This window comes from Cardiocondyla obscurior, linkage group LG08 (genome assembly GCF_019399895.1).
Source record: "Cardiocondyla obscurior isolate alpha-2009 linkage group LG08, Cobs3.1, whole genome shotgun sequence".
Taxonomy (NCBI): Eukaryota; Metazoa; Arthropoda; class Insecta; order Hymenoptera; family Formicidae; genus Cardiocondyla; species Cardiocondyla obscurior.
Window position 1 is genome coordinate 1,590,772 of NC_091871.1, and position 141,853 is coordinate 1,732,624.

The window sequence follows — 141,853 nt, forward strand, 5'->3', positions numbered from 1 at the left end:
TGATGAAGTATCACGCGGGTGCCCGAGGTGATTTATGATGTTACACACGCTGTGATTTTATCGGAATGACTCTACGGTCCAAAAAAATTATCTCTGAAGAAACTAGATGTGATTCTATCTTACATCTCTCACAAAGAGGTCGATACTTTCAAAATTTAATTTTCTTTATTACGTGAATTCTATTTTCTAACATAAAAAGAAAGATAAAAAAAAAAAAAACTAAATTTACTTAATCATCGAATGTCTCCATAAATAAATGCATTTTCGACATATACATAATATATCACAAAAATTTAGAGCACTTTTTATCAAAATAATCTACACGATTATTACGGAATCGCATAATCTTCGAAATCACCCTTATTACATGCGTTGCAAAAATTGCTTCTAAATTCCGTCGCGGTTGTTTCTTAATTATGTCCCCTTTATTATTTACGAGACTCGTAAATTTCACGCTAATCTATCTAATCGGTCGTAAACTTCCGGTGGGGGGGGAGGGATATAATAAGCGGCGCGTAAAACTCGAGACGGCCGACTGTACCGTAATCATAATTGTTACCCTAATTATACATGCGGTCCGTATGCGTACGTGCTCCTCTTTTAATCAGATCGTTTGAAGGCTGAATCGCATCGCGTTACGGAGCGCGACCGGGCGCTATACTTCGATCCTCTCGCTGCACGCGCAACGGCTAAACGTTTTATATCATATGCATTAATTAATCGTTTATGCTGGATCGCGACGCCGGTGGCGAGAATTTTCGAAAACTCCCGCGCGCTATTGTCGAATAAAAAGATACTTTCACGTGATAGCAAGATAGCGAGGAGCCTCAGCGAGCCAGTCGCGGGCAATCGCATCGGTTTCCTGGCATTTGCGCGAGGAGAGCGCAAGTTATCTGAATATTTTCTACGACAGAAAAGAGAGCGCTTTCTCGTCGCTTCCGAGATCTCTTAATTTCCCTGCGGAATATTATATTTAACGGTTTGCAAGTGCGAGACGTTTTATTTTTGACGTATCTGGAACGACCGGTGTACTTATCTGTCCCGCGTGACTTTTAAAAACTGCCTCGCCTCGTAAAACTCATTCACCTTAACGTACCGTCGTAAATTGAGCGTAATGGTTTACATTTAAACGTATAAATCCGCGCCAATAAGACGCGCATCGTCTTAAGGCGCGCGTAACGTGACGTTCATATTCGCGAGGAATTAAAAAGAAAATAAAAAAATAAAAATTACATCCGACAATTGGCCTACATGAATCTTTCGTGTGACAATGTAGGGTAGTTAGGTGGTTAGATGGTTGTGAGTGGTGAATTAAACGGTAAGTTTGTTGAAAAGCGCGGTCACTTGAACTTGGATTTAGGTTTTCAATCACTTTTCAATCCCGCTGATAACTCTAGTATTTATAGAAGAGCAATTAATCAAATTGATAACTAAAATCGAAATGGAGAACTAGCTTTCACAGCGATGCAGAATATCATTACGCTTGATAAGCGGCATCTAAGAAACGCGGATATGCAATTAAAACCGTAATTTACACAGATGAAGGGGAAAAATGGAACAATTAAAATAATATTCAAGTCCGGAAGTGTGTTCGAAGAATGCTCCAGATAATCCTTTGCTTCTTTTGCACGTGTATTCTTGTCAGTATTTAAATTAATAGGTACGTTTTTCACGCGCTTTCGAGCAAGATGCATTTACAATTAGAAATAAATTTCATCTGTTCTGGTAATCGAATATTGTTATAAAAAAAATTACTTTATTACTTTATTCGTGATAATAAAAAAAAAGCTTATTAATAAATGAATTAAACCGTTTAAAGCAACTGATTTTATTTATTTATTTATTTTTTTTACGACGATTTGTTACCAAATTGAATAATTATACGAATTAAAAAAAAAAAAAAATTATAGCAAAAAAAAAAGAAGCAAAGTCATAAGTTTCTTAAACATTCTGCAATCACATCGATGCAGGTGATCGAGTCGTCCGTCTTTTTTTCTTACTCGGCGAGGACTAAGTTTAAGGGAATCCCGTACTAAGACGCCTCATAAATCACCAAAATTACACCGCTGTAATCCGTTAGATCTTTAACGCTGATAAACTACTGTTATTTGGATCCGTTTTTAAATACGCAGTGAGTCTGCCTCTTCTACTTTCGGTGACCATCGCGCGTGCAACGATATTAAAATAATTCCTTGTCTACCTGCAGCGAAATTACGGCGGTGAGCGATAAACGATGTTAAGCAGCGCGGTGCGTTACGAAAGAAAACGGGAACCCACTTAGCAAACACTGTTGAGCATTAATTGCTTGCTTCCTCGTTAATTATTATGCAGGATTACCATATCACACCGACCGTTTAGCGGTGTACGACCCCCTTTTTTTTTTTTTTCGTCTCGCCCGAAACCGAAATCGCAACAATGGAAAAGGTGGAGGCGGGGACGAGCGCTCCCGGTATTGTAGATCATGATCTCGTCGGGGTAAGGACACGAGGAAGGCGAGCAGAGTCCAGCCGGCGCGAAAGAAGGGATCCGGATCCCCACTATTAAATGGCTCGAGCTGTGCGGCGAACGCGCCGTGGAGATACATCGGGGGCGGCTCGACGGCGTCCAGCCTCAGTACAACTCCACCATCCGCGAAGTTTGGTCTAAAACCGGGAAAGTGCACCGGGCGAAGTATTGAAGACCACCGTTCGCGGATGGCGAGGCGAATTAAACTGGAACCCCGCGACCGCCAGCCTACCTGGGTCCAGTTCGGAATAAGAGACGAAATTCCGTCCGCCGAGGTACAAGCGACGCTGAGAACGAAGCGGGAAAGCTCGCGCTCCAATTTGTCTAAAAGCCGCTTTTCACGGCTACGCCGGTAATATTAGTTCTCGCGAGCTCGAGCGCAAAAGAAAAAGTCAATTCGCTTCCGCGCCCCCGCAATTAGGCGGCCCGTAGGAATGCGTGGATCGCGTTTTCGAGACCGCCGCGGGAAAGAGTAACAATTAAGTCACATCGTCTGTCCGGGAGAAACGCGGGCTGCTCCGTGATTGTTTCGCCGGCCCGGGGGACAATGCGAGACCCTTGTTTCTTGAATGAAGCGTGCGGAAAGTGTCCGCATCCTAGACGTAATAAACGGGAGCACTAAACGAACGGGGCCGTGAATGGATGTGGGCAAAAGGGAGCCGCGTTCCCACAATTAAGCCTGTCTACGCCACAAAAGAGGAGCTATCCCGGGCTCGCCTAGCCAGTGTTACACCGTTCGTCGAGCAGACGCTACGAGGACGAGGGAAACTGAATCTAGACTATTGATCCCTAGACTATCGTAGACCAAATTGTGACCGTAAAAATGTCGAAGACTTGTACGGACAAGTGAGGGGTGATTTTAATTCGTCGCATTCTCGTTACTCGGTATCGCTCATCATGAGGACTACAATATCTCGAACGATAATTCCTTCTTTCTCCTCGACGGTAATGGAGACTCAAGGGTCAAACGCGTTATACGGGTTCTCGAGAAGTACAAAAATCTTAAATTGAACCTACTTGGAAAGCCGCGGGAGGGAATTCTGCAGAACGTGATAACGTGTTGAGCGAGGTTCGAACGGGCGCAGGAAGGCGGAAGAGTAACTCGGTTGATGGGTACAAGCCCCGTCACGTCGACGCTGGCAGCACAATGCGAGGAGAAGACGTTTGTTTGCCGAGGGGAACGTAGCGACCGATTGGCACGACGAGGCGAAACAGGACTCGCGACTGGAGGTCGGAGGTCAAAACGTGCGCGGGCGGCGCGCCGGCTTTTAATAAGAGGACGAATGATATACGACGTCGAGGCGGTGCTGGATAACCCAGTGAGAGTTCTCGAGGAGAAAGGGCGACGTAAATTGTACCGCGGCGAACGGGCACGGGTATCGGGTATCGATTGGTATGAGGCTCGTCGAACTGTCGAGCGCCGATGCCGGGAACCGAGATCGCGAGCCGCAATAAACGTCCACTAGATTCATCTCAGGAGGGAAAAAGAACCCGAGGGAAAGAGAGAGGCGGTCAGAACGAGCCAGAGAAATTGTCTCGGGCGGACCTGTGAAGTGCACGGAGGATGTTAGCGGTGGATTTAACGGCGAGAGGGTATAATGCAAGGCGATCACCGCGATATCGAAGACGGTTCTGCTTGAGGTGCCAATAGGAGCTCTCGCAGATTCGCGTTTTACGACGAGTCGTGAAACGTCGCCGTGAAGTGAATCCGCGCCGCCAAACAACAAAGCCGAGACCGATCCCTAAGAGGAAATCTCTTCTTCTTCTAGTTTTTTTTTTTGTTTCCCCCCCCCCCTTCCCTACGACGAAGGCCGGGACGCGGGCCGGAGGAAAAATTACGGAGGAGGTCCAGGAAATATCACATTGTTTTTATCGCGCGCAGATATAATGAGGATCGAAGTGGAGAGAAAGGATAGAAAATGAGGATGGCGAGGTGAACGGGAGGAAGGCGGGAACGAGCTTGCTCGTCTTTGTCGAGTCGCGAGAGACTTATCTCAGATTCGCGGGGGGATCGGGATAAAAACAAGTGTCCGGTAACGTCGTAAAGTCGCCCGATCGGCGGCGGAACGGCGCGTGCTGTGCCAGCCGAGGGAAAGAGAGAGAGAGAGCGTAATAGGAGGTAAATTGCGTTGGTGGTATCTCCGTTATCTAGACAAAGAGCACCTGGCCGTTCGCAATGCGCGTCGGACGCGGGAATAATATGTTATATATCGCCACGGCGAGCCGCGATGTAAATTAAGAGGATACCCGGGGATACTTGCGGAGAAAGCCGCGCGCCGGCTATCGAGGATAATCGTGTATCGGGGATACCGATAAGCCAGCAAAGTCGCCCGGCGGGCGCGGAAAAGGGAGAGAGGCGGCAGTTTCTCGCGGAAATCCATTTTACGGCGATCCGGCCGGCGCGCGCGGATATCGTTCTGCGAAAAATCGTCCGCGCCATTGGCCCGATTTACGGGATCCCGATTTGCATAACGAGCGCCCGCCGTTCGTGTTTAAGCGCGGAAAATTGGAGCGATGAGCGCGGATTCCCGCGGCCGGAAGTGCCCGTCGTAAACACGACGTACTGAAGCGTGGCGACGGCAAGAAACTCGCCGCGGCGGGCGAGCCGGACGAAAAAGAACCGCGGATCGCGATGAAGAGCGCGGCTAATGAGCGCCGATGAAAGGCCAGGGCGCACCGAGTATATTAGCGCAGGTGGATATCCGTTCCCTGAAGAAGAATGGGAATATACTTACGGAACGAATGACCCTCTCACGGAGCCGGTGTTACGCGATGCCAGTCGTGTGAAACGACAAAGGCGCAACAACAGTTACAATAATTGCCGCAACCGTTGATATTGTACGTAACGCCGAGGGAATTTCATCGCTGTGTTCTCTTATCGCGCGCCTTGATCGCCTGCATTTCAATCGTGACGGGCCGGGTCGGCGTGGCGGTCTAAAACCGCCGGTACGTCGCAATCCGCGCGCTTGACTACGATCGCACGAGGAGATTTTTGAGAATTTCTCGACCGGGCGGAGTGCAAGTGCGAAATAAAACCGGCGTAGCGCCGTAGAACCAAAAGCCCGGCGACCTACGTTGAACAACCGTATCTCTCTGAATTGCGTGTGACTCGGTGAAACTGAAATCGAGATCGGCCGCGTTCGCTACGTCGCTCAATAGAGCGCTTACTCAGTAAAACGGTAGCTGATGTATTAAGACTTCAGTTGTCGCAATTTACCCGAGGTGCTCGACGTTAAACGGGGTTGGAGAAAATCGCACGAGTCGACGTGGAAGAAAGACGAGCACGATCGCCGGAGGATCCCGATTTTTCCAAGACGGGCGCATCGCAGTGAAATCTATCGGGACAGCTGGCCGGGCAGGTGTAAAGAAGCGGTTCGTCGCGGGTATTAAGTCTTCGCGCGTCCTCGAGAGGTACTATAAGGCTAGGTGCTGATGGACGTAGCACGGTTTCGCGCTGTGTCGGTGATAAATCAACCCGACGTTAATCGCGATGCGCCACTCCGCGGATCTGAATAGCGCTTAAGCAGGCAAAAGAGATCGGATCTCACACCGGCGGGAGGAACGGGATTTCGCTTGGAGCTGAACACTCGTCCCGGATCGAGGCGAGAAACAAGGTGAAAAAATCGAAGGCTTAAAGGTATCTTGTGCTCGCGAAATGTTACGAAATAATTGTAAATAATTAAGAATTATATAAATTAAAGAAAAAAAAAAATTAATAAATAAAGATATAATAAGAAATTCACAGAGCGTGAACTTACAGTACGAGAATTGTAAAAATATATTAAAGCGTCTTAAATTGCATTTCTCTATACAGTTTAAAAATTAATTTTTTTATACAAAATTTATGTTTAAAAATTACTGAAAACATTACGGTCGATTTTAATCTGTCTTTCTAGATTTATGAATATCTCTCTTGCGAAACGATTATAACAATTCCCAACGTCTTTCGGTTGTTTACATTCGCGTTTGTAATCATCAATCTTGAGATTTCATGCCAGGCTTGTCTTTCAGATCGGACGTTTCGCCTCACAAAATCGCTGGCCATATAAGCACCGAGATTACATGGAAATACGAGAAATAACCAGCGGCGGTATCATTGTACGTCTCGGGCCGCCAGCTAGATGAGGCTAATTCATTTCGAACTACCAAAGGAACTGGGATATAAAGTTACAGAACTCTTCCGCATTCCCCGGAATAGTTAATCAGCGAAAAATTGCTGACAGCTGGTCGCGCGAAATTAATGAGTTATCTCGCAGCACACAAAAAAGGTGAGTTAATTACAATTAACGTAGGAATTCAAAATGTAACAAATTTTAATCGCGTGCACGCGATTTAAATGTACTTTCAAGCGATTTACAGATTATTTTGCTCATCGGTGCAAAATCTCCCAAATACGATGATTCAGAGCGATTATTGAGATTGATTTTATGTTTTTATCAAATTTCACGGATTTTTGAAACCCATTCTCGCTGCCTCTCACGTTTTACTGTTTCATTTCTACGACTTTTTGCACCCTCGCCGCGGTTTTTACCCTTTTTAGGATATCTGCGGTTTCACGGTTTCGATAGTTTACGACGCTGTGGTCGATTCGTGTTTACAGCTTCAGCATCGTTGACAATCTTTACGAGGTTCCGAATGGGGAAAAAAAGTTTCTCATCGTTACAAGAAATGAAGACTTTGTTGTCACAAGACATTTTAATTCTCTTCAACGTTGTCATTATCGAAAATCAGGTCAGACTATGGTCTCGAGCGTATCGTTCACGTTCTCATATATTATCCCCCTTGTTGATATATGTAAAATGCCGCCAAATGACGAGCTACGCTACATTTTACATGCGGCTTATATCTCACGTGAGAAATGAGACGTCGATGACGGAGCGTAAATTTTCTGTGGCGAGAGAACCGAGTGTACTCGAAGGCGCGAGGATTAAGGATACGGCGGTCCGTTAGAGGGAACGAAGTGGATCGGCCGATTAGAATTTCATGAAGGAAGTCACTGTTAGATGACTCCGCGCTGACTGTTTACAAACAAGCCACTTAAATCGTAGTTAAGCACAGCGATAATTAACGACCACTTTCACGACTCACTGTGCGCGGCGGGATTAATGGCCGGCGATAAATTCGATCCTTTGTCTCAACGGGTCGCAAATATATATAAATACTTTTTAATAGATCATCAGCACGTCGGAGTATTTTCAGGTCGTTAACTAGCAATTTTTTGATAAATCGAAACGCGATGAACGTCAAAGTCACGTTAACGAGCCGTTTAGAATAGAAAATCGCGAAAGCTCTCCCATTTCTTCAATCCTTATGTTAAAAGTCTAACTAATCGCGACGTGTATAAATATCAATATAATAAATCGACGCTGTTATCTTATCTCGCGGCGCATCTACGATTTGTATCTGCGATCTTTGCAGCGTCTTCCCGCACGGAATCGGCGCTTATCGTAATCGGAAATTCCGACGGCGCGCTCTTGCGGAATGAACGACGGTACGCCACGTCCTTTTTCTCGCTCGCAGGGACGCACGGCCCCTTATTAGTTCGGCATGACATCAACGGGATGATAATGTGACTCGCGATAGTTCTAAGTGTCTGCACGTCGCAGCGTCGTCAGATTAGTTGCGCGACAATTACGCCGAGTAACTCATGCATTTTGCAATTAACGCCGAAAGTAATTAAAATTGCCAAGTGTAATGCACGAATAATCATTAACCGAATCAACAGCATGTCGATAATAAAAAAATATAAAAAAATCTATATTTTACGGGCTTCGCGCACACGCGCATTCCTTTATGTTAAATAAATTAACGAAAATTTATGTATAATTCATGACTGAATAGTAATCGTGTAGACATTATCATGTATATTTTAAAACTAATTAAGCGAAATAATATACAGATATATATCTGTCTAAAATATTTGCAAATTAATTAATTTTAATTAATAAAAAATAATCCAGTGCCAACCAGCGATAATGGGCATTACATTAATTTGTAGAAAGAAATGTAAAATTTGAAACGGCGATAAAAAGAATTAATATTTAAAAAGAAAAATTGATTGCACACCGAAATCTTTTATTCATCTTCTAGACAGATTTCTAAAAAAAAATATTTAACGAGAAGAAAATAATTGTCTAGTTTATAAATCAAAGTCTGACAACGGTTAAATCAGAGCATCTTCTAATCTTGCCACCTGCGGCTCGCAATCAATGGTAAATTCAACTTTCAGATTGACTATTGATAATCCACGGACAGCGATTTATCGTGGGAAAGAAATAAACAAAAAAATTCAAGTGAAGATTCGGTTAATGATCATATTTTGCAGTGCAATTGAAGCAGAAACGACAGTCGGCGCTCGAGCGACAAAGAGAAATGAAATTGCGTGCCGGGAAATGGAAGAGCGAAACATTAAAGCCGTGGTAAAAAAACATCGAGAAGCAATATAATTTATAAGGTAGTCATTACTATTCAGAGACAATGACGCGTCCAAAGGACAGTTATTATTTTAAATAACGATAATAACGTGCCCCGTCCGGAACTGTCGAATGGTTATTAAAGCGTTACGGACGATTTTCCACGGGAAATACAAAACAAATCGCGAGATCGTACCGTAATTTATCGTTATTCCTAGTTTTTTTTTTTTTTTTTGCGCCAGTTAATCGGACATCTTAATTAAGAACGTGGTCATATGACGAATGCGCTTGGACGAGAAATCATCTAAAAGCGCAAAGGCGATTCATCCTCGGCCCTCCGCGTCGACAAGAAAAACGTAATCGAATGATGATTTCGATTCAATATAATCGCTAGATGCCTCCGCGGCATTTTGCGGGAAAGGAAAGCGAAAGGAATAATCAATTCCCATTTGTTTTTCTACGCACTAGGAAGTTAATTTATAAGAAATTGGCAATATATAATACTCGGACGTGATCTCGAAGTCACCTTTCAATTGTAATTAATTGCTCATTACGCAATCGTCCAAAAAAAAAAGGGAGAATTTCCGAAAGAAATTCGAGACGTTATCGTTTTATTATAAATTTTAATTACCGCGTGATTATCTCGCTACTTCTCAACGCCTCGCCGCTCGTTCGGTAATTCATCGCGTAAGAAGAGCTGCAGGATTCATTTATCAAACGTCCGAGAAGGCGGTGAATCAAATCGTTCACTATTTATAATTCGTATTAACGTGCGTGATTCGCCATTGACCGGCGGCACGGTCCGCATTTTCCGTTTCGGGAGGGAACGAACTCGGCGCGCTGAGGTACGCAATCACGTGGAAATTAATTCAGAAATCGTTTCCCGGCGATGACGTCGACGCGACTGCACTTGCCGTCGGTCGGCGAAGATATCTAAGCCCGCAAGAAGTGCCGCTATGTCCCACATAAGATCCGAGGCGGCGGAGGATGATTCTGGGACAGCCGACCCGACGCGTTCGGTTATCGCGCACCTTCCTCGTTCGGTTCGCGATCGGTTTCTTTCTCTGGGCTTATCGAGGCCCTTTGTCTTTGGGGCGTTCCGGAAATTTAATTCGTTCATTTAGAAGGAAACGAAATTAGCGAATTGTTAAAATAGCTTAGACGTGAAGAAATTTTCAATTTTTTTTGTTTTTTATTCAATAAGTCGGTTCTAAAATTAATTTTCCTTTCTTGGTGCGGATTAATTTAGCCGAGAATTTATCTTAATCCCTTTCTTCGCGTGGGACAAATCGTTCGCGATGACGAGCACAGTTCCGAACCGTCAATGGGCATTTTTCTGATCGAAATTACTTTCGGAATCATTACAATCGTGGAGTTGGCGTTAAAAGTAAATGAAAAAAATGAGATTTACGAGCAGCTCTTTTGCCACTAAATACCATGACTTGTCCTTTCTCCGTTTATTATTCCACTTCGAAAGCGCATATGGCGGTTGAACCACTTAAGCTCGTAATTTAGCGTATCCTCGTTCACCGAGATAACGCGTTCTCGCAATTTTTTTCCTTATTTTTTTGTCGTTATTACGAAGAAGCATCCCGCTCGTGTAATCACGAGCGCCGCGTGTTACGTAATTTTTTTCCGAAGCCGCTACGACGGAAGCGATTGCTTTTTCCGCGAACGTCGGGAATCGTCCGCGATATGACGCGACAAGTGGATCACTGGCACATACTAGCGAATCACCGGTGTAATTAGAACAAACCCACGGCGCCTCGGTTAATCGAGAAGCCATCCGCGGTGTCGCTTTTTTTTTTTTCCTTCCCCCGCGCGTCGACGAATTCCTGAATCTCATTTCTCGGGTCGCGCTTCGTTCCTCGCTAGGAATAAGTGAGACCGCGGGTCTCGCTTATCCGTCATTTGGAATGCGGCCCTCTTCGTGGCCGGTACCCGCTCGCATTCCGGCGCATTTCGGAAAAACCGTCGGCTTCCTGAATTAACCGTAGGCTAGTATCGCGTATCGCCTCATCATCAGCGGCGCGAACCCTTCATCATGCTGTCAGAACTCAGAACGCGTGCAGGAAGCACGTGACGGATTCGACCAAAGGCTACAACGTTGCTGGCTAACAGTAATTTTACATTTTCCTCGATTTTTAACAGCGCGGTTTAATTCAAGTCCCGTGCAGTTCTTTCTTCAACTTGCACACCGAGAGTATTCAATTTGATCTAGATCTTTTTTTTTTATTTATATAATTAGAATCGTTATTGAGATCGCGTAGAATTGACGTCAATCGACACCGTCGCGCAGTTTAGGGCTTGTTTCGTTTCGGCTTGCGACAAAAGTTTTCTTCAAATTTCGGCTGAACGTTAAATTATGAATGAACATCTTCGAGCCGACGCGTATGCGCTTTACTGTTACATTCTGCGTATTCTATTTGGAGCGCTGCGATATTTATTGCACCGTAACAACGAAATGAATATTATAACTTTCACGGGCGCGCACAGATGCTGATATCGACGATATCAGCATCCACACTCGTGAAAGTTCGGCTATTCACTTTTCTTCCTGATATAATATTATACAAATGTCGACTTCCTGATCTACTTCGATATTGCCGTCTCACCGCTAACTAATATGTTACGCCCGATTTATTTAAATTATCTCGTCATTTACTAGTTTTCACGATTACCCTATTTTTTTTTCAAAATAATGAGCCTAGAAACGGTAACGTCCTCACATGTGACTCTCATTCTATACTTATGACATTGATCTATTTCTCAATTTACTATTATTATTACTATTATTACACAATTATTATTCACAGATATACTTTCTATTACTTTACACCGTTAGGATCGATTAAGCCTAATTAAAATTACAAGAAAATGATCATCGAATCCTTTTTTATACGTTCGACTTTACGTGCAACGCGGCTGGATGCATGCTCAAGCGTTCTTTCTTCGAGCATCCGTCCCGGGATGCATTCCGATTCGATCTATCTCGCAGAAAACTAATTGAATCCCGAGCCCTCCCCGTCCCCCTCCCGGATGCGGGGTACCGCTTTCAAGAGATACCGTATCATCGCCGTGCACCGTACGTCAAGTTCACCCACTTCGGGCATCGATCGCCGATGCGGCGGCGGAAGGAGCCTCTCTCGCTTAGCATACGCGCTCATATCTGCCGACGGCGGGCGACGAGTGAAGGTTGTTCAACCCGGGCGGATCTCGCAACACCGTCAGGTATAACGGGTCCTAAGGCCCGCGCGCGCCGGCCAGGTGCGCTCCACCTTCGTTCGGCTCGCCTCCTCACGTTACCCTCTTCCGCGGCCCCCCAAGAACTTTCCGCGGCCGTCGCCAACCTGGGCAGGCCAGCGCGACTTGCCGGACAGCCAGTCAGCCGTGCACCATTGTCGAAAGATCGTCCGGGTAGTCGACACACGTTTCCCGATACTCTTCTTCGTTTCAGCCTACTTCGTTCGCGCGACGTCGGTTCGCTTTTTATCACTTTACACGAGTTTCGCGGCGCCCAGTTTAATAAACGGAGTCTATTCTAAGTATCCGAGTTCGTAATTTTCTGGTAGTATTTTTTTTTTTAATTTTTTTTGGTCCTGTTTTGTGACCGTCGAAGGATCGGAAAAATTCGCGCGGGTTCAGTGGTGCGTGGTTAAAGTCGCGACCCTCGGGTGTGTGCGGCGATTAATTTTGAAGTGACTCGATGCTTCATCAAGTTCATTGAGATTTTAGGTAAGACCTTTGATTTGATTTTATTCGATATTTGGGTTTTATACTTGATTTATTGATTAACATTTTATTTTCGCAAGTATATAATTATTTTAAACGCCGTTGTACGTAGAACAAAAAATTAATTATTCTTTCTCTTTTAGAAAAAAAACGTAAATAAGAATGTGATGCAGAAATGTGCAGAAAATATAAATAAAAATGTAGTTTGATATTTGCAATATCTTTAATAGAAGTTTCAATCAAATTGATCAGAGTTTCATCTTTGAATAACGTTTTTTTTTTTTCTTTCTTTTGGGAAAGCATTAATTACATTTTGTTGCAGTTATTTGAATAAATATCTACGTCTAGCCAAAGCGACATTATTTAAATTGGATGTAAAAGTGACATGACAAAACTAACGGGACTCTTTCGACTTTGTAATCAATTATGGATTCCGCATTTATAATATATTACATAACGGTTGTAAATCTTAATAAATGTGCGAGAACATCGTCTTATTGAGAAATGCAAATGGGATAATGTAACTAACGCAAAAATCAGCACCGCGTGCGTCTTCGGACTGCGATAGTGCTGATAAATTACACCTGTATCTATTTCATAGCACCGCAACTCACGGCTACTTCCTCGTAAAGAGTCCGCCGATCTTTTTTCTGGTTTCTATCGTTTTTCTTTTTTTTTCTTTGCATCATTACGTTACGTTACACTTGTTGAATCGTGTTATACGGACGTCTTACTACATTGTTTCATTAAACGATTAAAGATAATGGGAGCACTTATGGAATTTATACGCCACGCTCCAAAAGAGATTCGAAAATGGACACCTGAATTAGGATGACGACCCATTTTTACCAAATCAAACGTTAATCATCGAAAACAACATCTTTAATAATAATAACAAAAATTTTAAAGCTCGTTAATTTTATTTAATTAAAAAAAAAAAAAAACGTAACGTTTTAGTTTTTTTCGTCTCTCTTACTCTGTTTTATTTAATTATTAAATCTTTCACGCTTCAATAAAGCTGTTTCTCATTAAGAAATTAGCCGCCGCGTTCACCGTGATAACGAAGTAGCGATCGGTATTGTTATTAATGTGGGTTAAGTCAGATCCGTTGAATCGGCGACCACCGAGAAGCGCTTTTGCGCGAAAAACGACTGCATCGCGTCCGGAATTGATGCGATGATCTAAATCTAAACGATTGAGTACCAGGCATTTTTCATGCCTCATCTCGTTTCTTATCCGCCGCGATCTAATTCTGGCGACGACAGACGCTCGCCGGAGCACAAATCTGTTTGTTAAATAGCGTGTCTTTATTGCCGCGCGATCTTTTCCGCTGACGTTCAGCGTTCCGGAAACGGGGATCTTGTTCTTGCAACGATCGCGGGAATGTCACGAATAATCTTCGATAATTCCTTTTATTGGCCGCCAAAATCGGCTTAGAGATTGATACTATTCGAACCGTAATCTTTTTTTTTTTATTTGTCCGTATATGTTTAATTTGTTTTTAGTTAATAAAATTAGTTATCAAATGAGTTGAATCTGATTGGGAAGAATAGTTAGATTTTTCTGGAAGTGCATTTAGGTATGTCTTTACTAGAACGTTACGGAAAATCGCTACCGTGCTCGCCACTAGAAATAGTCAGTGCGTAAATAAAAAAAAAAAGAAGAAAAAAAAAAAGAAAAAGAACATAAATAATAATTATTATTATCATTGCGCACAACGGTTCTTTTCATTAAAAAGATAAACTCTATCGATTTTACCGAAACAAATTGCACCCGATTACAATTAAAATAATTTATTTTCGAAGAGTCTAATAGATATCTTACGCGACGTTTGTTCGTAATAGAACAATTAATAACTGTAATAACTTTAATTTCATGCTCGATAAACATGTCACTCAACTCATTCGAAGTTACGAGCGCCTCTGTAAAATTGTTTAAAACAGACTCTCGCCCGCGAGCGGTTTTTCTGGTTCGTGAAGAAACATTCAAATGGTTAACGGTACGCGGTCGGCTTGTAGAATTCACGCGTCGGTTTCTACGGCTATTCTACCGATGGAATAATGTCTTGCCGGGCTCCTCGGCGAGATGCATGACGCGCGGCGGCGTCACATACGGACGCCTGAAGAAGATCGACGCCCGCTTTAGTACCGTTAGCGGACACGAATATGAAAATGAAAAAATACAACGGTAAAAGTAAACCTCCGCGTGACAATCCGGCAAGTTTGTTCAGGAATTCCATCTGCGGTAGACGTTAATGTTGAAATTATGGCGCTTTTTCGAGCCGAGGTTGAAGTTAATGCAACGAAGCCTAGCCGCACACGAAAGCAACGTGAACTGTTTAATAATTTTCTGACATTCGACGGGTATTTGTTAGCTTCTTATATGTGGTACGGCGCTATTATTTAACGAGCTTGGAATAACCGCAACTTATAAAGTAAAACACTGCGCTATAGCTTTGTAAATCATATTGTTTTATGTTATTATGTATTACAGTATTTTATTATTTTTATTATATTTTTTGTCTTCATCTTAAGAGTTTAATCAAATAATTCCCACCCAAAGAAATAAAATATCGGAGTTTAAAAAGAGGAAGGTATTTGTCGTAGAAAAAAAAAAAAAAAAAGGAAAAGATATTTATATATCATGGTTTAAAGTTTACTATCTCTATCGGTTTTTATTTGTTAAATCCCTAGAATAATTAAACTATTTTCTGTCGAACAAAACCTATTGAAGATCTTTCGTTGTAATCGTGTTTCGATGTGGAATTTCAGACAAGTCTATCGTATATGCGACTCGCATTATAAAAAAAATCATGCGACTCACCGGTCGATGCGCAGCAGCGGAGTTATAGCTCGGATAATCCTGTAACAAACAAAAATAAAAATTAAATGTAGAGGCATTTAAATAATGTCCAAAGTAGAAAAAAATTAACGCGTCTCTAATAAATTTTTCAAGTAAAATCAAAATTTTATTGCTTCAACAAAATTTCAAACAGATTACATTTTTTTTAGAACTTTAAATTTCTTTTCTTTAATAATTAGTAAACTTTATTATTTTGATATTAAAGTGATCTTGCAAATCTGTTAAGTTTTTGCAAATAAAGAATGATTCTTACCTTAAAGTTGCTCCGCTGAAGCTTGATATCCATCCAGGACCTGCTCCTCCTCTCAGAACTCAGATCTCATGCATGGGTCACTCGCGAAATTCGCGGATGCGCGCCCGTTCGTTTTGTGCACTGAATTTATTCGCGCGACCCTGGCACGAAACTCTCGGTTTAAAAATGTATAAAAAGTCTCGATCGCCCGTATACTTGTTCGATATTCGCGAAACGACGAACCCCGACCGTGGTTCGTTTAAACGATTAATCAACGACGACGATAGCTGAACATCTCCCTTGGATTTTTCTTGAAACAAAACAAAACTTTTAAAAACGTAATGTGTCAAAGTAAAATATAATGTATTAAGGACATGAAAAATTAAATATAGTTAGTCAAAACCAAAATAATGCCCTGACAAATGCCTGCAAAATACCTGAAACTTATCATGAGTAACGCAAATTTTTTTATTAGCATTATTTTATATTTTAATTTTATTTACGCAATGTGGGACAGGATTATTTTATTTTATACAGCGGTATTTATATTATTTTTTATCAATAGAATAGATTCCCTATGATGGGTTAGTAAAAGAAAGTCATGCAACTAACTGTTGATCGATGCGCAGCAGCAGAGTTACAGCAATCCTGAAACACACAAATAAAAAAAAAATTAAATTGTAGAAGTATTGCAGAAATTATTGTCAAAAATTATTTAATAAAGTATACGTGCTTCTTAGTTTTTCAGTTCAACAATTAGAAACAAAATTATTTATTGTTCGAACAAGTTTTGAAGCGATTAAGTCTTTCTAAAATTTAAAACGTATTCTACTAATACTTATTAGACTTTATTATTTTTAATTTATATCAGACTGACAAAATTATCACGCTAAATAAATAAGAAATGTTAATTTTATACAAATAAAAATAATTCTCACCCCAGGGATGCTCTGCTGAAGCAGGATGCCTTCCTAAGGCCTCCTCCTCCTCTCAGAGTATCAAGCCAGGCCGTCCTTCTTAAATATTGGCAGCAATGATACATTGACTTTCCTTTCGAGTTTTATCTGGAACATAAAAAAACAATTTTAGTTAGTCGCGTCAGATAACAACTAGCTATCAGTAAATGTAAGCTATATTACGACGCGTTCTGACCTACGCTATGTTGAAGAGCGTTCGACCGGCCAGCAACGTAAGCAGCGCGCGAGAAACGCTCTATGTCGTACGAGAACACATACACCGCTCAAGGATACGTACGCAGCGCGAGAGACGCTCGACGTCGTACGAGAACACATACACCGCTCAAGGACACGTACGCAGCGCGAGAGACGCTCGACGTCGTACGAGAACACATACACCGCTCAAGGATACGTACGCAGCGCGAGAGACGCTCGACGTCGTACGAGAACACATACACGACTCAAGGACACGTACGCAGCGCGAGAGACGCTCGACGTCGTACGAGACACATACACGACTCAAGGACACGTACGCAGCGCGAGAGACGTTCGACGTCGTACGAGAACACATACACGATTCAAGGACACGTACGCAGCGCGAGAGACGCTCGACGTCGTACGAGAACACATACACCGCTCGAGGACACGTACGCAGCGCGAGGAATGTACGCAGCGCGAGCACGTGCGCCGTCCTTACCACCGACCTCTCCGTCGCTCGATTACTACGCACCGGTTAATCTCACGATTAATAGCACACAATTTTATGCAAGAGTAAAGATTAATCCTTACCTCAGGAATGCTCCGACGAAGACGATGCACTTTCTGGGTCTTCTCCTTCACCTCCTCCTTCTCCTTCTCCTCCTCTTCGTCCTCCTCTTCTCACAATGACCGGAATATCGGGCTGGATTTTTCCTCCGTACCAAAGTCATTCACGAATATTGTTCACAAATATTATCTAACATTTCTTGCCCGTTACTGTAACGTCACTTCCGAGGCAGCCCAACGAGACAATATCGACGACAAAGATATGCTGGCTGCTCCGGATTTTCATCTAGACAGACATAGAATAAAATTTGGTTAAATAGATATTTCTACAAGACAGTACAGTGAAAGAAATACTTTGTAATATGAACTAAATATATTACCAAACTAAAGAAATGTATAGGTCGAATATATAACGATTTAAAACTGCACGTGGTAGGTTATTATACTTATTCTCGCTTCACAAATGATCTACCGTAATAATCAGTAATTGGAAAAGCGAATTTGCGAGCACTGATAGTTCTAATATGAATTAGTGGCGCCGTTCATCGTGCGCAGAGCGAAATAATCCGAACACCGCGCGAACGCGTATACAGCTGGCGCCACCGAACAGAATGTAGTCGCGTATAAATGAGAATTTAACTTACTTTAAAGAAAGGTAATGTGATGATAGATACTCTCCGCATGCAGATCTTGGATGGGAAAAGGTGGTTTGCGTCTAAGGCTGCACTTGCGTTTATTAAATACGTATAATTTCCGACACGTCTTTCATACGTCCTACTAGGTTGAAGGCTGGTTGGGGACTGAGGGGAACATGATCGCTGCTCAGTGCAGCGCAGCGGCGCAATGGCTCGCACATGCGCCGTTCACACCAAGTACGCGAACGCTTCAACAACTTTGTACGTCTCAATTGCTATGCAATTTAACGCGTTATAAAACGTTATGTAAAATATTATCCAAATGTTAAAATCAATGTATCGTGAATCTGTAATGGATAGATGTCGCGGAACAGAGCAGTCACTAGTTGCTTCGAATCCGATGCTTTGATTGGTGCGCTGGTTGCGTACACGGATTCGTATATAAGGAACTGCATTTTTCGCCACTCTTCTTAGTTAAAAATTAGTGCGATCAGTGTCAACATGTCTCATCATTAGACTAACGTTTTTGAGGTTAGTTGCTCACAATATAAAAATGTACTACAGATATTGAATCAATTACATCATATTATATCCAATATTAATCAGACAGTAATCTAATGTATCGCGAGTCTGAAAGTATAATAGATTCGTCGCGATATTCGATAGATTAAATCAATTATTCATAGTTAACTTAATTAATCAAAAAATTAGTTAGAATATATATATAATATATATAATTACATTTAAAGGAACGGGATGCGAGTTAAATACGTTAAATATGAGTTTTGAGAAGGTTCTCATCTGCATTGTGAATGTAACGAGGAAAATTCTATAAATTTCATTGCGCAGATGAACGCTTAACTTACGTCAATGGCAAGGTAATGGTACTGTTCGCATTCTGCACGCATGGGCGATTGGAACAATCGGAAATGAGCATCGAATACGAATATGCTTTCGATCGAGACCTTAGTTGAGCAATCGGCCGATCAGAAATTCATGCCGCGCGTTTTGCGAAGAATTTCGGAGTCAACTGTCTCGGCAGTTGCGTCACCGCGCCGACCATAAGCGATGCATTTTAAGTCTTTAGACTGTTTTGACTGCCAAATTTAGTTATACGAAACAATATTTGAAGGAGGAAGTTACTTTCTTTTTGTTCTTTCTTACGTCTCTTATATTATTACGCAATCTAATGTTACTAATATTAATGAAAGCATTATCGTTATTACATTATTGCGCGTCGCCGAATTAACGTAAGAACAGCTGTCGAAACCTAAGTGCACGGTGCAGATACAAATTTTTGCAATGCAGTTGATGCGTGTCTGTCCTCATAAATATTAACGCAAGCGCGTCGCAGTTTTGCCGGTCGTAAAATTAAAACCTACGACTTCCGCGCGTTTGATCCACCTGCTTCCGACTGCTTTTTTCTTTTTCCTCGCGCAATCGCGTCTCTCGCGGTCGCGCAAGATCGTTTTTTCTTTAATTTATTTAAGGAAGCTCTCTTTTCCGTCAACTGGCTCTCTTCGGCGAGACGATACGAGATCTAGATTGCTGTTCGAGATCAGGTTCGGCGTTTGAGTGTAGGTCATCGTGTCGAGGACGGCCTCTATCTCCGCAAATCTCGTCTCGTCTCCTACCTCATTTTTATTAATTCCTCGTGCATCTTTAACAACGCAGTCACGGCGCTTGCAAATAAATTTAACGAAGTTTCTTCTCGACTTAAAAAATAAAATAAAATAAGAATAAAAATAAATAAATAAATGTTTTTTTTTTTTTCTGAAATTATTCTTGTGACTTTCTGTTCCAGTGCGAAAATGCGGATGCAGCTGCTGAAGATCGTGGTGGTCCTGCTGGTGGCTGGATCGGGGGACTCTAGGCCTCAGAATGGTGGGTATCCCGCGGGAGAATCCTAACACCGGCGATATTCGTTTCAAGTTGCGGCACGTTCGGAAGTGATTGGTGCAACGGAATGATTATTTAGCAATGAAACCGTGCGATGTGACAAGCTGGCGGCAGGAAGCGATTTTCTCAATGCGAAATTAATGCTCCCCTCGCGATGCAATTGCAGCCGGCGAACTGTGCTTATTCAATTGCAGATCTGTTATCATTTCGTATATCTTAATTACGTCGGCCGGGGCACGATCGAATAATGATTGGCGATTAGTAGATACGATCCACCGGCTTTGCGTTTGCAACAATGACGCTCAATTGCATTTCTCTCGTTCTGCGTGGTAACGAGTCGTTCGTTTCTTCATTCTTCAAAAGGATTGAATTCACGTTCAATGTTCCAATTACGGAGAAAACGCATACGGGGCATCAATCGCGTAATTGCTCAATAGCATCAATTGTTGTAGCGTGTCGGATAACAACTTGCCTTCTTTGTAAGGCCGCAATTACGCCGCTGTTTCTCGTGCGCCGAAGTTACCACCCTTATATTATCTTTCCTCGCAATACCGAATTTCTTAAGACGGAAGTGTTTAACTTGAGCCGATCGAATTTAAGGCATTGAGAAACTTTCGCGTGTTGCGGCAAAATAACAATTTAACGTTATATTTAATAAATTATTTTAATAAGACCTTGTTCGTTTTGATCGAAACAGAAAAAAAAACTCTTGCGGTCAAACGTCGTTTAAAACTTCTTCGCAATGTAAGACCTTTTTTTTTTTATTCTTTCAGGTGTGGACCACACGAAAACGATAGAGAACGACGCGGGATGGACAGGCATCCAAGTTTCGAGCAAGTCGCACGACATTGCTCGAGACGATAGCAGGTATACGGGGGCTTCCGGAAATAATAGAAAGTTGTATGTTACACGTTTCCGCGATAACAGCGACTCATCGAGCGACCGTAACACGGTCAATTTTGCTTTGAATCCTTCGGCGCGCACGTTCAGCGGTCGTCGCTCTAAAAGCGACGCCTGGACGGCGCCCGAACTTAGAATGATAAATGCACCTTCATATTTCTCAAGTACAGATATATTAGGTAGGTCTGAATTAGTTCAGAACGATAGGATGAGCCGGACAAGATCCAGGCCCAGTTTAAAATCCGTTCGCGCGAATTACTCCGCAAAAATTAGTCCCGGGAGTTTAGAGAGACCGAAGCCCGGAGCGATTTTTAATGACAATTCCGAATCGGTGGTCGTGAATCAAAGGAGATATTCGTACTCGACGGGAAATGATTATTTGGCAACTCGCGTGTTTGGTCTGGAGAGAACGAACGACGACATTTCCGTCGCGGTAGAAAATCGTCGAAGGCCGGGCACGAGTAGATTTGATTCAGTCGCGAATAATGGTATTCGTGGTGAGACGTCACGTTGGAAATTAGAACGAGGCGCTGATAAATCTTTTCCACCAACGGCAAAGGCGAATGCTCGGGATAATCCTCAAGCAGACGCTGCTGCTCGTTCTATTCACTTAAATTCTAATCATAATTTAATTTTAAATCGTAATTTAATTCGCAAAAATAAAGACTCGGCTTTGATTTCGCACGGGAGTTTGAAGTCGAGCGTCACCGCTGATTCTTCTCGCCACGTTGACGGCGACTCGCGCGGCGGTTTGAATAATTCAGAAAAATCGGCACACGGTACGAAGACGGTCTTGATTCCGAAATCCGAGGATGTTAATCGCCATCGACCATCTGCGTTCCCTAAGAACGCAGTCACGTCCCATAGAAACTTTGTCAAACTCCGCCATCAGTTCGTGCCTTCGAGTCGACAGAACACGAGCAACGCCGCGTTAAATATAAAATTGAAGAACAGCAACGATACCGGTTCGATCGGCGTTGAACTAAAACAGCCGGGAAAAAATCATTTCGCGCGAACACCTGCGAAGAAGCCTGTCGGTTCAAACAATCGCGCGACGTCTAGACCGACGAAGAATGGTCATTCTTCGTCCGCCCAGAAGTCGCCGAGTCAGGCAGCCAGCGGCGGGAATAAAATAGAAGAGTATAACGATACGACCGTGCCGTCTCAAGCGTACTTGAAAAACTGGCCTAACGAAGCGCTGCAGAACATCGAAGATTTATATAATTATAATAAATACACTTCGTCGCTGGAGGATTCAAGTCACGAGTCCGGTCTTTCGGATGCCGATGGAACGCCGATCCTGTCGGCGAACAATTATTTCGATCACGCGGATCCGATTCTCGACTCCAGCGTGAAGAAGATCATCCATTGGCTGAAGGTACCGACGATTATTCAAAACAGCACGCAGTTCATCGATCACAACGATAAGCCTGCTAAGCCAGTCCTCGAGTTGGTTTACGAGAATTTAGAACCAAATCGCCCGTTAAGCGTTCACGATAATTACGAGGCCGTCGTTCTTCAGGATACTCCGCAAGATGTCGAGAAAATAGGCCTTTACGAAAACTCTCCCATTAAGTGGCCGAACTCAGGTTTGGTCCCCGAATACGTGCCAGGGTCTTCAAGTTCCTCCGCTGCTTATTCCCCTTCGTGGTCCGACGTGGCGTCGTTGCGCAATAAGACGGTTTATAATCCCCTGACGCATGTGACTCAGAATACAGTCGTACATATCTTGAACAATGGCTCGAAAAAGCCGAATGTTACCGTGACAGAATTGAAGACGCCAGAAATAGACGCGCCAGTCGCTAATCAAGCAGCTTCTTCAAGTTTTTCAGATTCTTTGGCACAGCGACCCAACGTTCATTTAACGTTTACTTCTCCGAAGGATGAAGTTAAAGCGCCCTCGAAAGAGGAGACTAATTCCTCTTCGACTCACACGAATACGAACTGCCCGACGATCTTGATAAACACTTATACACGCGTGAACAATACGATTCAAAGCAAGGAAGGGTGCACCGATTTAAACATAATTGTCAATTCTCACGTTTCGAATACGAACGTATACACGCCGAGTGGCGTGTCGACGGAAGATCAGCAAGTTTCACTAGCGACGCAGACCTACGGGAGCGCAAGCGAAAGCGAAAAATACGCTGAAACGTTTACCGATCTGTCTCACGAAGATTCATTTAACAGTTACGTAACCGTATCGACTGGATTGTACGATTCCATCCCGCTCGAATCGCCGCGGCCGGATCAACAAAATTATTACGATACCCAGAAGAATCCTGACGAAATTTTAGATGCTGCACAATCCTCGGGACAGTCGACCTTAGAAGTATTTCAGGGCACTCAGATTAGCGTGTCTGGCCCGGACGTTCCGTTACCGGAAACGGAGGTGACGGCGATCCCCGCCGGACAGGCGGTCGACGGTTCCGCTGTCGATCCACCAGCTGCCGGTGGTCTCGGCTCCGTAGATCCTCCGGAATTGCCCGCGTACTTAGTTCAACCCGGCCCGATAAAGGGTCAGGCTAACAACGGTTTGGTGCCTGGTTCCTTGCAGCTGCCGAGTCTCTCTAGCCTACCCAGTATCGCCGTTAACCCCGGCAGTTTGTCGAGCGTTGCTAGTCCGTCTTCAGCCTCTTCGGGCTCGTCAGGTTCTTCGGGTTCCTCGGGATCGTTGTCCAACGACGACGACGACGACGACGACGACGATTTCTCGCCCGGCGGCGTGCTAAAATCTATAGCTTCGGTTTTCACGTACTTCTCTTTTATGAATCCATTAAGTTATGGCTTCTTCAGCCTCGCCGCGGCACCGTTCGCCGCGATGGCAGCCGGCATGCTCGGCGTGGCCGCAATCGTCTTCCCTTGGGCGATACCGAGCGTACTCGAGTTCGGCCGTTCCGACGAAAAGGCGAGTCTCGCGCCGAATTTCGGAGAGTTCGTAAGGCAAGCCGTATACAAGTACGATCGTCTGAATGAATGGAAGAGCAAACGTAGGAAGCGCAGAAGATGAATCGCGTTTTCAATCGATCCTATGACGCTTAATGTTCTTCGGATAAGTGAGAAAAGCCATGAAGCTTGCATGAAGCAAGTGCGCTCCTTCCTTTAAAGTTACTTTAATAGGGTAGAACTTGTAAGGTCGTTACAATGATTATTCGTACTGGATTGAAAATGATGCGTGGTTAGCAGAAAAGTATAGAGAGATAAGTAGCTAGACGATTAGGTTTGCTTTAAAACGTTACGTGGACACGCTGATGTGGCGCATATAATGATAATGCGGGATAATGCTACGGCATTTTTCATTCATTGACGATAAAGTTCGCTGTCTAGGTGGATGAAACAATTTTATATAACTATTCATAAATAAATATAACAATTAATAGCTTTTCACATCCGTCCTTTATCAATATAATTTGTGTTAAGCAATTAAAGTGCTTATATCGCAATATATTTTTGTATAACGTTTTAATAGCTTTACTTTTATGCCAAAAATAGCATCGTAGGAAAGTATTAATTATTTTTATATTTACACGAATAGGCCGATAGTGAAACTGTATTAATTTAATATTTTATTACGTAACTATATTAATAGTAATTAATAGCTAAAGTAATAATAGCAGTAGCTAATGCACGTTATGTTAATATTTATTCTTATTATTTATTATTATCACGTTAATGTGTAGCTTAAAGATAACTTTGCGCTTTTTTTTTATGGTATTGCATAACTATAAATTTTTTATATAGTATTAAAAAAAAAATGCTTCTGATCATAACGTCTTAACATTTTACCTTTCGAAGAATTATTCTGTTTACAATTTTATTTAACTAGAAAATTTGATATAAATTACAGGATTTTTATTGTGCAGTAAAACTGATGAGGGAAGGAATAATTTGTTAATTAGAATTATACTTATTCAAATGCTTGAAGAATTACGCGGTACAATATTACAATGTTTGGTCTGTTTAGAGATTATTTTCTTTCTTCTGTACTAGACTGCAGAATCTCCGGAATAAGCGTTTCTCGCTGTACTGGTGTTTTAACGTAATTAAATTTAACTTTGCAGCATTTCAGGGCATTAACAGTATTTGTGCCAACAAATGTAATGTTAATAAAACATTCAAAACAGAAGGTTAATATTTCATTACACGGTCATATAATTTTTTTTTTAAATATTTTTGTGTATTATTAAAAAAATATGTGTACTTACCTCTGCACCTTTATTCCTTCATGTCCTATTTCGTTATCGCCATAAAAAAAATATAAAGTTCCTTATAAAAAAAATTATTATTCAAAAAATATTAATTAGTAATTTTTGTTACATTATATGGTTTTGTTTGAACTTTATTACTTTCTTATTTTCTATTTAATTTGGTGCTTGATAGTGGTACCAAACTTTTATTACGAAAATCACGCCTTAATTATTGTACAAAAAAGGTAAGAATAATGTTCAGTAACATATAATCGTTAGGTATTTTTATTCCTATTATTTATTCAGCCATCTGCATATTTTTTAACAACCATTCGTACGTAAGGTTTCTATAAACATTATTCACAAAAAGATATTGATAAAATCTATTTGCGAGAAATAACAAAGAAAATCATGAGGAAAAGAAAATGAAAAAATATGCGTGTGACTTATTTTTTAAATATATAATTAAATAGAAATTATGATTTATATTATATCACAGTATGATATAATAATAAATTTAAATTTATTATTTTATTACTCCTCAGTAGAGAGGGTTATGACTGTTAACAATGTGAAACGGACACCACCAACCAGATTATGTAAATTTATTCTAATTAAGTTTTTAAACAAGCGAATTGGTGTCTGTTTTACGCAATTCCACAAAAAAATCTAATGATAAAATTTTATTTCAGCAAACAAGTAAACAACACCCACCGTGATTTGAAGGATCTGCAGTACATGGATCAATCTCTGAGAACCGTCGCTACTCAACTGCTCAACGTTACAAATCCGGATGGTGTCATCAAGGTGAATAGCAACGAGCTCATCAAGGCCGAGCACGGCGCGTCGACCACACCGAAATCGCTTGACAAGAACACGCCTCCATTGATAAGAGATGTTAGCTCGGAGATCAATTTGGAGCCCGTAGGCGTGAGTTACGGCCGACCGATCAATTCTAAATTCAGCTACTTCGAGGCAAGTCACCCGGGTCAAGCGATGGCGATGACGGAGGAAGAGCTCGAGCGGGAGATGAGTACGACGAGATTAATTACCGCTTACAAAAATCCGACGACCACAGGTGGTATCTCGACTTGGATTTTGCTAAATCCGCCGACCACGACCGCGAAGAGCGCCGAGGTCGAGAAGATGAAGACGCAGCAGCCGTTCCAGACGGAGGTACGGCTGACAGTGAGACCGAGCTCGACAGCCGAAAAAATGGAGACTCTACCGCAGCCTGAAAAAATCACGGAGAAGAGCACGTCGCAGTTGACTCCCGTAATAACCACCGAAAAAGTGACCGTGATCACGAAAAAACCGACTTCCACGACAGTCAAGAAGACCACGACGACCACTTCGAAACCGGAAAAAATTACTTCAGATTTGGGAAAAACAGAGTCGTCGAGCACGACGTTGAAAGTGATTCGCACGACGACAACCAGCACCACGACGACGAGCGATGGAACAGCGACGTTGACGACCGTTCTCACCACGAAGAAGTCTCAACCACCGCGAACTTCTTCTAAACCGAAAGTCACCACGCCGAGAACGACTTCGCAGTCTAAACCGTCGACGACGAAGACGACGACGGCGAAGCCGAACCAGTCGCAGCAGACGTCGAAGCCGACTAGACCGAAGCCGATGAGGAAAACCACGGTCAAATCTGAGACAGCGAAGAAGAACGAGACTACCGCGTCAACGGGAAAGATCGAAAAAGTGACTTTCAAACCAGTTCCGATAATTACGACTCCGCAGAACAAGCAGGAGAACACCGAGCGGCCAATGTTCGTTACGAAAATAAAAGCATCGGTGCTTATGGATACTCAGAAGACCACTGCACTTCCAACTACCATCACGACCACCTTAAGCGACAGTACCACGTTCAGCTCGAATTTATTTAACGCAGATCTTGTGGAGATACCGGTGAAATCGAAGCCAAACGACACGAAACCGAACAACATTTTAAAAGTCCAGCTGAAGAAGCCCGTGGACGAGACCACGCATATCGAGATAGAGCCGATCAAAGTAAACGCGCCGATCTTGAAGATTGAAAAGGTCGACAAGAATAAAATGGACGAGATCGTGATGAAAGACACGGACGATCTAAACAATTCTAAAATAGATCTGAAATTCGATTTTAATCCGGAACTGACCAGAATTAACGTTGAAACGCAAACGGAAGCGGCGACGTCAACAACCGACACGCCAGCGACAACCACGAAACGTCCGAGGCACAACTCGAAGAGGAAGAAAAATAAAACTCGCAGGCGCAAGCCTAGGCCGACCTCGCGGCCAAGTACGACGGTCGCAATGGTTCCTGTAGAAACGAGCGAAAGTGTTAATGATTCTTACGTGGATAACGAGATTCAAGAATCGAAGATCGAACCCGAGACGAAGATCGCGACGAATTCAACGAAAACCAAGAAGAAGCAGCCGCAGAAAGGGATCAGCACTCAGATTTACAACTTTCTGAGTCGCGAAGTGATGCCAAGCTTCGGCGTTATGTCTTTAGTAGGTTTGGGCCTCGGTCTCGCGTCGTACTTCTTGTATCCCTTCGGCGGTACGATCTCCCGCAGAAACTACGACGTAGAGCCGAATTATAAATACAATGTGGACGAATACGGCGGTAATTACGGACAGAGCGAGGAGGAAATGCTGTCCAAGGTATTTCAGGGTATGACGAATAACTACGAGAATAAATATCCGGCAGAGAAAGACAGCTACAACAACAACTACTATCATTATCAGAATTACGACGGCCCGTACAACGCACAAACGACGAAAAAAGCAGATTCGAGATATCCTTCGGTGTCGACGTCTCCCATTTATAAAACAGCGGAGAACACTCAGTCCGCGGTAAAGTATCGAAATACAGACTTTCGATACCCTGAAGCGCAGACCACTCCGGTTTATTACGACCGCAAGCGTCCGGATCAGCCGGCGGAAGTCGGAACGAGTTCGGCGGCGAATCGACAATTCGTCGTTGGCAACGTGCCCAAGGAGTATCCGTTCGATGTTAAAGTGTCAAATTTGCCGGTAGAAAACATTAAAGGAGTTAGCCACATGTCCACGGAGGTTGGACAGACTCAATTCGAAAGAGACGTTGCGCAGGGTAACTTTGATTTCCCGAACGCAGCCGCTTTGCACAGTTACGGCCATCTGGCAGCGTCAACTGCCCGACCGGACGATGGATACGAGGAGATAGAGATAACGCCGACCGCAGTTGCCGTTGAGCACGGACCGCGATCCTTGAGAATCAAGCGCGACGTTAATGAGCCCGAGGGTCGAAGATCGAGATCAAAACGGGAATCAGTAATACAGATAATACCATCAAAGCGCGAGCTGGAAGAAGAGCGCGAGGAAATAGAGAAGGAAGAAGATTTGAGCAATGAAATTTTGGACATTATCGATTCGGCTCTGCCGGGTGGCGGTAAGCCGCACAAACGAGGCAGCATTGACAACAACGAAGTGGATGATCTCGAAGGGCATAAGAGAAAAGAAGAAGCTCATACAAAAATAGTCACCTCAAAACCTTTTGTGGAACATATGGAAGACACGACGCAGATCCCAGTAATTTCCACGATCGTTGAAAAAGCGAACGACGGCGGTGCCAGTGACCCTTCGGAAAATTCTGATAAGAATATCACGCATCCCGCGGACTCAAAAACGCCCGAAGTGACGACCGTCGAGTGGTTCGACAGTTCGACGACGAAGCCCGCGGAGGGCTTCAGCCTCTTGAATTTTGTAAAGAAAGTTGCCGAGATCAAGTTTAGATTAGGTCTGACGATTTTGAAACACGCCAGCGAGGGCTTCGCGCGGTATCTTGGGCACGTGCAAAAAAGAATCAACGGCGAGGAATGATCGGGTGGAAGAAGAAAATATCTGGGAGAGGCAATGACGGAAGTTCTTGCGTCGCGTGACGATTTTCAATTTCATGGCGTAATATGGCAGACACGCGGTAGATAACGGCAACGAGCCACGTAACCGGCGACCGTAGTCCCGGGTAACGGTAGTCGGCGAATGCGAAAATAAAAAAAAAATAAAAAAACCGACTCCCCCGCGGTCAATTTGTAACGCGACATAATGCGCGATCGTCCTTTCACCTAGAAAGCCAAAACGATGATGGGGAGCGTGGACTACTGTTACGATCACGGCGTCGTCTTTACGGAATCGCGAATAAGAAACGTGTATTTCTTTACAAGATTATTCTCGATACTTGTGCGAGGGGATGAATAATCGACGACGGTTTCAATCAACATGATTTCAACACATTGTTCAAAAGCAACCTCACTCAAATAATACAAGTGTCTTAATCTTTAGTCTTCGGGTTCTGATAAACGTGCGCGGAATGCATCTCGACACGCGATGTATGTAACGTGATAAGATGCATTCCAGGGATACTTTACCGAAATCAGGACGATCGAAATAACCGCGGGATTGGTGAGGGGTTTCAAGAGATTTTTCACTCTTTCTCTCTCTTTTTTCCTTTCTCTCTATCTCTCTTTTTCACTTCCACACGCAAGATAGATCGGACCTTTATAGAAAGTTTTTTTTTTTTTTAAGATTCTTTCTACAATAGTTTGGTATATGCGCGCTGCTCTTTTACCCTCTCGCTCGTGAGCGAGCGAAGACGTGTGGTGAAGCCGATTGCTAAGCAGCTTATACTGCGAAGTACGCTATATAACTTAATAAATAAAACGAGCTGGACGAATAAATAAATAAATAGATAAGTATGCAAACTCTCTATGTAATACCCTGACATGCGCTATGTGAATAAATATTGGAGAACGTGGACGCCTGTATTTTTTTTTTTTTTTTTTTTTTTTTTCACGCGGCATCGGTCTCTGAAGCGGAGAGTTTACTTCGTACGTCTAGGAGGCAAGAAACCTTCCGAACGGCCTGTAACGCTTTAACCACAGGGTCGTAAACGAGCGCGAGTTCGACCATTTACGACACGTGATTTAATTTGTTGAACAAAACGCGTCTATCGCGTTGCAAGATAGATTGAAATTTTACATCCGCCGACGACGTTTTGGTCGAACGTAAAATATAGGCAACTAATTGTTTTTGTGAACAATGAGAAAAAAAAAACGAAATGAATTTGAACACAGTAATCCAAAGCGACGAAGAAGTAACAAAGTAGCGCTCAGAAATAGATTTGTTTTTTTTTCCTTTTTATCGCAATTAGGACGACCCTTAACTTCGCGCTTTATCCGGCGACCACTATAACAGCAACAGGTGACGCTAAATCGATCGTGCTTTATACACCTGTTTGTACGAATAGGGATACATTGATTATTCAAATACGTATTCAGCATTAATACGCTGTTTATAGCCTAACTGATTAATATAACGCAATCTCGCAAAATGCAAAATGGTTTACGAAATATAGTCGCCTGACTTTACATGAATTAACATGCAATTGAATTAATACGATCCAATTTAAGAAAAAAAAAATCCTAATTACGCAAACAGTGGCAGCTGGCGCGAAACCACTTCTATTCTAGGACCCGCAATGTTTTATCCTGCGTCTCAACGTAATTCGCACGCGTGTGCTGCGTTTACAATCGTTCGCCACCCTAACGAGTTCCTCGAACGAATTCGGCTATGTTAATTTCTACGGTCCTAATGGTCTTCTTAATTGAACGTTATATTCCTTCGTGAGCCTACGCAGATCGTTGCTCGGCTCGTGTTCCATCAGTCTCAGATCTCTTTTTCGACGACCCAACATCATCGGTATCATCATCGCCATTGTCGCTGGAAGCATACCTGTTGGATGGAGAAAATGGTAAATTTTGTGAACGACAAATTTAATTTAAACGAATATATTAATATTTCGTGTTTAAATTTTCAGGATGCATTAAATATTTTTAATTGCTCAATTTATTAACATGATTTTATTATAGAAAAGTAATTTAAATAGCGTTAAGTTCGTTTTTATGAATATATTATTTACATATTAATAATTTTTTTATTTTTTGGCTGAACTAATTAATTATTTTATTTATTTATATTAATAACTATTATATTAATTAGCGCATGTTTTTTTTCCACGTTATATAACTTGAAATATAAATCTATTAAAACCAAACAAGTGATGTTTTTTTTTTAAAGTAAATTTTTAATTAATTTGTTGCAGATGTACCTGCTCCGACCGCTGCTAAAACGGCCGCCGAGTTCGACGGTTGCGTGCTCAGGCTTGTGTGCCTTATTGGTCTCTTCTTCAGGACGTTCGGTACGGTCGACAGCTTTTCCATCTCGTACTCTTTGCGGCTCTGCTCGACGGTCTTGAACGTCTTTTCGACCTCCAAAAGGCCACCGTGGGATGTCGTCGTGTTCGTGCCGTTGATCGAAGGCAACACCGTCAATCTGACCTAGGTAAAAGATCTTTCATAAAGCGGCCGTCAATATTAATTAATTAATGCCCGGCAAAAATCACCTTTTCTAACTGCAATTAAATTCCTAATTTTTAATCGAATTTAAAACTAAATAAGATAATCGATCGAGCAATATATTCGTAATATCTTTGCGAAACGAGCCATTAATATTTATATTGCCGAGCGGAGATAGATTCGTCAAGTTGCAAAATAAGTGTCGGCCACGAGTTTCAGCTAAAAAGTCAACTCTCGGTCATCTCTCTTTGATTGCGTAGCCTAACCTGGCGTTTTGATGTCATCACGGCTACTGCCGGGTCTTCGGCTTGTCTGTCCCCGTTTCCGCGGCTAGTCGTGTTGATTTTTTTGAACGGATCTGCTGAATTGATCGCGTCGATCTTGATTGATCTTTGCCTCGACTTGGAGTATCCCCGGTTTGTTGACAGAAGGATCCACTGGCCGTCGCCGCTCGCCGGGTGGCTCGGCGGGTGATTGTTCACGTACTGATAATGTGAGAAATTCGGCCTCTCGGTGATCAGAGAAGGTCTAGGTCGATCTTGATCGTATCGGGATGGATAATCGTGCCAATTGCTTCCGTCACTCGATTGGTCCTTCTCCGGATACCTGTCGATAAATTGATACGAGGAGGTCTGCGGCCTCGACCACGTGCTGGGAAAATTAGCCGGTCTGTCATCTGTAATAATATCGCTGCTGGGACGATGGGAGTCGTACTTGTTCCAGGATGGCCTCTCGGGAGGCCACTTCTGCGCCTGATTAGACGCGTCATCCGGCCGATAGGGAGGACGTGAAATTGGTTTCTGCCACGGTTTCTCGCCGCTATCGGGCCAACTGGGCTTCGGCTTATCGTACCTGAAACGTGTTCGTTTATTTTAGTATTTGTTTAAATCGATACCTCGTCGCGAAATATCTTTTGTGTAATAAAGAAATAGAAATAACTTAATTTCTACAAGATGTTCTTAATATTTTCTAATAATAATTTAACTTTATATATTATTAAGCTTAATAAAACTTAAAATTTTCTAATAATAAAGTAATAATAATCAATTATTTTTAGAAGATCTTTAGTTTAATACGTCAAATATTAAGGAAAAAAAAAACGTGCTAAGAACATTTAAGAAAAAAAAAAGAAAGTTTAAAAATTCTGACTTTTGATCGTATGTTAAATCACTGTAAGTCACTGTTCCATTTCAGAATTAACATTAATAAGTAGAGAGTATTGTAAAATGAAATTCGCCGAACCTCGTAAGCGACTTGCACGAAAGAAAGTTTCAATTTACCGCTACCAACGAGCGTCTCTCGTCATAATAACCGATTTCGAAAAATTGCAGACGAGCTAATGAAAGGAAAATTAATGATCGCGGCGCTCACCACGGTATGTTGTTTTCGTAAGTGGGTCTGATGATATAGTCGCTGGTCCACGGCTTCATGCCCGGCTTATCCCACGGCGTTATCTCTGGCCAAGGCCGTTGCGTACTGGGATTAGCCTGCCACTTAGAAATTTTGCTCTTAGACCACGGGATCGCCTCCAACGTCACCCAGCCGTTTCTGTCGTCGTAATTATTCGTGCCGTAGTATTTATTCCTCTTCAGGGTGTCGTTTAACGCTTCGCCTAACTAAATCAGTAGAAATAAGAAATTAATTAACACGTTTCCAATTAAAACACTGGATTACGGTAACCCACTACGATCTTCAAATGCTAGAATTTTTTCAAACTCTTTTTTTTTATTTAATTAATTTTGTTTTTTTTATATTAATCTTCCTTGATGTTTGGCGTGTCAATTAAAAAATTTTTTTTGAAATTGGGCCTCGAGATAAAAGCGTAAAGAAATAGAGCGGCCAAGATAACGTTTGACGGTCAATTTAAAATGCTACATTTCTCACCGTGTCCTCCGACGAAGTGGCGTTTGAGATTTGATCGAGCTTTTCCTCTCCCTCGTGGACGGTCGTGGTAGCTTCGGCGGTCTCGCCGTCGATCTCGAGGACGAGGGGTTCCGCGGGTGGTTTCACGATTCTGAAGGGGTACTTGAAGTTCCTTTCGGTGGTGCTCTTCACTTTGTTCGCGTACTCCTCGAGGAACTTGTTCAGCACGTCCGGATTGAAAGTCGTCGTTTCAACGAAGGAGTTTCTGCGATTGTACTGGTCGCCCGATATCTCCTTGGTCATTCTGCCATCGTCAACCGGGTGCCCATTCGCTGTGCCGTCGTACAGAGGACTCGGCGTGGCCGCGATCGGGTCCTGGAGGATCCTCAAGTTCTCCGCCTTCGTTCGAAACATATCGGACGCGTTCGTCCGCATCTTCACGAAGTACCTCGTGCTGCCCATCGAGCCTTCCAGCGTCAAGACTGTCAGGAGCAGGCACACCGCTCTCCTTGTCGTCATCTGAAACACGAAGAATATTCCGTATAATTTTCAGGATTTTATTTGAAAAATTTTGGCTATTAGTTACCTAATATTATTGCGATCAATAATTTTCTTTTTTTACAATTTTTAACGCGTAGAAAAAAGGTATAAATTAAAAAAAAAAGAAATAAAAAAATAACGTTATTCCCTAAGAGGCGTAAAGTATAACAGGAAAATGGCAGCTGTAAAAACTGATGAATAACCGGAATCGTAATAATCATTAGTCGAGCTAGAGTTTTAAAGGAACAGTTAGAGTATTACTGCTCGGCGAGATCACGGCTGTCAACAGGCTTAGACGATCGTTCCGTAATTTTGCACCTTGTCTACCTGATTCTGCAGACTTCTGCCACGTAACTACAACCCAACGAAGTGGAAAACCGAACAAGTCGCGGACACGATTTGCGTCGCACTGACCGTGCCAATGTTAGTCGTCCGAGCCGCCTTCAGTTACATGAACAGCGAGACCCGTGTACAGCCGCTCGGAGGATCCGTTAGGAACTGCCGTGCACCGTTCGCCAGCCGGGATGAGTGTTAACAATAAACAGCAACAACAAAAGCAGCAGCAGCAGCAACAGGAACAACAAGAACGGAGCGAATGCGGAAGTGGAGCACGCCGGCGACCTCGACTCTTCAAGGTCCGAGGTGGCTCTGTTGCCGAGACGTTGCCCTCGTTTGCTTTTAATCCAGATCCCCCCTTTCTCCGGCGCTTGGTCCATTTTGCATCCTCCTCCGTTCGCCCGCGAGCAGCCGCCGTTCTCACCTCGCCGGCTTGGTCAACCTGGAGAACGGGCGCCACGTTGTCTCTCCTTCTCGCCGGCGTCCCATTCTCCTCATCTTTTCCTCGGCCCGCGGACTCTCTCTCCTTCCCACCTGGGATAACGATCGTTCTTGGAACACAATGGACAACAATGGGAGGCGAGGTCGACCGCGCCGGCCGCGATCGACGGATCGACGGATCGAGCCCGTCCTCCCCGAGCTGTGTCGGCATTTTTGTCGCTGCTGGATCTAGCGGTTCCCGGGGTCGCTCGCCTTCTCCAACGGCCCCCCTCGTAGGCCGATTAAAACGCGGGGCCACCCCGCGGATTTATCTATCCCGGGACGCTTTGCTCTCGCGCGTATTTCTGCCCGAATAACGAGTGCTGGATGACTAGAGTAAAACGACGGAGATGGAAAGTTTTCGCAAATGAGGCTGAAACGTCTTTCTAATTCTGTTTACGCGATACGCTCGAGTATTGATGTACCCCACGTTTTATTAGCTTTAATAAATTAACGATCGTGATCGTTGTGGGGTCGTAAAAGATCGCGCGTACTTACATTTTTTTTTCAACGCGTATATCGTAGCTCTTAAAACGTCCCGGCATGTATTCAATGCACCGTTGCAGCTACGGATATTCCTTTTTTTTTTTCGTCTCGATTATAAACGAAATCCTTAAATCATGTTGCCTCCTCTCATTGAGATTACTGACACCTCCGGCTGCGAATCTAAGATCCATCCGCTCGCGCGTTGTAACAATCACCTCGACGTGTTATTTACAATACGTTTTTCTCGCTTATCGGCATCTCTAATCAGGCACACTTATCGGACATCAATCCGATCCCGGAATATTTTCCCGTGCCCGATGCTGCCCGCGCTCGCATTGTTCCCCGGCGAGAGTCGTGCGACGGGCGAGACAACGAGAAACAGACCCAGACCGCGCGTGTCACGCGCTAATTACGGCGCTCGTGACAATGAAGAGGGTGACGACGATGCCGCCGTGCTCGTCGTCGCTCGCGGCTTCGACCGGCGGACGGGTGTCATTTTCGCGCGGGTTTTTCCTTTTGTCAAAATGCTACTTTCACCGTTTACGCGGCGGGGGGAGGACCTCGCGTTTCCGACGCGGGACAGCGAAGTTGCTCTCTCTTCTGGCTGCTGCCTCCTCTAGGCGCGGCCGAAGATGTTTCGGCGGCGTTAGAGAGATCGCGCATGGAAACCACATCAGGAATCTCGATCCTTTCGAGACGTCTTATATTCTGTTGTCTTACTTTGTTCAGCCGATGACATTTATGTTAGTGGCGTAAAACGCGACCGTTTTATAAAGGGATCTAAATTTATTCAGGAGAACGTACACATCTTTTTTTTTTTTTTTGTAGCATTGCGATGAAATTCTTACTGTTAGCAGCATATCAAAATATGTTTAAAATTGATATCCGGGATATTTCATTAATTCGTTTTATTTAAATAATTATTTAAATTTTGTAAGTCTGATGAATATTGATACCGCTTGTAATTAAATAATTATGACATGTAGTAGAGAATTTAAATATATAAAATTTGTATCAATTGGCAGTTTCGATTCTCTCGCTTCGTAGTAGAATGTCATATCAGTATTATATATATATTACGTATCTGCGAGATAATGCGTACTCCAGTTATACGGGAAATGACGTTTTTGGCCGAATAACCGCACAATTAAGGACATACCGGCGTAAAAGACAAAGAAGGCCGCCGTTGATTTTCATGCTTAGCAAATCGTCGTGTTTGGCCTTCTTCGGCTCGCACAGCGGACGGAATCGGATCGGCGAACGAATCGTAGAATCGGCCGTTTACCGATTTTTGCGCTTTCGCGGCCCAGAAACCTCCACGTCGTTTCCTTTTTTTTTCCCTTCAGCCGTACCCTTCTCCGGCTCGCGTCGCCGATCGGCGGATTCCCGCTCGAGTCGCGCGAGTGAAACGCGCCTCAACAGTTTCCGTTTTACGAGGCAGCTTCCGATTCTTCCGCCAGATTTTCACCGATCTGCGATTTTATTTTTTTCTATTTTTTTTTTTTCGTTTGCTGCCGACCCAGAAACGGGACGATTTCTTTTCTCGTCGGTCGAACAGCCAAGTTCTTCCCTCGATTTCCGTCGCGCCTCCTGCGCGTGCATCGCGTCGCGCATTATCCCAAACAAAATCGACAGATTCACGCGTGGCGCGTCATGCGATCGTACATTTTATTTACGTTGTGCTCTTCGTTTTCTAATTTGTCACTCGACAGGTCAAGAATTTACGTAAAAAATTTTTTTTGTTTATCCACAATTCCGGTTGCGATGCGGTCGACAGGCGTACTCGAAATCGGAATTAGGCCAGCCTAGACACCTAACCGCGAAAAACGATTATTACGACGTTGAGGGAAGGGTAAAACGGTCCGCGGCTGCATGTCTACTTTCATCGCTGGTCGTATTAGGAGGAAGCCGCGGTAACGACACGAAACGAGGTGGAAGGGGTGAAAAGGGCAACGTGAGATCTAGTCCACATCTCAGAGATCTGTGTAATGATAGAAAGTTTTAAGGAAAGTATTTGTAATTTGTACGTCAAGCTCATAAAAAATACTTCAAGACGTATACGCAGTGTTTCCTGTACATATAAAAATTTCTATTAAGAAACATTATTTAAAAAATTAATAAATAATAATAATATATTATTGAGATTTTGTTACTGTTATGTTTTAAACATTCTTATTTTTGGTTCTTATATTAAAAGTTTATTTTTAAATTATTCGCGTTAAAAAAAAGTACTTGGTCGATAATTTAATATAAAGTGCTTATCGATATAATATTAATATAATTATACGAAATAAACCTGTTCAAAAAAAGCCGTGTAGCAGGATGTGCGAGCACATGTTACTGCTTTTTCCGTGTAATATGAAAACTCTAAAACCACCGCGGAGCATATAGAACATATCGGAATGACCTCGGCACGAAACAGGGTCAGACTCTCACCGCTCGGCGATAAAACTTGGCTTAGAAAGTCTTTTCACCCCTTCCGCTCATTATCATGTTCCGCGAACGCAGTCGAAGCGAGTAACGTCTCGTATCTTACTTATGCAATTTAGCAGTCTGGTATGCTTCGCTCATTTCTATTCCATCGTGGAATTTCCCCGTGGTTTTCTTTCGCGAAATCGTGCAAAATAAACGTCCAGAAAAACGGTAATGTCCAAATTTTTTTTACGCTTGATTTAATACTTCATAAGTTAGTTAAGTTTACACCGTTGAGTGAAAAGATCGCGTATTAATTATTATTTTAAATTTTTTTTTTTAATTGTATTACTTTAAATATTAATTATTATCTTTTGATTAATAATAGATGCATTATCCTAGAAAAATTAATTTACAAATGCAAGACATGTCGGCGGACTTTTATTTTTTTTTTTTTTTAACTTTCTCTTTAATTAATCGTCACTAAAACTTCAGTTTTCTGTGAAAATGCTTTCAAGTATCTGATTTTGACTTGCTGTGCATTTATGGCATGATGCATCGGGCTGCCCGAACTAAACGTCGCAACGCTCACTTTGTCACCGACAATTGGAGTGCGGACGACGAGCGTGGCGGCGATTAAGAAATCGTTCCCACGTTCACGCTTTTTCGAATACGCCCGTAAATTGTCCTCACCTCCTCATGGGTTAAAGTCGGAGCACGTCCTGTGGATCGCCTTAGTGCGCGAGCGTCACGCAATGGAAATAATTGTTCTCCGCTCGTCACCACAGACGCATCGTTCGCGCTGATTACTTGCTTGATCGAACGATAAATATGTGGTTGGATAAAATTTCAATGTGCCGCTTCCTTTTTCTCTTTGTCGCCGGTCTCGCACTCTCGAGGACCCTCCAGGCGTCCGAGGAGACGCGCGAGGCGAAAGTCATCGTCGAAAAGAGTCCCTCAATATCGGATCGATCCTCTTCGTCATTAAAACCGGTCGCCGAATCGAATCCGGGAAATGACACCGACGATTTCAAGCCCAGCCGGCATTTGGGCGAGATCGAGGAGTCAGTTGCGCGCACAAGTCCCTTCAACAATGTGCAGCACGTGAAATTCGAGAACAACGTTCACTTGGACGCGCAGCAAGAACGCTTTCAGAATATTCTTCAGGATGCGTCGCAGGGTATCTCCAGCTTGTTGGACGAGGTGACGCGGTCAAGTCGGATCAAATTTCAGGACGATAGGGCGACGCAGGCGAGCGCGCGTTACCCTTTCGACGTCGCGGACACCTCGGAATCGCAGTTCGAAAACGGCGCCGTGAGCCACGTGCTTGTCGACCAGGCGCTCCTTCAAAACGCCGAAGTACCGGAGAGCCCGGAAGCGCAAAATGTATTCGGGAAGACGACCACCGGGGTTTACTACGACGCCACACGGTCGCCGTACGTTGTTCATTATTATACCGATCAGAGTCAGAACGCTTATCATCATCCGACGTCGCAGGAGACCGCGGTCGAGGTGGCGGCGAGGCCGGACAGCAGTGGTGTCGTGATGGTGCAACAGCACGAGTCGACGTACACGAGAAAACGGAAGTTCCCCTATTCGTTTTATCAACCAGGCAATGAGTACCACGATGTGCAATACGGGGAGGACCCGCAGCCTACCGTGGCCTACCCGCGCGTGAGAAGGTGAGATAAAATATTATCAAGTTATGTTGATAAAATAATAAAAAAAAAAAAAAGAAAAGAAGAAAAGAGAGAACGTAAGGAACGTTATAATAAATTCATAACGTGCCATTTACAGACCCTTTCCTTGGAAGAAAATCATTCACCTGATTGGCACCTTCCTGCCGCTTGGTTTGCTGCTCGCGGCATTGAAGCCCAACGTCATACGGATCGACAACACGACGACGTAAGCCTCTATTCTCTCGCCTAACTCCCACGCATCCGCTTATATTACTTTATTTATTATCTCTAATCAAGAATAAATTCCGTTAGCCAACCGAACATCGTCCTCTCCAAGTTTCGTCTCGCCGATCTGCCGCTCGAGCATAAGCGAGGACGCGCGCTCGACGATCAACCGATCGGCTGCGAGGATCGATCGGTCTGCGAATTAATTCTGGCCGGCGGTGAGCCGCGGTCCAGCATCCTCCAAAACGTCTTATGGAACTTGGCCACCAGGTAATCAATTTTTTTTTTCCCTTCTCAATCCTTGAACTAATGCAGCCAGTAGCAAAAAAATATTTTATTTTATTCCGTACGTCGTAAGAATTGCAAAGGAGATAACGCGCAAATTTTTTCTTTTTTTTTTATATATGAGCAGAACCTCGGACGACGTCGCGAAAAGGAGTGGCCTTCGCGACGTGTTCAGCGCTGTCAAGAAGAAAAATTGCAAGGCAGTCAACTGCTGACGTCTAGGAAGCCTGGGAATCGGTGTGCGATCTCTTCTTCCACGCCCGTTGATTTATGACGTTAATGTTCGCGCGTTATGCAAATTTCACGGTTTCACGCGCGAAACGGCGGCAGTATAGGATTTCGGTAAAACATCAACGCTAATCACTTGCAACATTTATCGTTTTAAGTATATGCAATATAACTTTGGCGATCTATCAACGTTGTAGCGTGCAATCGTATCACGTAGATTATAGTAGATCATATTCGTAGACTCGATTTAAGAATTTCCAATTATCCTCGAAAGTAACAATCTAACTGAAATTCTTCTTTATCCACGGCGCTGTTCAGCTTCAAGTCACATGTAAAACACGCTAGTAGCTTTACGACGATTCTTAATAAACACCCACTGCAGTCTACACGTGAAAACGAGTCTCGCAGTCATTTCTGCCACATGGCGACGTTAGACGGTCTCGCTTTTGCGTACGAACGAGCGTCTGCAGAAGCGAGGAGTGCCGGCGGAAGAAGAGGTGGGCCTGAACGAGTATGTGCTATTCGGAGATTCGTTCCGCCCGTGCATCCTCGTCCTCGCAAGTGAAAGTAGTCGCGGGATATAAAAGTGGGTTAGATTACTCTACGGTCCAAGAATTTGCGGATGCAGCGGGGGCTTTCGGCCGGCCAATTATCTCGACACACTCGCACAAGCGCGCGCGAGTCGCCGTTGACAATAATCGCGCGCCACGAGCTGCGGAATTTTTAATTAAGGAGCCGGCCAAGACCGAACACCTCGAAACGTATAATTTGATACCTTTGATGTTCACTGACGCGCGATATTTACGTAAGAAGCTGTATTATACGTACGATTTGCGTTACGCCAATAATGTACTTGTAATCGTCACTTTGACAGATTCTCTATCATAATATTGTAGATTTTTTTTTTATACTTAAATAGGAACAAAAGCGAGAGATTTGTTCACCGTTAATTAATCGCTGTGCGATAAAGGACGGAATGGCGCGAACCGAAGTAAATCGATCGAAGAAGTTTTCCCTTCGGCAAAACTTTGGAAAAGAGAATAAAACAATTATTCCCTTCACTCAATTTTAAGCGAGCTGTAATTTAACAGAACGTTAATTTGAGACTTAGATGTAAAGATAAATAATGCTAATAACTAGAAAGTCGCAATAAATGACGATCTCTCCCGACATTTTCACTGGGGAAAGAAATGACACCAAATTGGTCGAAAAATCCGAGCAAATAATACGTTAGAAATGGAACGCTGAAATTATTACTTCGGACTATATTTAGCTATCGGCAGAATCCGTACGTCTCGTCGCTCACGGCGTGAATGTAATAAAAATGCAATACAAGATTCAGTTTTTGTCCGTAAAAGGCCTGGCGCGCGCAACACAGAGTCATATTGCAATGTTTAATCGCGCAATATTATATAACATGTAGAACGTATTACAGTTTCTTGAACGGTATCTACATAACAGTACATATTTGAAATGCCTTTTTTTCCCTTTTTCTTTTTTATTTTTTTTTTTAATCACGCTTCCGGAGCCGTCAAGTGCATAATCATCACTATTATTCGATTACTTCTGTCACTTAGGTGCTGTCATTTAATTAATGATGCTCGAACTACTTTATTACAGATGACGGTGCCCACAGCGGCACCGAAAGCGTCAATCCGAAGTAAACGAGAAATTATTCTACGCGGATATATTATTTTAAATCGATTTAAATTACTTCTTTTTCTTTTTTTGTATTTTTAATTATTAATTTTTTTTTTTTTATTTTAACTTTGACCGAAACTGAACTAAGTCGATTGCTGACCAAAAATGGCCGTGGCCGAAAACAAAGTTTCGATAAGACATTAATTATTTCGCGGCAGAAGTTCGGAATGATGTCAGGCGTGTATCGATAAGAGGATAATTGGCAATTAAGCGAGACAAGTGTGATCAAGACGAATGCTGGATAGGACACGGATTTCGGGTCGCGAGTCAGCTTCTCCATTTTCACTTCAGGAATGCAGGAAAGGCTCGAGCCGCGTTGATAACCAGCCGGCCCGTCTGGCCGGGTCTCAAATCGAATGACAGCCCCTCCGAATAAATTCTTTGAACGCTACAAAGAGATTCCCGAGGATCTCGCAACAAAGGGGAGAACAAAACACCTAAACCTTTGTAGCGTCATTTTATCGCACCCCACGCAACGAGCATCCGTAAAACGCCCTCGTTTTCACCCCGTTACGGTCTCTCGTGGCTTACGATCGTAAGATAACGCGACAAGCGGTGACACATCTTTCACCGTGGAGAGATCGCGCGCGAACAATTAAATCGCATAGCCGGCGAGAGAAATAAATTGTCGGGATCTCGGTCGCGTTGCGCGAAAAAGATCTGTCATACTTAACTCATATCGCGTGTAAACGTGTTTCCCGAAAGGAATCAAGAACACCGGAAGAGAGCGTAAAAAGACATTTTATTCTTCAACAATAATTAATTTTTTATTTTTTATCAACTTAAATTTTTTTTTTTTTTTAACGGTAATTAATCATTATTATTTTTAGCGGGGTTTAATTTTATCCTGCGAAAGATTAGTATCTCCTCCTCCTTAATTTTCGATATTAATCAGAGAGAACTAAATTAAAATTTAAAAGAAAGAAAATCGTGTTTGAAACTTGATTTCCGCTGATGATGCCGCGGTTTTCAGTATTTAAATAACCGTACAACCGACTGCACCGAAAACTGAGCGATCGCGATCGGCGCTCTGGCCGTTGCCGTTTGTTGCGAACGGTTCTCGCCTTCCTCGTTGCACGTTAAATGTACAGCTAAACGGCTGAATGCTGTTAATATCGGTAAGTTTCACCACGCCGGAAGTGATGGGGCTCGCACCGTGAAAGCGCATATCGCGAATAAACGTATGCAAACGCCGAGCTTATTTCCGCGGATGATCATGCAGTAAGATCGTCGCCGGCAATTCCCGTCCCTCGAGCTGTTATATGTTGACACGTGAATATAATTACGTGGCAGTAATTACGAAAGCAGCTTTCTTTTGTATGTATATTTAGTAATAACGCGCAGTTGAAAATTTTTCACGCGACACGTAAGCGGACGTGGGACACCCGTGTGTGGGCTCATCTCCGAGGTATGTCAAGGAAAACGAGCGTGCCGGACGATATTGGAAAACGCTACGAAGGCCATTGCATCGCGAGATACGCGCAGGATACGTACATTGTACGTGCAACGTGTTCGCAATGCCGATTATATCGCCGATTGCGGGCAGAGCGCGGTGCGCACGAGGACGCGGGAGCTTCTCAAAAGTCGAGAACAAGGCAGAAGTTAAGGAAACATTTGTACGAGCTGTAAGATCTGATCGCGAGTGGTGGAATATCAAAGAGATGTTCGACAACCTCAAGCGCCTTCGGAATAAATGTTCAATTTAAAATTCAGAATCTTTAAAAACATTACTATAATTTTAAATCCAAATGTAGATTTTTTTTTTTTTTTTTTTTTTTTTTAATATAAACGTTTACAGATGCGAGGAGAAAAAAACTGCACGCACGACATGTATAAATAAATAATTGAATTAAATATAAGCATTCCAAATTATCTTCTCGTTACGCATTGCCGCAGGCATCGATAATAGCTTTACAAAGCCGCGACGAGGACTTATAGAGTGTGAAATTAAATCTCAAGAAAGAAAAAAAAAAAAAAAAGTTAATTAGCGCGACCAATGGTCATTAACGCTCAAAAGGCAACGAAAGTGGGTGCGTTTAATTTACAAGTCGCCGGAACGCCGAAACGAAATTTCGGCCCACCTGAAGCGTTTTACCTCTCAAAAGGTATCAGCTGACAGACGTGTATTCTGAAATGCCTGTATTAGATTTCCATAAAGAGCCTCCGAAAGTCGGATGTTGACCCTTCGCAGTTGAAAAAAGAGAAACTCGTTACATGATGCCCGCGCGTATCACGAGCAGGACTTTTCTCCTCGCTTATATTAAGATGAACTTTCCACTTGCCGAGACGATAAAACAATGGCGACCCAGGTAAACACATAAATCACGTCGTAACGGTTTGTATTTTGACAAGAATTGCTCGGCGAATGAGTGTGTAAGTCTTATCTGATCTTCACCTTCGACGAATATATTCACCTTGACACCTGTTCGTCTAAATATGTCTTATAAAAACTGTTGCGGAGATCAATATCGACGTAAATCGCGAAGCCACACGTATGGGATTATAATTTCTAGAGCAAAACGAAGAAAGGAAAAAAAAAAAAAGAAAAAAAAAGTTCCACGATGTCCACGGACGAGACGAAGAAAGATTTAATGCACGAGTAATTTGATCGACTGCGATGAATATGAACTGCGATAATATGCTGTATTAGTCACGTGCCTCATTCAAGAGAACTGCAATTTCTCTCTTTCTCCTCTCGCGTTTATGCGTTACTATGGGCCACACTTACCTACTGATCCATATTACTCAAGCGGCGGTATACAAACGACCGCGAGAAACGTGAAGAATCAAATCTCCTGGAAAATCCGCCGATTTCCGATTTTGTAATTAACATTACGTTAGCATTAAATTTGGTGATATTTAAATTTATTAATAACTTATAATTTAAATTATACGTGGATATCAATTTAATTTAATTTAATATCAATTAATTTTAACGGATAATAATTATATTAATAACGCATTAAATTAAAATAAATTATTAATATAAATATTATTTTAAATATTTATGAATGCGTCGTTTATTTTATAAACTCGATATAAAATGTAATTAATTTGCTCCGATTAAAGCGTTGCGTAAGATGATATCAGAGTGTGCAAAGTGACTGATAATTTAGAAAAAAAAAAAAAATTCTTTGTTGGCTATTATATCTCGATTATACGCGCCATTCCGAAACGTCCGCCGCGAGTAGAATAAAATCACAGCCGGGCTTGGTGCAAGAGAGATCAAAGAGATTTCGTCAGAAAGGGAACACTCGCGGCCCGCGGCCAGAATAGAACGTTACACAGGTGTGCATCGTCGCTGTCGTCATTTAACCGATCGACTTTCACTGGCAGGTCTCTGAACTCACGCCGGCGGTCCCTCTCGCGAAGATCGTCTCTTCCGGTTCGTGAACTTGAAAACCGAACCGGCAGCACGAGGCTTCGAGCGTCTCCGGAATTCCGTTCGTTAGTAGAGATTCACGCCGGATAATTAAAATTTACCCGCGTGAGAAAAAAAAAAGAGATGAACCGGAAAGGCGGAACTGACTTAGATAAAGCTGGACAGATGTTGAAATAAATTTATGCGGTCTGATCGGTGGTGTTCGTTTGACGACACTGTGCGCATCAGGGATCCACTCGAACTGTACGAAAACGTGAGATGAAAGTGGCGCGAGGTTGAGAAATAAAGCGCGAAATATGAGCATTGAGAAAGTATCGTGAGGAGAGGAAACCGGAGATAAAGATGTACCAATTATCGTTCCGAATATACGAATTCTTCTCGGCAATGGTCCTGTAATTGGAACGAACGGAAATAACGTATTACCGCCGTGAATTAATCTCGTCACGACGTAAATAAGAAGTCGCTTCAACTCGCGGACGATTCCGACATGATTTATCTTCATTTCCCGATTGACGGCGCGTTTTTTTTTTCCGCATTACTGCGTCTTTTTTATTTTTGTCCCTTCCTCCATCCGATTAATAATACATTATATATAGGCAATTCGTATAAACAGTATTGCTATGCAGAAGTTGTTTACGCGGTATAATATATTTCTTTTTGCTCGTTAGTATCTTTGACATTTAGTCTGAGAATTCTGATTTGCATAGAAACTAGAAATTAAATACAGGTCTTCTTTCTTATATTCTTGGAACACGAAAAAAAAAAAAAATACATAATGAATATCTCGGACGGTTAAAAGAAGAAGTCTGGAAAGAAGACGGTTTTTGTTACATAAATATAGCGTAGTTTTCTCTTCCATTTAACATTTGCATCTAAATCCCGCGCAAAAATGCAAAAATATCTTCACGCAGTTGCGCGTGCTTTTTTCTGTTAAAAAAAAAAAAGGTTAAAAGTTTCGATTTCGTTTTCGCCGGAAGTGAAGAAGGCGATTTCGGTCGGATATCGGCATAAGGTGCTTAAACGATACGAGGATCCAGTCGTCCCCCCTTTCTCCGGAAGGGTTAAACGCGGACGTCTGATGCCGCTGCGGAAGAAGACGGCGGCGGGCGCGAGAAGTAGGTCGGAGAGAAGTCTCGCTCATACGTCGATCGGGCCGCACGAGGAGCGGGCCCGTCAGTCTCGCCAAGATATTCCGGGAGTCAACAGGTGCCAGGGAGCCTCCGGAGTGTGCCCCCCTTTTATCCCCGTCGTCGTTCTCGTCTGTCGTTCGTCTGGAGGAACTGGAGCAAGGAATCGCGCCGCGGCGTTTTCTTAATTCACGACGACCCAACCGGCAAGAATTATCATGCGATCCTGAAGAGCGTACCTTCGTCTTCCCCTCGCGGGCCCTAGTGCATCCTCCACCGCGCCGTCCAGTATTTTTTTACTTATCGCGGACTGGGAAATTCGGAACATAGCAACGATGGGGAAATGTCAGGTAAATATCTCTCTCTTCATTTTTATTTTTTTTTTTCAATTTTTGTCATTTTAATTGTTAAAAATATTAAAGAAGTTAAAAATATGCGTAAGTCGCATCGAGAATTTAAGAGAACGTGATTCTCGTAGAAAGTTTTGTGTAAATAATTGAACGGCACATAATCACTGTGCTGTTTTTTTTAAATTTTATTCCTTAATGTAGAATATTTGTTATCAATTTTGTAAAAAATAAATCTCTAATTAGAAAATATTCAGTGTTCCGTAATAAAGGCTGTCTACGTTGAAAAATTGTTTTTAATAAGGTCAGAATAAGCACTTCTTCATTGCATCGACAAGCGAGACGTACTTATTTTATACGGTACCTGCGAAATATGATTTCACTTGTTGAACTTTCACGAACGGGACGCTAATAGGAATCCGTAAGATTTATTAATCCCCAAAAGGTGCGGGTGGGCCGTCGCTTCCAACCTGATCGCGTATACGTATATGCGGCTTATCTTCACTCACGATCGGCGCGATAACAAGCCGTAAACGATACCGACGGATTAATCTCGACCATCTCACGACGCCCGTGTTTAATCGATCGGCATGCATGACGAGATCCGATTAAGGTTGGGCTGCTTTCTGCATATCGGGCTTCCTAAAGGAACCTTTTGCGGTGTAAATCTATCAAAACCTGATATATTATAAGATATCGCAAATAAAATAAAAAGCCTATGCCGCTAAAGATCCATTACAGATAGCCCTAAATTTTTTTCTTTATATTAGCACGATCTGGCCACTCTGAACCCGATAGATTAAAGCTCGGGGGGTTTCCGGACGAACGAACACGATGGTCATTGACAGGAGAAAAAAAAAATCATAGGCCCAAGATTAATTAATGTGCAATTAATGTCGACCTGCGAATTTTCTGGAGCGTAAACGCGAGTGACACGCATCAGCGTGTCACGCGTATCACGTTACGTTGCATATTTCAACGTCGCTTTAACGTGGATCAAATAAATTTTTTTTTACGTAAAAATATGAGCCTCCTTATTAAGATAAATAATAATTAACTAAGTAGAAAATTTTGAGCATTAAACTCAAATTAAAAAAAGAAAAAATTAGACTTTCTCCAACAAGTTAAAAACAATCTTATAAACCCCGAAGAAATAATCTAAAATACTTTTATTATTACTACGATACATAATTGTAGATCGATTTTCTGTTCACATCCGCGTGAGGTTCCGATTTGTTCAAAACATATAATTTCCCCATGATTGAACTTTTATGTTTTATGCGCTCGTGAAAGCGTAATTTCTAATCAAATCAATTAAATTCTCGTTTCTGTACGTGCGAAATGGCTGAAATAAATTTAACGTGCAATTTACTGACGAAATTAGTGCGCGTGACCGCCGGAGACGGGTCTGTCAAGTAATGTATCGGCATCTCGTGTCAATAGTTGACAATCGAAAGTCACCAGGCCGGAAAAAGTGGATCGTTTTGCGATATGTGCCCGCTTGCCGGACATATACGCGCGCCCAAGTCGTAGGCGAGTTAACGCACGCGCGTGTTTCACGCAAAACGTGCACGGGGAAAGCATGTCGTTCCATTTCACTTGCCGATGGAGCGCGCACGGTCCAGAGCCACCTTTCACGATTTTATTTCATTTTATCCGCTTTTTGCGCGCGCGAGCGCGAGCGCGATTAGAAAGTATTTTTTTTTTTCTCCCTCCCTTCTCGACGAACGTTCAAGTGCGCGTACTTCAGCGGCCGGATGTTCAGATGTTCTCTCGCTAACGGATACCTTGAGTGATTTCTAAAGGCAGCGCTTTGAACGATGACAGGCACCCAAAGTAACGCGACTAACTGCGCACGTTTTGAATAATTAATTAATTGCCGATGCAGCCATCGATCCTCGAGGGGGACTCGAGTCCTGTTATCGATTTAACGATCCGTACGCTCGTATTTCTTCGTCGTCACGCCGTTATTATCCTGGTTTCGGCGCGACGTGGTTTTGTAATTTATGCAATGAGTCAGCTGCGAATTTACCGCGCGATTGTCAGCTGCGCGTAATTCCAATCAGGGGTAATCGCCGCGTTTGATAATAGAAAGTAACCCGCCGCCTCGGTTACTACATTGCTATTTTCTAATGCCGGGAAAGAATGCCGGCAATCTCGACGTTGGGGTTATTAAATTTCTCTCGACGCCGAATACGCCGGCGCGAGCTGCCGCTTTGATGACTCGGGGGCCCGACGCGTCCGTAGCGAATAAATCGAGATGCGTCGGACGAGGAATTTAAATCTCGGAGATGCGACTCGAGTATACCGCGGCTCGAATGTCGCTCGCTGACGTATTTATTTGCCGCGGGCGAGTCACGGGTTTCTAGGGACGCGTGAGGCCGACTTTCGAAAACCTTTTTCAAACTCATTTCGCATTCCGGTCGGTCTCCGTTTCCTCTTCAATCGTCGTCCCAGCGCAATCATGTACGCAATGTCAGATGCACACGCGAGGATTACAGAGTGCAGTATCTCGAATGGAGCATCGCGTCATCACGTGTCGCTCGAAATTATCAAACATTGTGATTTTACAGTTTCAGAAATTACATAACGATTTTCATTTCATTTTTTATTTTATTTTAGGTCGTCGCCCTTCTGCTTTTCGCGGCTATGGCACTCGGCACGTGCCACGGCGAGCTGCCCAAACCAACCTACACCAGAACGATGCTGAAGGTCTCTCGGAGTCTTCCGGGCGAAACGGAAGAGCTGAAAGTGCGAACGAGCGAGGGGAACCTAGCTACTCTGATCGTCAAGCGACGAGACAAGTCGTCGCTTAATGATTCGAAGCCTGTTCAAGAGGAAACCAGCTTTGCCGCTGAAGATAAACGAAATTTCTCGATAAGCGGACAGAATGAATCGGCGATCTACAACGAGAAGAACGAGACGAAGAGAAAGGACGAGGCTCGAAGACTCGAAAAAGCCCAAGTGGAACAGATTAGAGCGACGCTCTTCAGATCACCGGAAGCGAAAAGTGAAAAACCGGATGGAGATAGTAAAAAATCGATGGCTGAGAAAAGTCGACCTCTCAGCACAGTCGATTATGGTAATTGGACGCCGCTGGACGCGGAGGGAAGGGCTTTGAAGCAAGAGCAGTCGGAGGAAGAAGAGGAGTATCGAAATTGGAAACCGTTGCGGACAAACTTAGACACCGCCGAGGAGAGAAATTACGGCAGGCTGGGCGAGGATAGAATCGACAGCGGTGTTCTGTTCGCTAGAAACTCTCAGGACCGGGCTCAGAGAAATTTTGACTTTAGCGATCAAAGATCTGCGAGCGACGGACTCCACTACATGTACGTACCTCATATAACGTCGACGAGAACGAACATCGGCGCCAACCTATCGAAAAACCGAGACAGCAAAACCGCGCTTCCGGAAGTGACGATCCGTTCGGAGATCAACGTGAAAGCCACGCCGAAGAGATCGCCTATGTCGATAGACATCGATGGTACGCCGGTGATTCACGGCACGAGAATGCCCGACGAGCCGATCGACAAAGTGCAAACCTGGAGAAACGCCCGAGTTATTAATAATAAGCTGATTACTCATGAGAGTAGCTTGACCACAGATCCTCCTTTCGAGTCCTTTGGTGACAAAGCAGAGAAACAGAAATTCGAGAAATTCTTTAAAGACATTAATCGAAGGTAAGGAAAGAAGACTTAACAGTTAATGGATTGATAAAAAATTCAATTCTAATATTATTATATATTAGTGATCGATCGAGACCACCTTCTTCAGCTTTGATTCAAATAAATATTTAAATAATTAAAATTGTTAATTTTTTTAATTAAATAACTCTAACAATTTTCTAATTTCGTTTTGAATATTTTTGTAGATACGGTCGCAATTACGACGAAGAAGCCCGTAACGTGTACTTCGAGTGGGACCCGAGAAATTACAAGAACGAGGCCCTGAAGGCCGAAGTGTACGAGCCGCGCAGCGATCACTATCGCGCGAGCGTCCACAAGAGGATGCTGCATCCGGACAACGCCGCTAGCTACTCGATATCCCAGCGTTACATTCCCGAGGGTCAAACTATCGCGCCGGTGGTGCTGAAATCCGGTGCCCGCGCGCCGGTTCTTCAGTACGCTCATCCAGAACTGGGCGTACAGCCGGCCAAGATCCTGAAGAACGAGAAACGCCGACCGGACAATTTCCCGGAGAGCCAGCACTCGTTTACCGAGCAGCGTCACAAGAAGAAATACGTACTGAACAACAAGAACATCGTGGACACTTATACCATGAAGAACTACTATCCGAATCAGCACTTCTACGGCGTGAAGCGGCCGTACGAGCCGCCCTTCTGGGTGAAAATCTCCGAAAATCTAAAGAATCAATTTTCCACTGGGGTGGAGAGGGTTTCGCAATTTACTAGGCCGGTGATCGACCCACTGGTGGAGGCCACGCACAAAATCTCGCAAAACCTCGGCCTGTCCAAGGGCAAGGAAGCTCAGAACAAGATCGATACGATAACGTCAGGCACGAGTATCCTGATACCGGCCCTAGGCCTCGTCGCGTCCGGCGCTGCACTCGGTATAGGAGCTGTCGCGGTCGGTCGATACCTAGACGTCGACGTGTTGAAGCGATCGAGCGCGGACGATGACGATCTGGAGCACAAGCGTGCACTGGAAGCCGGAAAGTATTTGGAAACGTTTGAGAACGAAGATCCAAGATCAAACGAGGCGACGCCGCGGACTCTATACGTTCTGCAAAACGTTCCTCGGGACGACAAGGCGAGGAACGACGTCGCGGATGCAGTGGAGGGCGACGGGGTGTTTCTGGTTCTGGAAGAGGACAAGCAGGACGCCGACAGGATCGAGAATCGTGAAAGCAAGCAGGCGGTGGATGAGGCGGATTATGTGGAAACCAAGAGACGCAGAAGAAGTCTCGATTACCTGGACGTCTTCACGAGGGACGCCGACGCGCGTAACCTAGTGCGCGGCAAGCGTTTTCAGAGAAAAGGGGCCGATTCTATTAGCGAGATCGTGGAAATTGACTTGCCCGCTGGTTCGGATCGCGTCGACATAACCGAGTTTCTATTTCCGAAAAAAAATAAAGAAAAACATTTGAACGAGAACGCTATTCTGATTGTCAAGGACGCCTTGAAGATCCCGTCGGAAAGCCTTCAGGTGGACTTGTTGAATCAGAACGGTCTGGCTAACACGGCGAAGGTGATCGGAGAAGTGGACGGTTCGCAGGGTGCGACTTCGATAGGCGAAGATAAGAAACGAGAAAGAAATGAGGGAGCCAATGATTTCTACGTGCTGGGCAGACCTGAACCAAGTGATAATGATAAGAAAACAAGCGGAAGACGAAAACGAAGCGCCGAAAGTGACCAAGAGCTTTTAAACACGTTACAGAATCTGGAGAACGCGGAAGTGTCGGAAATTGCTCACATAGAAGGCGACTGGGCGAACACGCCCTGCGCGAAGAGGATATTTTGCGACACAATGATTGAAAGAGGTTCCGACGCCTCAATGTTCATGGAGAAAAAAATGGCCTCGTTACTGAGACTGTAAGTATTTATTAAATTTATGCAATCAATAATTTACTTGTAATTATATAATTCGAAAGATTTAAAATGTAATATAATAACAATACTTTATACTACTTCGTGATATTAGAATATATTAAAAAAATAATTTTAATAAGATGGTTAATAAATTATAAATTTTACTTTAAAAAATGCTCAAAACTTGTTTCTCAAACTTTCTTACTTTTACTTTCGAATTGTAATATTACATAATTTCGTAAAAAATTACTGCAAATCTGTAACGGAATACAATTATTATTGCATCAGAAAGAAGTTTTGTTAAACGTTATTAAACGCGTGAAATTCTTACCTCGAAATTGTATAAGCCGATTCAATTGATTGGGCTATCATCAGGCACTCGAAGCGCCAACGAGGCACCGATAACAGTCGAACGGAACTATAGCTCGAGCCGCAGATAACTTTCTTCCAGCTTTCGCCAGCGACGTCCTACTGACTGATTCGACTTTTACCTCTTAGCACAGTTTCACTGCATGCACCCGCTGCGTCTTGTCTGTTTATCGCGCCGGCAGTCTGTAATAGAAGAAAAACATAGAAAGAATAAGAGAGAAACTCAAACTATATTATCAAGAAAATAAAAAAAAAACAAAAGAAAAGAAAAAAAAAGAGAGAAAACTCGCGTGCAATCGATACGATAATTTACTTACTACGTCGCGCTCACCTATATTTCTAGTTTGTTCCGCACTGTGTTATATTTTGATACAGTTTTATTACTGTCACGGTAATTAGACGGAATATCATTAATTTTTTTTTTTTTTTGCTTAAAATTTACCGCGTATTAAATTTTTCTTTTTTAATTTTGAAGTCATTAATATAATATGTATAATATATTATACATAAAGTTAATTAATTAAAAAAAAATATAAACAATTAAGATTCTTTCACATATCTTTCTTAATTCTCATAATTAAAAATAATTCGTAAAATTTGAAAGACTTCGAGGAATTTTTCATCAAGATAGATTACCCATGGAATCATTGAAGTGAATTCGAAGTGAAACAAAAAAAAGACTTATCGTGAGTAATTCCAATGATATCACGCGAGCATTACGAATGTTAATGGCAAATGTTTTTCTTATAGCGACAGCGTACGAAATACATGTCACTATTCAGTTCGATTCGCCGCAAGTGTGTGCGATTCATACACGGGATGGGAAATCGGCATTATATCATGTACTATGTTGTAATGCACACTATCCCCAAGCGAGCAGTTCTCATATACGTGACGGGAATTTGCGGAGCAAACCGCATTTCTAAAAATAGCGAGAATTGCAGCGCCCAATGAAAGAAGGACAATATAGCTTCTTTAATCAGTTTTCTACTCTCTAAATTTTGAAACCCGTTCCTCTTTAAAATAAACCTTTATCCTCCACTTTTTATTTTTGTGCACTTAATTAAATGCTAAATATTTAATTAAAATTAAAATACATTAATAAATAGTAAAAGTTTACTCGGAGGAATTAATTAGCTATTAATTTACTCTAAAAGTGTAGCCGCTTCTGAACCAACTTATTTGCATACCTCGAGCCGGTGCCCCCTAAAGAAAGCGAGTTAATTGGAGCGAGCGATCGTTAATAGGAAACACGGCGAGAAAATTAAAAGATTCGCGATCTAGCGCACGCCTAATTAGTAATTAACTGCGACGTCGGCCGTTTGTCGAAGTGTGTCTTCGACTTTCTAACAGCGCGCTGTCTTATACTGATCCACGCTCCCGTATTTATTTGCAGAATCCAACCGGGGGCAGCCGCACAAGTGTCCAACCATTTCGAGGAAGTTATGAATGCCGTCAGAAGACACGACTGTTCCACCTTTTTGTGCCCGCAGGCGAAGCCGAATAACGTCTTCCTTTAGACACGCCTATAGTCTTAAAATTCCGTCATTTCCCCATACAACTTAGCATTTTAAATCCATTTCTGCTTTAAAAAAAAAAAATCCCAATATCTTATTTTTACAATTAGCGTTTCGTTGCGCGCAACTGCTCTGATTTTACTACTTTTCTTTCCTATTTTTTTATATGTATAAAAGACAATCGTATCAGTTATAAACGGGAAATATTTCGTCACCAAAAATACCAATGCTAGAGAAAATCTGGTATAATTATATGCAGTTCACGAACTCCCTTGGCGAAATCGTTTTTGTACGTCTCGCAAAATTAGTTTACTCAAATGATATACGATAAGTAAAGGGTTAACGCTTTTTCCCAATTAGCGTAGTGTACGAAATCTTTTTTGATCAGCGAATATTTGCGACTCGCGTGATTGTGACTGAGGTGTATTTAAAGTCGTCGACGTAATCTTCCAGAAAAAAAAGAAGAAGAAAAAAAAAACATTTTAATTAACGACAGTACTCTTTGTAATTAAACACGCTTTTGTCAAATACGTAAAGTCAGCGCTGAACCAAAACTGTACATACTTGCCATCGAGGCGACTTTATTTAATATCTACTCATATCTGTAGCTTAGCCAATTAAGTATGAACTTAAGAGTCTCACTTCCGATCTCCGCATGCCGTCCGAGCGTAGACTACGTCGCGAAATATATATAATTTATATATTTCAACGCGGCCGGGGGATCGGGAACCGATAGAAGTGTAAGAAGTTATATATTACTAATTTAGAAGGAGAATATTTATTTCTGTCCTTGTAACAAATAAACGACATTTTCTACGACCCGACGTTCTTGCCTTCAAGTTCGAGTTACATGCCGCGCTCGCGATATTCGGCTGGCACACTGTCCACCGTTTCTATCGATTGTCATCCGAAAGGGTATACCGAAGTACTCGGTGATGGTAGCGGTTCAATCCTTCGCGCACTGAGCAAGCGCGAAATCGGGCGGATTGACATAATCACGAGGAGCGATTCAGTTAAACGATAATTTCCGCTCGGTGAACTGCGATGAACGCTAACGAAGGTAGAACTTATGTCGAAAAAATTAGCGAAGGGCTTGCACTCCGACCGACATTCCACCGGAAGTATAAAATTAAGTAAACGCGACGTGTGAAAGAGTTGCACGTTAAAGTCTGTCGGATGAAAGTGAGCCTAGCAGATTATAATAATATAAAAACTTATATTTAATTAAAAAAAGGAAAAAAAGAAGTTTTTAATACATAGCCAGCGATGAAGCACTCGTTCATAATTAACTAATTAATAAATTAAAAAATTTTATGTTATACGTAATAATTTAATTTACATAAGTAACGTTCACTCGGTAAATAAAAAAAAAATTGCTTTATCGGAAAAATCAGCTCAAATAATTTTTTGCCGGGAATATATATGGTTGTGTTAAAGTTCGGAACTTACAAGTGTTCTGCGAAAGTTTGCTACAACGGACGAATCACATGTATAAAGCTTTCTACGGTAACAAAAGCTTCCTTCTTCGAAGTCTAGATTGATTTATAGTGTTTTTCAGTAGAAAAGTTGATACAAAACTGAACGTATTATACCTTCTCTCTATTTGGTATAGACTAAAAGTTTGTTTAAAACTTTAACTTCCAGAAAACCATTTTCTCTCAATTCCGCAAAAGAAGACGAATTAATAAAATAAATTTTTATTTTTATAATAAAAACATTTAACTTAAACATTTCATAACAATTATAATTAATTAAAAAGGAAATACTTCATAAAATATTAAATAATTCTCAAATGCATTCACGATTAACAATAATTTATAACAAAAGTCAGCAAAATAATTAATAAAAAAATTATAAAATTTAATTTTGCAACTAGATTTATCCTACGCCTTCACGCTGAGTCGTCGTTGCTTATGGATATTAGGCATATGGCCTGATCCATTCGTACCTCTAAGTGATTTCCAACGATTAAGCGTAAGATTCATTATTGTTACGTGCATTCTGTGCCTTTATGTGATCGTGCCGCAGCTAACTAACATGATTCTCGCCTGGGGTAACGTGGCACGGATGGTAGAGCACGTCGCTTCCGCGAACTTCAGCCTAATGGCGTTATGCAAATTGGTCGGAACTTGGTACCACGGTCAAAGTAAGTCATTTCATTCAATTTTTTAGAAATGAGATTTAACAAACGCGAAAATACTGAATATGCAGTACGAAGACAAATATTTTACGACAGTCTTGTAATAATTCCATTTACGTACTTCTCGTATTAATGCACCTTGTTTAAACCCAAAAGCGCTTCGAGTGCTAATGACGTCTGTCATGACCGACTGGATGACTTCAAAAGATCATGAACGGAATACGATGCTAAATATCGCGAGACGTGGCAGAGTCTTGGCCTTACGATGCTACGTGGCTTCGTCGTGCACAGTTGTGTTTTACGTATCGCTAAACATTCTGAAATTCCATCGGAACAAGTATCAGCTCCATCGACCCCTCGTGTACAAGTTCGCCTATCCATACAACACCGAAAAAAGCCCGAGTTACGAAATTACGTTTTTCACCCAACTCTCGGGCGGCGTATATTCGGCCCTCATCAATTGCACTATCGACTGCTTCGTTTCGATACTTGTGCTGCACATATGCGCGCAATTGATAAACCTGCGTACGGTGCTCAATAAACTGGTTGACGACCTGGCCAAAAAAGTTATAACCTCCGGAGAATTTAAAAAAAGTTTAGCCACGATCACTATGCGCCACGAGCATCTTATCAGGTATGCCGAAAAAATCGGTCTGAATAATTTACCATAAAAGCATTAATTAATTTCCAGTAATGTGTTCGATATTATTTTTTTGGTTTAAAAATTATAAATAAATAATAAATTCGTATGAATTTTTAAGGAACGCAAAGACGGTTGATGACTGCTATAGTGCAGTATTATTTATACATATGTTAGCCGCTACATTTCAACTGTGCTTTGAAAGCTTTCAGGTTTTCACGGTAAGTAAAACAATTTTATCTTATTTTTCTGTATAGTTTAGAAAGTGTGTAAATTTTTTTTATGTACGTATACAAATACGTTTAGTACTTTAATTGATTCATTAAATAATAAGAAATCAGAAGAAATAAATAAATCTTGTTTTCAGATAGTATCGAATCATTTGAACATATCTGTCATTAGAGTGGCTTTTCTTTCTTTTTACGTCCTTCTTGTATTGACACATTTGTATATTTATTGCTACTCGGCCGAAAGACTTTTAATCGAGGTAAAGTAATTTTGTAATGCAAACGTGCATTTTGTGTGCAAAAAAAAATTAACTGACCAAATTACATAAATTTAGATAAAAAAAAATAAAAATATAATTTTTAGAGCACCGGTATGGCATACGGTGTGTATGAATGCAAATGGTATGACATATCATCGAAAGACGCAAAAAGTTTAATGTTTATGGTGTATCGATCCACAATTCCGCTTAAATTGACAGCCGGAAAATTTGGAACTTTTTCATTAGAAATGTTTGGAACAGTAAGATATCCAATTGACGTCGGAATAAATATGTTTCTTTCCGCGCAACACGGACAACAATTAAAATTCGCATTTTATTTTTGTTCCCTACAGACGGTGAAAACGTCAATGGGATACTTATCTGCATTGCTGACAATGATGGACTAGTCAGAGTAATATTGAAGTAAATAAATTTCGCGCAATTATTTCCTACATACCATAGTAATAAATTTATATGTACTTATCTGTAATATAATTTACTCTTAAAAAATACATGCTTTTATGCAAGAGAATTTATTTAGTTAAAAAACTTTTTTAATTTAATTTCTTAATTTTTTAATCGTAATTTGAATTTCTAATTAAAAAAAAAAATACACTAATAAAGGGAAAAATTAATTTTTATAATATTACCTTTTGTTTTAATTTCAGTTAAAAATTGACATCAAAACTTAATCACCAAGAGTAAAATAAAAAATAAAAATAGTAGTTAAAGTCAGCGCTGCGATATGTCGAAGACAAAATTGCACTTTATTACCCTCGGTAACAAATTTTCTTGCAAGCTTTAAATCATTGATGAATATCGCACACTTGATTAATATTATTGAATGAACGACTTTGTCAAGCGAAATGTTAGCTAACGGTCAAAAAGTAAGTGTTGCATTCACGACACTTGATTACATACTACTGTTCCTATTGAATGTTGTCCGAAAAGGTATAAAGAAGTACTCCTAGATAGGATCAATTCTTCGCGTACTGAGCAAGCGCACATTCAGACAGATTTGCATGAAGAACAACTCAGTTAAACGATAATTTTCGTTCGGTGAACTGCGATGAACGCTAACAAAGGTAGAGCTTACGTCGAAAAATTAATAAAGAGCTCGCAATTTGACATTCCACTAAAAGTAAAAAATAATTAATCGCGCCGTGTGAAAGAGTTGTGTCTGTAGGAAAAAAGTGAGCCTGGCAGATTATGATAATATAAAAATTTACATTAATTAAAAAAAGAAAAAAGTCCTTAATACATTACCAGCGCTAAAGCACTCGTTCCTAATTAACTAATTAACAAGCCTGGTAATTCCGTGCTCGTTGAAGTTTCTTTAAAATTTGCGCTGAAGTACGGCTATTCAGCCTGCGTTGCGGCATTCAGTGTCTGTGACACTTCAGTCGCTATTCATATTCTCTAAAACGTAAAAATTACAAGGGTGATGTTGAGTAAAGGGTACTTGTGAACTTCTCTTTTAAAGTTGCGACTGTCAATGTAAAAATCAAAAGATTCACACAAACGTGAAATTATTAGACTAGTTATTCGACAAAATGAGAGTTTCAATGGTACAATTTTGTGAAAATAAAGATAAAAATTTCAAGGATCTTTTTGCATCATTTTTACTTGATCGGATTTAAAATATAAAATAATGATAAAGTGAAATTTATATTTTTTATTATTTTAATATCAACAAAAACTTTTCGTAAAAATTTTACGAATTTTTTCAGAAAATTAATTACGATTAAATTCTAGATTTATTATTCGTAAAATAAATAATTTAATAAAAATTTTATGTTGTATGCAATAATTTACTTTACATAATTAACGTTTACTTGGTAAATAAAAGAGATAATTCGCTTTATCGGAAACATCACCTCAAATAATTTTTTGCCGGGAGTCTATATGTCTGTGTTAAAGTTCGGAACTTACATTAGTGTTCTGAGAAAGTTCGCCACAACGAACGAATCACTCGTTATAAAGCTTTCTACAGTTGTAAAAAGCTTCCTCCTTCGACGTCTAAATTGATTTCAAGTGTTTTTCAGTATAAAAGTTAGTTCAAAACTGAACGTATTATTATTTCTTTCTGTTTGCTCTAGACAAAGAGTTTGTTTAAAACTTTAGCTCTTAGAAAACCATTTTCTCCCAAAATAATAATACGTAATGCAGCAAAAAAATATTAAAATAAAATTTTTTTTAATAAAAGACATTTAACTTGAATATTTCATAACAATTAAAATTAATTAAAAAAATAATACTTCATAAAATGTGAAATAATTCTCAAATTCATTCACGATTAACAATAACTTATACCAAAAGTCAGCAAAATAATTAATAAAAAAATTATAAAATTTAATTTTGCAACTAGATTTATCCTACGCCTTCACGCTGAGTCGTCGTTGCTTATGGATATTAGGCATATGGCCTGATCCATTCGTACCTCTAAGTGATTTCCAACGATTAAGCGTAAGATTTATTATTGTTACGTGCATTTTGTGCCTTTATGTGATCGTACCGCAGCTAACTAACACGATTCACGCCTGGGGTAACGTGGCACGGATGGTGCAGCACGTCGCGTCCGCGAACTTCAGCCTAATGGCGTTATGCAAATTGGTCGGCACTTGTTATCACGGACAAAGTAAGTCATTTCATTCAATTTTTTAGAAATGAGATTTAACAAACGCGAAAATACTAAATATGCAGTACAAAGACAAACAATTTTATGACAGTCTAGTAATAATTCCGTTTACGCACACTCGCATTGACGTACTTTGTTTAAACTTAAAAGCGCTTCGAGTGCTAATGACGTCTGTCATGACCGACTGGATGACATCAAAAGATCATGAACGGAGTACGATGCTAAGTATCGCGAAGCGCGGTCGAGCTTTGGCTTTACGATGCTACATGGCGTCGTCGTGTACAGTTCTGTTTGGGTTTTCGCTACACGTTCTGAAATATCATCGGAACAAGCATCAGCCCCACCGACCCCTCATGTACGAGTTTAATTTTCCCTACAACACAGAGAAAAGCCCGAGTTACGAAATCACGGTTTTAACCCAACTCTCCGGCGGTATGTATTCGGCCCTCATCAATTCTACCATCGACTGCTTCGTTTCGATACTTCTGCTGCACATATGCGCGCAATTAAAAAACCTGCGTACGATGCTCAATAAACTAGTTGACGACCTGGCCAAAAAAGTGATATCCTCCGCGGAGTTTAAGGAACGTTTAGCCACGATCACTATGCGCCACGAGCATCTTATCAGGTATGCCGAAAAAATCGATCTGAATAATTTACCACAAAAGCATTAATTAATTTCCAGTAATTTGTTCGATATTTTTTTTGACTTATAAATTGTAATTAAATAATAAATTCGTATGAATTTTTAAGGAACGCGAAGACGGTTGATGACTGCTATAGTGCAGTATTATTTATACATATGTTAGCCGCTACATTTCAACTGTGCTTTGAAAGCTTTCAGGTTTTCACGGTTAGTAAAACAATTTTATCTTAATTTTCTGTATAGTTTAGAAAGTATATAAATTTTTTTTATGTATGTATACATATACGTTTAATACTTTAATTGATTCATTAAATAATAAGAAATCAGTAGAAATAAATAAATCTTGTTTTCAGATAGTATCGAATCATTTAAACATATCTGTCATTAGAGTGGCTTTTCTTTCTTTCTACGTTGTTCTTGTACTGACACATTTGTATATTTATTGCTACTCGGCCGAAAGACTTTTAATAGAGGTAAAGTAATTAACGCAAACGTCCGTTTTTGTGAAAAAAAATAATTAACTGACCAAATTACATAACTTTAAATAAAAATAAATAAAAAATAAAATTTTTAGAGCACTGGTATGGCATACGGCGTGTATGAATGCAAATGGTATGACATATCGTCGAAAGATGCAAAAAGTTTAATGTTTATGGCCTATCGATCCGCAATTCCGCTTAAACTGACAGCTGGAAAATTTGGAACTTTTTCATTAGAAATGTTTGGAACAGTAAGATATTTAATTAACGTCATAATAAAGTTACATTTTTCTTTCCGTGTACTATCAAACAACAATTAAGATTCGTATTTCATTTTTGTTTCTCACAGACGGTGAAAACGTCAATGGGATACTTATCTGCATTGCTGACAATGATGGATAAAACATAATAATATTGAAGTTAATTAATTCCGCGCAGTTATTAATATTTATTTTCTACATGCTATGATAATTGGTTTATACGAATTATCTGTAATATAATTTACTTTGAAAAATACATGCTTTTATGCAATAGAAATTATTTAGTTAAAAAAAAATATTCTTAATTTAATTGTTTAATTTTTTAATCGTAATTTAATTTTTTAATTAAAGAGATAATACAACGATAAAGAAAAAAGTAATTTTTACAAAATTACTTGTTTTAATTTTAGTTTAAAATTTTCATCGAAACCCTATCACCAAGAGTAAAATAACAAATAAAATAAGTAAAGTAGTAAAAGTCTGCGTTGCGATATGTCGAAGACAAAACATTGCACTTTATTACCCTTGATAACAAATCTTATTGCAAGCTTTTAGTCTTTGATGTAAGTCACACTTATTTTTTGTTATTGAATAAACGGCTTTGTCCGGCGATATGTTTGCTAACCGTCAAAAACTAAGTGCTGCATTCACGATACTTGATTACATACTACTGTTCCTATTGATTGTTATCCGAAAAGGTATAAAGAAGCACTCCTAGATGGTAGGTTCTTCGCGAACTGAGCAAGCGCACATCCAGACAGTTTTGTATAATCATGGAGAACGACTCAGTTAAACGATAATTTTTGTTCGGTGAACTGCAATGAATGTCAATAAAGGTAGAATTTTTCTCGCAAGAATTGCAAACGCTCGTAACGCGATATTCAATTAATATTAATAAATACAAGCGTTGTGTAGACGTTAACATATAATCCTTAAAAAAAAACATATTATTTGTCTTGGTAATAATATCTGATATTTAATTTGCTAATTTTAATATTTAATTGTTTATGTTATTTTTCATTACAATTTACGTTGTCTTAATTTTTTTTACGTTAAAAAAAATTTTTTTTTTCTAAGTGACTACATGTTTGGTTTGTTATTTAATATAATTGTGAAGAATTTATCGCTTGCTAAAAAATCTTTAATTATTCAAATACACAAGAAATGGATTTATAAAATTAGAATATTAATTTGAAAGTGACAAAAATATCTCGCTTTTACAATTCATCGTTGAAATCTCGAGGAATAATTTTTTGCGTCTGTACATCTGTATATCTATCGTAAAAGTACGAAACTTTGTTTTTCACGAAAGTTTGTTGCGAAACCAGCAAAAAGCAAAAAACTTAGAACGCTAACGGAAGCTCGATTTCAAGTAGTAGAGTTGACCGTGATGCATAAATGAAGAGTGAATTAAGCTGCTGTGTGCTTGAACTTTATTCTGATTTCTCCGCGTTGGAGATAAAGAGTTTCTCGGAAACTTTTACTTTTCGAAAGAAAAAAAAACTGAAACCCGATAAAAATTCAACTCTTTGTCAGAGGAATAATAGAAAATCGTATAAAAGAAGAAAAATCTTTTACAGACAGTCATTGCTAAAATCAGTTTAACTTTGATAAAATAATAAAAATATACTATTTCTATTATTAATATTATTTCCCTTTTATTTTTATATATTATTTTATATAATTTTTCAAAGTAAATTAATAAAAAAAAAATAAAAAGTGATAAATGTATTAAAAATTTTTCTTTTTGTAATTACCAATTAAGCCTTTACTTGACTACAAATATTTCTTACAAAATTCTTCATGATTAGATTTAAATTACGCATTCGCGCTGAGCCGTCAGAGTTTACGGCTGCTGGGCATATGGCCCGATCCATTCGTGCCTATGAGTGATTCTCACCGGTTAAGCATAAGATTCGTAATCGTTTCGTGTTTTCTGTGCCTTTACGTGTTCATGCCCCAAATAACAAACGTGATGCTCGCTTGGGGTAATATTACTCGAATGGTGGAGAACATCACTGCCGCAAACTACAGCTTGCTGGCATTATGTAAGCTGATCAGTACTTGGTATCACGGTAAAAGTAAGTGACCACTCCCAAAATACATTCTAATTAATTATTCGGAACATTAAACATAAAGATTAATTATTTCGTTTATAAAGAATAATATCTTAAAACGGTTAAATTTCTCTAAAATCGGATATTTGATTGCACGCATTATTCGTAACGACGTGTCATTTTATCTGAAAGCTCTTCGAGGGGTAATGGCAATGGTCATGACCGACTGGTTGACTTCGAAAAACGACGGAGAACGTAATACAATGCTGAATATTGCGAGACGCGGAAGGACTTTATCCCTAAGGTGCTACGGGGTTGCGGGGTTCGGATGTATGTTTTTTCTGTTCATGAACTTCCTGAAGTTTCGCCGTAGCATGCATCAGCCCCAGCGGATTCTCGTTTATCACTTCAGCTATCTTTACAACATTAACAAAAGCCCGAACTACGAAATCACGTTCTTCATTCAAATTCTTTGCGGGCTGTACACGGCCCTCGTCAATTCGAGCATCGATAGCTTCGTCTCAATAATTTTATTACACATATGCGCGCAGCTAATAAATCTACGAACGGCATTAAGAAATGTGGTGGACGAGCTAGCCAAAGGGTCTATATCTTCTTCGGAATTTAAGAAAGAATTAGGCGCGATCACTATGCGTCATATAAATCTTATCAGGTAAGCTGAGAAGCTTTGAGACAAATTACTTAATAGTGCAAGACATGTCTTTAAAATTTACGGCAATTTATTTGTGATTTATTCGTGACACATCATTAACAATTTATTTTACTTTAAAACAAAATTTAATAAGCTTTTCTTTTTATAAATTAATTAAAAAATAAAAATTAAAACTAACAGTTGATTTAAAAAATTGAAGACTTTAAATCCGTTTCGAGATTCGCGTAAAAGCATAATTGTAATTAGGTAGTAATAAAGAATAAATTTGTACGAATTTTTTAAGAAACGCAAAGGCTGTGGATAGCTGTTACAGCCTCGTGTTATTTATTCACATGTTCGCCGCTACTTTTCAGCTCTGCTTCGAAAGCTTTCAAATTTACACGGTAAATAAAATTAATTATCTTACAATTAATACACGTGAAAATTGGCTAACAATCGTCTTTAACGTTATAAGATACTTAAAATTCGAGTTTAATATTCGAGTATATAATATTATTTTCAGATAGTATCAAATCATTTCAACGTATCTATTATCAAAATGGCTTTTCTCTTGCTTTATCTCGGTACTGTATTGACGCATTTGTACATTTATTGCTACTCAGCTGAAAGACTTTTAATAGAGGTAAAGTAATTTTGCAATGCGAGTATTCTAAGCAAAAAAAAAAAAAAAAATTTAACAGATCAAATTAGATAAGCTTTAATAAGAAAAAATAAAAATAAAATTCTTAGAGCACCAGTCTGGCATACGGCGTGTATGAATGCAAATGGTACGACATATCACCGAAAGACGCAAAAAGTTTAATGTTTATGGCCTATCGATCTACAATTCCACTTAGATTGACAGCCGGAAAATTTGGAACATTTTCATTAGAAATGTTCGGAACGGTGAGAGTTATCTTCGTCATGCTTTGTGTTGAATATTATGTCTTTTAAATAAATTTACTAAAAACCACGTGTAAATAACATTGTTACTATCTAAAGACAAAGGTTAAGAGTATGATAGATTTTATTTTTATTTTATGTAGACGGTGAAAACGTCAATGGGATATCTATCAGCATTGCTGACAATGATGGATTAAAGAGCACCACGTTAAAATATAATTACAAAAACTGCGCGTATTTGATTAATATGTATTTTCTACTCAATGTTAATAAGTTTATGTATGTTATTATATAGCTTAATAAATTCGTACCTCAGTTACTCTTTAAAGATTTTGAGTCAATAAAAATTCCGTATTACTTGACGTTAATAAACAGATAGCCCCGTCGGATAAACGTCTTGCTTATGGTCAAAAGTAAGTGCTGCATCCATGACATTTGATTACATACTGTCCACTATTGCTATCGTTGAATCTTTCGCGTACTGAGCAGGCGCAAAATCGGGAGGTTTCATATGTATAATCATAGAGAACAGTCAGTTAAGCAATAATTTTCGTCCGGTGTACAGCAATGAATGTTAACAAAGGTGGAATTTATCTCGCAATAAAAAAAAATAATAAAAACGTTACGATAATCTACTAATTTTAATATTAAATAAACGTGTTGTATAAAATAATAATATAATAAAACATAATATAAAACTAACGTTTAAAAATAAATTTTTTTTATATCAGCTTAAAATTTACAAAAATTGGCAGAAAATAAAATCAAATTTAAATTACTATTTTTAAAATAAACACATTAATAAAAATGTAATATTATTATCAGTCAATGAGTAGTACGATTAAATATAATTAAATTAATAATATAAATATATGTTTGATATGTAATAATTACTTTTTAAGTGAGAGAAATAACTTGCTTTTAACAAATTGTCACTAAAATCTGTTCGAATAATTTTTTTGCCTGGTCTCTGTACACCGGTACATCTGTTGTAAAAGTTTGGAACTTCATATTCCTCGAAAGTTTTCGACGACAGATAAAAAACTTGCGACACCAACTAAAACTTGCTTTCGAGTAGTAGAGTTGAACGTGACGCATAAATAAATGGTGAATTCTACCGCGCGCGGATTATTTTTTTATTTCTGCTTTTTGCGGGCTTAAAAGTTAGTCACGACCTATCTCTCAGCAAAAACAATAAAAATCTTTTGTTCAAGATAATAATACATAATCAAACAGAGAAAAGAATTTTTTAAATAAATGTTTTTCTAAAAAAAATTAAATTTAACTCCGGTAAAATAATAATTATTTGCAGTTCATAATATTATATCCGACGTGGTAAAAAAAATTAAAAAAAATTAATAAAAAGATTTCTTTTTAATATTAACAATAAAGTTCACGATTCGTAAAGAATATTCCTTATAAAATTCGACTTTGTGACTAGATATAAATTATGCCTTTTCGCTGAGTCGCAAAGGTTTGCGCATATTAGGCATATGGCCTGATCCATTTGCGCCTATGAGTGAATCTCATCAGTATAGCTTAAGACTTTTGATCATTACGTGTATTCTGTGTCTGTACGTATTTATGCCACAAGTGACGAACATGATTCTCGCATGGGGTAACGTGACTCGAATGGTGGAAAACATCGCCTCTGCCAATTATAGCATGTTGGCATTGTGCAAATTAGTCTGCACCTGGTATCACGGTAAAAGTAAGTGACGTCTAAAGTGCTTTCATTTTGAGTAATTTAAATATAACGATTAATTGCGTAATTTTACGACTAACCTTTCGCAATAGTTACATTTTCACAAAGTCAGAGTCCCGTTTGCACGTATTATTCGTATACTAATATACCGTATTCGATTCAAAAGCACTTCGAATGCTGATGACGTCCGTTGTGACCGATTGGATGATATCAAAAAACGACGAGGATCGAAGTACAATGTTAAATATCGCAAGACATGGTAGAACATTATCTTTTAGATGTTATATAACATCATCGGGCGCTCTCTTATTTTATCTGTATATCAATATTATGAAGATTTATCGAAATATACATCAGCCACATTGGATCCTCGTGTACCACTTCGCCTACTTTTACAACATTCGAAAAAGCCCGAATTACGAAATCACTTATGTCATTCAACTTCTCGGCGGTATCTATACGGCTTTCATCAACAGTACCGTCGACAGTTTCATCTCGATACTACTGTTGCACATATGTGCGCAGCTGATAAATTTACGATCCGCTCTAAACAATCTGGTCGATGAATTAGCAAAAAAATCTATATCCTCTGCAGAGTTCAAGAAACGATTAGCCACGATCACTGTGCGTCACGAACATCTCATCAGGTATTTGCGAAAAGTTCGAAAAGCTTCCACAGAAAATGTCAGTTTACTTAAAAAATTGAAATCTTAAATAATTTATTTAAATACAATTTTTTTCCTAAACTGTTTAAATTTAGCAAAGTATGTAAAGATAACGTATAAAATAATTTTAATGTTGATATCAGTATTTAATAATGAGTAAGAATTATATAAATTTACAGTAATGCGAAAACGATTGACGACTGCTATAGCACAGTATTATTTATTAACATGTTTGCAGTTACCTTTCAATTATGTTTTCAAGCCTTTCAAATTTTCACGGTAAGTTCGGTAACTTATTTGGTCTTTTAATTACTTTAATTAAAAATTTATTCCTTGCAAGGCAATAAAGATAAATAAATTTAATTTTCAGATGATAACAAGTAATTTGAATATATCTGTTATGAGAGTGAGTTTTCTATCGTTTTACGTCCTTCTTGTGATATCACATTTATATATATATTGTTATTCAGCTGAAAGACTTTTAATAGAGGTAAGTAGTTGTGTATTAAACACCTTTTTAAATGAAATAAAAAGAAAGAAATAAAATAAAATTTGAAAAGTTTAGATAAACGTAAATTGATTTAGATAAAACTGAATAAATTTTAATAAAAAAAAAAATAAAATATAATTTTTAGAGCACTAGCATGGCGTACGGTATGTATGAATGCAAATGGTATGACATATCACCGAAAGACGCAAAAAATTTAATGTTTATGGCCTACCGATCTACAATTCCGCTTAAATTAACAGCCGGAAAATTTGGAACTTTTTCATTAGAAATGTTCGCAACGGTAAGATATAAAAAAAAATTATTGTATCTTTTATATATTTTTAAATTAATTAAGTAAAAACATACCCTAACAATTTTTTAAATAAAGTCACTGTGCGCAATACAGACTAAATTGCCTAAAAGTTTATTATCACTCACAATATCAGGAAACACAACCACATATCGCGTCAAATAATATCTTATTTTTATTTCATACAGACGGTAAAAACGTCAATGGGATATTTATCTGCATTACTGACAATGATGGATTAAAGAGAAAAGTGCTGAAATAAAGTTAAAGTAATTGCGCGAACTGAAGTATCATCTATTTTCTATATACTCAATAGATAATGCATGTAACATGTAATATAAATTTGCTCCGTGAATAAATCTTTTTGTGCAACTTAAAGCAAATTAGTCATATTGAGTTGTGAACGTAATTTTTAATTCGGACGAAAATATCGTATTCAAAGAAAGACACGTTACCATTATCACTTACTGTTATACTTTCAATAATTAAGTGTTATTTTCTACGAAAGACAAACAAATTTAATTCATTCTCATCTGAGCGATTATATTTAAATCTCTTTCAAAATTTTTAATTATTTTTTTCATAAACTTTGTACTGCTTGGCAATAATTAACAAATGCCTTTGTCGGATCAGACGCTCTTGCTCGTAATCGAAGAACAAGTGTTGCAATCGTGGCCTCACGTTACATACTGTAACATTGCTTCTATTGATTGTGATCCGAAAGGGTTTAAAAAATCTACACGTAGTATACAATTCTTTGTGTACTGAGCAAGCGCAATTCAGACGCTTGGATATAATTATGAAGAGCGGTTCAGTTAAACGATAACTGTCGTTCAGTGAACTATAATGAACGTGAAAGAAGGTAGATATTATTTCGAGAAATATAGAAAAACGCTTGCATGACAAAATTCTATCAACATTAATGATAAATTAACCGCGTCATGAAAATAATTATAATTATATTGTGCTTCATATATGTAACACGATATCAATTTTACACCTTCAATTCTACGCGCGCTAATAAAACTTTTTGTTTCGCTTTGAATTACGTAAAACTTTGCCAAATATTAAATTAAAATTAAATTACTATTTATAGAGCAGCAAATACAAAAAAAAAATATATATTTCTAATTTATTGGTAATATTCAAATAAATCATTGATGATACACTGACACGATAAAGCAGAATAATGTCGTGTTCACCTGAAAGGCATTAGCAGCCAACGTATTATATTAAATTATATCAACAATAAACTGATATTGTACATTAAAAAAATTTTTATAACTGTTAATTCTGTGATTAGATTTAAATTATGCATTTTCGCTGAGCCGCCGATGGTTGTGGATGTTAGGCGTATGGCCCGATCCGTTCGTGTCTTTGAGTGAATTTCACCGCATAAGATTTGTAATAGTTACGTGTATTGTGTTTCTTTATGTGTTTGTACCACAAATAACGAATATGATTCTCGCATGGGGTAACGTGTCTCGAATGGTGGAAAACATCGCCTCTGCAAACTACAGCCTGCTGGCCTTATGCAAATTGGTCTGCACTTGGTATTATGGTGAAAGTGAGTTATCGTTTCAAAGCTATATTTTTTTTTCTTTTTTTTTTAACAGATATAAGTATGTAAATTTAATTATGTAATTTTAAGATTAATACTGTGCACCAATTTACATAAAAATGAGTCTTTGCCTATGTTACTTGCATGATACGTTCTATGTTTATTCGAAAGCGCTTCGATCGCTCATGACGTCGGTAATGACTGACTGGATGACTTCGAGGAGCAATCACGAACGAAATATAATGTTAAATATCGCGAGACGTGGCAGAATCTTATCCCTTAGATGTTACCTAGCGTCGTTGGGTACCGTCATGTTTTACTTGTACATAAATTTCATCAAGTTCTATCGAAACATGCAACAGCGTCATTGGATCCTCGTGTATCACTTCGCTTACTTTTACAACGTTCGAAAAAGCCCTAATTACGAAATCACTTTTATCATTCAACTTCTCGGCGGTATCTATACGGCTTTCATCAACAGTACCATCGACAGTTTCATCTCGATACTTGTGTTACACGTATGCGCACAGCTGATAAACCTGCGAAACGTGCTCAACAAACTAGTGAACGAATTAGCTGAAGGATCTATAACTTCTTCGGAGTTCAAGAAAGGATTAGCTATGATCACTACGCGTCACGAGCATCTCATCGGGTAAGTCCGAAAAATGTCAAGTCTAACCAGTTAATACAACACACCGGTAAATTTGATAATTTTGTAAAAATTAATTATTTAAATTATTTAAATTAGTTGTTAATGAATAATAAATAAATCTAATATATATATAAATTTTCAAGGAATGCGAAAACAATTGACGGCTGCTATAGCACAGTGTTACTTGTAAATATGCTGGCCATAACTTTTCAGCTGTGCTTTGAAAGTTTTCAAATCTACACGGTAAGTGAGATGATATCGATACGGTAATTTGATGTCTGTTGTTATTATTCAACGCAAGAAGATATAATAATTGTTTTTATTTTATAAGTTGAATAATAATTCCCTTTCGCTTTAAAATTCAGATATGTACTCTAATGTTATAATACAATTGTTATAAAAAATTATTAATATTTAAGATATTAAATTTTATTTTCAGATAGTATCAAATCATTTTAATGTCCCTCTATTCAAAACTGCTTTTCTATCATTTTATCTCTTTGTTATACTAACACATTTGTATATGTACTGTTACTCAGCTGAAAGATTATTAATAGAGGTAAGTAAATTATGTAAATCAAACGCTATTTTTATATGCAAAGAAATTAATCAAATAAAAGAGAGTTACAAATAGATTTAAAAGAGAATGAAAATAATTAATATTAGATAAACAATGTTATATATGTAATTTTTAGAGCACCAATATGACATACGGCGTGTATGAGTGCAAATGGTACGATATATCGTCGAAAGACGCGAAAAGTTTAATGTTTATGGTATACCGATCCACGATTCCGCTTAAACTGACGGCTGGGAAATTTGGAAATTTTTCATTAGAACTGTTCGGAACGGTAAAATATCTTATCATACTCTATATGCTGAATATTATGCCTCTTAATACATATACACACATATATGTATAGAAATGCGATTATTATCATCATTATTTTTATCTTATGTAGATGGTGAAAACGTCAATGGGTTATTTATCTGCATTGTTAACAATTATGGACTAAACAACATAGTACTGCAGAAAATTAAACTACTTTGATCTTTTTGATTGCTATGATTCTCTGTACTACATTAGAAAATTTATATAAATTATTAAGATAATTTTTGCTAATGGAATATATGCTATTACGTATCACAATACGGATTATTTATTTATCATGGCATCGTAATTTAAGTTTTTTATTCAGAAAATAATGCTTTATTAAAAAAGAATATTTGTAATAAATTATGGATAGCTACGAATGATTTGTTGGCGCAAAAAAAACATTTTTATTTAATTTAACTCATTTTATCTACTCACAAAAAATGTCACGATGATTACCAGACATTCTATACATATAAATACACGTGAAAATATGAATAAAGTATTTGTTGTCGACAATGACGGATTGAAAAAAATAATCGTTGATTTAATCTAAAATTGTATGAGTACTTTTTTTTATCTTTTTATATAGTATTTACATACAAAAAGTATCTATTTCAGTGCAAATCAATTTATAAAAGTTTTTTTAATATAAATTTTAGTAAAAAAAATCTGTAATATTGTACAGAACAAAATGAATAATATACGATCTTTTGAGAATTAACAGCTGATCTTTTTTAGTTAAAAAAAATAATATTAAAAAAAAAAGCAAGAATTATAATAATTAATTTTAATCAACAATACAATCACAGCAATGTTGATCGTATTATTATTGATTCTTGTACAATAAAAGGTTTGCGGAAGTGGTCACAAGATGGTGGTTAAATCCTTTATGTACTGAGCAAGCGCAAAAATCATAATGGTTTGGTAGAATCCCGAAGAACGATTCAGTCAAACCATTATTTTCGCGCCGTGAACATCAATGAATGTCAACGAAGGTAGAATATCTTGAGAAAAATTTCAAAAATATTCACATCAAAATATCTTAACTTTTCACTTTTTTTTTTAATAATACATTCTTTTAGACATGCAATGCATAATAATTAGAATATTTTAAACGTGATTTATTACGAGATTATTCATTTTGTTTGTCACTTATTACTTTAATACTAATTACTATCTATACGAGCCGAGAGAAATGTAAGCTATTTCTCGTAATAGCCTTTTGTAAAAAATAATATGAGTAAACTAAATCCTTTTATATGTACAACGGTGTTAGAACGGAAAGTAGAAAACTAAATAGCTTCTAAATTAATTAATAAAAAATATACCTAGGAAAAAATGTTAGAAAATAATGGGACAAATTAATATCGAAGTTAATATTCCGCAATGACACTCGTCTTGAAATTTAATTTTATCAGATTTGAATTACGTATTTGCACTGAGTCGCCAGTGGCTATGGATATTTGGCGTATGGCCCGATCCTGATATCTCTCTGAGTGAATTTCGTCGAGCAAACATAAGGTTTCTTATCGTCTCATGTACTGTGTTCCTTTATGTATCCGCACCGCAAATGATGAATGTCATCCGTGCTTGGGGTGACGTGTCGCGGATGGTGGAGAACTTTGCCTCCGCCAATTTTAGCTTTATGGGAGCGTGCAAATTGGTCGTTACTTGGTACCACGGCGAAAGTAAGTTAGCTTTTCGCGATAATATCAACTGAGTGGATTTATTTCTGCTCTTCCTAATTGTAATCTCCCTAATTTAAGCATAAATTCTCCGTTAATAAATTCTCTACTTTTACAAAGACGTTACTCGGTTTTGATAAATAGTGTTCAAATTAACACGTTGTATTCTACTTAAAAGCACTTCGGCCGCTAATGGCATCGATCATGGCCGATTGGATGACTTCGACAAGCAACTGGGAACGAAGTACCATGATGAAAATTGCCAAACGCGGCCGGAGCATATCGTTTAAATGTTGCATGGCCGCAGTGGGGACGATTATATTTTATCTTTCTTTCCATCTACTGAGATTTTTCAAAACTCTTCACCAATCCCGACGGTACCTCGTCTATCGGCTACCGTTTGAGACTATTCACAAAAGTCCGACCTATGAAATTATCTATTTCATTCAACTCTCCGGCGGCACCTATTCGGTTCTCGCTAACTATTCCATCGACAGTTTTGTCTCAATTCTCGTGCTACATGTATGTGCCCAACTAATAAACCTTCGGATGACGCTTAATAATCTAGTCAACGAATTAGCTACGAAATCTATATCTTCCTCGAAATTCAGGGAAGGTCTAGCCGCCATTATTGTACGACACGAGCATCTCATCAGGTACGCTCGCAAGTTTCCACCGTATTACTCGATAGAGTGAATTTAAGCAATAATCTTTTTTTATATAGAACAAATTGCTTTTAAAAGTAAAATTTAAAATAAGTATACGTTAAATATATTTTTTTTTAGTTTATTAAAATTGTGAGAGACAAGTAAAGCTCGTCTTTTAATTAATAACTTAATGAAAAAATTTATTAAATAGGTTTAGTAAATAAAAAGTACTTATAAAACAAACTGTGATAAGTTGCTAAATGTATAACGAGTGAAATAATGTACTAATCCTTAAGGAACGCAAAGACGATTGACGGCTGCTACAGCTCGATGCTGTTCATGCAGGTGTTGGCCACCACTTTTCAAATGTGTGTTATAACTTTTCAGGTTTTCACCGTAAGTAGGATTATTTATATATATTCTTGTCTATGGATTTTATATAGAATTAAATGTTTACTAAGCCTTTTAATATTTTCTCTGTTATATAATATTTTGCATTGCACTTTGGTTTATCGCAATAAAAAAAATGTGTCGTTTTCAGATAGTAACAGATAATTTAAAAGTACCCGTTGTCAGAATAATTTTTCTCTCATTTTACATCGCTCTTGTGTTGACAACTATGTATGCATATTGTTACTCGGCTGAAAAGCTTGTATCGGAGGTAACGCATAAAATAATTTTATCTACTATCGCGATTGAAAAGTCGATTATGAATCATTTTTCTCATATAATATAAAATCTATATGAAGCAACAAGTTTTAGAAATTAAAATAATAAAATAACAGATATAAAAATTAATGAATTGTAAAAATTAAAAGGCAACGATTATTTTTTTTTTTTTTATGTAAAATTAATAATGTGAAATTTTCTACAATAAAAGGTGAGAAGTTGAAGTGTTTCCGCTAGATTCATGATCGACTTCTGCAAAAAAAATCCTTGATACAAATTTTGAGTAACTTTTAGAGCACCAAAATGGCTTACGGCGTGTTTGAATGCAAGTGGTACGATTTACCGTCAAAAAATGCAAGGGATTTATTGTTTATTATATATCGTTCTACGTTGCCACTGAGATTGACAGCTGGAAAGTTTGGTACCTTTTCAATAGAGTTATTCGGAAAAGTAAGATATAATAATAAAATAAGGGAACACGTTATTTTATTAATATGCGACTAGAAATTGTATGCATATGAAGAAATTGTTTTAAGCTTATTGTATAAAATTAAGCTGCTTTCTGTTTTATGATATGTATGGTAGTTTTTCTATTTTATACTTTGTTTAGACTTTGAAGACATCAATGGGATACCTATCTGTGTTGCTAACAATAAGAGATTAAACGATATAATTCTGGAAAACTACATTAATTTCGTATAATTCACTACGATTTTTGTATTATGAAATGAACGGGTTTATATGCACTACCTGTAACACTTTAAAAATATACATTTCTACGCAGTATATCAAGATAATATTCGGTTGCTAGTCAAATTATTTACTTGCTTCTGTACAGTAATTATTAATAAGAGCTTATAGTTTTTAAATCAAATTTGAAACTAAAAATTATTATTTATTTTCGTCACGTTATAGATTTATTTAATATTAATTTTAACATTAATCGATAGTTGAAAAATGTATAATATTTTGTATACCATAAGAGTTTTATATGTTTCTCATCGCCATTCATTTGCGAACGTTTTCAACAGAGGGAACCTTCGTATCGTAAATTAATAAATTTATTAACTCGTTTTAATTTTTTTCTTGTTAATAAATAGTCCATTCAATTTAAATGAATCATTAATTTTGATAAAACTAGTGATAAAAGTAATAAATAACATTAAATTGATATATGCAGTTCTTTGCTTTACTTATGCACAGTAGTGCCTTAATTAAGAAATATGTAAAAAAAAAAGTTAAAGTAAAAAAAAGTTAAAAAATAAAACTAATACTTTATTGACAGATTTATTGATTTAGATCTCACGATATTTTAACGTATCAGTGCTGCAACGTATTTGTTGTTGAAACTACGCAAGATATCGGATTGTTACGTCAGAAGTGAGAACTTTATTAATATATTGATGTATTAAGATTAAATTATATTTTTAATTATATTCCAAAATTAAATTTAAACGTTAGAATTGTTTAATTCCAAGCATTATTCTAGAAAGCCATTCCATTTATTTCGTTTTGCAATGATAACTGTACTTTAGAGTAATATAGTCATTAACTGTGGTACACGCTTTCGTGTTAAGGCAATCTGCATGACGCTTTGAACGCTAATAAGCGAGACAAACACGCTTTTCTTCTTATTGTAACATTTTCTTTCCTTTTTTCTTTATATAATAATTAGTTATTTTCTCTCTAAACGTATAAAAATCGTACAATTAGAAAATAAAAAATTATGTGTTTAATAATTGCTAGCCATTGAAACTCACAATCAAATAATTTTTGTCTGTCACGTTATTCTTTCGGGTTTTCTTCTACATTTATTAAAAATAAATAACGTACGACGTCATATATGGGTACTATTTAAATTTTGATATACAGAAAACAACTATCATATTTTAAGGCCCCTCAGTATTCGCCGCAGCCATATATGAATCGTGACGTCGAACGTGTGATACCACTTGGCAAAAAGTTTTGCCTGCCATTGTCAAATAAAAAGATATTTTAAAGAAAAAATATTTTTAATCACTTTAGCACATTTGCAAAATGCACCAGAAGTGGCACACGCGAATTTTCATCGTGCGAGATTTTCGCTTCTGACGTTATAATCCGACATACAGCGTAGGGAGGTCTTTCAGGAGGTCTTTGACCACAATTTTGTGACTCGTGTTTCTCTTGGGGTTCTTTAAATGTAAAATTTCAGAGCACGGAAATAGCATACGCGGCGTATGACTGCAGTTGGTACAATTTATCAACGCGAGAAGCGAGGCTGCTAGCGATTATCATGTGTCGAGCACGATCGCCGTTACAAATCACTGCCGGTCGATTTTGTTCTTTCAACCGGCAGCTCTATAGCGAGGTATGAATCAAATCGAATTTCTTTCCTCTCTAGATCAATAAATTGAATCGATAAATTTTATTTTACGTTTAAAAAATATATGTATTTATTCGTGTTAATTTTGTATTTATATATTCTCTTTTTTATGTCAATATAAAAGTACGCAAATGTTTAATTTGTATTACAAAAATTTAAATATTATTTAAATTATACTTAAAAAAATAGTTTTTTATGCCAAATAATTTTTTACTAATTAAAAAAAACACTTATAAATATATTGAGATATATTATATGTTAATTTTAAACAATTTAAACTTGAAAAATGCAAAATCGATATCGATTTTCGGTTCTAAAGAGATCGGTGGCTTACATGTCGTGTATCTATGCAGTAAAAACCTATGAATAAAATTCTAATAATTCGTACTATGCTTGTTAATTTTTTACTAAATTTATATATTAAAGAAGATATATATTTTTTGAAAAAAAATGAAATAAAAGCTAATAAAAAAAAAATACTCTGACAAATCAATAGTAAACAAATTCTAGATTAAAATAAATATGTGATATCGCGATTTAATAAAATTTTTAATATGACGTTTATATTTGCTGCAAAAATTCTCTATTAAATCTGAATATTGCGCTTCGCCAGATTAATTCGGATTTTTCTCTTATCCTCGTATGACGAATATATTGAGGAAGCAAGGTAACATTATTTCGCGATAAAGCTCGCTGTTGCATGGTACAAAAAAAAATAATAATAAAACGCTTTTTTAAGACACAGTATGCAGATTCTACAATTTCTGCACGTGCGCAGAGATGATCGGCATGAATAAGAAATGCAAGAGGCGCGCTACGCGGAAAAGAAAAGAGTTGCGGGGATGCGACGTGACGAAACGAAAATAGCAGGGTACGACGATGATTATTAATGAGGGTCTCGCAGCACCCGGGTCTCACATTAAGTATGCGGCGGGAACTTGAGAGAAAACATTTTCCTCTTTCTTTTCGCCGGCTTGTTTTTCCGCCCAGCCTTCGGGGCTGGGTGAATATTTGAGCAACTTGATCCGCCGCGAACGAATTACTCGGAGTAAAGCGCACACCGCCAATGCATATTTGATGAAAGAGTCTATAGACCCTGTGATTACGCGCGACAGTTTCGCGTTTCGAGTCTGCGAACTGTTCCGGCTGCAGAAAAAAAAAAACCGTGGTTCTACGGGCATCATATTTTGAGAATATAACGAAATAAAGTTGCGAAATGAAACTACGCGAATTCTACCATCGCGACTAATTCGATCGATATTTCGCAGTCTCGTCCGATTCTCCGAGCTGATCACTTCGCCGCTCTTGGTAACGATTTGCCTGCCGTTTCACGGCCATTCAGAGTCCGCGACGAAGGGAAATGAGTCGCGGATGCAGGTTCATATTTTTTCGTATTTTTGGCGAATATTTTAATGTTTTTGACTTGATAATTCGTAATAACGACGCAGCGGCAGAGAAATTTTCTCTTTTATCAGAATTTCAATAATGTTTGTTCGGGACCAAGCGCTGTCGGGTGAATTAAATGTCAAACAAAGTCGCCATGCGGACGCGTGTCGTTTAATTCCATTCGCCGAACACTTGATTCGGGTAAAAGTCCGCGCGCGATGTGCTTTCACCTCTTATTTCCGTCAACCGGCGAGGAAAGTGCGCGACTGAGAGCACAGCGAAGAGAGCGGCTAATGAGTGTCGTTAACGATTGCGTGGTCTACCGTCACAATGGAGAAAATCAGAAGATGACAGTCGTCGACTTCGTGCTCAGATTGCCGCGGATAAAACGCGGGACTTCTTCACGCTTTGCCGAGGGAGCAACTTGCGCGTCCAATATAAAAGTATGTGGTTACGCAGGTCGCAACGTTACTTCGACCTTAAACGTTCGAGTTAAAAGTTCAGCTATTTGTTATCTATTTCGTTAATATTTGAAACCGAAATCTATATCTCTTTCACTTGAGGATATCAGATTATTTCAACGGGCAAAAGTAAACGTAATATCGCGAGGAAAGAACAGAAATTCCGCGACAGATCGAAAATGATATTCCCAATTTAAGTGTAAAGGTAAGATTTTTGGAGCTCTGCTAAAAATATTTCGTCGATTATATTCGTGTCGTTGATGAAGATGGTGGTTAACGCGAGGGTTCTCGCGGTAATCGCGCTGATAACTTACGCCGCGTGCGTCAATGGTGCCGACATTCGGGAGTCTTACAAAAGAATAAGTGATAAAAAGTATGGTGGATCGATGTTGGCCGAGATCGCGAAGGAGTTTATACAGAGATCGACGACCGGTAGTCAGGTAATAAAAATTAATAAATTATTATAAAGTTGGTATAAAGAAGCTGATAATAAAAAAATTGCTGAAGAACAAAAGAATAATGTTTCTTCAGTGATAGTTAATGAATTAATGTCTAAAATTAAATGTGCGATAAAATTCAGCGGATACTGAATTTTAGTTGCATGTTAATTAAGAAAAAAAAATTTGTGAGAATATTTAATGCTCAATATTGCATTATTTAGAGTTAAATTAAAAAATAATCGCGATGCCACAGGTGCTAAATTTGAATCTCTCGAATTTGCTGCTGCTTTTGGTGCTTAAAGCGGTTGTGTTCGGCGCTGGGTACATAGGACATCATGGTTACAAGGGACGTGAATTAGAGGACGGTAATAATATATAATATCGTTAATATTCATCTGAACGCGTCATTGTCATACGTAATAACTGCGTTAACAGAAATCTACTACATTGCACGCAATATCTAGATCTCTAAATAAAAAGTTTAATAAATATGCGCGGCAAATTAAAAAAAAAAAATAAATAAATAAAAAACTTCGACTATTATAATGCTTTTCTTTTTAATTAGTCATTTGTATTCATTTCAGAAAATATTGTATCGGAGGGTGAAGTTGCATTAGCGCTTGGATATCTGATCGGTGATACCTGCTTATACAGAGCAGCATGTGAAGAGCCGCATATTGCGAGAGAATATCTCGGTGCGGCAGAAATGCTCTTAGAAACAATGAAGCTGATGCCACAGTACGTATTTTTTTAAAATGCGAGAAAACAAAACCTTATTAAATGAATTAAATATTACGGGTTTATATTCAAATGCGCTTTTCTTTGTTTTCTCTTACTTTGAGCGAGGTATTAATTTTTCAAATGCGTTATTCGTAGAAATAACGTGTAACGTTAACTAAGGAAATCAAACAAGGTGTAAAAAAGAAAAAAAAATTTAAATTTCCGCAGAAGCTTACCTGCTAAGCCCAGTTACGAGAAGACAATGACAGAATTTCGGAAGGCGATTGAGTACGGAAGGGTCGAGCAATGTCCGCCAGAATACAGCTGTAAAAAGGAGAATATAAATAACATCTTGCAAAATGAAAACTAACAACGTCGTACTTGTCAAATATTATGCAATTGTCTTTCGTTTCTTGAGTTACAAAAATACGCACTTTAGTATAATATTGTTCTTTTAGAACTTTTTGTAGAAGTTATTTTACTTTCATTGTCATAACTAAACTAACACACGATTATTCCATAATTAGCCAATTTATTAATATTAATAAGATTATTTTTAATTTAAAAAAATATAAATAAAAATTGTTTTAAAATTATTTTTATATCATTTATATAATTATAATTTTGGTCGTTGCTAATTACGTTATTTTATGAACCCCGTCAGATTTTGTGTATCGTAAGTAAATTTTCGACACAAATGTAATTAAAAAACTAGTAATTTTACAAGTGTTGCATGCTAACAAACATGTATATTTCTCATTATTAATTCCACATTATTAATTAACACTTTGTGGTAAATATTCGACGAAATAATAAAATAAAATTATTGATTATCAGTTGTCAATTATATATCCGAATATTTCGCTGTAATTAACGATGTGGAAAATATAACTAAATCAACATAGCCCGTATGGAAATCGCTTGAAATTTGCATTTGTGGAAATGCATAAATTTAATCTGCATAATTACACGTGCGTGTACATACGGAATCATGTTCAAATCATCATTACGAAATCTATCACGAGTTCTAAAAACTGTCGAAAGCATCGACGATTATTTTGATTTTATTAACAATTTATAAACCGTAGGTTAATTAATCGCTTTCAAATTATCCTAAAATTATACTGAAAACCACGAGCGGGCTGAATTGCAATTAAATTATTTACCTGCGCACGTAAACGAAACAACTGCGTTGTAATCACTGACGAAATTTCGACGAGAATAAACACAGAAATCAATTAATTTTTGCTGCTGTCAACTATTACAATATCTATCAACAGGTTTCGAGTGAAACAAATATGGCTTACTGACTGACGAGTCTGTTTCCTCACCCGAAGTGGTCGCGCTAGTAATAAAAGGAACGGACCTGAACCCAATTTAACCTAACCTGATAGTTGCGGCGACGGTGACTACCGCATATGCAGTTCTATTCGATTTTCGCCTGGTCACGTCGCGTTGAACGCGTAAACAATTTTTCGCATTTCAACCGCTAACGGTGTTTCCGACATAGTTTCCTCCCGAGATGAGTTCTATCGGCACAGGAGTGAGTATGCCGCATTTTGCACGATCGCACGACTGTAAAATGTAACGTTAAGACGATTGACACTCGGGATCCTAACCTCATTTTCGTTTCAGTATGACCTGTCCGCCTCGCAATTTTCGCCAGACGGGCGTGTATTTCAAGTGGAATACGCGCAGAAAGCCGTGGAGAATGGAGGGTGAGTCTCGCATGTAAACTTTCGCGTACAGTTGTTCGTATTTATCGTAAAAGACTGGTGTTTGCATTTCGCTTGTATGCTGATTACGTTTCGATTTCAGGACAGTTATTGGCCTGCGAGGGAAGGACGGCATAGTGTTCGCCGTCGAGAAAATTGTCACATCAAAGTTGTACGAACCGGGTGCTAATAAGCGGATACTTAATATAGATCAGCACGTTGGTATGGCGATCTCTGGTATAATATCAGACGCGAGGCAAATAGCAGAGACCGCGAGGTCAGAGGCAGCTAGTTACAAGGCGCAGTATGGTGTTGGTATTCCACTTAAGTATTTAAACGAAAGGGTATCCATGTACATGCACGCGTATACTTTATACTCGGCGGTACGTCCGTTTGGTTGCTCCATCCTACTCAGTGCTTACGAAACGGATGGTCCGGCATTGTACATGATAGATTCGTCGGGAGTGTCGTATGGTTACTACGGTTGTGCAGTAGGTAAGGATAATATGACATGTGTAAGAAATTGGAATGTACAGACAAAACTCTTATGATTATATTGTACTTGTAGGTAAAGCGAAACAGTCAGCTAAGACGGAAATTGAAAAACTCAAGCTGTCAGAAATGACGTGCAAAGATTTGGTTAAAGAGGCTGCACGTATTATTTATCTCGTCCATGATGAACTGAAGGACAAACAGTTTGAGTTAGAAATGAGCTGGGTTGGCGCGCATACCAATGGAAGACACGAGAGAGTACCCGCCGATCTAAAAACCGAGGCCGAAACGAAAGCACGGCAAGCGATGGCAGAAGATTCAGACAGTGACACGGAGGATATGTAATATGATATATGAATGCTGCCGTTAAAATTTCTTTGTATTGTAAGCGATAATATTAAATATAATATTAATACACAGAATATATGCACTGATTTTTTGTAATTTTTATATAAGCAACAAGTAAAAAAATACGTTCTTATAAGTGCTATAAATTTTTGAAAATTGTTATTCTTCTGTTTATTTTTTGTCTTTTTTTTCGTTTTTGCTCGCAATCGCATTTTTTTCTGAGAACGGTTTACGAATCTCTTGCTGATTTTTACTTTGAAGGATTAAACACGCTTTGAATGTTATTTTTGTAAAATAAAATAGAGATTTTCCGAACGTGATAATGCTTATTTATTTTCTTGCGTCATTCGTAACCTTAAATTCTGCAATTATTTTTCTACAAATATCTATAAAATGAAAGAAATACGAGAAAGCCCTGATTTAGTATATTATTTCCTCGCCAATCAAACGTGAGATATTTGATAAATAATGTTACGTAACTTTTTGTTTGTTCGATAATAGGTATCTTTGTACATAACTGTCGATTAATTGTTCTGGTGAAAAGTTTGGTTGTTAAATGTAAGTCACTTCACGACGAACTTTCGTTTAACAAACGTAAAAAAAAGTAAAAAAAAAAAAAAAAAAATAGAACTAAAACTAATATTTGCCGTACACGAGGATTTGCTTTCATTCGATACACTTTGAAGGATTTACAGGAATTGCAACAACTTTTAACGTCGCGATGTATAACATATCGAGTAATCTCTCTACAGTAACGATAAGTCATTAATAATTAAACGAGAACGAATCTACGCATTTTCTCTTTCAAATTATCCTTTTTTTTATTATTTGTTGTAATAAAAAATTACCTAATATCATATTTAGATAAATACGCGAAAAATTAAAACAGAGCTTTAACGTTCTATGTTTTTTTTTCCAAGAAGGAACAATTATTATACAAAACGGTGCCGTATCTTGTAACACGAGCGAAATAGATGAAATTTCATCTTCACGAGAACACACAATTGTCGGTATAATGACCACGCAGCGGGTGGCAGTTCAGATGAGAGGACGATGAGAAGTGAATTTTAAAACGTGCTGAGTCAAAATCGTCGAAACCAGTTTCAAAGGAAATAAATAAAAATTCTTTTTCGCGCTACAAAAATCTCATAAATAATCGAAAAAAAAAAAGAACTCGCGGGGAAAAATGCGACTCTGCGCGCATGACCCTGCCTTTTTTACGCCACCGGGGGTTGGTTTCCCACCGGACGACCGCCGGAGGGGGCGGCTTATGCCCTAGTTTATATAAGGGTAGTCTGACTTTGAAATTCAGTCGCCAGTTTTGATTAATACGATCACGACGGATCTGCCGCGTTTGTTCTCCGCGGAATTTTTCTTTTCGAGCGTGCCGCGTTCGAATCCGTCGTTTCCCTCACGTCAGGCTTGTCCCTGCTTTTCCGGTGCGGAGCGGGATTTCCGCCCGCCGGAGATTGACACCGGAAGTTCCGCTCGCGACGGCAAAAAGTATGCCGTTAAATCTGAGCGCCGCGTTACCGAACGACGTTTCCATTTTTCAGGAACGAACCAGTATCTATATCTTCGCGGCGGTCATGCTCGGCTTTATCGGCTTATTCGGCTTCGTTCTGAATCTGCTGGTTATAGTAACGGTCGCGAAAAACGCAAAAGTATTGTGGACGCCTAATAACGTGATCCTCGTTAACTTGGTTGTGAGTATTTTATCCGTTCTAATTAAATTATTTCGTATAACAATTGAAATTGAAATTAATTATCTGCGAGTAGCAAAGTGTGACACTTGGTGATAATTCAGAATTTCTCGTATTTAATATCGTTTAATTTATTCGCAGCCGTATGTGTTCTTAGATGTTTCAGTCATTAGAAAATTGATAGCGATGTATTGATGACACTTTAATCGGATTTGTATTTAGATTTCGCTGCGGAACGTAATATGTTTAATATATTTTATTAACTTCAGTCGCGAATAATCGGAGACTTGATGAAAGAATTTCGCACATGCGAGTTTTAAAATCCCGAAAAACTTTCAATAAATCTTTACTAAAGGGCGATCTTTGCTATTATTTCCGTGAATTTTCCAGGTCAATTAGAAAAAAAAAACCGGGGATAAAATGCGCTGTATAAAAGAGTAAAAAAACAGCCTCCTATTCGTTCTGTAATTAAAATCGCTGTTCAGTCCAATTTCACGCACATCGAGGTATTATGAAAGCATACCACAAAAACGCGAGAGCGATGCCATTCAAAAAGCAAGAAAAAAATCTGCAATTAATATTGATTAAACGTTTCAAAGCAATATGACACGCGTGAATTTCTTTGCCACGTGATTTTCATCGCTTATCAAAAACATTAATTTTATTTCATGTCGGTAATCTGCTTTTCCGCATTCCAAATAAAAGATTAATTTTTTTTTATTTTGTAATGTAAAATTACGCTGTGACAATACGCGGTAAAAATCTAATTTTAATGGTAACAACAATTTTTTCTTAATCAATGGAACAACTTGCTCGGCAAATAAATATCGAATTTTCACGTTATGTTTTGTTATGAAAATGGAAATTTTATAATTGCGACACAAGTTGCTCTAAATCCGAGAAATTATTTTAAAAAAACCCACCGATTTTCCAGGAAAAATATTGAAAGCAAATTCGCTATTTCCACCTTTCTTTTTACTGTTTCCCCTCTCCCGTTGTACCCTCTCTTATCGTTCTTTTTCTACCTTTGATAAATTCTAAACCGGACCATAGTGACCTATGAATTATCAAGTATCTAAATATATTTAAAATTTCAACCTGCCTTTTATAACAAATTTCAGTAAAACCACATCGTAGAATATTAAAATCTATGTTTAAAATTAATTTTAATAAAAGCGATACTATGTTAACCGTTTGAATGTGATATATAAACTTGCTGGTAAAATGGTTTGTTTGATGTGATAGATATGAAGTTAAAGTAAATCCTCGATTGAGAAAAATATGATACGACGGAGTTGCACCATATTTTAACAAATATATCAATAATAATATTGAGATTATTTTTTATATTGTTACATAAAGTTCTTTTTTCTAAAAACAATTTTAAAAATTAATGTTTAATATTAAAAAATTTTATAAATATCTTCATTTTTCTAAAAAAAAAGAATTTCCAGCGCATTATTATTTAAGTGAACATTTGTAAGCATTATCAAGAATGTGTTTCGAAATCTCAAGTTCCTTCTTAAGAAATAAGGATAAAAGACTATAAAACGAATTTATACGACAGCCAATATATTTCATTACACTGCCAAGAATTTTCCTCAAATGCTACATGATGCTGCAATAATCAGCAAAAAATTAATAACTTGATAAGTAACACAAATGCGAGGCAAGCCCAGAGTTAAAAAATTTTAAATATAGGAAACTTTTAATATTATTAAGCGTAGCATTTTTCTCTCAAATTTTATGTAAAACTTTAAATTTATGGCAAAAAATATTTTTCAAGCCTAGCATTATTTAATTTCACTAGAACAAACAATACACGCACTGCGCGCGCGCTATTCTTCAATATAATTTTATTTTAATTTTCTAAAAAAAAACAAATCCAAAAGAGATATTAACAATATAAAAAAAATCCTGGTTTGTTCTAGTCCTATCTTAAAAAGTTGGTGCGTTACGCATAAATTAGCTTTGTATTGTTAAAAAATAAACCTGTAAGAAAAAAAAAACCATTTTGCACACTTTAAAATTAATTAATCATTTCATGCAACGTTCGGTATATGGTGTACAGTTACTACTTATTTAAGGACTAACTTAGGTTAAATTTAACTGTACTTACAACTTCAATGTTTAAACGTGTAAGAATGTGAGGAAAAAAAAATTTTTTTTTTAAATTAATAAATAATTAAATAATTTTTTTTTTTTTCTTTACTTTTCTTACACGTTTAAACATCGTAGTTCTAAGTACAGTTAAATTTAACCTAAGTCAGTCCTTCAATAAATAGTAACTGTACACCATATACTGAACGTTGCATGAAATGATTAATTAATTTTAAAGTATGCAAAATGGTTTTTTTTTTTTTAAAGCTCGCCAAACCTCGAACACTTGCTTAACTCAGTCATCGAAAGACAACTCCGAGTTAGGCACAGAGACATTAGTGTGACGTCACGCAAATTATTTTAATTTTTTTTTTTTTAATATTTATTTAAATAAAACTAATCATGCCGGGATTCAAACCCGGTACCCCCTCGCGCTCCTCCGGACACTAAACTAGTACCATAGGTACTCGGCTAACCGGCTTTTATAATAATAATATATTTTTTTAGTATATTTAATTTTTTTTTTTTTTTTTCTTACAGGTTTATTTTTTAACGATACAAAGCTAATTTATGCGTAACGCACCAAGTTTTTAAAATAGGATAATTATATAACTATAAATAATTAATAATATTGAATAAGAATTTAAATTGGTTTTTCAAAGGTTATACCGACCGTCTTCCTATAAACCAAAACTATTTAGAAGTTCGATTGAGACATAGTTTTTTTTTTCTACCGGCGACATGCAAAAAACTGTATTAAAACCTGAACTCGTCTAGGAATAAAAGTTTATGTATATCTTTTAAATACATTATTGAAAAGTTTTATTTACATACGCGTCGGCAACGGTATGCATGCAAATAAGAATACAGTTTATTTTAGTAATACGTGTCCACGATGAAAAAATAATATCAAATATCTTACAAGCTTGAGAAACACGGCAGCTCTAAATATATAATTATATTTCACGCTTGTCCGTAATAATTGATATGTTTACTATGGCAGGTTGGAGATTTCTTGGTAGCTGCGTTGGGAAACCCTTTCGCTCTAACATCGGCGATCGCAGGTGTATGGTTTTGGAGTCACGAAGTGTGCTTGTGGTATGCGTTATTACTATTATATAGATATCGACAAATAATCTCGTTTGTCAGAAAATTAATTTTCGTTTTTCCTAATTTTTTATATATTTTTATATCTTTTTTTATTAAATATAATTTGTAAATTGATTTTAAGTGTATACATAAATATCTCATTAATAGTTTTGAACGTGATTAGGTAATTAAAAAAAATTAAAATTTTTATTTGATTCATATATTAATATATTACTTTCCTAACTTTAGGTACGCGTGGTTCATGAGCACCATGGGATTCGCTAGTATTGGTAATCTGACAGTGATGGCACTGGAGAGATTTCTACTAGTCACGTATCCGATGAGAACGTTATCACTAAGGTGAAAAATCGTCGACTTCTTTCCCACCCGTTTATAACAAAAGCTACACGAGCTAAAAAAAAACCTACACATATTTTTTAACACTCATTTAATCTTTAAAATATATTGAAATAAATTTCTAAATTTTTTTACAAATTTATGATCGATAAAGGAACACGTGCAAACATAAAAAAAAAAAACACCTTTCCTTTCGTTAAAAAGTTTAATTTCCGCGAAAAATAATCTCTTTCTCTCTACGGTAAGACGTAACAATTACAATATACATGCCGTGAATATATATTGTATATATACATATATATATAAATATATACATATATACAGCGAAATGATTAACTCGCGCATTCCTCGACTTTCTATCGCGCACTTTCATCGCGGCGTTCTCCGGAAAGTAACGTTGCTCATCACATCTACGAGGTGATCGTTAACACCTGCGAAATGTAATTTGCACGGGTTTGCGATGAATCTTAATTGCGTCACACTCTCCCATTTCACCTAGGAAAGGTGGACGCAAATAAAAAAGCAAGTTTGAGTAACAAAAGAATGCTAGGGCCAAGTAAACGCGACGAAAGCATTGTGAAACGCATAGAAATCTTATTTTTCTCACGACAAGCAGTAAAGTGACTTGCAAATCGCGCGCGTTAAGCGATAATGAGCGTAAATCATTTAGATAAAACAACCAACCGATATCAGTATTTGTCTTTTTTTTTTTTTTTTTTACATTCGCTAGAGATAGCGTTGCAAATCGTAAATTTTTTTAACATAAAAAAACAATCAAGTATTATTATCGTCTTGACACCGTTTTAAAACCAATTAACGACAGTTTAAGAATGATCTCCTTGTTATCGATGGAAATCCTATTTCCTAGGAATCCTATTTTATGCTCACACGAGAAAGTGGTAGTATAGCCAAGCAAACGAGCAGACTTTCAATCCGCTTTAACAGCAAATCCATGATTTTGCTAATGAGAGAACCGTTTCACTAACGAGTTAGAACTGCATACTGGGAGATTAATACACAATGATATAATGATATAGTTATCATTTACACGGTACTAATTATTCATATGTATTTATGTGTTGACGGTAACGAAATTGTCGAAAAAGATCAGTTATAAAAGAAGAAATAAATAAAGAAACCGTTTGTTATAATTATAACTTGACAACGTAATATTAGACGACAATGAGATCAAGTTAAAAGCAGACGTTCGAAAATTGGAAAAGGCGATTCTTAATTATTTGCTTGATTGCAATTAAACTTTAGTGACGATGAAAGTTTTAGCCAACAGTTTAAAAAGCACATAAATCGTTAAAAAATGATATCTATAATTTTGCCACAAAGAGGATAATATTTAACAAGAAAGTAAAGGAGAAATTTTCATTTTATTCTTCAAACACAACGCGATGTCTGCAATAATTATCGGAACAGTTACGTCAGAATTGGCGACGTTATTAATATCTATTCGTATCTTAGTATAATTATAAAAATTGTTACACCGTTGAAGTAATTAATTTAATTAAAATCAGTTGACGAATGGTCGACGCTGTACGCAAAACAAACATTTCCGTCGAAATTACCGTAATTTCCGGAACAATTGGAATTTCCGGTACACGTTAGAAAAAAACGGGAACGTGTAAAACAACGTTGAAGCGGAGAAATCTCTCCATTTTTCACAGTTTGCTCGACAATTTTATTCGTATTTATTTTTAGTCGTTTACATTTAATATTTTACATTTTTGTCAAAACGAACTTTTGTTTTATTAATCGATGGTAAGTCGACAATGGCGTATAAAAATTTTCAGCTTTGCAAAGTCTCGCTTCTAACGTCAGAATTCGACACATCGCGGGTGATTGGGATTTTAAGTTTAAGCCCCGAGTACTCATTTCCCGAATTGATTGTTTTAGGTGTGCTTACATATTGGCGTTTCTAGTTTGGATATACGCGCTATTCTTATCGTTACCGCCGTTCTTTAACTGGGGAACCTACGGCCCGGAGGCGGGCAACATATCCTGCAGCGTGTCTTGGGAAATACACGACCCTGAAACGCACAACGACTCGTACATCGGATTTCTGTTCACCTTCGGATTCTTCCTGCCTGTGATAATAATTATCAGCAGTTACTACGGCATAATAAGGACACTGAAGAAAAGAGGAAAAAGAATCGGTAAAAATCGCAACCTTTAGCTCGATACGGTGAGCGTCAAGCGACAGTCAGTGAGGATAAAATTCTAATCGTAGAGCTCGGCGCTCATTGACCACCGCAAGTGACTATTCGCGGTAGACTGTACAACCACCATATTAATTATACTATTGTTAATAGCGCTGTTGCTTTTATTCATTTATCTCGTTTCAGGGAAAAACAAACGGGAGAAGAAGGTTACTAAAATGGTATATTTAATGATTCTTGCGTTTCTAATTGCTTGGTTGCCCTACGCCGTACTAGCGCTCGCGACTCAATACTTCAACGTAAGTATTCTCTCAATTACGAAAGATCCGATATTTCAAAGGTCTTAAGGGAAGTTATTGCGAAGTTACTTTTTAATTAGCAAACAATTAATTATTGTAAATTATAAATAGTAGAATCGAATCAATAATCTCGTATATTGTTGCGTGACTTAAATAATCGACAAGCAATATTACGGCATATACATATTTAAGTAGCGAAATGACGAAATTTTTGTGCAATGGGGTCAATTTTTTTATGATTGACTAGCGACGTTAAAAACTCATGCCTGTCATTTACGGTTTTTTAACAGCTCAATTAATCCGTCTCCTACTTGTAATAACCTATGAAGAATTGCGACTTATGAAAGTATAATTGCAGGTGCAACCCTCTCAAATCGTGTCGGTGCTGCCGGCGCTTCTCGCAAAATCCTCCATCTGCTACAATCCGATAATATATGCGACTATGACTGTTCAGTTTCCTAACACTTGGAAGAAAATGTTTTCCATTAATGGAAATAAGCAGGAACACAGAAGCGAACAAACGAGATAAAGACAAAGAAAGTTAGCCGCTTTTCAGGCAAATAAAATGAAGACATAACAATAACAAATACAATATAAAATATATTATATATTTTATATGTATGTTATTCCGTGATTTGTCGAATACAAAATATGATATCTAGAGAAAAGTGTTGCTAGGGGACCAACGCGCATTATTTTATCATTTACTCTCAACCATAAAAAAAAAGAAAAACAATAGCTCGGCGTTTTTGTGTTAATTGATTTCTTTCATATGAACATACCTCCCACGTTTTGCCCTCTTTTGATTTTAATTTAACCGTCCGTGACAGGAAATTCTCTCTCTATTTTGCGTTCTGAAAGGTTCGAAATTAACTGCGACGAAATGCTTGAATGTGGTGCTAAAGCACAATTATTATTTAACGCAATGTAAAGTACTATTCGGCTGTTGCATTTGGAAATATATATATTATATATGTGTGTGTCTCAATGATAAAAAAAAAAAAAAAAAAACAAACAAACGAACAATTTAGACGTGCGCTATAGATTGAGTTTCATCGTAGAAAAATGTAATTTGCTATGTGTGAGAAGTGAAAAAAGTCAATGTGGGAGCTCAATTATATTTTACCAATTCCTTAACGAAACGATTCGTTGTAAAAATCGTGTATCCAAAAAGCGTGATGCGCTAATTCGCTACGTGCACGAAAGTTGAGCGAGTCCCAGATGTGTAGAATGTAAAACGGACACCATCAATCAGATTATATAAATTTAACTCACTCGCTTAAGTAAGCAATTTAGTTGGTAGCGTCTGTTTAACACTGTGGACATGTGGGACGTTACCCTAAAGTTTCGATTAGGCATTTCCATCGCGAATTACAAACCTCGGTTTACCATTAACGAAAAAAAAAAAGAAAAAAAGAAAAAAAAACAGGGAAAAATCTGTGTAGAATAAAGTCGGAAAAAAGAGTAAAAATAAACTATGTGTTTAGCGGTATAATACTGACTGTGCTGCATTAAAAGTTTTAATATTTGTATTTAATCACAACTCGATTCAAACTTTACGTCATTCTGCGCCGCCAATACACCTGTATCTCGAAGAAAACAGTTTCCAAAAACGAATTTATCTGCGAAACGAGTTTGCGCGAAAGAAACTTTCAGCTTTCCGTAAACGGGAAAGTTCTAGCTCCCGTTACCTTGTATCGTCTCTGCAAATACGCAATTTGTACGCAACGTCTACGTTCGATAAGATCAGAATATCGTAGAAGCGTCTGTTCCAATTAAGCTGGTATCGCCGATTCGATCGTAAGCAATCGTGATCGCAAAAAGAATTGAACATTTTTTTGTCGCGAGGTCTTTTATTTTGATAGTGAAATACGATGCATATCTCCGGACGGAACGATATCCAGTCGGGGAGCTATCAAATGCGATTTGCTGTACCGTTGATAGAACGTTGCGCAGACATGCCTGTAGCTGTGCGTAAGAAGCAGTTGACAGACTTACGGGTCCTACGTTATCGAAACACGATTGCGCGATTGCGTTATATGAGCAACTGGCGCGGAATCGGGTATTACGATTCATAACACGCGCAATTATGCCACCACATTGGAGAAAGTGAAATCGCAAGGAAAATGCCGAGGCAGCCGACGTTATTCGCATCCCCGTACATCCCCTCCCCCCAAGCTCTCATTAACGTTTTCTGGACAGGCTAGCTTAACGCACGCACGTTCACGTCTCTCGCGCGAAGATTGAGAAACTCTCGTGCGTCAACGACTCTATTAACGCCCGGAAAAGCACGCCCGTTCGTTAACCGAGTGTTAAAACTGCGTTAAAAAAAAAAATGTGTCACTTCGCGTATATAAAAAAAAAAAAAATTAACAAAAAAATAGCATACGCGAAAACCGTCTCGCTAATGTCGTTCTTTCATTCTGCGTTTAATTAGCACTCTCTTAACTATATGTTTTCGTCCTTTTCATTTCGTAGTTTCTATTGTCCGACCGTATAATTAGGAAAGTGAAAACGAGTATCAACAGTATGAATCGATGTGTTTGCGTGGTCGCACAAAAATGCTATATACGCTTTTTTTTTTAGTGTGCGAGACACGGTGATTTTTAATTTCGGTTAACCTTTCTCCGTTCGCACGTGCTGTGCTATATTTGACGAAAACAATACCGTTCGCTTGATAGGGATAACGCTTTGGTAATTAAGATATAATTATCTCTTAAATATCGACAATTATAGCGTCTCATTATAATGAGACTATATCAGATTACGTTTGCAAAATGCATATTAACTCGTCCCGCCAATTCATTTGTGTCGTTACGCAAATTAATTTCAGAATCATTTAGTCTTTGCGATGTCATTATTTTAATTATATTATTTTGTAATCCTGCGTTTGCGCTTTGTGTTTAAGATACTTCTGCTGGCACGTAAACATTTACTTATTCTATTTTATACCTTAATTTACTAGAATCGCTGTTATAATTCAATTTAACTTTTTTTTCTCCTTTTCTACGCTTTGTAATTATTTTATTATTACTTTCATCGTTTGTTAATCAAATCTTATAACCGTGCAATCCAAGCCGGATTTACGTTTTCTCTTCGTGACACGTTCAATTAGAGGCATCGCTTATCGCGAGAAAATACCCGGCGGGAGTTCTCGATTCAAACGATGTAATTTTCTAGGCGACTTTCGTTTATTAAAAATCATCCGCTTGTGCTTCCGTGCTTCCCGAGAGCTAAGGATCAGAATTAAACTTAGGGGATTTCTTCGCTAGCGGAAACCGGAAAAATTAACGTAACGATCTGCCATGACCGATCTTATCTCGGGCAAAAAGAGATTCGCGATGCGTGCTGCGAGCTAACCTAATCCTAACGCGAAAAGTTGCGTCCGAGAAAAAGAGCGGCTGAAAGTGCCATATGACTCAGACCGCGCTTAAAATACTAATTATAAAATGCAGCAATCGAGGTCAATCACCTTAAAACGGTGCGCTCGTAACTATAAATTGGCATGGTCATGTTTGTGTCACGGTCACGTTTTTATATTCCCGCTCGATATAACACGTGAATGACACAAAATTTATTAACTATTAATTTTAATTAATCTAAATAATTCTGCATAAAAATACTGGGGGGTCGCTTGGAAAACAATTAGTTAACAAAGTATACCGACACATAAATAACTTCATAAATATCCTCCTTTTCTCTTTAATTATTTTTTTTTATTTTTTAGTTTGTACTTTTCTTCAATTTTAATTCTATATTGTAATATTAAATTTAAAAAAGTAATTTTAAAACACTATCGATATTAGAGGAAACAAAACTTGCTGACTTTGTACGAGGAAACATTCTTAAAAGTTCGAAAAGGATGTTGTTTATTGAATCACTTAACGTTTCTCGTGCAAAATTTGCGTGAAATATGAAACGACAAGTTTACGACGTTCAAGTTCGCTGTCACTCGCATCGATACAAGTTCCCCAGGTAATAATTGCACGGACGAGGGTCTTACGTAATCCGTTTTTGTGTCCCAGGTTTGCGCGGTAGAATTACAGAAGACTTAAATGTGTACACTAGGTATCCTGGTGAGCATTACAAAATCAGCAAACGCAATACAAACAATCTGCGAAGCCGTCACGTTCGCGGTAGAATTCAGGAGTTACGGAAGTCAAATAATTGTGCTAATTAAACGTCTGGTTAAATATGCAACGGCCTACGTGCCAAAACGCTTTGAAGGGTAGGGATAGTTTCGTTTCAACGCAGCGATGGTCTCGTGAATTCAAAGTTAAATACACCTGCATTTCATATATATATATATAACTAAATCAATTTTGTTTTTATCGGATATTCGAGTAGTTCATTACAGCGCCGGCGTAATTCTGGTCGTGTTTTCTGTTTTTTTTTCTTTATTTTTTTTGTAACAAAATTAATTTAACGATTCAGGAAAAAAAAACGTAATCAATGTTTTCGAACAAAATATGTTCAAATTAATTAAACTTCGATAGAGGTAATTAATTCTATTTCATCCGGTTTGTAAACTGCGAGCGAGCGTCGAAGGCCGTCGACACACTTTTGCGCGGCGCGATAAGAATTGATAATCCGAAATATGAGGAACGCGAAGATAAACCGAGCAAAAATTTACAAGTAATTATTTTCTAAAAATTAACAGTCCGGTTTCGCGATTATCAATTTCTTGCTTCGTTAAACTAAAAGTATCGGCTTACTTCATTATTGCATCAAAGTTCATTATTCTGTTCTTATATCAGGTAATGACAAGGTTAATTCCTCTATCGTTCAGTGACAATGCGAAACTTTTACGACTTTTTACCGCGATATTTATAGACAATAAAAAATGTAACAAGTTATTAATACACTTATACATTCTATATCCGCGTATCTCGACGATAGATTAAACATCAAACGATTACGTAAATCGCTACGCGCAAGTCACAGAAACAGGTTTCTCATAAGTTATTTCATTAATTTACTTTAAAATAGAAAAAGCGATGATTCAATAAATTTCTCGCATATATATTTAATTACGATTAGAAACTAGTCTCCCGAGAAAAGATTTACTTACTTCAGGCACTTTTTCGAAGGTGTTAAATTATCAAAAAGTATTAAACAATACTGCTCGAAGTAACTGCATATTGAGTCTATAAAATAAGCAACATTAATTTCGTCGCGTTTTCAGTGAGAATCGCGACACACGAATTCCCGTAAAACACGATCGATTGAATCTCGCCGCTGCGGAAACTCGTGTGCGGCGATACCCAAAGATCGAGATAATGGAAAGCATTGTTTTTATACCTTTCCAATTGGTCAACTTTTGTCTAGCAGCATGTTCGATCGAGCGGACACAACAAACAGGTAGGTACGTGTAAGAATTCACGACACCGATCGCCCGCGGCGCATCGCTTTCTACACCCGGCCGCCGAAAACTCTTGGAGACCTCGCGCGAGAAAACGATACCCGAAACCGGATATTCTCCAGATACGAACGGCCGTAGATATAAAAAAAGAGGATAGAAGAACTTGTTTTCGGAGGTGGCGTCGGTTTAACGAAGGCGCCGTAATGACATATGGGACGCTGTCGCGCCTAATTCCACCGAGATTCGATAAAAAGCGATTAATCCCGCTGACGGACGAATAATCGATGACGATACCGCGCGCGGCACGGAACGTTTTATAGTTTCAAAATTACGTTTGCAAGGATAGAAAGTTTTCGCGGAGAAATCATTTAGATGACGCAAGGAATATCTGCGAAATATCCATTTTGCTTACAAACAAACTCGGTGAATTTTCATGCCAGACACGAAATAGAGAGAAAATATTTTTCCTCGCTTCTCCCGCGTTTCATTTTGCACTTTGTTATTTTTTGTTTCCGCGCGGCGATGCAAATCGGGAATTCGTAAAGTCTATATTTCAAGCGCTTTGAAAGCCGCCCCATGTCAATCGATATATTTATGTAAGCGGGCGCTTTATGTCGGGCCATTAATATAAATTTCGCGAAATGATTCACGTATAGAAGCTGCAACAGTAGAGATATACGGCGGTGATATTGAATAATTCACATCATGTCGAACAACGTTGGCAGCGTTAAAATATTATGGCGATCGCAATATAACATAATACCATCGTCGGTAATCCCGCGAATATAGTTGAATAGGTCGCCTTCCGCCGCAGCGTACCGGCGCACTTCCGCGGTATATCAAACACGCAGTTACCAATAATGGTCAATATGCAATATAAACGGAAGCTGGGTACCGCGCGTCGCTCAAATATGAATCGACCGCTCGGTATTTTTCAATCGATGGCGAGGGGAAAGTCTCTCGAGGCGTTGCGCAACTCGCGGCTTTTCCGTAGTGAGGCGCCAGATAAAAAAAAACGCGGCTCCCGATCCGCCACGACTGACAACAAATAAATCCGGAAGGAGAGTTTCTTCCCTCCTCTCCACGCCGATCAAATCCGAGCTCGTTTCCGCGCGACAATATACGCGAACGGCAAAATGGACGACGAAAACGATGCGGTGAGCGGCGGCGCGAGCAGCCCTGGTAAACTTTTTTTTTCTCTTTTTTTTCCCTTTTTTTTTCCCTACATCAGCGCTCTTCCTGTGGTTCCGATATTTTAGAAAGTTGCCTCGATCGAAGGCGTTTCCCGTCTGCCATCGATTCCACAGAATGTCGATTACATTTGAGATGATTGAGATAGAGTATCAGGGAGAGCTTTCGCGATAAAAGGCTTAAAATTTAACGCCATTTCGTCGTCGTATATTATATCTGGCATATAAAAAAATGAATTGCGCGAACCCGTATAATACACAAAATGCAAAAGAATACTAAATATGAGCGGCATTGGCTGTAAGGGAAAATATTGTAGCATGAATAATACATAAAAAGTCGTGACGCGTCCGACACTCTCACTGCCACAAATTTCAACGTCGACTTTTTTCTTTTTTATGCCACGGGCATGGTTTCCAATTTATTAATTCCATCAAAAGTGCAACCAAAATAAAAACTGATAACCACACGTATGCCCGTAATACAGTTTTCGAGACTAATGGAATATTGATCCTTCCCCTCTTTTCCTCTTTTCCGCCCCAGGAGAATGTGTCATTACAATTTTACGCGGTAATGAATGTGCCGAGTATAACAATGCAAATTTTATGCGGCGATAATGGACGCGTCGTGCATAAAAATGCATATTGAACAAAGAATAGGAATAATCGAAGAGTAAACTGATCGACGAAATGATTACAGGTGGCGTGAAAAATTAATTGGGTTGTTAATTAATAAGATAATTAATAAGATATAACTCACTTAGGTATTGATTAACTGTCTAATTTCGAAAGTTGAGCTTTGGTTCTAATTTAAGTTTCACGTTTATCGAATTTTTTTAATTACTCATTCACATTCAAAGAGATTAAAGCGTAAAAAAATTTATCAGTCGCATAAAAATTTTAAAATAATATAATTAAACGTTATTGACTAATTTCTAACAGCTCAAAGTATACCGTGTTATAACAGATCAAAGGCTAATATTTCGAATCCGCTTCGTGTAGATTCATCAAAAAGCTAATTTTGCCTGCAAATATCCTGGTTTTCCCAGTTCGCATCGCGCAACAGTGTTCGTAACGTAAATCGCATCAAACGTATAAGAGTGACTCATGGATTATTTTTTTATTTTAATTTTTTTTTTTTTCTTTTTTTTTCCTCTCTGAAAGTCGAGACCTTCGAGAATACCTTCGTCAATGGTTTCTCCTCCGCGAATACAAATTAAGGGTAAATCGTTAACCTCGCCTTATCTGCCTTTTCCTTCCACGATCTCACCGCAATAATACCTGCTAATCCTGACTTTTTTCCACTTAAATCCCGCCTCGATTCGCGTGAACGACCGTTCGCACGACGTTACTTGGAAAGGATGGAAAGAGTAGATCTGCCGGCGTCGCGTACGTCGATTTCCCAGATCGTAATGGTACGGGTCGGCGAGCATGCCGGATCATAATCGAAGAAAAAGAAAAGCAAGGTCCCCTTTCGCTCATCGAGTGCAGGGTCGTTTCAGCGAGGTGATCCTGCCGCGAGACCTGACCCCGGCCTCGTAAAAATCCGGGCTTGCGGCAATTTGGCGATTTAACGATCTGTGAAACGCGTCCGTGCGATCTGTATATCGTGAAAATTAGCCTTGAAGGGACCACGGTCATTTTGCAAGTAAATAATCGTAAAAACGGAACAGCCGTGCGAGAGACGCGAGAAGCCAGGCTGCAGACACCTGCGAGATGCAACCCCAACGCAGGCGGATTAATTCGCGAAGCGATTCCAATTACACGCCCTAATCACACGGATTTATACGACGGTACATCACGCCGGGCGCACGCGGCCCAATAATTATGTTATACGCACCCGGAGATAGTAGGAAATGAATTTGATCAATGATGTGAGTGCGAGAGGGTACGCGAATGATTTATGCGGCTTAATGGAGAAATTCACCGGCTGTATTAATGCGCTCTAGAAACTGATAGAACAACATGTGCTATCTCTCAAACGTACGATTATCAAAATAAACTAGTTATTAATAATTATTAACAGAAATTAATTACGTGGTGTCTAACGAATATTAACGACGATCGACATCGTTGCGCTGTTCTTCAACCGGAACTGTTTCGGTTCATGTGAAAATTTTCTATTAACGTCGACTGATTAGTCATAAATGTTACTCGATCGATAGAAAGAAAAACAAACGCGAAACATTTGAGAGATATTTATTCGTACATAACGATACGCGCAACCGGTTTAATCGTAACCGAACTAGCGAAATCTGTCCCAATTCTTAAAGTTTCGCCATTTCGCTCCCGTTCGCAAGATTCTTATCTAGATATCGCACACTTACACTCTCGATATTACAGTTTCCCGGTCAAAGGCGAGCGTTGACCGAGAGAGCGGCGGCAGGTGGAGACCACGAGATTTCGAAACGACGGAATCACGAGCTCATCAACATTGCATAAGAGCAAATTATCATAATTTCGCAATATTATATCGAACAGCAAACGGAAGTTATAAACCAACGTTACGTGCTCGAGTTGGAAAAGTAACGGCTTATCCAAGTGGAAATTACGTCAAACGAATAAAATTATAGCCGCGAGATTATAAATTATATAAATCCTACAAATTTCCTATAACAGTGTCAATAAAATTACGTTTAATTGAAGCTTGATTCTATTAAAGTTTTAAACCGACAAGATCGATTGTCGTCGTGTTCTACCATACGTATCCATTTTTAACTTCTCCCTGTTTCTATCTCGAGAACCAATGTATCAAATTCAAAGTAGTTTTTCTTTTTTAAATTGATACGACCAGACACAAAAAAAAAATTCAAAGATATAAAAAATATTAAAAAAAAAAGAAAGTCCTGAAAAATGCTAGCATTTGAAAGTAACCCAGCTATTTGTTGGGGGCTTATCGAATTAATTTTATTGATCAAACGACCGTTTCGCAGTCTCTGGTTCAAATTTCGTAAAGCACGTAGTTGTAAAATATCGCCGTTTACGAGATGTTTATCGGATGTCCACTTCTTCGAGTGGCCGAGGTGCGCCCAAACATCCTCGGACGCGCGGTCGACGACGAGGAACGTCTTTGGTGGGAGGCAAAACTCTCTCTCTAGAGCTCAGCTGATCATTAAAGCTGCTGCTGGCACAGTCAAACTTTCACGCTCGGCAATACCGCGAGCCGCGCAAAGCGAGCAACGCTTTGCCACCGCTTTCAAGGTCCGCGCTTCTGAAAACCACGACGCGCGTCAAAAGCTCGACTCCCGTCTCCAATTTTCGGAGGGAAACGCGAAAATCGCGGAGGTAGTCGCTAGATAGTCGAAGGAAGTAACCACTCGAGCCAAAAATTCGCTGGCAATTTGGAACAACGGGCGGAGGGAACGAGGGGGGGGGATAACGAAAAGTCGGCCAGTACGAGTCTCTTTAACCGAATTTGTTCGCCCATCGTATTTGGAGTATTCGAGTTTCACTAGGAAAGTTTTAATATCCGCAGTGAGCGCGTAATTATTGAAACCGATAACTCGACTAGCCGAAGAGATTACCTGAGTGGCTCGACGGAGAAGTTGCGTAGCGCTTAAATGAATTTTTTCTTTTTGTTTTTCTTTTATTTTTAAACGTGAATAGACGTGATAATCGGTGGTCGAAGGCAGAAGTTGTAAAGTGTTACTCTAGTTAAAGGAAATCAAACCACAACCGTGCGGCGTGCAAGTTCGATCGTTAAAATAAATCAACAGCTAACGAAGAGATAACAAGTTAACTACGGATCGGTCTGAGGAGTGCACGGCTCGTTCATCTGTAAGATATTACGTAGCAATTACGGAAGTAAGTGCACCTCGCGACGCCGGAAAGCGTACCAATCTTGGAAATTTGACGTGGGACAAATGACGTCGCACGCAGTAAAGCCAAGCGTCGATCTCCCGGCCGCCAGAATCGGATTGTCGCGACGGACGTTATTAGTGAAAGTCGCCGGCGCGTGCACGGCTTGAGGACCGAGACGTACAATATCGCCGGCGAGAACTCGCGCGAAGGGGTAAAAGAAGGTCAGGAAGGAAAGGAAGGATCCGCGAGATCTTCGCCCAGCCCGGAGAAAGGGAGGGATAATCGGGAGGGAAATGACAGGCGGCCGTTCGCCGACGTTCGAATTTCGACTCGCAAAGCCGTGAGAATTTGACGAGAAGGTATACGAGAAGTCGAGCATTCTCAACAGCGAAAAGTCCCGTGTCATTGTACCCTTTGTCGGCGCTACCCGGGCGATTATCGGATCGGGAGAAGGTACAGCGAACAAGCTCCTCAGGAGAAAGGAGCCGAGAGAGACAGTGAGAAACCGCGAGGCAACTCCCTGCAGAGTTATTAGGAGCAAAAAGGTTCGAGGGGACCCACCGGCACTTATTTGAATTGCGTTCTTACGGCCGGGAGATATAAAGCCGCCCCTTAGAAAAACAAATGGAAATACCGAGTAATACTTGGCGACGTGCTTTTTCGCGCGGAGAAGATATTTTAAGCTAAGGTGTACTCGGCAGAAAAAATATAAAAAAAAAATAAAAAAAATATCACGGTGGACCGTGAAAAGATATTCGAAAGATTGATGAAACAGAGGACTCGAACGAATGTATCAGTGCTATCTCAACGAAGCCATAGTAATAGCTGGCTATTGTTACTGTTAAGTGTTAAAGAGATACTAAAAAGTGTGAGGGCTCCAAAACTTTAACCCCATAAACCTTCTTTATCGCCGTCGTTAAGTTCTTTGTTAAAAGTACGTTCATTAAGCGCTTTCAACGCTCGGGACGGTATTGAAATCCTTTGTTACGCAGATTTCCGCGCGGCAAACAAGTTAATTTACGCGGCGAAACGTCGCGGAAGAAAAGAAGGCTGAGCATAGTCACGTTGTTATATAATAATCGATAACGTCTATTTCTCGGGCCAAAAAGGAGAAATCAGAAAGGATTTACCACGGTCAATCTTTCACTCGCAGATCAAAAGAATCAATTGACGGAATATCGCCGCTGTAAAACGCTATTGCAAAGAATTCTAGCGATAAATTGGATGAGTGAACTCGACGAAAGAAGAAGCTATCTTTGAAGCAATTTGTTCGTCGCGAACTAAAACTAAAAAAGCCTGAGCGCACGATTCGATGCAGACTTAAAATATATATAAAAAAAAAAAAAAACCTTAATTTTTCTTCTTACTAGTGGTTTTAGAATGACAATGAATCTTTTACTCGAATAAGCCTTGACCGTCGCCGTTCGTTCGTATTAAAAGAGCGCCTCTTTTTTTCAACTTTAGTTGCGATTTACGCCAGTTCTAGCGAGCTAATCCTCGAGACGAGGGGGGAAAAAAAATACGAGACGGAGGATGCGAGGGATCGCAGCTTTAAGAACTAAGTGGCCAGGCAGTGACCAGACGCGATACGCTCGCGAAACGATCGGTGATTAACGGCGATCGTGACAGTGACGATTCGTCGGCTCGCCACTGTGAACTGGAGCGTGAGGAACCTATTCTCTCGTCGCCATCGTTCCGTTTACCCGACCGGAAACACTCTGTAGAGAATACGAATTCGCCACGGATTTTTCTGCCCGTTTTTCGCTTCGCCGGCGCACGTAAGAGGTTCGTGACGAAAGTGATACGCGTTCGAATGTGACGCTCGCAGGAAGGGCTGAAAGGGAGAAAAATAACGATGCCGAGTCGCGAGATAAGTGTCCTGTTCCGTTGAGAAATCGCCGACATTTCGTTCGCAAGAGGAAAAAAAAAAAAAATTGTCGTCCAAGAATCGTTTTGTTATTTATACGGCAAGTTAGATTTTGACAATGGCGCACGCATACCGACTCGGGCTCTGTCAGTTACTTTTAGGGCTCAGCTTGCTGATCGAACCCCTGCTGGGCTACAACGTTCTGATGGCCACCATGGGTGGCACCAAGTCTCACACGGTGCCCTTCGTCGCTCTCGGCGCAAGTTTAAGATCGCGGGGCCACAATGTCACGTTGCTGAGCGCTTTCCCCGGGCCCGCGGCGAATAATGGACTTCACGAATTGGTACCGTCGATCCTCGAGGTGATTTACGATCTACTACACGCGTCCTCTCTACGCTCTAAACCCCTTTTGCGGGACTTTTACTACTCGCGGCGCTTCTTTCTCCCGTTTAATTTAGTTCCCGGCCCGTATTTAACTGTATTATATTTGCTTTTATTACCTGGGCTTTAATTTATTTTTATTTTTATTTCCTTTTTCAATTTTTACTGTCAGGTCGTTTTGCTTTTGTTCGGGTTCGATTCTTTAAAAAATTATCTCTATTGTTAGCAAACGAAAGTTTACAAAATCTTTTCTTTTTTTTTCTCTCTCGTTAAACGTATCTTTAAAGACGAAGAGATTCACTTTCGAGGGTGAACAGGTTCCGTATATCGTGACGCGGAAGTTGAAAATTTCCGGGTCGGCGCTTAATCCGACGGTCGACCGAGCTAATGGATTTATGTTTGTGCCACATGCACATGTTAACCGCGCCCGTGTTTTGTGGCAGGCTTACGTCGAGAATTTCACGGCTCGGTGGGACCTGGTGGGCGCCAGACTGCGGAACGAGCTACCGATATCGCCATGGGATGCCATGAGGTACGCCTGGGAGTCCTGCGAGGCAATGCTGCAGGACTCGCAGTCGATAGCCGGCATGAGAAGACCGGATGGCGATCCGCACGCCCGATGGGACATCGCGGTTCTCGACGGCGCTTATCCCGAATGCATGCTGGGGATCCTACACGGCGAGAACGTGCCGACGATAATGCTGAACACGGTAACACGCCGCAACCGAGATAGGCGACGAAACTTTACACGCAATATATTCCGCGATTCCCGTTACATCTCGTCCCGGTTTTTCAGCCGCGACAGGACAATCTTAGCTCGGGCACGGACAGAAATTAAATTGGTTGTTGAAGATTACTCCGTCCGAGTAAAAGTCACGCGATAAGAGAGAAATATGCAATGGTATACTATTAATAAAATTACTTCTGTCCCACCATTAATTAAATTTAATTTATCTTAATCCTATCTAAGAAATTTGTTCGTGTGTGAAATTGCAGTAACAGAGAACAAAACTGCGATTGCGAAATAAAAAAAAAAAAAAAAAATTAATTAAATTAAAAAAAAAAAAAAATTAATAATAATAATTTCTCGGCGTACTCCGGTGTTTCCGCATATAAATGTAAAGTAAACGGAACATCGTGTTGTTCACTCGTGTGTGACTAATATGACGAAGTGCGAAGTAATCTCAAGCGACCGACACGTGTTTCTCGGTGCGGTTTTAGAAAAGCGTCAAGTAAAACGTTCCCGACGGGTTTGGATCGGTTTTCCCTCTTTTCTCTTTTATTCTCGCGATGACGCGAGTGACGCGTAATGATGAAACGATCTTGTGTAACGACGCAGCCGCGAGGTTCCTTGTTGAAAAAGAGACGATTTCTTTCCTTTCCGAGAACTTGATATCCTTGCGTAATTAAAGCGGTCCGCTTTCGCGGCGCATCACGTTACTAACGAGTAATGAGCACGGTGTGATGTTATTCGCAGGTGGCACTATACAGCGGGTCTATTATGCGACAGGGCAATCCGTCGCCCTGGTCGGTGACACCGTATTTCGGCAAGGCGACTACGCAGGACATGACTTTCCCCCAAAGGGTGCTAAACGCGGCGGCTCTATTCACCCTGAGGATTATGCACTGGTTCACCCTCTCGATATATCTTCAACCGACACTCCAGAGATACCTCGGTAAGCGCTAAATCAATTTAAATCCCTTTGCGCCCCGCTAATTCATCGAATTGAATATCGCTAATGCCAATTTATGTACCCGATTTCTATATTTCTAATTAGATATTGATCTCAAATGACCGTGTTGTATTTTGCTTCCGGCAGGCAATCATATACCCAACGATTTACACAGCCTGACGGCGGAGGTCCCCCTGACTTTACAGAACAGCCATTACACCGTGGGTGATTCCGTGCCCTACTTGTCGAACGTCGTGAACGTGGCGTGCCTTCACTGCAGGCCGGCGATGCAATTAAACCCCGACTTGGAATCATTTCTGCGACGTGGTAATCTCGCGATTCAACGTTTCTTTTAATAACCGTCAACTGGGAGCCCGAGTACTCACGTGTCGCAAAATTGCACAAACTACATTCGAGATATTATCGCGTTTACGGTGCATTCAGATCTCATGTTGCTTCAACAATAACTGCGATTAAATGCGTGATTTCCCGTTGGTTTTTTCAATTTTTAAGGATCACGCGCGGATCAATTAGAGCGCGCGCACGGTAGAAGCGTTTTAAACAACAGTGAATGTTTTACAGGCTTTATATTCGTTTCAATGGGGTCGTCGGTGCGGGCCTCTGGAATGCCAGAGGCGCTGCGGCAGGTCTTTGTCGCGGTGTTCTCTACTCTACCATATAACGTCGTGTGGAAGTGGGACGGTGGCAAGATCAAGGATCTGCCGGCGAACGTAAGGACAGCCGCTTGGTGGCCGCAGCAGGAGCTGCTTGGTCATCCTAAATTACGCGCCTTCGTTTCCCACGGTGGCCTACTATCTCTGCACGAAGCGGCTTACCACGGCGCGCCAACTTTGGTCCTACCGGTCTTTTGCGATCACGACGGAAACGCGGCGCAAGCTGGTAAATCTTTTCCCCCTTTACCCTCCCCATTTCCGTATCTGAATCGTGCATCGGTTTTCGGCCCGTTATGTTCGGTAGCTTCGTTCCTCGAAAACTTGTTAAAGAAGAAACTAAATAAGGAGCTTAAGGAGCAAATTCTAAATGCGGGAAAAAAAAAAAAAAAATCTACTCGTCAAATTACATAAATTTATCTCAACTTTGCTAAACTCCAGCGCTTTTGATTGTGTTTATTTTAAACAGACTTCGATCAAACGGATAATTTATTAAATAAATTTGTGTAATAAATTAAATATTAAATTTAAATAAATTAATAAAAAATCAATAGAACGTTGGTCAAAGTAAACGCATTTGAAACGCTCCAATTTAAAGCTTGAAAAGAAAAAAAAAAAAAAGAACGAACGTGCTACAGAGACGACTAACATATCTTTCATAAAATAAGAACATAAACTAATTAAATAATGAATGCTTAATTCTTCAAAGTTACCCATACGTGTGCTCGTTTAATGCAGATAAACTGGGTTACGCTTTGGTAATGAACCTGGCTGATATATCCGTCAGCACGCTTCGCGAGGGTATAATTAAGGTTGCCACGCTGCACAATAATTCGTATAGGGAGGCGGCGAAAAAAAGGAGCGCGTTGCTGCGTGACCTACCGATTGGCCCTAGAGAGCTGGCTACATGGTGGGTAGAGCACGTAGCCAAATACGGCGGAGCCGATCACATGAAAAGCTCGATCAGGTAATTCAAATACTTATTACCGATTCCTGACAGCGCATACAAGTGCCAGTACAAACGGGAACGTTTAAACAATTCTAAGGTCGAGTTTCGAAAGCTTTATTGGCAGTCCTCTGTTTAAATTTATTAAATTACAGAACTGTTTGGATTTCAAACACTTAGCAGTCAAAACACAGAACATCTTAGAGCGTGTTGAACGCTCCTTTCGAGAGTAAACTCAGCATAAACTTTGTCCTGCCTTCGGGGAAACGTTTGACAAAAGAAAGCAAAATTATCGGAAGCTCTTAACTTTGTTATTAGATATATATTAAATAATGAAGCGAGTAAACTAAGAGATTAAATTTAACTTTCAGGTACATGGGCGTGTTCCATTATTACAGCATAGACGTCGCGATATTTTACACGCTGAGTCTCATTCTGATAATTTACGGGCTGAAAAAGTTATGCTGGCGAGCGGTGATCAGTCAGGACGTCTTCAAGAAGAAAATAGACTGATAATTCCATTAAATTCGTTCGCCAAATTAATGTTATTTATTGTAGGATCAATAGCTCGTTAATGCCTAAGTGCGTTTTAATTAAAACAAAATGGGGATTGTGCGAATCGAAGGGCCCTCTCGGCTTCCTTGAAGATCTCTAATATATTTCTATCTTAATTATAAGACGTTTGTAATTACAGCTTGATTGCTATAAGCGTAATCATAAATCATCATAATGTATTCGATTTCAACTGCGTGTAATGCGACTAACATGTTTGAAAAACGTATGCGAAATAAGAGATACCTATACGTGCAAATAGTATTTTTATTGCGTGTAAAAAATAACGAGGGACGAAACGAAAATAAAGAGAAAGAAATTCATTAGCCGCTGATATACTAGGAATCTACTTTTCGAAAGATGTCACACTGAACGAATGTCGAGACGGTGATATCGTTTTTCTTTTTTATCGCTTTATCCATATTTTATCCCGTATACATACAATAAATTGCGCCTCATAAATTTTACATCTCACAAATCGATTAATTTTAATTAAAATCTCAATTTGGCGCGACAATTTGTTGCGTTTCCGAGAAATTCATTGCCGGAATCAATTTTAATGAAATAAATCAACAATCGCGATAAAACTCTGCATTCGTCAAATTATTGAACAAACAACAATGAGCCCTAAAGCAAAATATACACTTTACTTCAAGCTAATTATACTATAGCAGCGTGTCCGTGCACTATGCTCTCTCAACGAAATTATTCAATATTTTAATTAATATGCGGCAGGGAAGGTAGCGGCGAAGAGTTCCTGATAAAATTTAATATGCATAATAGCGCACGGGGATATGAAAAAGCTACAACGGAAGTACGCATGTAAAGATGTCAAAGGTCAATGGACAAAAGCCTTTCGCAGTGGTGATAATGTTAGCGCGTACATTCTAAGTGCATTTGTGTGATAAGTTAGAATTTACGTGTATGAAAAAGCACGCGGAAATTAACGGTGGAAATGGGCCAAGCTATAGCCAAGACAGATCGATGACGAAGAAAGGAAGGATCCAGGTGGATCGAGGGACGGAAGTGATCGCAAAGAAGGCAGATGGCCGGATGTTCGCTAAACGACGTCAATTTATTAAAGCTCGCTCGAACGTACATTATCCAAAAAACCACGACCAAGCTATCGCAAGCAGCCATTGCGTCAGGTACGCCGATCGGGTCTATCGACTTTACGCTTACGCGGCGTAACGAAAACAATCGTTATCTAACGTCGTTGGCGTGATAAACGAACAGGACGCGAACGCGAAATTCGAAACGTCCGATGGGGAGAAGTGGCGCTAATCAGAAAATAATTACTAGTGGAAACTGCTGAAACTGCTTGACGAGGAATTACTGTTCGACTGGAATTTGCCGATTCAATCGCGTTAATTTATCGTTGACTTACCTCTCGAGCTTTATCTGGAACATAAAAAAACAATTTTAGTTAGTCGCGTCAGATAACAACTAGCTATTAGTAATTGTAAGCTATTTTACGACACGTTCTGACTTACGCTATGTTGAAGAACGTTCGACCGGCCAGCGACGTAAGCAGCGCGCGAGAGACGCTCTATGTCGTACGAGAACACATACACCGCTCAAGGATACGTACGCAGCGCGAGAGACGCTCGACGTCGTACGAGAACACATACATGACTCAAGGACACGTACGCAGCGCGAGAGACGCTCGACGTCGTACGAGAACACATACACGACTCAAGGACACGTACGCAGCGCGAAAGACGCTCGACGTCGTACGAGAACACATACACGACTCAAGGACACGTACGCAGCGCGAGAGACGCTCGACGTCGTACGAGAACACATACACCGCTCAAGGATACGTACGCAGCGCGAAAGACGCTCGACGTCGTACGAGAACACATACACGACTCAAGGACACGCACGCAGCGCGAGAGACGCTCGACGTCGTACGAGAACACATACACCGCTCAAGGATACGTACGCAGCGCGAGAGACGCTCGACGTCGTACGAGAACACATACACCGCTCAAGGATACGTACGCAGCGCGAGAGACGCTCGACGTCGTACGAGAACACATACACGACTCAAGGACACGTACGCAGCGCGAGCACGCGCGCCGTCCTTACCACCGACCTCTCTGTCGCTCGATTACTACGCACCGGTTAATCTCACGATTAATAGCACACAATTTTATGCAAGAGTAATGATTAATCCTTACCTCGGTGTTGCTTCGACGAAGACGATGCACTTCCTGGGTCTCCTTCTCCTTCTCCTCTTCCTCTCACACTGACCAAGATGTCGGGCTCGTTTCTTTCTCCGTACTGTGACGTCACTCTCGAGGCACCGCGACGAGACGATGTCGACGAAGTACGCTGGCTGCTCCAAATTTTCATCTACACAGACACAGAAAAAATGTGGTTAGATAGATCTTTCTAGGTCGAATATGTGACGAATTAAAACTGCACGTCGCAGGTTATTATACGTCGCGTAACAGCTGACGCCACCGAACAGAATGTAGTACGCGTATAAATGAGAAGTTAATTTACTTTAAAGGAAGGTGATGTGATGATAGATACTCTTCGCATGCAGATCTTGGATGGGGAAAGGTGGTTTGCGTCTAAGGCTGCACTTGCGTTCATTAAATACGTATAATTTCCGACACGTCTTCCGTACGTCCTACTAGGTCGATGGCTGGTTGGGGACTGAGAGAAAGATGGTTGCTGCTCAGCGCAGTGCAGCGACGCAATGGCTCGCACATGCGTCGTTCACACCAAGTACGCGAACGCTTCAACAACTTTGTACGTCTCAATTGCTATGAAATAGTGTCATTTTTGGAATCAGCTTTGACGCAATCAACATGTTTCTTACTGAGAGATCTGTCCTTCTAAGAACAACGACTTACAATGTAAAAATATAATATGAGGATATTTTATAGCGTCTTACATACATCTGTCGTACATACATATTGTATAGAATCATATATTTGCATTTATACTTTAATTTCAGTAATTAAATTACAGAGCGGACGGTACGTGTATAAATGCAACACGCGAGACACACTTAAAAATTAGCTTATTCAGAGACGTTTATCTCAGCCGTTAAGAAATATAAAATGTTTTAAAAGAAATTAAACGTTTATAACTAATGAATAAAGTGTAGTTATATCTATTGGATAAGTTACTTCCATTTTTTTATTGCTAGATGGTGTCAGAGTTTCGTTATTGAATCCGGACTGTGATTGGTTCACTGTTGCGTACACGAATCCGTATATAAGAGCTGCATTTTGCGCCGCGCGTAGTGCACGTTCAGTCGGGGTAGTGTTAACATTTGTCATCATTAAACCAGTGTTTTTGAGGTTAGATGAAAATGCTGATTGTGAGATTTGTCTAGGGCGTACACAAAGCCATGGCTCGTGTCATACTTCATACTCAGTCCGGATAGAGTGAACATATCTCTCATCATGACATCAGTCTGTTTAAGGTTAGCCACTTGGAACATAAAAATGCATAACTGATATAGAATTCATACATTTATAATTCACTTAATTAATCGAAAGAAATAAATATCGGTAGTTTATTGTTGGAAGTTATTGAATGTAAAACAGTTTTCTTTTCTTTTAAATGTAATCATAGTTGTTGAGTTGTAGTTAAATTAATTCATGCATTTATTAAATTACAAGTTGCATAAAGTCTTAAGTAATTTATTAGCAGAATAATTGATCTCTTTTGTAATAAATTCTATGTGTCATTCTATGTGTCATACTTCATACACAGTCCGGATAGAGTGAACATATCTCTCATCATGACATCTTTTTTTTTTTTCTATTTTAGTGTGCTTCTAACCCTTTATGGTTACTGGCACAATCTTTTCTTCTTGTATCATCATGACATCAGTCTCTTTAAGGTTAGCCACTTGGAACATAAAAATGCATAACTGATATAGAATTCCTACATTTATAGTTCACTTAATTAATCGAAATAAATAAATATCGGTAGTTTATTGTTGGAAGTTATTGAATGTAAAACAGTTTTCTTTTCTTTTAAATGTAATCATAGTTGTTGAGTTGTAGTTAAATTAATTCATGCATTCATAAATTACAAGTTGCATAAAGTCTTAAGTAATTTATTAGCAGAATAATTGATCTCTTTTGTAATAAATTCTATCATTTTGCACCGTCTTTGATACTATTTTAAACATATTAAACAACAGCTAAGAAAAAGAAAAGATGCAGAATAAAGAGAAATGGAATTAAAAGAACGTTTTTTTTCGCCAGAGGAGCGAAGTAATTAGAAGCTCCATGCAGGAGCATAGTTTCTACTAAATCGAACGTGGCAACGTGAACGGGAACGTAATTAAATTAAGTATAATTGATGCAGAGAAAGAATGGAAGATTTTGAATTGACGTTTGTGAGATCTGTTCTTTTAAGAATAACCTCTCATTTTATAAAAGTAAAATTGATGCAGAGAGAGAATAGAAGCATTTATATTGACGCTAATATGTAGAGTATCTTATAACGTCAACCTTTGCAATTATGTTTAATTTTCAGCGACGTTGTCCGTTTCAGCCACCAAGAAGTTTATCGCGCTCAAAGTAAAATTAAATGCCAAATATTATATCAAATATTAAATCAAATATTAATCAAATTCTAAGTTCAATAAAATAATTAAATATAATGCTATTATTCGTCACGTAAGAAGTCTTGTAGCGTCCACTTTTGCAGTTTTATTTAAATTTCTACGATTTCATTAAAGAAATATTAATAAAATTATTGTATAAGTATCGCGTGTATATATAAATGCGACACGCAAGTGACATAAAAAAATAACCCCGTTCAACGACATTGTGCGTTTCAGTTGTTTAGCAGTTTAACCCATTGTAAGTGATATTAAACGCCGAATATTATGTTAAATATAAATAAATATTAAAATCAATTTATTGCGAATCTGCAGTGGATAAGTATATCGCGATATTCGATCGATTTAATCAATTGTTTGCATTTTTCACCGTGGAACAATGCAATATCTTGTTACAGAACCCGGACATTTGATTGGTCCACTGTTGCCGTGCAGAAATCGTATATAAGGGGGTGCATTTTCGCTGCGCGTAGTAGTTGCTAGTCGATCAGCGTAGCGTTAACATCTTTGGTCGTTACCTTTTCTTTTTAAGGTTAGAATTTTACAATATATAAATTTATTGTTCAAAGATTGAATGCGTTATATTGTATCAAATATTAATTAGATGTTTACGTAGTGTATCGCGAATCAGAAAATAATGAATATATCGTGGAATTCGATCAGGGTGGATAAATCATTTGTAGTTGACTTAATTAACCGTATCTCTTGATAATCTCGTAACGCGAGACACATGTGCGTCAAAAAATTGATTAGTTTGCCTCATTTTTTTGCAGATGAATCGATCAGCTTTTTTACGCGTATGCCGTTTTACGTGGTGGAAAACTGTTGTCGCCGACTTGAAGAAAAACGCCGGAGATGATTTACACCGGCGACCGCGCGGCGACGCTCGCGTCGACGCTCCTCCTCCAGGGTCTGTGGGACGTTCCTCATAGTGTGCCGCCGCGGCGCTGCGTCCGCAACTATGTTCAGCGTCTTGGTGCCGGGTGTCTACCGAGTACAGCGCGCGGCCGTGGTCAGTTGCAGCCGACTCGCCGGACGGTGTACTTATCGCGTCCGTCTATTCATAGTAGCGAGCCGCGCACGCGCGCGTCCGCACGGCCCGCGCCGAGAGGGCGAGAGTTTACTCGCGTACAAGCTAGAGTCGTTCGAGCCGCGATAGTGTGCGCATCGTCGCAGTGTTGTGCGTGGTAGTGTACTGCTTCGTAACGCGCGCATACGCGTCGCTGTGGGAAAGTGCGTGTGTTTTTCCCCCCTCCTCCCCCCCTGGCGACAGTGCGTACCGGCGCACGTTTTCCGTTCCCGCGCGCCCGAGAGAAGAAGCGCACCGAGAGCAACGAGAGACGTGAATTATGCAGCTCGCAACATCCGCCACCGCTACCATCGCCATCGCCAGCGTGAGCTACTACATGACGAACGGCGTGCACGTGAACTGTGCGCACGCCGCAACGAGCAAGCACGACGAGGTGAGCGATCTGTGTAATACCCGAGCGCGCGGCCGCGCGCTTTTTCTCCCGAGCACCGCGTGCGGTCGTTCTCCCGCGCGCGGAAACAAAAGCTAGCGACCTTAAGTCGGCCGCATTGCCATAAAATTATACTTGCGACGACGTTGTCCTACCCACGGGTGTACATATGGTGCCCTTCCCATCCCCGCGCAACTGTATGTTCGTACATTCGAATGTGTCCACGCGTATGTGTGTCCGCGTCGCAGAAGTAGGGCGAGGCGAGAGGGGCGCGGCGGAGGTAGGACACGGGGGACGCCGCGCCCGAGACTCGTGTGAACGCACGTGGGCATCGGGCGAAGGTGGAGAGTCAACGAGGAAGAGTCGTGTGCGCGTCCTCGCGGAAATAAGCGGTACGCGAACCGGCGCGAATACATTTTACGTGCGGCGGTATAACGTACGAGTGGCGATCGATCCGCGCGACGCGCCGTATTTCGAGGCGGAACGATGGAGAAAGGAACAGCGCCGACCCCAAGCGCGAATTTAAGCACGTCACGTCGGCGTTTGTCTTAGGTACGTCCCGGTCTTGTCTCGCCTGGTATCGTCCGACCTTTTCTGTCACCGTCGCTGATCGTCCGTTGTTCCGCGTTGCCTATTGTCCGTGTCGCGTGCGCGGCCATCGCCCGCCTGCCGCTCGGGCAAGACGCGTCCGTTGCGCGTTTCTACCCTCTGCCCTGGCTTCGTTCGCGTGACGTAATCCATTCAAGCGCTTGCTACGCAATACAAGACGCGGGCCATCGCTCTTTCTCCCTCGTCGTTTTTCTCCTTGTCGCGCTTTCCGCCACCGTTATTTTCTCGCTCTATCACGCGGTCTATTCGCTTACTCGACCGCGCTCTGTCGCACCCGTTCAATGCCTGCGACCGCTCTAGTCCCCCCCCCTTCTGTCTCCACTAACCCCCGATGCCTCCGCGACGCGACGCGACGCGAAGCGGCGCGGCGCGGCGCGCCCTCCTTCCTCTGTTTTGATCGCTCGCCGCCGGCGCAGAGTGCTCGCGCGATTGACCGACGACGGGACTAATCGACTGACGAAGCGCGAAAATGCGATGAGAAGCCCGCTTCGCGTGGGACGCCGCGTTTCCGGGATATTTTCCTCGCTCTATATTCGGCGCGAGAAACAACGCGTCGAGCGACGCCTGATCCGTTGGTGTTTCGCGAAGCCGACCGGTGTGTGTTGTTCGCGACGTAAACGAGTGAATTATCAGCCGGTGTAAAGTTTGCGACGGTTAGTAGACGAATCCCTGGCGGTGTGAGATTAGCCATGTGCTAGCCGACGAAAAAGAATTCCGACGCCGTCGCTCGCAACTTAACCCGACCGCTCTTAAGGTTAGTATTAATTGTTGGCTGCGATCATTTGCTCGAGTATCTGATTAACCGCGTGGATGAATGGCGTCGCAGGGACGCTACTTTAGGTATTTTACTTTTAATTAGAAGTTGTCCGCGATTAATTGAGATGCTGTCAAAGGGAATTTTAAGGGATATGCAACGCGCCGAACAGAGTGTCTGTCGGTACGCCGAAGTTTCTACTAGGTATGTCACGGTACACCATGTATACCTATTCCTCTACGAGGTCGATACTTGTCTCAAGTTCTGAACCGAATCGAATATACCGAATATATTACGCGGGACTACGCCGACTTCTTTATATTGCGTATCGAGCACACCTTTGCATTACGTGTCACTGACGAATGCCCATGGAATAATCGGGATTGATATTCGATTACCGGTCGGTCGCTGTAGGTTCGCGTGTAAACATGCCATTCGAGCTATTTTTGCGGCGTTGTTTTAAAAGTAAACAATTTACTTTGCGAGGCACGCGCGTAAAAAATACTGCGGTCTGTATTCCATAACTTCGTCGAAGGGGAGGGGGAAGAAAAAAAAGAAAAGGGGAAGAGTTCACTTTGGTTTTGCGTAAAATACACAATCCAGAGCTTTGTTATATGTATTGCGGCAAGTGCGCGGTAACATCGACGCGGAATAGCGGTACGTCAACACGTACGTCAGACGCGATGGAGGTGCGGGCGTCGCGCCTACGCATCGTCGTTCGCGGCGGAAAAATAGACGCGCCGCGGTGGCTGGACGCGTCACACGGAATGGAGATCACCTTTAACTGCCGGGAAATAACGCACGTAATGCCAGTGATCACTACCACTGCCTGTCCTCGGCCGCGTGTTAATATTGCGTTTCAAGGACCTTGTGGTCGTTCGAAAATTTCCACAGTACGCGCACGACTTTTTCCATGCGGATCTTATCGCGTGTTTGTAAACACGTCGGGTACTTGCTCGTCTTCCGCGCGAAAGGGAAACGGGACGCGCGGCGCGGCGTCGCAGGCCGATTGCGTCGCACTTTTCGTGAAAGCGTTTCCCCCCCCACACCACTTCCGCTCGAGCGTACGCCTACGCGTCGCTTGGCCCCGTCGGACAAGCTCGTATACCATTTTCGAACGATGGTCTAGGAATGTGTCCGTTAACAGAGGGAAGAAAACGCACCTCGAAACCGAACAAAACAAACGCGAAAAGAGAGAGAGAGAGAGAGAGAGAGAGAGAGAAAAGAAGGAAGAGAAAAAGAGAGGTCGAAGAGGGCGGATCTCAGGCGCGAGGAACGCTCTGCGGTTTTTTTGTTTTACTCTCGCCTTGGCGACAAGTCCAGTCGAGACAAGTTCGATTACGGGGCTACGCTGGCATTGACATAATTCTCAATTTACGTAGCATCGACTCGCAGTTGCGGGCGCGACAAGTAAAATTCGACGGCAAACAAAAAGTCAACCGAAGCAAGCCATTCGGTCAGTCAGTCAGTCATTAGCGTCCCTGTAACTAAAAATCCTACCACAGAAGGAAGGAAGGAAGGAAGGAAATTAAAGAAGGAAGGAAGGAAGGAAGGAAGTAACGAAAGATGAAACGACAGAGACCAATTCCGCTAAGATTCTAACCAAAATATACGTAAAGTATAATACCGTTCGCCGGCCGTCGGCTAAAGTTCGTCGGCCGTCGGTGAGTTACTTATTTCATTACATTTTTCACAAATTATGAAATTTATTATTTTGACTGATTTATTGTTGTGTTATATATTGTATTATATATAAGAGGCAGTGCCTCGCTGCGCCTATACTTGGCGCGAGGCACTACCGTGCCTCTTGATATTATATTTTTATTATCATTTTCGCATATTATCATTTATTATATTTTTGGGTGGGATACATAAATAAATTTTAATTATTGAAAGGTGTTATATATTGATTTAATATTGTGTTATATATTGTATTATATATAAGAGGCAGTGTCTGATTACGTTCGGATGATAATCGAAGACTCATTAAATGTATACACGTACTCCAAAAGGAAATTCGAAAGTCTCGAACTTTGCGAGATGAATATTTTCACAAGACCGTGTAATTATATTATATTCGTAACGTGAACGCCGTCCGAAAGCTGCCGCATAGACTTGAAAACAAAAGGTTCAGCCTGCCAAATAAAATCGGAAACAAAGTTACGCGATTGAAACGAAATCATTATGGGGCGCAAATGCGTTCCTTTTTTTTTTAGATAGAAATTCTGGGATTTCCGACTTTTCCCGACTTTATTCAATATTAACCTCGACGGGAAAGCGATAAACTCGTTTGCGTCAATTTTTTAAATACATTAAAAAAAATGCGTCATTTTAAAAAAGTTAAATCTTTTCGTGTACATTTCGTGAGCAGAAACATCGTTTGCAGGAACGAGAGAAATGCGGTGTGCGCGCCCGTTCGTTTTGTACACTGAATTTATTCGCGTGACCCTGGCAGGAAACTCCCGGTTTAAAAATTTATAAAAAGTCTCGATCGCCCGAATACTTGTTCGATATTCGCGAAACGACGAACCCCGACCGTGGTTCGTTTAAACGATTAATCGACGAAAGCTGAAAATTTCCTTCGGATTTTTATCTAAGCAAAACAAAAGTTTTGCTTAGAAAATATTCTCGGAAAAAATGTAATGTGTTAATGATATGGTAAATTCAATATGGTTAGTCAAAGCCCAATACTCCTAAGCTCCTAACAAAGCTCCTAACAAATGCCTGAAAGTTAATCGAAATTCTCACGCGCGAATTACGCAAATGTTTTTATTAATATTATTTTATATTTTGATATTATTTACACGGTGTGGGACAATATAATTTTATATCGTGGTATTTATATTACATATATTATTATGGTAAATTCCCAAAGGGTTAGTAAAAGAAAGACATGCAACAAACTATTCATTGATGCGCAGCAGCGGAGTTACAGCTACGGCTGAAACACACAAATAAAAAATTAAATTGTAGAGATATTACAGAAATTATTGTCTGATTGTTTAAAAAAGTGTACGCGATTCTCAACTTTTCAATTTAATAATTAGAAAAAAAATTATTTATTGTCCAAACAAGTTTCGAAACAATTAAATCTTTCTATTCTTCTACTACTTATTAGACTTTATTATTTTTAATTTATATTAAACTGATAATTTTATCAGTTTAATATAAATTAAAAATAATAAAGTCTAATAAGTAGTAGAAGAATACGTTTTAAATTTTAGAAAGATTTAATTGTTAATTTTATACAAATAAAAATAATTCTCACCCTTGGGATGCTCCGCTGAAGCAGGATGCCTTCCTAAGGCCTTCTCCTCCTCTCAGAGTATCAAGCCAGACCGTCCTTCTTAAATATTGGCAGCAATGGCACGTTGCGCCTATACTTGGCGCGAGGCACTACCGTGCCTCTTGATATTATATTTTTATAAACATTTTCGCATATTATCATTTATTATATTTTTGGGTGGGATACATAAATAAATTTTTATTATTGAAAGGCGTACAAGCATAACATAATATATCTTTGCGAGATCGGCTCGGCTTAGAAATTGAAACAACATTGTCGCATAGATAAAATCAAGTTTGTAAATATGCGATAGCCGGTCTACTTTCTAGCGAGAGACTCGTAAATGCGACACGATTTTCCAAAACAGATTCTGGACAGATTATATATCTCGCGCAATAATATCGAGATAGCGCTAGTCAGTTTGACTGCCGCCGGCGAGATCGATCGCCTCGTTCTCATTTCTTGCATGTGCAAACGTGCTTATCGATCAATACGCGAATAACTTTAAAAAGGACGTTTAGGATTGAAAAACGTTCCGTTTTCTCCCTTTCTCTCTCCCTTCCTCTCTCTTTCTCTCTTCTCCGTATTTCTCTTTCTCTCTTTATTTGCGATTGCGTCATGATTTAGTGAATCCGTCGAGCTATCGGTGGCGAAAGAAATTTATTTGGTGACTCGCTTTCAAACGAAGTTTTTGCCTTTGACGCATGTCTACAGAGTGTCCCAGGGTTAGTGTGACACGCTCGTGAAATGTTAGATCTTGATAAATTAAACAAAAAAATCCTATATTATTTTACGTTTTTTTAAATTAGAGTCGAGATATAAATTTAAAAAAATTATAAAGTACAATGTGTGAGTTCCACGCTCTAAAAAAAAATAGCACAGCTTACTCAATCACGCATGAGCCAAAAATTGTTTCTATAGCGGCAAGACAGCCGGCTCGGTACATTTACAATCGAGCGTCGGCTCATGCGTGTTAGAGTAGGCTGTGCTATTTTCTACTAGAGCGTGGAACTTATTCGCTGTATTTTATTAATTTTTAAAAATTCATATCGACTATAATTTGAAAAAACGTAAAATGATATAGAACTTTTACGTTCAATTTGTCGAGATCTATCACCCCACGAACGTTGTCACACTAACCCTGGGACACTCTGTATATATTATATTTTTATAAACATTTTTGCATTATTATTTATTATATTTTTGTGAATTCCGACTGTCGATTGAAATACAAAATTAGCGTCAGTGCTTGAAATGAATTAAAAACTGCCGCACGTCCCTGTAACTAAAAATCTTACCACAGAAGGAAGGAAGGAAGGAAGGAAGTAAGGAAGGAAAGATGAAACGACAGAGACAAATCTCGCTGTGATTTTGACCCAAATATACGTAAAGTATAATACCGTTCGCCGGCCGTCGGCTAAAGTTCGTCGGCCGTTGGTGAGTTATTTATTTTATTACATTTTTCACAAATTGTGAAATTTATTATTTTGATTGATTTAATGTTTTGTTATATATTGTATTATATATAAGAGGCAGTGCCTCGCTGCGCCTATACTTGGCGCGAGGCACTACCGTGCCTCTTGATATTATATTTTTATAAACATTTTTGCATATTATCATTTATTATATTTTTGGGTGGGATATAATTGGAAAATAAATTTTAATTATTGAAAGGTGTTATATATTGATTTAATATTGTGTTATATATTGTATTATATATAAGAGGCAGTGCCTCGCTGCGCCTATACTTGGCGCGAGGCACTACCGTGCCTCTTGATATTATATTTTTATAAACATTTTCGCATATTATCATTTATTATATTTTTGGGTGGGATACATAAATAAATTTTAATTATTGAAAGGCGTACATGCCTTACAATTAATCTTGTACTGTTTGTTCTTTGATAAAAATGAAATAGAATTATTAGAATATATGTGAGCATTTGTGAGGGTGCGCGTGCATGTGTTAGGAATGAGATACACGTAGAGCCTCCGTTTACATTCTGCAAAGTGTTCGTTCCACCACGCTTCAAACTATGGAGGAAAGTTTATTTCACAATTTAACAGCTGTAGTTATGAATAACTGCTTATATGTAGAATTTCGTACGGCATTAAAATATAATGAGGGTAATTTTCAGACTTGTGGTCATTTCTGAAACTTATACTGTCGGTTAAAAATTTGAAATTAGAAGATGAGGTCTTTGTGTCTTCGTTGTCAGAAACGACAACCCACGAATGAGAGAGAGAAAGAGAAAGAAAAAAGTAGGTTTTTTTTTGTTCTCTTTCCCTGCCACGTATCCTCTCTTTGAAGTCACAATAATTTTTTTTTTTTTTTTTTTGAGGTTATGAGCGTCGAGATAAAGAAAAAAAAATCCAGCGTCTATTCTCCCGTTTTAAATTACCCTGCAACGTATACGAAGTCCGAAATTACGAAGGGACGGAAGATCGTTTCTGCGTTGAATGTAATTTCTCGGCAAAACTCGAGTGCCCCTGGAGACGACTAGTAGCTACGGCTATATGTTTACCAGACTTTTTTGTAATTGAAAGTACTTTCCGGAAAGAGTACGGTCCCTTGAGAAGGTGTGACTAGTTAAATATTTTACGCGAGTCGAATCATTATTAAATCGAATCTCTTTCTCTCTTTCTCTTTCTTTGTTATTTTTTTTTTAACACCGCGCATAAATCAACTTAGCATATTTTTAATTAATAGGTATCGCACTCGAGCGGAACGTGCATTTTATTACTCGTTATTACGCGTTTAATGTATACAGAAGACTAATAAGTCCATATGCATTAGCACATTAAAATGTCGATCACAGAATCGCTGTTTAATTGAATAATTTGTCTTCTCCCCCCCCCCTTTTTTTTCTTTTTTTTTTGCGGCGGTAGTTTACATATTTTACCTCGTTCCGTTCATATGTGCACATTAAACCGATTGATGTACTACGATAGCGCACGTTTAACGTTTTCCTCTTTCACGAGACATGTTTCCCCGGTCAATTTAAAATTATCCATATTTGAAACGGCTTGTTTTACAAACAGGAATCCCTTAATTTGCGCCGCTGAGCTTTGAACAAAACGCGAATCAGCCCGAGCGCACGAACGACTGTTTTTCACGAGACTTCCAGCAAATATAAAGTAAAAATATTGCCCGGGTAAGCGACGCGCTATAATTTAATAGCTGATAATAATACAGCAAATCGACAGAGGCGACGTGCTGCAATTAACTCTTCGGGTGGCGCTGTTCCGCGACCGCGCGTCATTTTTCCATATTTTATTTAAACAAGAAAATAACATTGAAACGTGCAAATAGAAAAAAATAAAATGATATTTTTGCGGTATCTCGTGCGCAAACAGAAATTGAAATGGTTCTCTCATTTGGTATTTACGCTCGCGGCGCGCGGTTACACGTGGTGCACGTGTCGAATGGAAAACACGTGGAAAATTTTTTCCTATTTATTTTGAAAAGTTGCACCGCCGACAGGCCTGAGAATAAAACCATCTACGCGAGCCGTCACCGTTGCATCTTCACTCGGTCAGTCGCCTTGCGAATGAGGTTACGTGGAACGGAATTTATTGGTCGCGCGTCGTCTTTAACGTTCCTCCTCCATTAATAGAACTTCTAAATCGAGTCGGCGAAATATTTCGTCTTTTGTTGAAACATATATTTAAACCATTCTGAATATTCTAAACAACTCTCTTTCAACTTCGGCTCCGTAACGCGAGTACCTGCCAGCTCTACATTTCAATGACAGTAAATATATTACACTCGATTGTTATGGAAATATAGAAAGTTAGATGCGTAGATATATTTCAAATGCAAAACGCGGTTCTCTACCTCGGCGTTATCAAGTTGGTGCGAGACAAGTATTATAAACGTAACGGCGTTGTTTTGAAAATTGCTAAAAAAATAACGCGCTATTAAAATATAGTGTTTTAAAGCTTGACGTTTAATTAGAACAATTGCGTGCGCGTTGTTTGCATGAATATTCCACATTAAGTTTTTACCTCTGATAATATTTCTTACGAGTTTTTAGCACGTAAGTTTTAAGCACGACTTCGACTGTACATCCAGTTACGCACTTCACCGGTAAATTTGCACATCCGAGAAGTCCACACTTGGAAGCTCGACTTCACCTTCTTTATTTTTGCAAGAATAAATTGACTCTCGGAAAATTTTGACGGACAGGTTTAGCTGCGCGTCTGGCGTTTAGGTTTATACATGGAACGGTATCCGTCGCAGTTGACTTTAACGACGCATTTCAGCGACGGGGAGGTACGCAAGTTCGAAAACTCGTTTTCCTCCCTTTTTCTTCTTTTCCTTTTCAAAAGAACGAATGGGGTCGGCGGGGAATTTTGTCGGGCAAGTTCAGTTTTCTCGTGGTCAAACTTGGATCTTGAATTGCATTCGTCGTCCTGAATCTTGCGTTACGTCTCGGCTACGGGTTTTTCTTTTAATTCTAGTTAGAAAAAGGTTTTATCAATTTAATGGTTTACTTAGTTGCGACTGAAAAATTCCGGTATAACGAGATTTAATCGAATCGATTTATATACTTTTTATTTAAAATAATTTGTATTTATTTATACTTATTATTTTCAATTAATTAATTTATTAATTTTCTTATTTAATTTTAATTAATTTATACAGGGTGTCCCACCCCATCTTGACAAACTCTTCGAGTTAGATAGGTCTCGTGGATACAAGTCAATAAGTTCTATGCCATTTTATACAATTTTTAACCATTATTAAGAAAATAATTAAAATGTGTAACTTAAGAGCGACAAGGAAGCTGCGGGCGTGTGAGCGCGACAGACGAATGGCGCCTTCGTCTGTCGCGCTCACTCACGCGTAGCTTCCTTGTCGCTTTTACGCTAGACAAATTAATTTTTTTTTCAATAACTATCGTGAATTTTGCAAAACGGCAAAGAACTTATTGATTATACCTATATGGATAAATTCGATTATGCATTAACAACGTAGTGTTTTTATACGCTTTTTACGTGTAGGATGTTTCGTTTATTATGGAAATGGATTAACTATGGAACATATGGACTATTTCGATTTCATCCATCCAAATAGCAGATTAAGTAAGCAAACAACTGATTAGGAAAGATACGAAAATTCCAATTAAGATGCATACCGTTGACGAAGAATTTATTCGCGTAATAATTTACACAGTTCAATTTCGCGGCGCAATAAGCGCGAAATCGCGATATCTCGAAGGCGTCGCGGTGCCTCGGCGAGGAGGAACAACGTACGTGGACTTTTCGGTGAAACTTTTCGGGACTGCCCTTGCGCAACCATCATCAAAACAAACGTCTCATGTAAGAATGATAAGTCGCGACGTGTATTCTCCGCGTAGCGCGATCTGATAACGCGCCTCGAGTAAATTAAAGGCCCCGGGAAGCCACTATCTCGAAAGCAGCGCAAGCGATAAAAATATCATCGCGTACACGACGGACGTATACGAAATAACTTATAACTTTGTGTTGGGGCACGAAGCGGACAATGCGAATTTCGCATTGAATGATAGAGCCCGGGCTTTAATGCCCCCCTTCCTTCTCCCTTACGTAACGTTATGGAATTATGTACCGTTCGCGTGCTCGCGGATCCGCGAAATAACATTTTCGTATTTCAAATCACGAGACAGACACACACGCGTATATACAGTTTGCGGAGTATCGACAAACACGAGCTGCTCGCAAGCACTCTACAAACGCAAGGCGGATCAAATGCGTGTTAATTACGTATCGGGCGGAATCGATCGAATGTAAGTGTTTCATGCTTTATAACAAGTTCCGAGGCTAAACGTTGTGTAAATACCATCAAAGGTGCGTCTCTTGAATGCTGTCTCGAGATCAAAATACGTATTGAGTTTAGCGAACCAACATTGGGGTTGTATCAAAGTATACTTGCCCAGGTCGCTAAAATGAATCACGGGGGAAAAACAATTTAAGATATTTGTCAAAAATTATGAGCGACATTAAGTGAGCTCCGACGTTAAAGTATTTTCGCCCATCTTTTGCACGAGAGATTAAAATTATATTAATGTTATTTTCGCCCGTCTAACCTAATCAGGTTTATTAAATATATTAATTGCTCTTTTATCGCATGCACAGTTTCGAATACGATAGCGGAAATACGAAAAACCTGCTCAATCGTACATTTAAAATGTTAGAAACTGTAAACAGGATGAATTTTTTAACTTTTACTTGACTTAGTAACCTTCTAATAAAACGCTTGAAAATTCTTCGCCGCGGGTTCTTCAATTTTTAAGAAGTCGCTTTAGCTATTCTCGTATACAGCCGGCGGTTATGCGCCATTATCGTTTTTCTTTCTGGCAAAATCGCCGACGGCGGTAATGCGCCTTGCGTTCAATTAAAAAAATTATTAAGCATTGTGCAAAACGCGGAACTCTCTTCGTTCGAAAATTATCTCTTATCGCGAATAAAAAAAAATCTGCTTTCGCGGGTGATAAAGTCATTTGCGTATTGGAAATGTAAATGTTCTACGTTACAGAGTCGCGGGACTTTCTCCACTCTTTTATCTTTTTTTTTTTAACTTTTTTTTTTTTTTTTTTTTTTTAACTTTTTTTTATCAAACGTGTAATCTCTCTCACGTTTCTATGTCACTGGCGTGCTTCCGCTTTTCGATTAGCTGACGCGTTCCAATAAAATGGTCACATGCACAGCGTCTCTTTCATGGAGAGTTTGCGCTATAAAAACAGGAAAACATTTTTATGGGCAATTTCTGCAGGTGGTTCTTTAGTGCGTCGAATGCTCTTTGTTCGCGAGGAGTGGATGTTATTTCTCGGGGAATGTATCGGGGAGTGCGCGTACGCGTATCTCCCGACACCTTGATACTTTGCGTTTCCGTTCGCGGTAACTGATCGAAAAATCACCGCGCGATACAGTGCGCGTGTAAAGTCACCGGCTGCCTCGAGTCAAGAAAAGGAGAGAGAGAGAAATGCCCCGCGCGTTTGTACTTTATATCGTTCAAAGGTTAGCATTTCCATTCGTGTCGCCCTTTATCGCATCGTCCAGCTCGGCCGCCTTCCGCTATTTACGCGCGGCTCTTTCGTTCGGCTCCGCCTTGAGTCGACAAAAGGACAGGTAAGAGCATGGAACAACCGCGCACGGGTTGAGAGAAAGAAGGAGGCGGCTGAGAAAGCCAAGACTGTGAAGAGGCGGATGCCCCCGTCGCTTAGCTCAGTGGTGCCCTAGCCGATCGTTGACGCGCACCGAAACACGGAAATATTTTTATGGTGCCGAGGTCTGCGTCGGAACTTTTGTTCCCGCTTCTCTCCTTCGCCGTCATTGCCCCGGTCCCTGTCGATTTCCCTCCACTACGCGCCCGCGTTTTCGACCCTCGCACCGAATCCCTCCTCCATCGGTTGCTCCCGGCCGGAGAGTCGCGCCCTACTCTGCCGCTTTTCTCTCTCCCTCCTCCCCTTCGATCTTTTTCTCTTTCCTCGTTCCTCCACTTCCTCCGTATCTCTCCAACATATGAGCGACGGTGAGACATGAATCGGCGTACGGCGCGGCCGTGTTTTTCGAGCGGATACGAGCCAGAGAGCGGCTCGGCTGACGGCGTTCGTGATATCTACGATCTGGCCGAGCAGCCAGCGGCAGCCGCTGTCGTCTCTTCCTCCCGACGGTAGGTCGCGAACGTCTTTCCCGCAGTCACACGCTTACAGAATGCGCGGTTTTCGCAATTAAAATATAATAGATGTAAATGGGAAATGGAAGGAAAACGTAAAAAAGGTTAGAAAGGAGAAAGATGAAATCTTATAATGAAATATGTAACATCGTGGGATGTAGAGTGGTTTTGTCGCCGCGTCGCAGAAAATAACCGTTATAAATAACAATCGTGGCAATGCGTAATAATCACGCCAGTAACACAGCCGTCATCTGTGCGCTGATTGCACCCGCGACGCAAATAAATATCCATTCCGCTTGCCAAATTCGCGGCAAGATTGATGGTTAAAATATGAATGATAACGATGTCGCGGAAACGTCATTTGCTTTCGTTTAAGCTCGATCGCAGCGAGATGAATTATTTTAAGCTTTGTTCGGCGATAAAGTATTTTTAATTGGCGTAGCTGCGGAATACATTCCGTCGTGAATCTCTTGTCCCGCGGCGCGTCACAGCCCGTGCGATGTCTGCGCGGTCAGATGGAAGCTGCTGTCGCAGGGCTGAAAAATCCCGGTAGCTTCCATCTCCGGCGCCACGCCCTAGTTAGCCTCGGTGGCGAGAGAATACACGCGGGAAGATGAATTTTTGAAGGTGGGCGCGCTCGAGCGTATCCAAGCGGAAATGGCTTCCGTCGCGAGAATAGGCCCCTCCGGTACTCGGCAACGTAGTATTACACCCCGTGTCGAGGCGAAATTTCCGAAGCCGGTGCTTATGTTGGCACGAAATATTGCCGCGCCGACTTCTACGACGATACGAACGCGGGGGCTACGGTGCAAATACCCGTGACGGCGCTCGCGCTCGGGCAGAGGCTTTAGACTTGGAAGTTTGAGTTTTGTACTCGAAGCCGGGATATCGCGAAGTGTCTCCCTTTTACAAAGTGGAATTCTAACGATACGGATATTCGCATACGTGCGGCGCATACATGCGCTGCATTTCAGTACTCGTTTCAGCCTGCCGTTGTACGTTTTTATTTTTTTTGTTTACCCCCCGTCTTTTCCCCGCACGTCCCATCGGGAATTTTTATTCCACGCATGTATTATTGGGTTAATACGCGCCACAAAGCTCGCCGCGGAGAGTAAATTTTTCGGTGTAATATCCATTGTTTCTCTTAGCTTCCGTTTTTCTTCTTCCCCGTTTTATTCGACGTGTTATTTTAGTTTCGGGCGAAAAAAGCATCGTTAGCGGTACTTTATATTGTGTCTATCAAAGGTTTTTATATCGTTATTAAAGGGAAGAAAAATAATTGGCGAATATCTTTATTTCTCTCTCGTTTTCGCGACTCTCTCGCCGGGTATGACATTTACTTTTGCGGCGCACCGCGTTTCCGTTATGTCACGTTTCGTCTTTCGTAAGTAATGTCACACGTCCTTTTCAATTCACGATTCCGTGTCGGTAGTCGGTAGTCCCAGTCGTATCGTCGTTTGAGAGCCACCTGCGCTTCGCAGAAATCAACGGTAATATGTTGAGCTCCATTATCCGGGAGGGGAATATCTGCATTATTGAAGCACCTTAAAATTCCTAGCGGTCTAATATTTCACGTGTAATGCGAGGTGATGTATAATGCACAAGAACGTGCATGCGTTCCGGGAATATAAGGAAGAAGCGCTTGCGAACGACGAACGTGTTGTACAATCGGAGGCTAAGTACACGGTGGTCTGTGAACAGCAGATCTTGATTAGTTACGCTTCTGCCGGTCTCGAAGAGAACAACGGGCGTGCGTGGAAACCGTATGCGTGTCTTCGATGAAATAATTATTATATTATCATTTATTATATTTTTGGGTGGGATACATAAATAAATTTTAATTATTGAAAGGCGTACATGCCTTACAATTAATCTTGTTACTGTTAGTTCTTCGATCCTTCGATCCATCTGTGATTTCTTCTTTAATTGTTTTTTTAATTATTTATAATAATATATCAGGTATTTTTTTTTTTAATTTAAAGGTCTTATTTTATTTTTAAATTAAATTAAACTTGGTTTTGGGTAAAAAATATTTTTTTTGTTATATTAAATAAAAATGGTGTAGAATTATTTAATTTAATTCAATTGAATTTTCTATAAATAATTTAAAACTGATTCTTTAATAAATGGTCTCAATTTCTTTTTTTTAATTTTTATATAAATGGTCTCAATTTCTTTCTTTCAATTTAAAGGTCTTATTTTATTTTTAAATTAAATTAAACTTGGTTTTGGGTAAAAAATATTTTTTTTTGTTAAATTATATAAAAATGGTGTAGAATTATTTAATTTAATTCAATTGAATTTTCTATAAATAATTTAAAACTGATTCTTTAATAAATGGTCTCAATTTCTTTTTTTTAATTTTTATATAAATGGTCTCAATTTCTTTCTTTTAATTTAAAGGTCTTATTTTATTCTTAAATTAAATTAAACTTGGTTTTGGGTAAAAAATATTTTTTTTGTTAAATTATATAAAAATGGTGTAGAATTATTTAATTTAATTCAATTGAATTTTCTATAAATAATTTAAAACTGATTCTTTAATAAATGGTCTCAATTTCTTTTTTTTAATTTTTATATAAATGGTCTCAATTTCTTTCTTTCAATTTAAAGGTTTTATTTTATTTTTAAATTAAATAAAACTTGGTTTTGGGTAAGAACTAACCATGGGACACTCTGTATAATCTGTTTAGAATCTGTTTTTCTAAAATCGTGTCGCATTTACAAGTCTCTCGCTAGAAAGTAGACCGGCTATCGCATATTTAGAAACTTGATTTTATCTATGCGACAATGTTGTTTAAATTTCTAAACCGAGCCGATCTCGCAAAGATGTTTTATGTTTTAAAATGGAAAATGTAAAGTGCTAACGACTATTAAACATTTTATGTAATTAAAAATAATTTACTGCGTTATTCAACCTGACACAAAAATAAATATTGCAAAACCGCATATTGCACACATACGTTAATTTAACAACTAACAAACCCCAACCAAATCGAGAAAAATACGTCCATACGTTATTTTACTTTTTATAAAAATTATGCAACTCTAACGAGTTTAAACAATTTTTTTTAATTCAAAATATATTATAATTTATAATACGCATAAAAAAAAATGCAATTTAAATAATAGAGGAAAGTTTCCTTTACGAGCACTCAAGATAATTTCTGATACGAAAGTCTTATTATATCTCCAATCCACTATCAAAATAAAAATATTATTTCGCGACCGAAGTCGATTTAACGTCAATCGGGAGTTACTTCAATACTATTGTAATTTAACCACGACAAATCGACTTACGTACAAAACAATATTAAATAATTCAAGCAACGGCGACTCAATACTTTTGTCCTTTCTTCCTCTGTCTCGGTTCATTCTTCATGAGCCTTATACCGCCCACCATAAATGTTTTATTTTTTTTTTTCTACTGCGAAATAAGGGAGAGCATTTTCGCAATTGCACTCTAAGGTATCCCCAACCAAGGTTAAATTATAGAAGCGCGACGTCCGATCGTTTCGGCCAGCACGAATTGCCATACATTGCCGTGAAGTGCTGCGTAGTGCGATAATTAAGTGATCGATGGCGTCGTCGCATCGGTTTCGTGCGGCACGAGACGCGCGCGCTCTCCTCGTACGATCGCGAAATTCGGTCGAGGTTGCCCGGGTGCGTATTCCGCGCGTTCCGCGGCGGAATCAATTCGACGGAAGAGCACGGTGTGCAACGCCGTTGCGCGGTATCGCGTAAGAATGCCGTACGTTTGTCCCGCACGGCGACGCGTACGATCCTAAGTCGACGCTTTGTCTCTCGACCTGAACGCGAAGCGATATCCGTCGCTGTAATTTTAACGATGCGTTTCAGTGGCGAATGTAGAAGCGCGCTTCCTTTTCCTTTCCTTTTTCCGAAAGGAAAAATTAACTCTACAGAAATATTTGCCGGACGAGCTCCCGGCAGCTTTGTGCTCGGGCCTCCGCGAATTCCCCCAAAGACTACACCGAGCCAAGCCTTTATCGCCGTTAATCTTGCCCGATTAAGGACGCCGACTAAGCGGCGGCCTTCCTGTTGACGTGCGCGCTCGGATCATCCACGTGCAAGGCACGACCGTGAAGGTGTGTTGCCCCGTCTTGTTTTTATATTTAACGCGCGAGGAAACTACGCGTTTCATAGCTCTTTTCGCGCGTACGCGAAAACGGATCCCCACCGCTTGCGAAATACTACTCTTGATTAAACTCTCGTCGAGTCGTATTCGTATTCATGAGCAGCGCCGAACGGGACGGTCAATCCGCTTGCGCTGCGTCCGCATTATTTGCGATTCGTGCCGATTCGAGCGAAGTGGTTCTTGTTTTTTGGGCGGGGCAGAGGGAACCGGAATCAATGGGTGCGAGTCACCGCGGATCAATCAATTCATGCTAACTCTCGTGCAAAGTTTCGCCGCGCAAACAATGAACCGCGACAGTCGTTAGTCAGCGAAAGACACGCAAAGTCCGGAGCCGGTTTCTCCGCCATGTTATATTCCACGTCGTGATTTTGCCCGTCATATTTCATACTTTTTCGCGTATTAACGCGGAATCCGCGAAACGTCGCTGATTTATCGCTCCCGCCCGCGATCCTCGGGTAGAAAAAAGTATGACGCTTAGGCGAGAAATCGCGTTTTTATACGGGCGAATAGATCGCTCGTGTGATGCATGATGATTTAAGAACCGCATATTGTAAACAGGCCGCAGGCCTCGTTAGCGTGATTTATTTCGGCGACGCTGTTTCCCGGAGTAGGATTTCAAAACGCGAAGTATCTCGGTTTCCACTCACGTCCGCGGAACGGCGGATGGGTTTTCTTCGATGAATTAATAAAAATTCTGTCGCGACGTCTCGTTAAAACCGATAAAAGCCACTGGCGTTCGACCGCAAATTCACTATTTATCCCTTCCGTTACACGAGCTACTTATGTAAACGACTAGTATGCGTTTTGTGACCGATGCCACCGTGAAACGATAAAGATAATACGCGACTCGTTCATTTATTACGAGTCGCTCGGTTTACGTGGAACGATCCCACGTCACGTAACAAGATTAATTGTAAGGCTTGTACGCCTTTCAATAATAAAAATAATAATGGTCTCAATTTCTTTTTTTTAATTTTTATATAAATGGTCTCAATTTCTTTATTTCAATTTAAAGGTTTTATTTTATTTTTAAATTAAATAAAACTTGGTTTTGGGTAAGAAATATTTGTTTGTCATAAAAAAAAAAAAATACTTTGCGATAATAAAGCAATTAGATTAATATGCTTTAATATAACTTATTATTTATTATTAAATAATTATTGCAGTTAACAAGTAGTGTAATATTATTTCAATTTTATCGAAATTTGCACTCCGTGTTTTAGGTTGCTTTTCAGCGCGAATATTATTTACTTCTAGCAAAATTTGCTCTCGCTCAAACATTATTCACCTCACAATTACAGGATAAGCTTTTCACGCATGAGCGGGAGAGAAAGAGGACGGGAGGAAATTGTATTTGCACATGGTATAAATCTATATAATGATGACAGTAAACATATTTGCAATATTTCGACGCGATATCTAATTTTCATTTCGCAAATGCTATCAATTACGTTCAATCAGGTTTGATTGTGCTAAACAATTAAAGCTTAACAACGTCCCTAGACTGATACGCATGCGGGTTTCCTCTGGGCTTTTCGTAAAATCTTTATTTATTGTTAAAAAAAAAATTAGATACAGGTTGACCATCGGAGATAGAAAAAATTCCGGTTAATTTTATATAATGCGATAGAATATATTTTGCACTTTCGAATATGTTGTAGCACTTAGAAGAATTCTTTCCATTATTTTTTTTACATCTTTTATCATTTTATATTTCACTTTCGTCTACATAAATTGAACTATCAATTTTTCATGAATCAATAATCGATATTTGAACGCAACTCGTCCACCATGAATTTAATAACGCGGAGGGAAAAACCTTTTATCGCAAGATAAACGTACTTTTTTTTATATTATTCACAAGTACTTGCTAATAGAATTCGAAATACGATGAGACGGTAAAATTTTACATAAATCGATCTTAAATAATATTAGTTTGCCTTGAATAAATTAATTCTCGGGCGTAATCCGTTTAGCCTGCTCAATAATTGCAGTGGGAAAAGCCTATCGTAAGAAGCACTTCTATTTAAATTTACAAATAGCTGGCTAATAGGGTTTTGCGAAACAACATGGTGGTGAAATTTAAAATTTAGAAGGCGAATGTGAAATACAGGGTGTCCCAGGGTTGGTGTGACAACGCTCGTGGGGTGTTAGATCTCGATAAATTAAACATAAAAGTCCTATATTATTTTACGTTTTTTTAAATTAGAGTCGAGATATAAATTTAAAAAAATTTATAAAGTACAGCGTATGAGTTTCACGCTCTAAAAGAAAATAGCACAGTCTATTCAATCACGCATGAGCCAAAAATTGTTTCTATAGCGGCAAAACAGCCGGCTCGGTACATTTAAAATCAAGCGTTGGCCCATACGTGTTAGAGTAGGCTGTGCTATTTTCTACTAGAGCGTGGAACTTATTCGCTGTATTTTATTAATTTTTAAAAATTCATATCTCGATTATAATTTGAAAAAACCTAAAATGATATAGAACTTTTACGTTCAATTTGTCGAGATCTATCACCCCACGAGCGTTGTTGCGCTAACCCTGGAACACCCTGTATATACAAGATTCTTTACAAGTAATACCTTGCGTTTTAAAACTGTGTACAGAACTCGAAGTTTTATTGCTCGCGCTTTTAGGGGCTGCCTTGCGAGAAACCCCGCGCATTTTCAGGCATTTATACCTCGAAAATTATTAAAGACATTTCTTCATCGTCTTCGCGGATTTATATGAATCTTCGAGAGCTTAGGGTGTCGAGAACCCACCTGTCCGTCGTGTTTAATGAGCCTCGTAACTTTGTTACACGAATTCCATGTTATCGACTTAAAACAGGAACTTTGTTTCGCGCAAAGTACAGGGATTACGGGTGAAAGGCGGAAAAAAAAAGAAAAAGAAAAAAAAGAACGAGGGGAAGGAACTGAAAAGTTGACGGCACATAATTTGATCCTTGGACGCCCCGGACGAGCGTCGTAATGACCACCTCTGGAGCACGCGCGTGCAGAACTTTGCGTATACCGGGTAAGAAAGTATGGATTAGCGGGATAGCGACGTCTTACCTGTTTTGTCTCCGCGTTCGTCCGCCGCGTTTACGCTTGGCCACTGTAATCTTTCAATTATTCCCTAATTTCGAGCGATCCCGGGAGCTCTTTCCGAAACAGGCGGTAAATTAACGTGTTTAACGGCGCGGACGCGTAAACATCCGCCAGCGCGATTGGGAAGCGGCGCCGTTTCTATTATTTGCGGAAAAAAATGTATTGTTTACCGCGGAATCCCTTCAATCGAAAAATACCGCGGGGTATGTACACTCGAAGTGAAGCCGACCAGTCTCTCGTTGCGAGGGAAAGTCTTTTTTTTTTCTCTCCGGAATCTCATGCAAATTGGATATCTGGCGCGATGCTGCAGCAAATGGCTAAAGTATACACCTCTGCGTCAAAGATTTTATGTAAAAAATCTTAATTTGTAACAGTTAATAAGTAAGCAGACTGGGATTACTTTGTTTTTTTTAGTCTCGGCTGAAATTCAAATTATAAAAGAGTATCACAGAAGCCATATAATTCTTAAAGAAATTGTTAGCAATTTGTACAGCTTCGATGTGCGTTAATTTAGAGTTTCGGATTGCTTAATTTTGCATTATACGAAATTGTTTCACGGGAATTTGCGTCGTCGCATTGTGTCAACGCGTTGCGTCATGTGCACACAGAAATATCTCGCTGACAAGACGGAGTTTGCGTTCGTGACTAATGGGCGAGGGAGCATTAGCAGCTCAACGTAAACGAGAACGAAGAAATTCGTTTCGATTCGACGTTGTGTAAATCGATTTAACGGTTTCGTGCTCCGAGGCTCGGGATTTTAGCGATATGCGTCGCAAATAAATATGTATACATATACATACGTATATTTTGCTGACGCGAATATTACACGAGGGACGTGTACATACCAACGTGTATTCACGCACACACGTCCGTTTTTCTCCCCAATTACAATACGCGAAAACTTTCCAGACATCAACGCTTCGTTGTCTCTCTTGCGCAGTTTTCGACACGCGAGTCTCTTTGAAATACCGACGTGTTGTATGAATCATGTTTGTTTATACTCATTCATGCGCGTTTATGCGCGTTCTTGCGTATATATCGTGCACGTTGTACGGATTTGCAACGACGCTCGCAGATGTTTCGCGTGGTTAAGCTCGTTTCAGCTAGGGTGGTTATACTTTTCTCTACACGATAACGGGGAAAAAGCGACAAGATATTTGCATTTTTTTAATACGATATTAAAAGAAACCATGCGCGCGCTGTTATTCAAAAGATCCAAATTTGCGCGCGTCATTATATTATTTAATTATAATAATTTTATTTCTTTATTATACAACACCCCAGGGAAAATGTTTCCAGAGATGTTTTCCAAAGATTACACGTAAATGTCTTCTGAATAATTTTCAAATCGTTCAAATACCCCCGACTTATGTTCCAACGCTGCCCTACGACATGAATCGATAAAAAAAAAAAAAAAACAGCGTATTGAAATCGTGCGAAATAAAACGGAAGTAAATAAAATAAAATAAGAATTCGCAAAGAAATATTTCATCGCGTCAGTGTGGTTTAGAGTATTGCGCAAAGTGACTCACGTTAAAACGTTGATTACTAGTTGAAGAATCCTCTCTCGTTCGTTCACATTTATGAACGTGCGAGTTGTAATATTTCTCGTAATAATACTTCCTCGTCGCTTACGTAATCAGGTAAAGTAGCGTCCACGTGTTGTCTGTTTTCTTAAAGATTGTCAGGTAGATGGCCATTTATGACTTGGGTAACTTAAAGCGCAATCCTCGTTGAAAACTACTGTCGCATCGGTGATTCCGCGAAGTTTACTCAATCGAGATAACGCGAATGGTTCCGGGTGGATTTTATGCAACGACTTGTTCCGGACTGGATGTACATGAATCTGCATCAAGTTGCGCGTATATGCGTTCTTAAAACAAGAGTCGTCATAAAACAAATCGCGCTTGTCGCGTTATTCCTTAAAAAAGTTGTAAACTACACGAAAGCACGACTTTTTGATTAACAACTTTCCGGTAGACTTTTTATTTGTTAGCTCTGACGAGCCGTAAGACGGAATGTAACTTGTCGGCGCAGACGAGCAAAATCTAAGCACAACAATAAAGGAATAGCTTTAAAAAAAAAAAAAAAAGATAACGATTTTGTTATCTCTTATCAACATTCCTTCACTTTTTTTTTTGTTTTTTCCTTCCAAGTGTCGCTTATAATGCTCATTACGTCGATTATTACGAGTCAAACAAACCGTTATCTCGCGCCTAGTCATCGCGGCAACAAATTCCATAAGTTTCTCCTTGACCTGGTATTTCTCGGCTTTTCCTATGTTTCTGAACTTGTAGCAATGCTCACGGCGGCAAGTTTATCGCGAAAAAATCACAATTACTGCTTAGGCGCCACGTCCTCAGGCTAGTAACGCTTTCTCCCAGAGCACTCGTAAACGCGCGAGTTTAATGGTCGTACACCGACGCACACGCGTCCCGTTTCTTATCGCGGAGATTGTACAACATTCAACTTCAATCGCTTTCCTGGTTTTTCGCCGCTCCGACTCGCTTTTCGTCACGTTTACTTTGCAAGAGCAGCAAACACTTTGTACTCGATTACAACTCGCTCGTAACAGATCACTGTCTCAGCTGCGTCGGGCATAAATCAAAGGTATCGACGGTTATCGCTTTCTTCGCCATTTACTTTCGCGAGAGCTTTCTACTTTAACGTTGCCTACGTTTGCTATTTAAACGCTCAACAATCGAGATAGAACTGGGGAACAAGAGTTACATGTTGTCTACTTAAAGATATGGGACATTAACGTCAAGCAGTGCTCTTTAAAAAAAGGAAGACACCTACCCGATGATATCAAAATTGATAACATCTCGTAAAGCTTACGCTCGTAATGGAAATCGCGAGAATATTATAATTACAACACTAATTATCGCCGTTGAAACATTCATAATTATCATAAATAAACTTTATCTGCACTAATTTATACGTTTCGTAATTAATATTTATTTCACCGCGCATAACGCGTATATACATATTTATTTGCGACGCATATCGCTAAAATCCTGAGCATTGGAGCACGAAACCGTTAAATCGATTTACACGACGTCGAATCAGAACGAATTTCTTCGTTTTACGTTTACGTTGAGCTGCTAATGCTCCCTCGCCTATTAGTCACGAACGCAAATTAAAAGAAAATAGCACAGCCTACTCTAACACGCATGGGCCGACGCTCAATTGTAAATGTACCGAGCCGGGCTGTCATATGTTTATGGACTAACTAAAAAAAAAATGATAAACTCAATTGTCTCGTACTTTACTTTGTAGACAAAGTTTTTATTTTGCAATATTGTAGGCGGTCTTGATTATTCCAAGTTTCAGCGTACAAGCGATACGATCAATCAACAGACATCTTATCTTGGAACCTAGATAGGTGAGCGTAAACATTCAGCCGTCCCGATGAGTATAAAAGAAAAGCAGCCTGGAGAAAAGCAAGTTAATGGATTGTGTCCGAGCGCTATATTGTTACGTGTTACGCTCGTATATAATCGCGTTTGAAAATAAAAATAAAATTCCATCTCGGTTTCTTGCAAATTTTCAAGAGACTTTAGTATTTTTAATTCATTGTCATGATAAATAAATAAAAGAAAAGCATGCGAATCTTATCTAATATTTGGGTTAGGACTTTCAAGATTTGAAACAATAGCGCGTGAAAGTTGGTATAAATAAAACCTGTTACGTCTGGACCGCGAATCTTCATGCGACTTTCACTTTACATTTAACTGTTTATTTCGCAATGCATCATCTCCCGCGTTAGTTAATAGGTTTTAAATTCTAATGCAGATGTTACGTTCTATATATACCATCGGAAAATTACATTCAACCACCGTGACGGCTGCGTGTTTTACTGCCGCGTTGGCGTTCGCTTATATATAATTTTTTTTTTTTTTGTTCCGTCTTTTGCATACGTAAAATTTTCGCTTTTTCGCGGAGTTCGCAACGGCAATGCAAACTGTGGCATGAAAGGCCAAAAGCGGCGTGTTTTCGTGGTGCTTCTAACGGCATGTTGTTTACAATAGCGCTGATTGGGATGCGCGTACCACTCAAATTCGAAGCTGGCTGGAAAGTTCAGAAACGTATTGTCGTGTTCACACGCGGCGGTAAATTCACCGATGAAAACGCGGTTGTTTGTCGTCGATCGTCCGTCCTGCGTTTTCCTCACCTATTTTCAACTCCGTTCTGTTTTAATAATCGCAGGTACCGTATAATAACCGAACAAACGAACGTTTGTTGCGGGCCCTCGACGCATGTTTCTACATATTTTGCGCAAAACGCCACGCACGTCGAAACACCCGGTCATTTATAACGTTATGAATCGGTTAAATATCGAAAGGCGTCGTTTATCATAATTGCCGCGACTGTCATTTAGTATAATTATAATTATTTCCAGTCGTATAAGATACGGTTATCTAAGCTGGCCTCTTCTTCACTTTCGCTTTCTCTCTCGCTCTCTCTCTCTCTCTTTCTTTCCGTGCATAAAAATTCCCTTTTTATCTTTATGTGCGCAAGATTATCTTGCAGCCAATACAGATTTTTGGCATACGAGTAAAATCGACAGGCGGGTCCAATATTTTGCGTTCTTTTAATCTAAAGTATACAGTCGTCGCGAGCGTCGCCGGAATTAAATATGTATACATATTTATTTGCGACGCATATCGCTAAAATCTCGAGTCTCGAAACACGAAACCGTTAAATCGATTTACACGACGTCGAATCGGAACGAAATTCTTCGTTTTCGTTTACGTTGAGCTGCTAATGCTTCCTCGCCCATTAGTCACGGACGCAAACTAAAAGAAAATAGCACAGCCTACTCTAACACTCATGGGCCGACGCTCGATTGTAAATGTACCGAGCCGGGCTGTCTTGCCGCTATAGAAACAATTTTTCGCTCATGCGAGATTGAGTAGGCTGTGCTATTTTCTTTTAGAGCGTGGAACTCATACGCTGTATTTTATAAATTTTTTTTAATTTATATCTCGACTATAATTTAAAAAAACATAAAATGGTATAGGACTTTTATGTTTAATTTATTGAGATTTAACATCCCACGAGCGTTGGCACACCAACCCTGGGACACCCTGTATATACATATAAATGGTCCCAATTTCTTTCTTTCAATTTAAAGGTCTTATTTTATTTTTAAATTAAATTAAACTTGGTTTTGGGTAAAAAATATTTTTTTTGTTAAATTATATAAAAATGGTGTAGAATTATTTAATTTAATTCAATTGAATTTTCTATAAATAATTTAAAACTGATTCTTTAATAAATGGTCTCAATTTCTTTTTTTTATTTTTTATATAAATGGTCTCAATTTCTTTCTTATAATTTACAGGTCTTTTTTTTATTTTTAAATTAAATTAAACTTGGTTTTGGGTAAAAAATATTTTTTTTGTTGAATTATATAAAAATGGTGTAGACTTATTTAATTTAATTCAATTGAATTTTCTATAAATAATTTAAAACTGATTCTTTAACAAATGGTCCTAATTTTTTTTTCCAATTTTTATATATCACTATTTCTATCACTATTTTACGGTGGTCGTGCTAACTTCGCGAATCTAGCACAGCACTTTCTTCTCTAAAGTACTAAAACTCATTAAAAATAATTATTTTTTTAAAGAGCTTTAGATAATTTTAATTAAAATTTATATGTACGTACATTTTCAAATTAATATTTTGTTATTTACAACTTTTAAATAATTTCTTTTCTATTTTCATATATTTAATGAAAGTAAAAATGTGACGTAATGATGTGCTTTTTCACATTTTAATAATCGTTTTGCAAGTGTTTTAAAAACTAATTCTAAAAAACCGGAAATCTACTTGATTTTTGGTTACTATTAATTTTTCTTAACAAAAGGCATCGCCAGATAGGCATGTCATTTGGCCATGGGTTCCTACCGAGTTTTTAATCGGTGGTACTGCATAGATGAGTTTAGTACCAAATAAAAATAATTTCATCAACTTTTCTCTCTTAATCTCAAAAATCATTTTACCAGTAATTAAAAAAAATTTATTGTTTTGTTTCATTATTTTTTTTAATAGTGAAATTTGAAATTAATTAATGGCAATTTTTTTTTCAAATGTTTACAATTAAAAGCAATAAAGAAAAACACTTTCATCATGATTATACATTTTTGTACTTAGAAATAAAAAAAATGTTTTGTTTCATGCAACATAAAAAAAATTTATAACAAAAATTGAAAACTGATTTTTTTTAATAATTTTGTATTTCAACTATTTGTACTATGTTTTATTAATAAAAAAAACAAATATATGTTTAGATACAGAAAATACTATATTTGTTATAAAACGTATTAGCAAAATATTTTACATTTATCTTTATCGCTGTTCTCATTGATCACTACACAGTGACTCGGTATTATTAAAAATGCGAATTAATATTTCTGCTGATCTTACAATTTTTGATAAATATCTAGCTGTGACAAATAATATAATAATCTCTGCTACATATGACATGTATGATAGGTATGACAACCAACTTGAAATAAAAGCAAGGGAGATTTCGGCATATTAATGCGAAAACATTTCGCTGCTTCATTGAAGCTTGAATATCATTCTGACAATAATGGAATGAACCAAATTTCTCGATACTTGGTTTTTTTTTTTTTTTTTCTTTTATAGTGGGGGAATGCTTTTACGCATACCTTTTCTCCTGGGGAAAGGAGAGGGTTATGTCGGGCTCGGGTCTTATGCCGCGAGGCTGCCCACTACCGACTAAACCCCCACTGTTGGCCTGCATGGCGCCGAATTTTTCGATACTGCTATGATTGCGCTAATGGTAAGCGTACAACTGTACCTTTGGTTCAGTTATCTGTATCAGTTGGTTTAATTGTTTTTGTCACATACTAAATATTTATTAAAAATTGCTAGATTAGCAGATATTTAAAGTCGAATTTTTAATATTTCTTGGCACTGTGTAGTGATTAATGAGGAGAGTAATGAAGATTAATTTGAAGTATTTGAAATATAAATTGCTAATATGTTTTATAATTGTACTTTCTGTATTTGAATGTACATTTGATTTTTTTAATCAATAAAATATTGCACCAAGTAGTTAAAATATGAAATTATTTTAAAAAAAATCAGTTTTAAAATTCTTTCTTAATGTTACACCAAACCAAAAAAATTAAAATAATTCTTGATTGCAGAGGTGCATGAGAGGCTCATCTGTCAAAATTTGATGCATATTATAACATGCACATTAAAGAAATAATTTTAATTTTTTTTTTTTGTTAAAAATCGGGTTTTAATTTGGGGATCATGACGAAAGCGTTATATTATTGCTTTTACTCGTAAGTATTTACTTATAAGTATTGCCATAAATTAATTTTAATTTTTACTATAAAAAAAAATAAATAAATAAAATAAAATAAAAACTAAAAATGGATTTTTATATTATTAGGTACTCGTAAAATGTTAGAGATTTAGAGTTGAAAGTTGAATTAAATTTTGTTTGATACTAAATTCATCTCTTACAGTGCCGATTGAAAGCTCGGTGGGAACATGCTTATCCGGCTGTATGCCCTTTGTTAAAAAAAATTAATAATGATCAGAACTTTGCTTAAAACTAATTAAAATAAACATATTTATTTGCGCTACATAATAAAAAGTAAGAATAAAAAATTTATTAATCAATTTTTTTTTTCTCCCCCCGCGAATTTACAGAAATCTTCTTACTCTAATAAAATATTAAAAAAATTTTCTCTCAGAAATCTTCCGCAGAAAGTTAAAATGTAAGTCGGGACGATAAATCTGGAGCAAGCCGGGGACCCAAATTTTTTTAATATTGCATCGTCACGTGCGCGGCGACATGTACTCGCAATTGCAGTCGCATCACATATGTTAAATATGTACCCACCTACATATGACGATCGACAAGTCGAAATTAACCTGTTCACTTTATAATAAATGTAAATAGAACGAAATTAATTAAATATTACATGCTTTTAAAAAATATTAAATAATTTTGCACGTACATATAAATATATATCCTATTAAATGGTCTTAATTTTTTTTCTAATTCTTACATAAATGGTTTTAATTTCTTTTTTTTAATTTAATGGTTCAACTTTATTTTTAAATTAAATAAAAATAGTTTTGAATTATTCAATTTAATTGATATGAATTTATAAATGGTCTAAAACTGATTTTTTTTAATGTGGAAAAGCGGCGGATGGTGAAAACGGTGGTAGCGGCTGCCGACAGCGCGAAAATCGCAAAAGATACTCGAGTTTGCGTTTTTTTTCTCCCTTTTTTCTTTTTTTTTTTTTTTCGAAAACCGCATTCAATTCAGAAGAGATACTTACGGCATTTGAAGAGATGACGTTCAAGCATTTCAAGAGCGATGCTAGGTATATCGGAAAAACGATACAACGTTCGTATTATGTGCTCGTCTTTCGCGTATGGCGCGAAATCGTTGCTGCGGAAAACTCGAAATTCAAAGGGAGCATCGATAAATTTCGCAGTTAATTCGAACTCTCGGCGGCCGGTAATAAATTTAATGTTGCGCGACGCTCTCAAGCTTGTTTCAACGCGGTTTGCTCCACTTTGAGCGCGTGTCTGATGTGGACGCTCCCTTATACCGCATTTCCATCGCGTAATTTACGATCCAGCAACCTTGCCATTTGCAATATCGCGTTTAATTCCGCAACAGTAACTCATTTCTTCTATCGTTTCTACGATTACTCGGTTAAGTCCCTTTGAGCTTTGTCAAAAGGGCAACCAGCTGTGCAAACGAAGATTTTTAGTTTGCGTTGTTCAATTAAAAAACAGCAATTCTCTTTTTTTTTTTTTTCTTTTTTTTTTTGCAGTTCGATGGAAATAACTTTTGAAAGTTACATGAGCCTTTCTGTACCCGCACTCGAAATTTTGCTGAACGCAAGCAACGTTTGTTTCACACCCGAGTTTCGTACAGTTTGAAATTTCAGACGTAGTCGAATTGCCATATTGGCTAAATTTTGGTATGCTTTGGTTGTTTGCATAGTGTTGTCATGGCGACAATTCAACGATATGAAACTCTACCAGGAGCCGCAAGGCTCTATTAAATTTATCAGAAACGCGATTCCGTTTAAACCGATGATTAGGATCTCGTAATTGTAGGTGCGTTTTATTCGCCTGATTATTTGCTTTAATGCGGTTTGAGAAGTTGAGATTTTCACTCGGTAATTATATATTAGCAATTTATCACTAATCACGTCCGGTTTGATTGACTTTACAGTTTTAGGTCGAACATCGGTTTTTATATTTATTTTTTTATTTATAATTTCAATATTATACAGGGTGTCTCAGCCCATGTGTAAAATCCTATACAGATAGGTAGGTCTTAGGGAGATAAATAAAAAAGTTCTGTAACATTTTATAAAATTCTTAATTGTTATTGAGAAAAAAATTAATTTGTCTAGCGCAAGAGCGACAAGGAAGCTGCGGGCAAGTGAGCGCGACAGGCGATTGGCGCCGTCGCCTATCGCGCTCACTCACCTATAGCTTCCTTGTCCTCTTGCGCTAGACAAATTAATTTTTTTTTTAATAAGTATTGAGAATTTTTCAAAACGTTAAAGAACTTTTTTTATTTATCTCCCTAAGACCTACCTATCTGTATAGGATTTTACACATGGACTGAGACACCCTGTATATTATCGTTATCTTGCACACAACATTATGTGTGCAAAATTATTTATTGGTATATTGATTGCGGTATTAATGTGCAAATATTTGATCGGCTGTTTATTTTCGGCGTATTCTAGATCCGCGTTGAGCGTTGGTGGTAAATGACAACGGGTATCTATTAGTATTAGTTTATAACTGCTATTCAATTACAAACCAGAGTATAATGTATTTGTTAATTAGTGTCTATTAATTTCAAATGGCAACGTTTGATTAGTAATATTAGCGTCTTTTGAGAAATTCTGTTTTACGTGGTATTTAATGAGTGACCATATCAACGAGTTAATA

General features: G+C 39.2%; 16 protein-coding genes and 1 long non-coding RNA gene across 22 annotated transcripts in view; 15 read left to right on the forward strand and 2 right to left on the reverse strand.

Annotated features, from left to right (window-relative positions):
• The first annotated feature begins 12,324 nt into the window (after positions 1–12,324).
• On the forward strand, positions 12,325–29,870 carry LOC139104941 (proteoglycan 4). Of its 2 annotated transcripts, none has more exons than XM_070660736.1 (4): positions 12,325–12,653; positions 19,905–19,984; positions 20,773–20,866; positions 25,779–29,870. In XM_070660736.1, the coding sequence occupies exons 2-4, from the start codon at positions 19,912–19,914 to the stop codon at positions 28,942–28,944; spliced, it is 3,333 nt and encodes a 1,110-aa protein (XP_070516837.1). In that variant the 5' UTR covers positions 12,325–12,653; positions 19,905–19,911; the 3' UTR covers positions 28,945–29,870. The 2 variants fall into 2 exon arrangements, with proteins under 2 accessions (XP_070516837.1, XP_070516838.1); XM_070660737.1 differs by lacking the exon at positions 12,325–12,653 and adding an exon at positions 18,205–18,631.
• LOC139104970 (uncharacterized) lies at positions 14,431–17,192 on the reverse strand. The gene is made up of 3 exons (XR_011546107.1): positions 16,683–17,192; positions 15,766–16,392; positions 14,431–15,512 (listed from the first exon to the last, which is right to left on the reverse strand). It is a non-coding gene; the product is annotated as an uncharacterized lncRNA (long non-coding RNA).
• Positions 20,875–23,909, forward strand: LOC139104796 (uncharacterized). Its single transcript, XM_070660507.1, has one exon. It carries the CDS (start codon positions 21,036–21,038, stop codon positions 23,907–23,909), a length of 2,874 nt encoding a protein of 957 aa, XP_070516608.1. The 5' UTR covers positions 20,875–21,035.
• Positions 29,856–79,857, reverse strand: LOC139104946 (uncharacterized). Of its 2 annotated transcripts, none has more exons than XM_070660745.1 (7): positions 79,772–79,857; positions 52,446–52,666; positions 33,360–33,857; positions 32,847–33,091; positions 31,742–32,327; positions 31,229–31,452; positions 29,856–30,852 (listed from the first exon to the last, which is right to left on the reverse strand). In XM_070660745.1, the coding sequence occupies exons 3-7, from the start codon at positions 33,855–33,857 to the stop codon at positions 30,750–30,752; spliced, it is 1,656 nt and encodes a 551-aa protein (XP_070516846.1). In that variant the 5' UTR covers positions 52,446–52,666; positions 79,772–79,857; the 3' UTR covers positions 29,856–30,749. The 2 variants fall into 2 exon arrangements, with proteins under 2 accessions (XP_070516846.1, XP_070516845.1); XM_070660744.1 differs by having other exon boundaries at positions 31,229–31,457.
• Positions 37,786–40,405, forward strand: LOC139104967 (uncharacterized). The gene is made up of 4 exons (XM_070660774.1): positions 37,786–39,274; positions 39,390–39,497; positions 39,584–39,766; positions 39,909–40,405. The coding sequence occupies exons 1-4, from the start codon at positions 38,424–38,426 to the stop codon at positions 39,994–39,996; spliced, it is 1,230 nt and encodes a 409-aa protein (XP_070516875.1). The 5' UTR covers positions 37,786–38,423; the 3' UTR covers positions 39,997–40,405.
• Positions 45,871–54,824, forward strand: LOC139104942 (uncharacterized). Its single transcript, XM_070660738.1, has 4 exons — positions 45,871–46,569; positions 49,189–50,246; positions 50,438–52,117; positions 53,880–54,824. Exons 1-4 carry the CDS (start codon positions 46,555–46,557, stop codon positions 54,001–54,003), a joined length of 2,877 nt encoding a protein of 958 aa, XP_070516839.1. The 5' UTR covers positions 45,871–46,554; the 3' UTR covers positions 54,004–54,824.
• LOC139104950 (odorant receptor 4-like) lies at positions 55,954–57,786 on the forward strand. 2 transcript variants are annotated; one of them, XM_070660753.1, is made up of 6 exons: positions 55,954–56,146; positions 56,297–56,774; positions 56,902–57,001; positions 57,148–57,267; positions 57,372–57,527; positions 57,621–57,786. In XM_070660753.1, the coding sequence occupies exons 1-6, from the start codon at positions 56,038–56,040 to the stop codon at positions 57,672–57,674; spliced, it is 1,017 nt and encodes a 338-aa protein (XP_070516854.1). In that variant the 5' UTR covers positions 55,954–56,037; the 3' UTR covers positions 57,675–57,786. The 2 variants fall into 2 exon arrangements, with proteins under 2 accessions (XP_070516854.1, XP_070516852.1); XM_070660751.1 differs by having other exon boundaries at positions 57,372–57,786.
• LOC139104830 (odorant receptor 4-like) lies at positions 59,620–61,563 on the forward strand (the record flags this gene model as incomplete). Its single annotated transcript, XM_070660539.1, has 6 exons — positions 59,620–59,905; positions 60,056–60,533; positions 60,659–60,758; positions 60,905–61,024; positions 61,126–61,281; positions 61,380–61,563. Coding segments are annotated over 6 exons (1,200 nt in total), but the record flags the coding sequence as incomplete, so codon positions are not given.
• LOC139104831 (odorant receptor 4-like) lies at positions 63,098–65,609 on the forward strand (the record flags this gene model as incomplete). Its single annotated transcript, XM_070660541.1, has 6 exons — positions 63,098–63,371; positions 63,540–64,020; positions 64,304–64,403; positions 64,523–64,642; positions 64,750–64,905; positions 65,046–65,609. Coding segments are annotated over 6 exons (1,185 nt in total), but the record flags the coding sequence as incomplete, so codon positions are not given.
• On the forward strand, positions 65,745–68,262 carry LOC139104951 (odorant receptor 4-like). The gene is made up of 5 exons (XM_070660754.1): positions 65,745–66,613; positions 66,774–67,254; positions 67,452–67,551; positions 67,643–67,762; positions 67,908–68,262. The coding sequence occupies exons 1-5, from the start codon at positions 66,418–66,420 to the stop codon at positions 68,118–68,120; spliced, it is 1,110 nt and encodes a 369-aa protein (XP_070516855.1). The 5' UTR covers positions 65,745–66,417; the 3' UTR covers positions 68,121–68,262.
• LOC139104832 (odorant receptor 4-like) lies at positions 68,919–71,815 on the forward strand. The gene is made up of 7 exons (XM_070660542.1): positions 68,919–68,934; positions 69,376–69,639; positions 69,805–70,285; positions 70,429–70,528; positions 70,725–70,844; positions 70,981–71,136; positions 71,248–71,815. Exons 1-7 carry the CDS (start codon positions 68,919–68,921, stop codon positions 71,299–71,301), a joined length of 1,191 nt encoding a protein of 396 aa, XP_070516643.1. The 3' UTR covers positions 71,302–71,815.
• LOC139104968 (odorant receptor 4-like) lies at positions 72,577–76,382 on the forward strand (the record flags this gene model as incomplete). The annotated part of the gene is made up of 6 exons (XM_070660775.1): positions 72,577–72,853; positions 73,011–73,503; positions 73,791–73,894; positions 74,040–74,155; positions 74,458–74,613; positions 74,774–76,382. Coding segments are annotated over 6 exons (1,200 nt in total), but the record flags the coding sequence as incomplete, so codon positions are not given.
• On the forward strand, positions 76,898–80,717 carry LOC139104960 (uncharacterized). Its single transcript, XM_070660765.1, has 4 exons — positions 76,898–78,815; positions 79,069–79,180; positions 79,400–79,553; positions 79,764–80,717. The coding sequence occupies exons 1-4, from the start codon at positions 78,636–78,638 to the stop codon at positions 79,903–79,905; spliced, it is 588 nt and encodes a 195-aa protein (XP_070516866.1). The 5' UTR covers positions 76,898–78,635; the 3' UTR covers positions 79,906–80,717.
• A 202-nt stretch (positions 80,718–80,919) lies between these two features.
• Prosalpha7 (proteasome alpha7 subunit) lies at positions 80,920–82,164 on the forward strand. Its single transcript, XM_070660761.1, has 4 exons — positions 80,920–81,078; positions 81,171–81,253; positions 81,354–81,745; positions 81,819–82,164. The coding sequence occupies exons 1-4, from the start codon at positions 81,058–81,060 to the stop codon at positions 82,085–82,087; spliced, it is 765 nt and encodes a 254-aa protein (XP_070516862.1). The 5' UTR covers positions 80,920–81,057; the 3' UTR covers positions 82,088–82,164.
• A 1,210-nt stretch (positions 82,165–83,374) lies between these two features.
• On the forward strand, positions 83,375–91,178 carry LOC139104769 (rhodopsin). The gene is made up of 6 exons (XM_070660465.1): positions 83,375–83,796; positions 86,897–86,991; positions 87,232–87,342; positions 89,245–89,504; positions 89,694–89,806; positions 90,165–91,178. Exons 1-6 carry the CDS (start codon positions 83,596–83,598, stop codon positions 90,333–90,335), a joined length of 951 nt encoding a protein of 316 aa, XP_070516566.1. The 5' UTR covers positions 83,375–83,595; the 3' UTR covers positions 90,336–91,178.
• A 10,195-nt stretch (positions 91,179–101,373) lies between these two features.
• Ugt50b3 (UDP-glycosyltransferase family 50 member B3) lies at positions 101,374–106,952 on the forward strand. The gene is made up of 7 exons (XM_070660773.1): positions 101,374–102,384; positions 102,848–103,114; positions 103,882–104,080; positions 104,225–104,404; positions 104,660–104,977; positions 105,487–105,715; positions 106,066–106,952. The coding sequence occupies exons 1-7, from the start codon at positions 102,142–102,144 to the stop codon at positions 106,205–106,207; spliced, it is 1,578 nt and encodes a 525-aa protein (XP_070516874.1). The 5' UTR covers positions 101,374–102,141; the 3' UTR covers positions 106,208–106,952.
• Positions 106,953–111,619: 4,667 nt separating this feature from the next.
• Positions 111,620–141,853, forward strand: part of LOC139104938 (insulin receptor) — a 79,386-nt gene continuing 49,152 nt past the window's right edge. The window contains exon 1 of one of the 3 annotated variants that reach the window (XM_070660725.1): positions 111,620–112,309. The gene's annotated coding sequence lies outside the window, so the exon portion shown is untranslated. Of the gene's footprint in view, positions 112,310–113,251; positions 115,334–118,169; positions 118,393–141,853 lie in introns of those variants that run through there. The other 2 variants (XM_070660726.1, XM_070660728.1) reach the window with 2 other exon arrangements.

What these genes read in the sequence shown, in the direction of transcription:
- LOC139104941 (XM_070660736.1), top strand. Translation starts at nt 19,912, where the DNA reads ATGCGGATGCAGCTGCTGAAGATCGTGGTGGTCCTGCTGGTGGCTGGA. An exon ending in GGACTCTAGGCCTCAGAATG is followed by an intron (nt 19,985 to 20,772) that starts GTGGGTATCCCG and finishes TTATTCTTTCAG; the next exon opens with GTGTGGACCACACGAAAACG. An exon ending in ATTGCTCGAGACGATAGCAG is followed by an intron (nt 20,867 to 25,778) that starts GTATACGGGGGC and finishes ATTTTATTTCAG; the next exon opens with CAAACAAGTAAACAACACCC.
- LOC139104796 (XM_070660507.1), top strand. Translation starts at nt 21,036, where the DNA reads ATGATAAATGCACCTTCATATTTCTCAAGTACAGATATATTAGGTAGG.
- LOC139104946 (XM_070660744.1), bottom strand. Translation starts at nt 33,857, where the DNA reads ATGACGACAAGGAGAGCGGTGTGCCTGCTCCTGACAGTCTTGACGCTG. An exon ending in TACGAAAACAACATACCGTG is followed by an intron (nt 32,328 to 32,846) that starts GTGAGCGCCGCG and finishes AACACGTTTCAG; the next exon opens with GTACGATAAGCCGAAGCCCA. An exon ending in TGATGACATCAAAACGCCAG is followed by an intron (nt 31,458 to 31,741) that starts GTTAGGCTACGC and finishes TCTTTTACCTAG; the next exon opens with GTCAGATTGACGGTGTTGCC.
- LOC139104967 (XM_070660774.1), top strand. Translation starts at nt 38,424, where the DNA reads ATGTGGTTGGATAAAATTTCAATGTGCCGCTTCCTTTTTCTCTTTGTC. An exon ending in GCCTACCCGCGCGTGAGAAG is followed by an intron (nt 39,275 to 39,389) that starts GTGAGATAAAAT and finishes TGCCATTTACAG; the next exon opens with ACCCTTTCCTTGGAAGAAAA. An exon ending in CGGATCGACAACACGACGAC is followed by an intron (nt 39,498 to 39,583) that starts GTAAGCCTCTAT and finishes AAATTCCGTTAG; the next exon opens with CCAACCGAACATCGTCCTCT.
- LOC139104942 (XM_070660738.1), top strand. An exon ending in TTTAAAGACATTAATCGAAG is followed by an intron (nt 50,247 to 50,437) that starts GTAAGGAAAGAA and finishes ATATTTTTGTAG; the next exon opens with ATACGGTCGCAATTACGACG. An exon ending in ATGGCCTCGTTACTGAGACT is followed by an intron (nt 52,118 to 53,879) that starts GTAAGTATTTAT and finishes ATTTATTTGCAG; the next exon opens with AATCCAACCGGGGGCAGCCG.
- LOC139104950 (XM_070660751.1), top strand. Translation starts at nt 56,038, where the DNA reads ATGATTCTCGCCTGGGGTAACGTGGCACGGATGGTAGAGCACGTCGCT. An exon ending in AAAGCTTTCAGGTTTTCACG is followed by an intron (nt 57,002 to 57,147) that starts GTAAGTAAAACA and finishes TCTTGTTTTCAG; the next exon opens with ATAGTATCGAATCATTTGAA. An exon ending in CCGAAAGACTTTTAATCGAG is followed by an intron (nt 57,268 to 57,371) that starts GTAAAGTAATTT and finishes TATAATTTTTAG; the next exon opens with AGCACCGGTATGGCATACGG.
- LOC139104951 (XM_070660754.1), top strand. Translation starts at nt 66,418, where the DNA reads ATGAGTGAATCTCATCAGTATAGCTTAAGACTTTTGATCATTACGTGT. An exon ending in CACCTGGTATCACGGTAAAA is followed by an intron (nt 66,614 to 66,773) that starts GTAAGTGACGTC and finishes TCGATTCAAAAG; the next exon opens with CACTTCGAATGCTGATGACG. An exon ending in CTGAAAGACTTTTAATAGAG is followed by an intron (nt 67,763 to 67,907) that starts GTAAGTAGTTGT and finishes TATAATTTTTAG; the next exon opens with AGCACTAGCATGGCGTACGG.
- LOC139104832 (XM_070660542.1), top strand. An exon ending in CACTTGGTATTATGGTGAAA is followed by an intron (nt 69,640 to 69,804) that starts GTGAGTTATCGT and finishes TTTATTCGAAAG; the next exon opens with CGCTTCGATCGCTCATGACG. An exon ending in CTGAAAGATTATTAATAGAG is followed by an intron (nt 70,845 to 70,980) that starts GTAAGTAAATTA and finishes TGTAATTTTTAG; the next exon opens with AGCACCAATATGACATACGG.
- LOC139104960 (XM_070660765.1), top strand. Translation starts at nt 78,636, where the DNA reads ATGAAGATGGTGGTTAACGCGAGGGTTCTCGCGGTAATCGCGCTGATA. An exon ending in GGGACGTGAATTAGAGGACG is followed by an intron (nt 79,181 to 79,399) that starts GTAATAATATAT and finishes TATTCATTTCAG; the next exon opens with AAAATATTGTATCGGAGGGT. An exon ending in ACAATGAAGCTGATGCCACA is followed by an intron (nt 79,554 to 79,763) that starts GTACGTATTTTT and finishes AAATTTCCGCAG; the next exon opens with AAGCTTACCTGCTAAGCCCA.
- Prosalpha7 (XM_070660761.1), top strand. Translation starts at nt 81,058, where the DNA reads ATGAGTTCTATCGGCACAGGA. An exon ending in AAAGCCGTGGAGAATGGAGG is followed by an intron (nt 81,254 to 81,353) that starts GTGAGTCTCGCA and finishes TTTCGATTTCAG; the next exon opens with GACAGTTATTGGCCTGCGAG. An exon ending in TTACTACGGTTGTGCAGTAG is followed by an intron (nt 81,746 to 81,818) that starts GTAAGGATAATA and finishes TTGTACTTGTAG; the next exon opens with GTAAAGCGAAACAGTCAGCT.
- LOC139104769 (XM_070660465.1), top strand. Translation starts at nt 83,596, where the DNA reads ATGCCGTTAAATCTGAGCGCCGCGTTACCGAACGACGTTTCCATTTTT. An exon ending in TGATCCTCGTTAACTTGGTT is followed by an intron (nt 83,797 to 86,896) that starts GTGAGTATTTTA and finishes TTACTATGGCAG; the next exon opens with GTTGGAGATTTCTTGGTAGC. An exon ending in ATGAGAACGTTATCACTAAG is followed by an intron (nt 87,343 to 89,244) that starts GTGAAAAATCGT and finishes TGATTGTTTTAG; the next exon opens with GTGTGCTTACATATTGGCGT.
- Ugt50b3 (XM_070660773.1), top strand. Translation starts at nt 102,142, where the DNA reads ATGGCGCACGCATACCGACTCGGGCTCTGTCAGTTACTTTTAGGGCTC. An exon ending in TGGTACCGTCGATCCTCGAG is followed by an intron (nt 102,385 to 102,847) that starts GTGATTTACGAT and finishes GTTTTGTGGCAG; the next exon opens with GCTTACGTCGAGAATTTCAC. An exon ending in GGAATCATTTCTGCGACGTG is followed by an intron (nt 104,405 to 104,659) that starts GTAATCTCGCGA and finishes AATGTTTTACAG; the next exon opens with GCTTTATATTCGTTTCAATG.